The sequence below is a fragment of the Oncorhynchus mykiss genome, chromosome 23 (assembly GCF_057628025.1).
Source record: "Oncorhynchus mykiss isolate SJ-2025 chromosome 23, ASM5762802v1, whole genome shotgun sequence".
Taxonomy (NCBI): domain Eukaryota; kingdom Metazoa; phylum Chordata; class Actinopteri; order Salmoniformes; family Salmonidae; genus Oncorhynchus; species Oncorhynchus mykiss.
The window spans coordinates 28,728,696-28,850,591 of NC_143044.1; the positions used below are offsets into that span (position 1 = coordinate 28,728,696).

At 41.3% G+C, this 121,896-nt stretch overlaps 2 protein-coding genes across 3 annotated transcripts; both read right to left on the bottom strand.

The window, feature by feature from the left end:
• Positions 1–26,738: 26,738 nt before the first annotated feature.
• Positions 26,739–37,839, bottom strand: LOC110502699 (protein scribble homolog). The gene is made up of 7 exons (XM_036960667.2): positions 36,392–37,839; positions 35,958–36,194; positions 35,656–35,745; positions 35,211–35,288; positions 32,857–33,162; positions 32,536–32,634; positions 26,739–28,570 (listed from the first exon to the last, which is right to left on the bottom strand). Exons 2-7 carry the CDS (start codon positions 36,159–36,161, stop codon positions 28,418–28,420), a joined length of 930 nt encoding a protein of 309 aa, XP_036816562.1. The 5' UTR covers positions 36,162–36,194; positions 36,392–37,839; the 3' UTR covers positions 26,739–28,417.
• A 3,753-nt stretch (positions 37,840–41,592) lies between these two features.
• LOC110502701 (uncharacterized) lies at positions 41,593–119,587 on the bottom strand. 2 transcript variants are annotated; one of them, XM_021580941.3, is made up of 15 exons: positions 118,785–119,587; positions 82,884–83,001; positions 78,769–78,847; positions 76,274–76,363; positions 71,874–71,930; positions 71,281–71,344; positions 70,681–70,755; positions 68,681–68,825; positions 67,807–67,925; positions 67,186–67,269; positions 59,668–59,783; positions 56,118–56,290; positions 44,851–44,990; positions 42,949–43,068; positions 41,593–42,800 (listed from the first exon to the last, which is right to left on the bottom strand). In XM_021580941.3, the coding sequence occupies exons 1-15, from the start codon at positions 118,941–118,943 to the stop codon at positions 42,777–42,779; spliced, it is 1,563 nt and encodes a 520-aa protein (XP_021436616.2). In that variant the 5' UTR covers positions 118,944–119,587; the 3' UTR covers positions 41,593–42,776. The 2 variants fall into 2 exon arrangements, with proteins under 2 accessions (XP_021436616.2, XP_021436615.2); XM_021580940.3 differs by having other exon boundaries at positions 42,775–43,068.
• Positions 119,588–121,896: the final 2,309 nt, after the last annotated feature.

Genomic DNA, 121,896 nt, shown 5'->3' on the forward strand with positions numbered 1-121,896 from the left:
CGCCCCTTTGATGCTGTGATGTTGTCCTGTCCCATTAGCAGAAAAACACCCACAAAGCATAATGTTTCCACCTCCATGTTTGACGGTGGGGATGGTGTTCTTGGGGTCATAGTCAGCATTCCTCCTCCTCCAATCACAGCGAGTTGAGATGATGCCAAAGAGCTCCATTTTGGTCTCATCTGACCACAACACTTTCACCTAGTTGTCCTCTGAATCATTCAGATGTTCATTGGCAAACTTCAGATGGGCATGTATATGTGCTTTCTTGAGCAGGGGGACCTTGCGGGCGCTGCAGGATTTCAGTCCTTCACGGCGTAGTGTGTTACCAATAGTTTTTTTGGTGACTATGGTCCCAGCTGCCTTGAGATCATTGACAAGAACCTTGCGTGTAGTTCTGGGCTGATTCCTCACCGTTCTCATGATCATTGGAACTCCACGAGGTGAGATCTTGCATGGAGCCCCAGGCCAAGGGAGGTTGACAGTTCTTTTGTGTTTCTTCCATTTGCGAATAATTGCACCAACTGTTGTCACCTTCTCACCAAGCTGCTTGGCGATGGTCTTGTAGCCCATTCCAGCCTTGTGTAGGTCTACAATCTTGTCCCTGACATCCTCATTAAGAAGGAAATACATTCCACAAATTAACTTTTAACAACTCACACCTGTTAATTGAAATGCATTCAGAGTGACTACCTCCATGAAGCTGGTTGAGAGAATACCAAGAGTGTGCAGAGCTGTCATCAAGGCAAAGGGTGGCTACTTTGAGGAATTTCAATTTGTTTAAATAATGATTTCATAGTTTTGATGTCTTCACTATTATTAAATGAGTAGGTGTGTCCAAACTTTTGACTGGTACTTTAAACTTTGGGTAAAACACTGATGTTTCGGCGTCACTGTGCACACTTACACAGTGATGCCGAAACATTTTCCTGTTCTGAGAAATTAAGGCTTCTATGAGAGATATTGCCAACAAACTATCTCAAACAAAGATCTCGTACAGCGCTGTGTACTACTCCCTTCACAGAACAGCGCAAACTGTCTCTAACCAGAATAGAAAGAGGAGTGGGAGGCCCCGATGTGTATATATACATATACTGTGCAACTCTTTTCATTTTTACAACATGTACTATACTCATGCACTATCAAATGCCTTACTGATTGAGTAAGAGCTTAACTGATATAATTATAGGAGTCACCTCTCAGGAAAATAGAGGTTGTTGGCCAAGCACACCATTGATGGGTTTGGCGTCAAAATAAGAATGCATGAGCAGAAAATAACCCCATACCTACTGTAAAATCTGGTAGTGGATCTTTGGTTTTATGGGACAATTTTGCTTCCACTGGTCTTGGGGCCCTTTATCAGGATATTTTAGCCAAAAACCTGTTTGTCTCTGCCAGGAGGTTAAAACTTGGCAGCAAGTGGATCTTCCAGCAAGACAATAACCCCAAGCACATCAAAATCCACAAAGAAATGGTTTATTGGCTAGAAAATTAAAATTCTCTGCACATGAAAGCCATTGAAAACATGTGGTTTGAATTGAAGAGGGCAGTTCATAAGCTCAGACAAAGGATATCAAGGATCTGGAAGGATTGTGCATTGAGGAATGGTCTAAGATCCCTCCCAGGGTGTTCTCCAACTCAAAATATTTTAGAAAAAGGCTCAGTGCCATTATACTCGCAAAGTGAAAGGTATTGAAAACAGGGGGGGCCAATCATTTTGACCCCTACCTTTTTGAGAACAGAAATTATTACTTGTTAAACAAAATATATTAGTCTGAGCGATTGTATTAGCATAAAATAATACAATTACTAAAAAATGTACCATGCAATATAGCTCAGTATTTTAATTATTTATTTTATACAGTCATTTTTGCTAATATTCATCAAGGGTGTCAATCCTTTTGGACCCCACTCTACACCTCTAAGGACATCCTAAGGACTCTTAATACATTTGTTACCACGGTAAAGAAAAGAGACCTCGAGGGTTTGAAGTCTTCACATTTGTATCTATTTGTAATGGGCCCCTACCACGTTGAGCCATTTCCTCTGCATTTACCTGCCTAAGAAAGGGATATTGTTCACAATCACACCTCATGTAAAACAAGCCTGGTGCAATTCTGTCCCTTTCATAGTGCAGTTAATTCCTACACTACAGAGCCAACAGACTTGCTTCATGATTGCCTGAACTAACTTATTTCACCAACTGAGTGCTTGATTAAGTAATTGAAGAGCACTGAAAATTCCACATTTGAAGGATTCACTCAAAAAACTGATTCTCATTGACAGGGACTAATTGATAACTGAGGTTGCTAATTAAACATGATCATTGCTTAATCAGGTGCATTGAAATTCAACAAAAGCTATAGGCAAAGTTTGAGACCACTATGGAAATGGGTGCAAACATGGCATAGGTCAAACACATTTTCTATTTCTTTCTGATCTGATGAACTTGTGACATTTGCTTGACATTTGAAGTAGCTGTATTGACTTAAACACAACTTCCTCCTCTTCAGTTGGTGCATTGTTAATAAGGTTTGACACTGCAGTGGAGGCTGCTGAGGGGAAGACAGCTCATAATAATGTCTGGAACAGAGCAAATGGAATGGCATCAAGCCATGTGTTTGATGTATTTGATACCATTCTACTGACTCCGCTCCAGCCGTTACCACGGGCTTGTCTTCATCAATTAAGAATTAATTAACACCTCCTGTGTTTGACAGGGACATTATTTTAAATGTTAAACATTCTTGTATTTATGCATAGAAATTGATGAGAGAGCACACAAAAGTGACTGACGGAAGTGGTTGGCAGGTACCACCTTGGGTTTTCTTTTAAGTAGTCCTGTTCTCACAGCCTCCGTGACCGTGCTTTTAACTGGCAATGTCTTCAGCACCGGCACAAACGTATAAGATAGAAGCTTGCATGAGACTTATTCTGAGACCTGAAAATGAGAAAGGAACCAAGTGTTTTTGTTTATTACAGAACACGTTTTTCTTCTCATCTTATGTCCATGATCTTCATATTCAATAACAATTCAAATCAAATGATATGATATGAGTTGAAAGTTAGATTGCTGTAGCACTGTCGCACACTAGTAATACACCAATCGTGATTAGTTATACCTATTAAGTATTTATTTTTAACATTTAAAAGGATCTTGCAATGGAGTAAAGAAGACCTGAGATGTGGTTTACCTTCTGCCTGCTTCAGTTATTCTGGTCAGAGCTGCACGAAATAAGCCCAAAGCTGCTCAAGAGAATAATGCTGTGTGTTTTTCCAAATTACTTTTGGGATGTAGTTCTCAAAATGGAATGCATCAGAACAGAAGCTTCATTCAGACTGTACGAATATGTAGGCGGGAGAAAAGAGCCCTGCCCTGTTCACATTTTAAGAGCTCACAGTTAATATTTGTTGGCTGAATGAGCAAGGAACAGAGAATAAATGCAGACAAGTGAATTTTTCCCCTCAATTTAGAAATAAAAACATGTTCTGTACTATCTATGTCAAAACAAAATAAATGTATATTCATTCTATCGGTCTCCCTTTTATCCATCCAATTAATCTGTTCCCTTACCCTAGAACTTCACAAAAGCTAAATGATGAGGAAGTGTGTGTAGCCTACAGTATTAATTACAACTGAACAAAGACTATGAGTGTTTAATATTGAAGCATTGCACTTGTACTGGATCATGCTTAAAAAGTCCTGAGGAAATTAACATGAAGTAAATGATTACAGTCCCTTACTCACAGTTAAGAGAGCTGGATCATGCTGGTATAAATAAATGGCACCGCAATCCATGGTCTTTCATTTCATTAGGTAGCACAATGATGCCATGCCACCAACTTGCTTATATTGGGAGTGCTGGCTTTATTAGTCCTTTTTCTGAATTGACACAGCTTTGTATTTTACTATGCTACATATAAGAGCTGACAAAATACTGTAAGCTTTTGCAAATTCGCAGTTGACTACAAAAATATGTGGACACCCCTTCAAAATCAGTGGATTTGTCTATTTCAGCAACACCCATTGTTGACAGGTGTATAAAATCGAACACACCGCCACGCAATCTCCATAGACAAACATTGGTAGTAGAATGGCTCATACTGAAGAGCTCAGTGACTTTCAACATGGCACCGTCATAGGATGTCATCTTTCCAACAAGTCAGTTCGTCAAAGCTAGGGCTGCCCTGGTCAACTGTAAGTGCTGTTATTGTAGTGGAAAAGTGGAAATGTCTAGGAGCAACAACGGCTCAGCCGCGAAGAAATGGTAGGCCGCACAAGCTCACAGAATGGGACCGCAGAGTGCTGAGGTGCGTAGTGAGTGTTGCAACACTCACTACCGTGTTCCAAACTGCCTCTGGAAGTAGCACAAGAACTGTTTGTCGGTAGCTTCATGAAGTGGGTTCCCATGGCTGAGAAGCCGCACACAAGCCTAAGATCACCATGTGCAGGGCAAAGCATCGGTTGGAGTTGTGAAAAGCTCTCCGCCATTGGACTCTGGAGCAGTGGAAACACGGTCTCTGGCGGGATGAATATAGCTTCAACATCTGGCAGTCCGACGGACGAATCTGGGTTTGGCGGATGCCAGGAGAACGCTACCTGCCCCAATGCATATTGCCAAATGTAAAGTTTGGTGGTGGAGGAATAATGGACTGCGGCTGTTTTTCATGGTTCGGGCTAGGCCCCTTAGTTCCAGTGAAGGGACATCTTAATGCTCCAGCATCACAATGACATTCTAGCTGATTCTGTGTTTCCAACTTTGTGGCAAGAGTTTGGGGAAGGCGCTTTCCTGTTTCAGCATGAAAATACCCCTGTGCACGAAGCGAGGTACGTACAGAAATAGTTTGTCGAGATAGGTGTGGAAGAACTTGACTGGCCTGCACAGAGCCCTGACCTCAACCCCATCGAACACCTTTGGGATGAATTGGAACGCTGACTGCGAGCCAGGCCTAATTGCCCAACATCAGGGCTCGACCTCACTCATGCTCGTGACTGAATGGAAGCAAGTCCCTGCAGTAATCTTACAACACCTAGTGGAAAGCCTTTTCAGAAGAGTGGATAGAGGCTGTTATAGAAGCAAAGGGGGGGGCAAACTCTATATTAATGCCTATGATTTTGGAATGAGATGTTCAACGAGCAGGTGTCCACTCCTCCCTTTAATGTTGTCAGACAGAAATAGCCTTGTTTATTTCATGCTCTCTTATCTTCTCAACTGCCAAGTGAGGCTGGGTTTATCATGAGACCATAGCTAACTTACAAGGAAAGACTTCAACTTGGCACAAACACTGATACACAACTGATACTTCAGTACATTCAATTGAACACCAAAGACTGTGGCTACATATGATTTTCTCCCCCTTTCTCTACTGCTGCAAGACATTGAATTATGAGTGTTAAATTACAGAAAAAAAAAACATTTTTAAAACGCAATCGGTATTCAATCAATGGCTGATAGTGTCTTTCCAGAGAGTGCTTTCAGAAATGTTTGATTGGCATAGGTGCTGTGCCAATCAAACATACTTTTGAAAGTTCTATCTTAAAATGCATTGTCTGCAATTGATTTAATACCAGCCACAGTTAATATCTTGTCAGAGGGCTCAGGGTCCGCATAGACAGGGCGGTGCAGACCCCTGGCTCTCGTTCCCAATCCCCAACATCGCCAGGAGGAGCCCAACGACACAGTCGGGTGACCAAGACTCCATTTCCCCCAGAAGCAGACGACTGCATGCGGATTGAGTCTGTTGTTCTGGTGGGCTGGACCTGTGTTGGGGACTTTTGTCACATCCCTGTTGCTGTGGAGGGGGTGCCCTGCTCTGCCCTGGTGGACACTGGGTCCACAGTAACCCGGGTGAGGGTGGACATTGTACCAGGTTGGACTGAGTTCGAGCCCACAACTGTGTAGCTCCAAACGATCACAGGTGAGCTGGCACCTATGAAAGGGAAGGGAATAATGACTCTTACAGTAGGGGGCAGGACTATGCGTCATCCTGTGTGGATGGTGGATGGTGCGCAGGACCCCTGTATCCTGGAGTTTGACTTTCTTAGGAGCACAGGCTGCCAGCAAGACCTAGACGGCGGCACACTAATCTTTCAGGTTAGGCCTGCATTCACCATGGCCCCCTCTGTCACATTCACACAGCCCAATGACCACCATACTCAGACTATAAGGCAGCAGACCAATGGCTGCTCCCCTACCCCACATCTGTGTGAGACTTTCCCCCAGCACCTCTTTGTGTTACATTCCCCCGGCTAATTCCATGACATGTCTCTCTGTGAGCCTGTGCCATCCCAGGCTCACAGAGTGTTGGCCCAGGTTGAGCCTTTGGCGTACGTCAGCAAAACATTCAACAAACACAAGCGTGTCACTCGGCGAGAGCTCCTCACGATAGTGGAGTCCATCAAACACTTCAAATACTTATTTTACCTTTATTTAAGAACAAATTCTTATTGACAATGACGGCCTACCAGAGCAAAAACCCTAACCCGGACGATTCTGGGCCAATTGTGCACCGCCCTATGGGACTCCCAATCACGGCCGGTTGTGATACAGCTTGGAATCGAACCAGGGTCTCTAGCACTGAGATGCAGTGCCTTAGACTGTACTACCTGTGTGGTCTGCCCTTCACGTTAAGGACTGACCACTCCCCTCTTCAATGGCTCATTTCTTTTAAAGAGTCAGATGGGCAGGTCGCACACTAGTGTGGAGTAGCTTCAGCCATACGACTTCACAGTGGTACACAGGCTGGGGGCCGCTGGGTAGAGGAACAGCAAAGGCCACTGTTGGAAGAGGTGGGGGGCGTGCTACAACGAGCATGGAAGGAGTCAGCTACAGGAGAGGAGAGGTGGTGGTCCCCAAAGTACTGCGGGAGGCTGTGCTCCAAGGCATGCATGGAGGAGTAGGGACTGGACATTTTGAGGTCCCAAAAACCCTCCATCAGCGCGTTTACTGGGGTCAGCACAAATTAAATCACATTTTATTGGTCACGTACACATGGTTAGCAGATGTTATTGCGAGGGTAGCAAAATCCTTGTCTTTCTAGTTTCGACAGTGCAGCAATATCTAACATGTAATCTAACAATTCCACAACAACTACCTAATACACACAAATCTAAGTAAAAGAATGGAATAAGAATATATACATAATAAAATATGGATGAGCAATGACAGAGCGGCATAGGCAAGATGCAATAGATAGTATAAAACACAATATATACAGTGGGGAGAACAAGTATTTGATACACTGCTGATTTTGCAGGTTTTCCTACTTACAAAGCATGTAGAGGTCTGTAATTTTTATCATCGGTACACTTCAACTGTGAGAGACGGAATCTAAAACAAAAATCCAGAAAATCACATCGTATGATTTTTAAGTAATTAATTAGCATTTTATTGCATGACATAAGTATTTGATACATCAGAAAAGCAGAACTTAATATTTGGTACAGAAACCTTTGTTTGCAATTACAGAGATCATACATTTCCTGTAGTTCTTGACCAGGTTTGCACACACTGCAGCAGGGATTTTGGCCCACTCCTCCATACAGACCTTCTCCAGATCCTTCAGGTTTCGGGGCTGTCGCTGGGCAATACGGATTTTCAGCTCCCTCCAAAGATTTTCTATTGGGTTCAGGTCTGGAGACTGGCTAGGCCAATCCAGGACCTTGAGATGCTTCTTACGGAGCCACTCCTTAGTTGCCCTGGCTGTGTGTTTCGGGTCGTTGTCATGCTGGAAGACCCAGCCACGGCCCATCTTCAATGCTCTTACTGAGGGAAGGAGGTTGTTGGCCAAGATATCGCGATACATGGCCCCATCCATCCTCCCCTCAATACGGTGCAGTCGTCCTGTCCCCTTTGCAGAAAAGCATCTCCAAAGAATGATGTTTCCACCTCCATGCTTCACAGTTGGGATAGTGTTCTTGGGGTTGTACTCATCCTTCTTCTTGTGGAGTTTAGACCAAAAAGCTCTAGTTTTGTCTCATCAGACCACATGACCTTATCCCATGGATCATCCAGATGGTCATTGGCAAACTTCAGACGGGCCTGGACATTCGCTGACTTGAGCAGGGGGACCTTGCGTGCGCTGCAGGATTTTAATCCATGACGTGTAGTGTGTTACAAATGGTTTTCTTTGAGACTGTGGTCCCAGCTCTCTTCAGGTCATTGACCAGGTCCTGCCGTGTAGTTCTGGGCTGATCCCTCACCTTCCTCATGATCATTGATGCCCCACGAGGTGAGATCTTGCATGGAGCCCCAGACCGAGGGTGATTGACCGTCATATTGAACTTCTTCCATTTTCTAATAATTGCGCCAACAGTTGTTGCCTTCTCACCAAGCTGCTTGCTTATTGTCCTGTAGCTCATCCCAGCCTTGTGCAGGTCTACATTTTATCCCTGATGTCCTTCCACAGCTCTCTGGTCTTGGCCATTGTGGAGAGGTTGGAGTCTGTTTGATTGAGTGTGTGGACAGGTGTCTTTTATACAGGTAACGAGTTCTAACAGGTGCAGTTAACGCAGGCAATGTGTGGAGAACAGGAGGGCTTCTTAAAGAAAAACTAACAGGTCTGTGAGAGCCGGAATTCGTACTGGTTAGTAAGTGATCAAATACTTATGTCATGCAATAAAATGTAAATTAATTACTTAAAAATCATACAATGTAATTATCTGGATTTTTGTTTTAGATTCCGTCTCTCACAGTTGAAGTGTACCTATGATAAAAAATTACAGACCTCTACATGCTTTGTAAATAGGAAAACCTGCAAAATCGTCAGGGTATCAAATACTTGTTCTCCCCACTGTACATACGAGATGAGTAATGCAAGATATGTAAACATTATTAGTGGCACTATTAAAGTGACTAGTGATCCATTTATTGAAATGGCCAATGATTTCAAGTCTGTATGTAGGCAGCAGCCTCTCTGTGTTAGTGATGGCTATTTAACAGTCTGATGGGCTTGAGCTGTTTTTCAGTCTCTCGGTCCCAGCTTTGATGCACCAGTACCGACCTCGTGTTCTGGATGGTAGCGGGGCGACCGGGCAATGGCTCTGGTGGTTGTTGTACTTGAACATTTTGGCCTTCCTGTGACATCGGGTGCTGTAGGTGTCCTGGAGGGCAAGTAGTTTGCCCCCGGTGCGCAGACCGCACCACCCTCTGGAGAGCCTTGCGGTTGTGGGCGGTGCATTTGCCGTTCCAGGTGGTGATGCAGCCCGACAGGATGCTCTCAGTTGTGCATCTGAAACGTTAGTGAGGGTTTTTCATGCCCTCTTCACGACTGTCTTGGTGTGTTTGGACCATTCTAGACCTTTGAGAGACTAGTCAAGGACCATATCATCTCCACCCTACCTGACCCCCTAGACCCACTACAATTTGCTTACCGCCCCAATAGGTTAACAGACAACGCAATCGCAATCACACTGCAATCGCAATCAAATGCTGTTCATCGACTACAGCTCAGCATTCAACACCATAGTACCCTCCAAACTCGTCATTAAGCTCGAGACCCTGAGTCTTGACTCCGCCCTGTGCAACTGGGTCCTGGACTTCCTGACAGGCCGCTCCCAGGTGGTAAGGGTAGGAAACAACATCTCCACCCCACTGATCCTCAACACTGGGGCCCCACAACTTGATGATTGAGTTGGAGGGGTGCGTGGCCACGCAGTCATAGGTGAACAGGGAGTACAGGAGTGGGCTGAGAACGGTGCGTTCTCAGCCCACTCCTGTACTCCCTGTTCACCTATGACTGCGTGGCCACGCACCCCTCCAACTCAATCATCAAGTTTGCAGACGACACAACAGTGGTAGGCTTGATTACCAACAACAACGAGACGGCCTACAGCGAGGAGGTGAGGGCCCTTGGAGTGTGGTGTCAGGAAAATAGCCTCACACTCAATGTCAATAAAACAAAGGAGATGATCGTGGACTTCAGGAAACAGCAGAGGGAGCACCCCCCTATCCACATCGATGGGACAGTAGTGGAGGGGGTAGTAAGTTTTAAGTTCCTCGGCGTACACATCACGGACAAACTGAAATGGTCCACCCACACAGACAGCGTTGTGAAGAAGGCGCAGTAGCACCTCTTCAACCTCAGGAGGCTGAAGAAATTCGTCTTGTCACCAAAAACACTCAAACGTTTACAGATGTACAATCAAGAGCATCCTGTCGGGCTGTATCCCCGCATGGTACGGCAACTGCTCAGCCCACAACCATAACGCTCCCCAGAGGGTAGTGAGGTCTGCACAACACAGACCACTAGGTGTCCTCCAGGACACCTACACCACCTGATGTCACAGGAAGGCCAAAAAGATCATCAAGGACAACAACCACCCGAGCCACTGCCTGTTCACCCAGTTATCATCCAGAAGGCAAGGTCAGTACAGGTGCATCAAAGCAGGTACTGAGAGACTGGAAAAACAGCTTCTATCTTAAGGCCATCAGACTGTTAACCAGCCATCACACTGACTCATCTCTAGTCACTTTAATAATTAAAAATTGGGTGTAATAAATGTATCACTAGCCACTTTAAACAATGCCACTTTTTATATAATGTTTACATACCCTACATTACTCATCTCATATGTATATACTGTACTCTATACCATCTACTGCATTTTTCCTATGCTGTTCAGCCATCGCTCATCCATATATTTGTATGTACATATTCTTATTCATTCCTTTACACTTGTGTGTATAAGGTAGTTGTTGTGAAATTGTTAGATTCCTTGTTAGATATTACTGCATGGTTGGAACCAGAAGCACAAGCATTTTTCTACACTTGCATTAACATCTGCTAACCATGTGTATGTGACAAATAAAATTTGAGTTGAGTTGAGGGTACTATGGTGTCGATCGCTGAAGAGGGTCCTTAAACTCCCTATTTGTAACATTTCTACCGACTTTACCCAAGAACATAGTAATATTTCCTATTGACTGATCAAGATTTGTCAGATCCCCTAACAATACAGTTTGCAGGTCCATCAGAACCCTCATTTTATGACAACCATTCCTGGACCTGACTCCAAAAGCAAGCCACAAGCCACAGTACCAAAAAAATACATTCTATTGATTCTGTTTCGTCGTGGCAGAGTCGGCACAAGGTTGACTGTTCAATGCCCCATATATTGAGAATTGTATTTCTAGCAAGTATTTTATATTAGAATTTTGATATAATTGATGGTCAGTCCTTTCATCCATAGCGTGGTCTATGAATTTGAGTGACCGCTTTGTTATTAGGCCTGTTTGAACTGCAGATTGCCGCTTTAAATGCATTAAGTGCACATTATTTTTACATAATGCTGACTAGTTAAAAACAGCTGCATTGGACCTTTTATCTCAATATCAAATCATTTCTGGGTAACATTTAAGTACCGTACTGTGATTGTTTTCAATTCAAATGGTTTAAAGAAACAGCTTCTTAGCAAAGAGCCATTTCTAAAGCAAGAATTTTGCTATATATATATTTATATATATTATATATATATAAAACACAGGAAAATCAAGTTGTAAAGATTTACATGAAACAACATGAATCTAATTGTATTTAAATCATATAATTCAACAAATCAGTTATAAGTTTATAAAATAGAATAGCTAGAAAGACTGGTAAATTATCCAATAAAAAATGTCCCCTCGAGATGTACTGAAAACTGAAAAATGTTGTATATACTACTAGATTTATATTTGATTATATTTTTAATCCCCCGTCCCCGCAGGAAGCCATTTGTCTTTTGGTAGGCCGTCATTATAAATAAGAATTTGTTCTGGCTAGGGGTTCACCTCGACAACATCCGCTGAAAAGGCAGAGCGCGAAATAAAAAAATATTCACAAGTGCAATACACCAAATTAAAGCTGAACTTCTTGTTAATCTACCCATCATGTCTGATTTCAAAAAGGCTTTACAGCGAAAGCACACCACATGATTATGTTAGGTCAGACCCTAGTCACAAAACACATACAGCCATTTTCCAGCCAAAGAGAGGAGTCGCAAAAAGCAGAAATAGAGATAAAATTAATCACTAACCTTTGATGATCTTCATCAGACGACACTCATAGGACTTTATGCTACACAATACATGTATGTTTTGTTCGATAAAGTTCATATTTATATCCAAAAATCTCAGTTTACATTGGCGCTTTATGGTCAGTAATGTTGTGCCTCGAAAACATCCGGCGAATTTGCAGAGAGCCATATCAATCTACAGAAATACTCATAATAAACTTTGATAAGAAATACATGTATTATGCAACGAATTATAGATATACTTTTCTTTAATGCAACCACTGTGTCAGATTTTTTTTAAACTTTACGGAAAAAGCACACCATGCAATAATCTGAGTACAGCGCTCAGACAACAAAACAAGCCAAACAGATATCCACCATGTTGTGGAGAAGAACAGAAGTCAGAAATAGCATTATAAATATTCACTTACCTTTGATGATCTTCATCACAATGCACTCCCAGGAATCCCAGTTCCACAATAAATGTTTGATTTGTTCGATGAAGTCCATCATTTAAGTCCAAATACCTCCTTTTTGTTTGCGCGTTTAGTAAACAATCCAAACTCACGAGGCACAGGCAAGTCCAGGCGAAAGTTCAGACGAAAAGTCATATTACAGTTCGTAGAAACATGTCAAACGAAGTATAGAATCAATCTTTAGGATGTTTTTATCATAAATCTTTAATAATGTTTCCACCGGAGAATTCCTTTGTCTGTAGAATTGCAATGGAATGCAGGTCGTTCTCTCGTGAGCGTGCGTGATCAGCTCATGCCACTCTGGCAGAGCCCTGACTCAATCAGCTCTCATTCCCCCCTCCTTCACAGTAGAAGCCCCAAACAAGGTTCTAAAGACTGTTGACAACTAGTGGAAGCCTTAGGAAGTGCAATATGACTACATATACACTTTATATTCGATAGGCAATGAGCTGAAAAACTACAAACCTCAGATTTCCCACTTCCTGGTTGGATTTTTCTCAGGTTTTCACCTGCCATATGAGTTATGTTATACTCACAAACATCATTCAAACAGGTTTAGAAATTTCAGTGTTTTCTATCCAATACTACTAATAATATGCATATCTTAGCATCTGGACCTGAGTAGCAGGCAGTTTACTCTGGGCACGCTTCTCATCCGAACGTGAAAATGGCTAAATTAAAAAAAATATGAAAACCACATGAATCATTTGGCCTACCACATAAAACATAGTACTATAGACCGAACGTCAAAACAGTAGTCGTAGGCCGGAATTCAATTATAGTGTATTGTGAATAAAATCAAACAAAATATTAACAGTCCATACAGTATCTGCTTTTACTGGATTAAAACACATACTTAAATTGTGATTTTGCAACAATATCCAATGAAATTGTCCTGAAGATGTCAGTTAGTGCATCTGGCCATGGGGATGTGTGTTTACACTGTAGTATAAACCACAGCACAAATGTCCTAGCAATTTCATTCCATTCAATTGAAGCAAAATCATTTATATATTTTATTCCCACACCCAATGAAATGCTCACTCTTAAGATAAAATCTTCCCCAAACAAAGCTGTGTCACAAATGGGAGAGCAAATACAATTATTAAGATTCTGAGTCTCTTCTTGCCTTCTCATTTGAGCTGTCCACTAAAGTGTCACACTTCTCTGCGTCTAGACATTGCTTATTTCCAGGTAAAGGTAAAATGCTCTCAGGGCTATAGAGGTCCATTCGGCTGCACACTGTAATTCAGAGTAGGCAACTTTTCCAAGTTCTGAAGTACATATGGAGTCCTAACATGTATTACCCTGTGATAAGTGCAGAGAAGTGCTGGCTTCCATTTACAGACACACAAAAGACACAAATAGCTTTCAGACAGCATCCAGCGCGCAGAGCACCGATAACAATAATGATACCTACATCACCAGTAACTGTGCTATGTTCCCCGGGGAACGCATGGCCACAATTGTATTTGCTCTTCTTCTCTCAATGTAAACAGAGTTTGTCCGAGGGGTCCCTGGAGCAACAGTCTCAGAAGGTGCAATCATGACCAAGGACGAGTAAGTCTGTTTCCATTAAAATAGTAAGACATTAACAGAAAGAACCGCAACCTTTCCGTTGCCCCCTAATTACTGTGCTTTGTGTACACACCGAAATCTTATGTGGTCCACTCTGTATTGTATGTTGTATGGTGCATTAGTTGCCATTCACAGTGTTATAGAGAGAACATGCAGAGGACCAAGTTAAATGGAATGGGAAGCTATTACTTCAGATTTGTTTGATGATGCTTCAGGTGAGCACCTGAGAAAGTGATCCCATCAAAGGTGAGGTAAGAAAAAACCAATCAAAGAAATGACATACAGTACCAGTCAAAAGTTTGGACACGCAAAGGGTTTTTCTTTATTTTTTCTATTTTCTACATAGTGGAATAATAGTGAAGACTTCAAAACTATGAAATAACACATGGAATCATGTAGTAACCCAAAACGTGTTAAACAAATAGACTATATATTTTTTTGATTCTTCAAAGTAGCCATCCTTTGCTTTGATGACAGCTTTGCACAATCTTGGCATTCTCTCAACCAGCTTCACCTGGAATGCTTGTCCAACAGTCTTGAAGGAGTTCCCAAATATGCTGAGCATTTGTTGGCTGCTTTTTCTTCACTCCAACTCATCCCAAACAATCTCAATTGGGTTAAGGTTGGGTGATTGCGGAGGCCAGGTCATCTGATGATGCAGCACTCCATCACTTTCCTTCTTGGTCAAATAGCCCTTACACAGCCTGGATGTGTATTGGGTCATTGTCCTGTTGAAAAACAAACGATAGTCCCACTAGGTAGCCATGCTGGTTAAGTGTGCTTTGAATTCTATATAAATCACAGACAGTGTTACCAGCAAAGCACCCCCACATCACCACCTCCATGCTTCACAGTGGGAACCACACATGCGATCACATTTTCACAGATATAATATGAGAAAAAAACTCAAAATAAAGTAAATAGACATGACAGACAAAAACAGAACCAACACCCGTCACCATATGCAATGCCAGGATGAGTGACTATGCATCTATGACTTTGAATGTGTGACACACCTACGCTGCGTCTCACAAAGACATGGAGGTTGGAACCAAAAATCTCAAATTTGGACTCATCAGATTTTCCACCAGTCTAATGTTCATTGCTCATGTTTCTTGACCCAAGCAAGTCTCTTCTTATTATTGGTGTCCTTTATTGACCATGAAGGCCGGATTCACGCAGTCTGAACAGTTGATGTTGAGATGAGACATTTATTTGAGCTGCAATTTCTGAGGCTGGTAACTCTAATGAACTTACCATCTGCAGCTGAGGTAACACTGGGTCTTCCTTTGCTGTGGCCGTCCTCATGAGAGTTTCATCATAGCGCTTGATGGTTTTTGCGACTGCCCTTGAAGAAACTTTAAAAGTTCTGTATTGACTGACCTTTATGGCTTAAAGTCATGATCGGCTGTCTTTTCTCTTTGCTTATTTTAGCTGTTCTTGCCATAATATGGACTTTGTATTTTACTGAATAGGGTTATCTTCCGTATACCACCCCTACCTTGTCACAACACAATTGATTGGCTCAAACGCATTAATAAAGAAAATAAATTCCACAAATTATATTTTAACAAGGCACACCTGTTAATTTAAATGCCTTCCAGGTGACTACCTCATGAAGCTGGTTGAGAGAATGCCAAGAGTGTGCAAAGCTGTCACCAAGGCAAAGGTGGTTACTTTGAAGAATTTTAAATCTCAAATATATTTTGATATGTTTAAAACTTTTTTGGTTACTACATGATTCCATGTGTTATTTCATAGTTTTGATGTCTTCACTATTATTCTACAATGCATACCGTGAAAATAAAGAAATACCCTTGAATAAGTAGGTGTGTCCAAACTTTTGACTAGTGCTGTGCATACGTGTAAAATTTCAGGAAATTAACTTTAAAACTGCTCTCTCCACCGCCAAGAGGCGGCCACTAAAATGGCAACTAGTGGCAGATGGATCCTGCGTCTCCATGGATACCACCGGGGAGCAGACAGTGCATACATAAAACATGCTAAAGTCTGCACAAAACTCAGCTGGTTGGCCCCTTTTATGCTGACTCTGCTACTGCACACACATTTTCACAGATATAATATGAGAAAAAAACTCAAAATAAAGTAAATAGACATGACAGACAAAAATAGAACCGACACCCGTCACCATATGCTATGCCAGGATGAGTGACCATGCATCTATGACTTTGAATGTGTGACTACATCAATACTACTTACAAGGATCCACTTTACTAAGGTAGAGCTCTTATAACACCTAATATTGAGAATTACATGCAGAGTTCTGGTATAAGTACTAATGAAATAATTGAATTAAACTTAAGTTAAAGCTGGATTAATGTCGAGCATCTGGAAACTCACGTATTCTGTAGAAATGGTGCTTAATGGGGTGTTGAAATGTGGTTTGGATTTGGCTGTTTTGCAATAAGTTCTATATTTGCTGTATTTATCATGGTTTCAGAATCCCTTTTTTCCACAAGTACATTTACACATACCTGGAATTTGTGAATAGGTGCTGCCAACAATAGACAATGTACAAACAGAATGCAGACAGTCAAAAGTCAAAATATAGAATATAAAATACAAAATACAGTAAACATAAAAATAGACTGTAAAACAATTTAGTATTACAGGTCATTGATGTCAAGGTGCAATGTTCGTCTCTTACTCCCGATTAGCCCGATGGTCGGTTGGAGAGAGCCACAGCATGGGGGAAGAAACTGTTCAGGTGGCGGGTGGTTTTGGTCATGAATGACCTCAACCGTTTGCCAGAAGGGAGTCTTTGAAAGATGGGGTGGGCGGTGTCAGTGATTATCTTTCCTGCACCTCTCCTTGTCTTGGAGTTGTGCAGGTTCTCGATGGAGGGCAGGGGATAGCCTATGACCCTCTCAGCAGATTGGACAATGAGCTGAAGTTTTCCATTGGAGCGGGAAGATGCAGACGGTGATGGAAGAGGTGAAGATGGACTCAAGGGTGGCCGTGTAGAACCGAACCAGTATTGTTTGAGAGGGGTTGCGTTTCTTCAGCTGGTGCAGATAGTACATCCTCTAGTGAGACTTCTTGGTCACCACTGAGATGTTGTCCTCCCAGGTTGTGGAAGATGATGGTCCCCATTAATTTTAATGATTCAGCCGTGCTAATGGCTGAGATATCAACCTCGAGGGGAACATTTTCTGAAGTCAACCACCATCTCCATGGGTTTTGACTGGATTGAGTTCCAGGTTGTTGTGACTGCACCAGGCCATTAGTCGGTCAACCTGTCCTCGGAACTTAAGACTCAGGGGCACAACTTTCACGGGGGACATGACCCGCCCGACATTCTGAAATTGCATTTTTGTCCCCCTAGTATTATCATTACACTGTGATACAAAAAGAGGTATCAGTATGCTTTAGGACCATGCGGAAGCCTCAGAGCGGTTGGGTAGGCTGTTTGGAAGTTTCAGCCGGCTGGATTTAGGACACCACAGAGCGTGCGAACAGAGGCAGATGTCTCTCTGTGTTGTGCTTTTTTTCAGAGTTGTAAAAGCAAGCAGAGGAGAAACTGGCTACTCTTTATTTGAATGATGTATCTGGCAAGGTAACTGCTGTTTGACTTAACAGAAAAAAGTATTTATTTTATTCCCAGTGCTGAGCTAGTAGTGTAACTCACATGTAACGTCAGCTAGAGCTGAACTGGCTGTGGTAGCTATCTGTCAGGTATCACTATCTAACAGCTCTTGGATGTATGGAAATGTTTTGTAGCCTTTGCTTTGTCAACAGAAGTAAATTAACTTGGCTCATTTCCACCAGCTGATGCACTATTAGAGCTAACCAAAAGTTGACTAACGTTAGCTATTATTTTTTCCTCAATCACACTAGACATGAATGAAATTATGAAACCAGCGGCCAAATGATTGAAGACTGACAGCGCAATGCGAGTTTTCAATAGTCGGTATAGCAATGTTGTAGTGGAAAAGAGTGAACAAATTATCGATGAAGAAGGCCAGTGATGAAGATATGTCTAGCGCCTAGGCCCAACGTGATGACACTATCATGATTTATGGCATTGTTTGCCATAGACCATCTGTGGGCTGTCACAAGGGTCAAACACACCTTATCTGTGGCAATCTAGATGAAGATACATTTCCACAGAAGTCCTAGGGTCACTGAAGCCAGGAAAGGTGAAGACTAATGAAACTTGAATTGACTAAATTAATGTCACTGTGAATTAAATTGTCATGTTTGGATTGTTTAAAGACTTCATAAAGAGCCAAGAATTTTGATGTTTCATTGTACTGTAAGTGCTATGGATTTATTGTTACAGAGAAACTGTTATTCTGTTCGTCGGACAGTGAATAGTTTAAAGAGGAGCGATACACGGCTGCGCATGTATAATTTAGATAAGAGTTGTGATGATTAGATCCAACAATATTTGTGTTTTCATGGCTCAGATAAAAAAAAATTGAGCCATGCAAAGTGATGTTAATTAGACTATGGGAGATACTGGGATTTGGCGCTCTTGGAAGAATAGAAGCTGGGTTTAAACGATCATAGAGTCATTGGTAAACCGATCTCCTGATATACGATATGCTTGTATGCCGGAGTGGGGATTTTTCTATGCTGGTAAAAGAGTTAGGAAATGTTGAATTATTTTCATCAGGAAGATTTCTGGTGTGTACCATTTGTTAATTATATTCTTATTTGTGAAACTAATGAATCTGATTATTTTTAAATGGATACGAACCGTAGTCCTCACATTTCTGTGTGATATTATCATTTAGTGAAATGTTTAATGGTAAATGTTATTCACAATATCCATAGCATACTGTATACAGTGCCTTGCAAAAGTATTCATTCCCCTTCGCGTTTTTCCTAATTTGTTGCATTGCAAACTGTAATTTAAATGGATTTTTATTTGAATTTCATGTAAAAGGCAAAAAATTTAATAAAAAAACTGAAAAGTTGTTCATGCATATGTATTCACCCCCTTTGCTATGAAGCCCCTAAATAAGATATGGTGCAACCAATTACCTTCAGAAGTCACATAATTAGTTAAATTGCACACAGGTGGACTTTATTTAACTGTCACATGATCTCAGTAAATATACACCTGTTCTGAAAGGCCCCAGAATCTGCAACACCACTAAGCGAGGGGCACCATGAAGACCAAGGAGCTCTCCAAACAGGTCAGGGACAAAGTTGTGGAGAAGTACAGATCTGGGTTGGGTTATAAAAAAATATCAGAAACTTTGAACATTCCACAGAGCACCATTAAATCCAGTATAAAAAAATGGAAAGAATATGGCACCATAACAAACCTGCCAAGAGAGGGCTGCCCACCAAAACTCACAGACCAGGCAAGGAGGGCATTAATCAGAGAGGCAACAAAGAGATCAAAGAAAACCCTGAAGGAGCTGCAAAGTTCCACAACGGAGATTGGAGTACCTGTCCATGGACCACTTTAAGCCGCACACTCCACAAAGCTGGGCTTTACGGAAGAGTAGCCAGAAAAAAGTCATTGCTGAAAGAAAATAATAAGCAAAAATGTTTGGTGTTCGCCAAAAGGAATGTGGGAGACTCCCCAAACATATGGAAGAAAGTACTCCTGCCAGATGAGACTAAAATTTAAATTTTTGGCCATCAAGGAAAACGCTATGTCTGGCACAAACTCAACACCTCTCATCAACCCGAGAACACCATCCCCACAGTGAAACATGGTGGTGGCAGCATCATACTGTGTGGATGTTTTTCATTGGCAGGGACTGGGAAACTGGTCAGAATTGAAGAAATGATGGATGGCGCTCAATACAGGTAAATTCTTGAGGGAAACCTGTTTCAGTCTTCCAGTGATTTGAGACCGGGACGGAGGTTCACCTTCCAGCAGGACAATGACCCTAAGCATACTGCTAAAGCAACACTCGAGTGGTTTAAGGGGAAACATTTAAATGTCTTAGAATGGCCTAGTCAAAGCCCGGGCCTCAATTCAAATGAGAATATGTGGTATGACTTATATATTGCTGTACACCAGCGGAACCCATCCAACTTGAAGGAGCTGGAGCAGTTTTGCCTTGAAGAATGGGCAAAAATCCCAGTGGCTAGATGTGCCAAGAGACTTGCAGCTGTAATTGCTGCAAAAGTTGTCTCTACATCGAGCCCAGGCTCAGTCGCAGCCAGCCGCGACCGGGAGGTCCATGGGGCGACGCACAATTGGCCTAGCATCATCCGGGTTAGGCAGGGTTTGGCCGGTAGGGATATCCTTGTCTCATCGCGTACTAGCAACTCCTATGGTGGGCCGGGCGCAGTGCACGCTAACCAGGTCACCAGGCGCACGGTGTTTCCTCCGACACATTGGTGCGGCTGGCTTCCGGGTTGGATGCGCGCTGTGTTAAGAAGCGTGTTTCGGAGGATGCATGGCTTTTGACCTTCGTCTCTCCCGAGCCCGTACGGGAGTTGTAGCGATGAGACAAGATAGTAACTACTAACAATTGGATACCACGAAATTGGGAAGAAAAGGGGGTCCAATTTTTTTTAAGAAAAAAAAGTTGGCTCTACAAAGTATTGACTTTGGGTGGCGGGGGGGGGGGGGGTGAATAGTTATGCAAGTTCTGTTTTTTTGTCTTATTTCTTGAACAATAAAAAATATTTTGCATCTTCAAAGTGGTAGGCATGTTGTGTAAATCAAGTTATACAAAACCCCCCAAAATCTATTTTAATTCCAGGTTGTAAGGCAACAATATAGGAAAAATGCTATGGGGGGTGAATACTTTCGCAAGCCATTGTATACTCTGCCTCTAACTGTGCATCTCTGAGCTAAGGTTAACTCAATAATTGCTAGGACATTGATTGTAAGATATTAACTATTTGTTCCTGAGCCTCTTAATAATTGCATAATGGTAAACCTGGACACATGCATCCTATAGTATTCCGAGTGGTGACACAAGGCTCGCAACCTTGGCTACACCCACTGGATACAATTACTGGCCTTTAGCCTTCGAATTATAATGGAGTCAGGTAGTACATCATAAGTCCGGGCTCTGGCTGAGCCACTCAAGGACATGGGTGCTCTGGAGAAGGTTTTCATCAAGGATCTCTCTGTACTTTGCGCCCTTCATCTTTCCCTTGATCCTGACCAGTCTCCCAGTCCCTGCCACTGGAAAACATCCCCACAACAGGATGTTAACACCACCATGCTTCACCATAGGGATGGTGCCAGGTTTCCTTCAGAAGTGACGCTTGGCATTCAGGCCAACGAGTTTTATCAGACCAGTGAATCTTGTTTCTCATTGTCTGAGAGTCTTTAGGTGCCTTTTGGCAAACTCCAAGCAGGCTTTCATGTGGCTTTTACTGAGGAGTGGCTTCTGTCTGGCCACTCTATCATAAAGGCCTGATTTGTGGAATGCTGCAAAGATTGTTGTCCTTCTGGAAGGTTCTCCCACCTTCACAGCAGAACTCTAGAGCTCTGTCAGAGTGACCATCGGGTTCTTGGTCACCTCCCTGACCAAGGCCCTTCTCCCTCGATTGCTCAGTTTGGCCAGATGGCCAGCTCAAGGAAGAGTTTGGCACCCTTCCCCAGATCTGTGACTCAATACAATCCTGTCTCCGAGTTCTACATTTCCTTTGACCTCATGGCTTGATTTTTGCTCTGACATGCACTGTCAACTGTGGGACCTTATATAGACAGGCGTGTAACTCTGGCAAATGATGTCCAATCAATTGAACTTAAAACAGGTGGACTCCACGTGCTTTCGCTTGGTCATTATGGGGTATTGTGTATAGATTGATGAGGAATTTATTTGATTTTATCCATTTTACAAAAAGGCTGTAACCTAACAAAATGTGGAAGTCACGGGGTCTGAAAACTTCCCGAAAGAACTGTACTGTGCAACTTTCATAAAGTCTGTATGCCTTATATTGAATACTGTACGACAAAAAGGAGTCTGTATTGAAAACATGCCCAAGTCAGGGAAGATAACTATTAAATATCCCTAGCTACTGGGCTGCTTAGTCCTGGCCCTGGGGGTCTGCCGTACTGTTTGTTGTCACTCTGGCCTTGGCCAAACACACCTGAAACCAATAATGAATGTTTCACTAAGATCCTAAAGCTGAGTGGGGTGTGTTGGGTTGGGGCGTTGCAGGGTGGTGGACCCCTGGGGGCAGGCCGGGGCAATCCAGCTATGTTGTGTGTAAGTAAAAAGAGCTCTACAGTACTATTAGGCCTATGATATTAACTTCAGTGCCCTTTGTAATTTGGACATTGAAGCACTTTTTCTTCTTTTGGCTCTATATTCCAAAAGTTTGGGTTTTAAAGTAAAGGAAAGCTGACTATCAGCTTTCATTTTAAGGTATTTTCATCCATATCGGGTGAACCGTTTAGAAATGACATTATTTATTATTTTTGGCATAGAGATAAATAGTAATATTGTCTTTTTGTAGGCACCAACTCCGCCATGGTTTGTACGAAAAAGCCTATGGGGAAATTCATTTTTTTTAAGGGTTTTGTTTAAATACCAAAAATAAGGTCTGTGGTAAACACAGGGGTAGAGCTTATAACATTTGCTCAATGAGATAATCTTAATTTGCTAATGTCATTTTTGTGAATTTTGAAACATTTCTCATTTTAAAATAGCACAAAGGCTTCCTAATCCATAAAAGTAATGTTAACTGACTGATATCTCATATAACAAAACTTATAAGATCTCCTAAGCCTGTGTTAACCTCAGACCTTATTTTCTGCGTTTATCCCAAAACTCTGTTCTTTCACCATTAATTTCCCCATAGGGATGGCTGAACGAACCAGAGGTAAATAATGTCTGGGTATTAGGACTAAAAGCTGGTGAACTCTATTGGGACAGAGGGGAGGGGAGCCTATAGAGGAGTAGGGGAGGGAAGACAGTGGGGGGTTGGTGGTAGATGATGATGGGGGGGTGAATCTGCAGTAGAACTGGTTTAGTTTATTCGGCAGTAGAGAGAGCAGACAGAGCAGAGACAGAGCAGACCTGTTCGTCTACACATGAGTCAAATCCACCTGAAATCTGACAGTAAATCGAGACAGCAGACTGTTGCGGAGTGTCTCCGAATAATGACTCATCAGGTGGCTCAAAACAAGTTAGGCTTTAAAATGTGCCCTCCCCCACCCGGCCAGTCCGTGTCACTCCTGACCAGCCAACGAAAGCAGACCTTGGGAGTGGAGTTTAAGCCCTTGAGCGTGTCACATTCCTCATTCCTGTTACAGCTGTCCCTGTCCACCTCTGCCCAATCATTTCCCTCCCCCTGTCTAGGACTGGAACTGCAATATAATGAGAGGAAGAAGTGTGTACTCTATATCCTCTGTAGCTCAGTTGGTAGAGCATGGTGCTTGAAGCACCAGGGTAGGGAGTTAAATTCCCGGACCACCCATATGTAAAATGACTAAGACGCTTTGGAAAAAAGCGTCTGCTAAATGTCAGATTTGTACATTACATCTACTAACAATAGAGCTGGCAAGCCTGCCCCTTCTGTCATAGTAATTGTGTTTACATGTGCAATGCCAGATGTCAGCAGACAGTGTTTAATGCCCCACACATAGTGTATAATTTCAAAAGCACTAAGTTCTCTCTCAGCTACAATTTTAGTTGGATTTTTATCTTTCACCAAATATACTTTACGTGGTGTTTGGGGGAGGGGGGTCTAAGGCATAACAGGTAACTCCGGAATGCTGGCCTTCTAGGCAGAGTTGCAAAGAAAAAGCCATATCTCAGACTGGCCAATAAAAACAGAAGATTAAGATAGGCAAAAGAACACATACACTGGACAGAGAAATTCTTCCTAGAAGGCCAGCATCCCAGAGTCGCCTCGTCACTGTTGATGTTGAGACTGGTGTTTTGCAGGTACTATTTAATGAAGCTGCCAGTTGAGGACTTGAGACGTCTGTTTCTTAAACTAGACACTAATGTACTTGTCCTCTTACACATCGTTGTACAAGATCTTCAGTTACTTGGCAATTTCTCGCATGGAATAGCCTTCATTTCTCAGAAAAATAATATACTGACGAGTTTCAGAAGAAAGTTCTTTGTTTCTGGCCATTTCGAGCCTGTAATCAAACTCAAAAATGCCGATGCTCCAGATACTCAACTAGTCTAAAGGCCAGTTTTATTGCTTCTTTAAATCAGCACAACAGTTTTCAGCTGTGCTGACATAATTGCAAAAGGGTTTTCTAATGATCAATTAGGCCTTTAAAATGATAAACTTGGATTAGCTAACACAATGTGCCATTGGACCACCAGAGTGATGGTTGCTGATAAATGGGTCTCTGTACACCTTTGTAGATATTCAATTAAAAAATAAAAATAAAATCAGCCGCTTCCAGCTACATTAGTCATTTACAACATTAAAATTTCTACACTATTTCTGATCAATTTGATGTTATTTTAGTGGACAAAAAAAGCGCTTTCTTTCAAAAACAAGGACATTTCTAAGTGACCCCAAACTTTTGATAGGTAGAATATACAGTATGATTGGTGTATTTGACTGCACTGAGTTAATTTCTACTCCTACCTGAAATAATTTCTGTGTCTGGGACAAACCCTGCCTGTATTCAGTCAAAAAACATAATTGTTTGTATGTTACAAGAACAAAGTATGTAATATATTGGGAGTACTCAACAAAAACCAGTGTAAACCAAAATAAACAACTGATGAATTGTAAACAAGCTCTTTCGCTTTGGGGTATTTTTTTCTTCTTCCAGGAATCCAGTTTTTGATTGGTTTTGTCTTTTGAGTCACATGTCGACATTTATTTTTTTTAAATTGCACACAAGAAAATACAAGACAATGGGGGCGCATGCAGGTTGCTGACGCCTGCCAGATCTTACAATGCCTGGGTAGGTATTTTACGCATCAGCTAACCCCATCATGTTAAAGCAATCTGGTACCCGACTGCACAGTCAATGACGTGGCACATAACGTCTGAGCAGGAGAACGTGACCAATGTGAGTTTAAAAGCCAAGTGAAAAGTGCATGTGCAGGAGAGGTAAACAAAAGAAAACTACCTGAGGGGCTTGTAAGGGCAAGTTTCAAATATTTATAGAGCAAAACAAAAAATGATATCATGATTATTAAAACAGAGAAGCAAATAGTTGGGGATTTACACAAAGAAAAACATGATGGATCAGGGTTAAAAATAAATTAGATTGATTCCGGTCAAATCAACATTGACAGATCGGCAGACGATTATTGGGATGAGTCATTGTATGGAATATCCAGTAGATCTTTTTTCATTTTGTATTTGAAGGAGTTGAAATTGTTACAGTTATTGAGGTGGTCTGAGAGACTGTTCCATAAAAACTGACTTCTGTAAGTGATGGAAAATTTGCCCTAATCTGATACAGAAAAGGGGTGTTCAGATCAGTGGCAGTTCAAGGCGAAAATTATTAGCCTGAATTTGAAAAGAAAGAGGGAAAAGGTTCAGTTTGAATTGGAATATAATTATAATGATTTTGTTTTTCCATTTAGGGACAACTTATTTGCTTTGAACCAGTTATCTACATTATTTAGTTCCAAAATAATTTTAGCGAGACGTTTTTGACTTTCTTGATTCGAAAGAAAGTGATATGTTAGTGTCAGCAAATATCAACCCAACCCAGTAGTAATTGATGTTCTCTTGTGTATTTGGCTGTGGGGATGTTCTCTGCACCTTGGCAACACTATGAATGCACAGCAACCTGCTTCTGCCAGAAGGAACACTAAGGAATAACCCTGACCAACAGGCTATCCCTCACTCCACTGCATTTTTATGTATTGTGGTGTGTATTTCCTGAGAAATATGGGTAACATTTTCTTCCACTTCAAATTGCTGAGTGCAGACCTTCATTGTTTCCAAGAAATGTGAACAAAAACAGAGCTCTGTCTCAGCCCTTACTTCCCTTGTGATGTCATCAGTCAGCGTCTGTCCAGACATATCATCGTGCTGCTCGACATATGAGTCATTGTGCTCCTCGATATGCCTTTCTTTCGTCTCTGTGAGAATGAAAAATTAATGACAATGTATAAACCAATAATGCTTCAACAATAACATGATCTATCATCACATTTGTAAACTTCCTGGCAATAATTACTTTGCACTGCTATATCCATCAGTCTCAGAACCTTCTCCACCCTACCCAAGACAGTTTCACTAAACCAGATTCAGTATATTTTCACTTCAGATGTAATTCCATAACGTTTAAATCCAATACAAACGCACACATAATCTGTAGTAATATGATACTCTGCCATCTGTTTATATACAGTAGAAATGACAGCTTTCTTTGAAAACATTTCAATCTTCAATTTAAGTCAGGGAGCACCACCCTTACAAGTTTATTTCATGTACAGCATTGAAGAGTCAAAACCCTTACACAATTTTTAAAACATGTAAAGTGTGTGTGGAAGACAAGGTAAAAAGGCGGGCACGCCGGAGGTCGTGACCTTGCTACTCCAGCTATTCGAGCAGAGTATTGAGCATCCTGCAGACTAGCTGGGAAAAGCAAGCTGTTGTGGCCAATGGGATACAAGAGGTGCACCGGCACAGCAGAAACTAATCATAGGTCAATTAAAAGGTCCCTTTCAAACAAGGAACATAAATGTGTAGCTGTGTCATTTGTACATGTACACCCTTTTGGAGTTGCACTTACCTCTAACTTGGAAAAATACAGGTTTCACAGAGCTTTAAAAAAAGTTTGCTAAACAAATCTTTCAGATAACTTTTTATTGAGAAATTAAGTATTTGGCAATATAAGAATGGTGAGAATGAACATCAAAATAAAATATTATCTTACAAGGAAAGTGAGGTCTAAAGTGTTCCACATTCTAGTACAATTCTTTCTTTGATTTTACACAGATTGGAATCAGTAAACAAGGTATCTTTATTCAGAGGCAATGCATAACTAAAAACTCTGGCTAAGATTCTTGCAGAAAATGTGGGCACAACATAAATCTTTCATTATCTCCACAATAAGCCTCTCCTCTGCTGGTATACCAATGCTACCTTTCAGCGACAGCAGAGACGTGATGGAATAATGCTAAAGGAAGACTGAGGTTTATTGCTTTGCTGCCTAGAATGATTTCTGTCGTAACTGACATATCATAACCGGAACATTGGTGCTTTTCAGCGTGGACTGAAGAGTAAGCAAGAATATTCTCTCAGGCGAGAGTCTTCATACACAATTTTCTAGAAATAACATTAGAAGTAGCCATCGTGTACACACGGTGGTGAGAATACCAAAGGCATTGGCGAGGCATCAAACCTGAGAAGTGTGAAATCAATTGATTTGCTATCTCTTTAGCAACATCACACTCTCTTAATTCAAAGTACATTTGAAGACATCACCACAACTACTACATGAAAGACTCCTTTCCGGGTGACTCAGACCAGTATAGAAGTATTAAGAGGTTATGACATCTAGACTGACTGGCCTTTCATACATTAGAAATATTTCCACCAGGTGAAATGACAGCATTGGGTTGCAGGTGTTAGGAGAAGGGGGTCAGGGTTCAGACTGTCTCCAGAGCCTCGGCAGGGACACACCCACTGTCTAGTCACTCCAGGCATGTGACATTTTATCTAAGCTCCTATTGGGGAGAGTAAAAGGACATCTCTCTCTCGTGGCTAGGGGGGCATAACATTTGCCAAAACATCTGCTTCAGTGGCTCATTGGTAGAGGTAGCTAGAAGAATAACACTTTGCCCAACTGAACACAAACTTCTAAATTGAAAGTGCACAACAGATTTTAAGTGTCGTCCAGATATTTTTTCTCTAAATAACTATCCTTTGTTTTATGAATCTCCCTTTCAGAGACAGAGAAGCTGGAGTGTAACAATACTCTTTTTGTCTTGATTCATTGTGGTTCGTCTCCCACATGGCTGATGCAATGCAAAACAAGTATATTTTTGTGCCAAAACAAAGAGTTTTGGCACAAGTTAATGAGTTAATTCCTGCCATGGTCTTAACATTTACTGTAGCAGCCATCAACATTAATTCAACAAAACAGTGGTGTAAATCATCCCAAAATAGCAGTGCAAGGACAACAGCCATTTTCACTAGTTTCTTAATCATGTAAACAAATCTTTAGCTGGAATATCATTTTTTAAACAAGTCAATCTATACAAAAGACATCATTTCAACCCAAAAAATGTAATGTGTTGACGTTAAATCAATGTGGAAAACTGATTGGAAAAAGTCATCAACTTAAGGGAATTTTGTATTTTTTTCACCCAACTTTTAACCTAAACCTGTATTTTTCCATGGTGACATTTTTTGTTGATTTTACAACTCAACCAAATGTAAATCAAAACTACACGTTGAACTGACATCTGTGCCCAGTGGATTGTGTATAACAAGTCAGTTGTTTTCAACATTGCAAACTTTAGGCATGTGGTCAGGGGGGATAGAACGCACTGTTAAAGCACTCAGAGTGGATGTGGCTGTCAGGATCTTCAAAGTCCTCTAATGGCTCACTGCCAGGGTCCTGTGTCATCGGCTCTACATCCTCGTCTGAGGTGGAGGGGTGGGTGAGGATAATCCGAGGTATCTAGCAGGAAATTGCCCAGAAATTGAACATTAATGGGTGGGAAATAAAATGAGTTAGTTTGAAGGCATACTGACATTTCACAATTGTTGTGATGAGTCCACAGCTGACTATCTGTTGTCTAAATTTACACCCCAATCCCAAATTAATGGAAAAGACACACTGAATAAAATGTGGAAATTTGACAGTGTGTATCTTTTCGATTCATCTGGGGTTGAGGTATACTATAATATGATCTAAACAACAGATGGTGTGAGACATGACCTAAACTTGATATTACACCACTTATGAGCTTAGAACACATCTGACAAACATTTGAAGTGAAGAATCCCGTTAAGGGCGTTTGATAGTGCTAATACTGTAAATGATTAGTTATTCAACAAGAGTGTACATCTAAGGGACTGAGATGACTGACGAGTTGCAAAGATTGCATCAGCATAGACACGGTGGGAAGATGTGTTGAGGTGGGAGATGCTGGAGGGGACGGGCATGCAGCTCAGCAGACATTTAAAAACGTTTTTTTTAGAAGGGTCTGGATTTTTTTTGTGCGCTTTATAAACGCATTTCATCCAATTCTACGTCATTTACGTGATCGACGACATTAGCAGAATAATTTTTAAATACCACACAAATGGCCAAATGCGGGATACTACTGTGAGACTCACTATTCAGGTAGGATACAATTTCTTGTATTTATTATTATTGTATATCATTGTTATTATTGAAGGCCTACTTAATAACCTAAATCTAAAAAGTAAAACGTTTTGTTTTGTTTTATTCTGTTGGGACATTTTCTTTGGCCAAATGAAGTTTCAACTGTAATGTTGTGTTTGCCGCAATATAATATCCTGCTCGTATTTTCACTATGAACAACGGCCTGACTTACTTTTGATATTACCCAAATAAAGTTTAGAAACTTTTGTGAAGGTTTGGTATGGTATGGCTATTAGCCTATTATACTGCAGGCTTATGATATGAAGGCAGTGCACACTTGCCCTCCAACTGACTCCGACAGTTGAACTTGAGGTGAAGAAGAAAGTTTGAGGACTACCAGAGTTATTCCTATAATCTAACAATATAATATTTTGATTAACAAATTAGCCTCCTTCTTCATGCCTACAGTGCCTTGCGAAAGTATTCGGCCCCCTTGAACTTTGCGACCTTTTGCCACATTTCAGGCTTCAAACATAAAGATATAAAACTGTATTTTTTTGTGAAGAATCAACAACAAGTGGGACACAATCATGAAGAGGAACGACATTTATTGGATATTTCAAACTTTTTTAACAAATCAAAAACTGAAAAATTAGGCGAGCAAAATTATTCAGCCCCTTTACTTTCAGTGCAGCAAACTCTCTCCAGAAGTTCAGTGAGGATCTCTGAATGATCCAATGTTGACCTAAATGACTAATGATGATAAATACAATCCACCTGTGTGTAATCAAGTCTCCGTATAAATGCACCTGCACTGTGATAGTCTCAGAGGTCCGTTAAAAGCGCAGAGAGCATCATGAAGAACAAGGAACACACCAGGCAGGTCCGAGATACTGTTGTGAAGAAGTTTAAAGCCGGATTTGGATACAAAAAGATTTCCCAAGCTTTAAACATCCCAAGGAGCACTGTGCAAGCGATAATATTGAAATGGAAGGAGTATCAGACCACTGCAAATCTACCAAGACCTGGCCGTCCCTCTAAACTTTCAGCTCATACAAGGAGAAGACTGATCAGAGATGCAGCCAAGAGGCCCATGATCACTCTGGATGAACTGCAGAGATCTACAGCTTAGGTGGGAGACTCTGTCCATAGGACAACAATCAGTCGTATATTGCACAAATCTGGCCTTTATGGAAGAGTGGCAAGAAGAAAGCCATTTCTTAAAGATATCCATAAAAAGTGTCGTTTAAAGTTTGCCACAAGCCACCTGGGAGACACACCAAACATGTGGAAGAAGGTGCTCTGGTCAGATGAAACCAAAATTGAACTTTTTGGCAACAATGCAAAACGTTATGTTTGGCGTAAAAGCAACACAGCTGAACACACCATCCCCACTGTCAAACATGGTGGTGGCAGCATCATGGTTTGGGCCTGCTTTTCTTCAGCAGGGACAGGGAAGATGGTTAAAATTGATGGAAAGATGGATGGAGCCAAATACAGGACCATTCTGGAAGAAAACCTGATGGAGTCTGCAAAAGACCTGAGACTGGGATGGAGATTTGTCTTCCAACAAGACAATGATCCAAAACATAAAGCAAAATCTACAATGGAATGGTTCAAAAATAAACATATCCAGGTGTTAGAATGGCCAAGTCAAAGTCCAGACCTGAATCCAATCGAGAATCTGTGGAAAGAACTGAAAACTGCTGTTCACAAATGCTCTCCATCCAACCTCATTGAGCTCGAGCTGTTTTGCAAGGAGGAATGGGAAAAAAATTCAGTCTCTCGATGTGCAAAACTGATAGAGACATACCCCAAGCGACTTACAGCTGTAATCACAGCAAAAGGTGGCGCTACAAAGTATTAACTTAAGGGGGCTGAATAATTTTGCACGCCCAATTTTTTTTGTTAAAAAAGTTTGAAATATCCAATAAATGTCGTTTCACTTCATGATTGTGTCCCACTTGTTGTTGATTCTTCACAAAAAAATACAGTTTTATATCTTTATGTTTGAAGCCTGAAATGTGGCAAAAGGTCGCAAAGTTCAAGGGGGCCGAATACTTTCGCAAGGCACTGTATATCTGACATGGATTAAGAAATGCATGCAGGTGTCGTTGCATATCTCTATCTTTCTGGGCTTCTCTTCCTGTTTTAGGAATGTAAAAACAAACAAAAATGTCAGGGAAAGGGCATACCTAGTCAGTTGCACAACGGAATGAGTCTTCCGCATTTGACCCAACCCCTCCGAATCAGAGAGGGGGTGCTTTAATCAACTTCCACGTCATCAGCGCTCAGGGAGCAGTTATTATTGGGGGTTAACTGACTTGCTCAAGGTCAGAATGGCCGCAATTGAAACAAGGAATAGTCTTTCTGTAATTTGTTAAAGGCTGTTTTTAAGGACGTGGCTTATTTGGCCAATATGACTTGTTTATTGATGGCGGCGTAGGTGTACTTCCTAATGGGTTACGCACCCGATCCATATGCATGACTGGTCGGGCACCAAATTCTCCTATCGGACATCCTGATATATACTGTATATAGTATGCTACAAATAAACTTTCACTTGTTCCAATATCTCAAGATAAGCTACTTTGAAAAACAGTGCTGCCCACTTTCCAAACAGTAGGTCTATGTTTTTCTCGCTATTGTATTTTGAAATGTGTGAAGGGCAAACTGACAGCCATACAAATATAATCCATAGATGGCAGTTCCCATTCAAGTCAGGACTGGCAGCTATTGCTAGTGTACCCATCAGTTTAACCGTCAGTGCCAGGGTTAGAGGTTCCAAAATCATTGTATGGATTGTGTCTATGGCCACAATGCAACAAGCTGTTCTACATTTAGCGCTCGTACTGCCCAAATTGTGGCCTGTAAGTGTTTGTGATAAAACTTAATCCACAGCAATTTTTTTAGAAGCTTTTGATCCCCTGTAGCTGAATTACGCTCTCTGGTGTAGTATTTTTGTTTTCTTAATGACGGTTCAGACAGGAGTTTTGTGGAAAATATTTTTTTGACACATTTTGGCAAGATTATTTACATTTATTAGGGGGTGCCACTGCACCCCCAGCACCCCTACTTCCCACAGCTATGTGCATCAGAAAGTCTTGCGAGGCTCTTAAAAAATATATATCATAATCTGTCCTGCCCATTAACTGGACTGGTTGTTAAAGACTTGACCAGGTGAAAACCAGCCTAATGATGAGCTTCCACTAGCTGGCTTTCACCTTGTCAGTTTTTCAGACTAGTGCAGATAAAGGAGAGGGGGTGAAGAAATGACATATTTTTTTGACCCATGAGAAGATCCTTTTGCTTACCGTCATTGTATTTTTCACCACTTGAAGTGCATTGCTTTTAAACGAGACCTCCGGTTCTCGTTTTAAGAAGGACCAATTAAGATCGCTCTGCAGATCAGACTGAAAAGAAACAAAGACACGAACAATAATGAAAACCATAACCTAGCTGGAGAGAATGTTCAGAGAACACAAGACAGTATAATAATGGAGTCGTTTTAAAAGGACATCTTGAGGACTTTCTGATACCTGTGAAATATCCAACCTAAAATGATTATGTTCTGCCTCACCTTTATTTTGTCAACACAATTATAGTTAGAGCCATTAGTGGTCAACTCCACTCACCCCTCCATTGCCGTTACAGATTCCAGCCGCAATCCTCTTGGTCAGGTCACAATCCACAGAGGGCTCCGAACCTGGCTGCTTGGCCTTGGGTCGCTGGCGTCCATCCTCCAGGTCAACAAGCTGCCAGCTCATGAGAATGTCCGTCTCCGCGGTGACGGCAACAGTGCTTTCCTGCTGGGCCCGGCAGGCATGGAGGCGCGGGATAGTCCTCTCCCTCATGACTTTCATCTTGATGCAGCTCCCGGCATTCCTCAGGACAGTGACAGCCTCATGGTGGCTGACCTGCTGCATGTCCAGGCCATTGACCTGGATGGACAAGTGACAAATGATCCGGTTGGATGCCAACAAAAGTAGAAGCAGGGGTCAAGGGTGGGTAATAGAAGCTATCGCATCAGAATGTGCATTCACTTAAAATAAACAGGTATATTTATGGGCCCACAATTCATATCCACATTTGGTCTAAGAGTTTGACATTTCATTTGTAGTGCCAATGAAAGATACATTCTTTGACCAATAGCAATATCACTCATATATTGTTATCTACCCGCTAGATATAGATATTTTTGTATACTTGCTTTAAGAGCAAAATATTGTTTGTTCTACAAACCAGCATAACTTTGTTGTAACAGTAGCCTATACAGTGAGGGAAAAAAGTATTTGAGCCCCCTGCTGATTTTGTACGTTTGCCCACTGACAAAGAAATGATTACTCTATAATTTTAATGGTAGGTTTATTTGAACAGTGAGAGACAGAATAACAGCAAAACGTGACTTAGTACTTGGTGGCAAAATCCTTGTTGGCAATCACAGAGGTCAGACGTTTCTTGTAGTAGGCCACCAGGTTTGCACACATCTCAGGAGGGATTTTGTCCCACTCCTCTTTGCAGATCTTCTCCAAGTCAATAAGGTTTCGAGGCTGACGTTTGTCAACTCGAACCTTCAGCTCCCTCCACAGATGTTCTATGGGATTAAGGTCTGGAGACTGGCTAGGCCACTCCAGGACCTTAATGTGATTCTTCTTGAGCCAATCCTTTGTTACATTGGCCGTGTGTTTTGGGTCATTGTCATGCTGGAATACCCATCCACTACCCATTTTCAATGCCCTGGCTGAGGGAAGGAGGTTCTCATCCAAGATTTGACGGTACATGGCCCCGTCCATCGTCCCTTTGATGCGGTGAATTTGTCCTGTCCCCTTAGCAGAAAAACACCCCCAAAGCATAATTTTTCCACCTCCATTTGTGACTGGTTGAGATGGTATTCTTGGGGTCATAGGCAGCATTCCTCCTCCAAACAAGGTGAGTTGAGTTGATGCCAAAGAGCTCAATTTTAGTCTCATCTGACCACAACACATTCAGATGTTCATTGGCAAACTTCAGATGGGCATGTACATGTGCTTTCTTGAGCAGGGGGACCTTGCGGGCACTGCAGGATTTCAGTCCTTCAATGCGTAGTGTGTTACCAATTGTTTTCTTGGTGACTATGGTCCCAGCTGCCTTGAGATCATTGACAAGATCCTCCCATGTAGTTCTGGGCTGATTCCGTTCTCATGATCATTGCAACTCCACGAGGTGAGATCTCGCATGGAGCCCCAGGCCGAGGGAGATTGACAGTTATTTTGTGTTTCTTCCATTTGCGAATAATCGCATCAACTGTTGTCACCTTCTCACCAAGCTGCTTGGCAATGGTCTTGTAGCCCATTCCAGCCTTGTGTATGTCTACAATCTTGTCCCTGACATCCTTGGAGAGCTCTTTGGTCTTGGCCATGGTGGAGAGTTTGGAATCTGATTGATTGATTGCTTCTGTGGACAGGTGTCTTTTATACAGGTAACAAGCTGAGATTAGGAGCACTCCCTTTAAGAGAGTGCTCCTAATCTCAGCTCGTTACCTGTATAAAAGACACCTGGAAGCCAGAAATCTTTCTGATTGAGAGGGTGTCAAATACTTATTTCTCTCATTAAAATGCAAATCAATTTATAACATTTTTGACATGCGTTTTTCTGGATTTTTGTTATATTCTGTCTCTCACTGTTCAAATAAACCTACCATTAAAATTATAGACTGATCATTTCTTTGTCAGTGGGCAAACGTACAAAATCAGCAGGGGATCAAATACTTTTTTCCCTCACTGTACATGCAGAAAAAGAGGCTGTCTAACACTGCAGCCAACAGTTTGTGTCCATCTCATGGCGCCCTCCGCTGGCCAGGAGGTGAATTGCAATGGCCTCTTTTACTAAGCCTGGTATGGAGGGGATGGGGCTGGTGATTTATCATATGGTGGTCAAAAGACCTACATGTAAATAATCAGAACGGCTAAAACTACAGGGACTATAAACATGGGAGGATGTTATGTCCAACCTCCAGTACTCTGTCTCCAATGTGGACCCCCGCCTTTTCTGATGGCCCTCCTTTCGACACTCTGGAAATAAAGATGCCCTGAAAAAGGAAAATATACACTAGTAGAAGTACAACAACTGGCATTTAAATAGTGAACATGATCAAGGAATTTTTTTTAATCAACTGTGGTTTCACTGCGCCTCCAATAATCTGAATCTGGATTTGTCTGCATCTCTCATGCTTCTTAAATAAGTGAGCTGAGACCTACCACTGAAATGTAATATCAACTACTTAAGTAAATATTCTGCTATATTACTGCTGGATAACATTCCTGCCATTAATAAATGCCACTCCACAGATATTATTATTAGCTATGGTTATAATGCAGGAGGTGTTGCTTCGATTGGGAGTTGCAGCAGTGCAGCATCAAGTCTGACAGCTCTGCTGCTCCTGCGATAAGGCTGACCTCATCACGCTCCTTGTAAGGCAGAGAGCCCTTCCCTCCTGCAATGCTGATTCCCAGACTGCCCCTCTGGCCGCAAACTTTGATCTGTAGCTAAGTGGGGAAAAACACAATTAGAGTACAAAGGAGCCTGTATCTCAACAGAGCAACCTACAGGAAAAACTTGGCCTGCATACAAAATGAAAAATGATGGTACACCTCTACCACAAAGCTTCTATACCATGGGACTTGCATTTTAGCACTAGTAGGAACTGAAGTTTGAAAAACAAATGGAATACATTATATCATAGGGCGTGCAGATTTACTCTTAAGGGCACTTTGGAGATGACCGAGTCTGGTGACGAGGTCCTGTCGGCAGCCCCAGCTTGAACCTGTTTCCCGGAGCTAGCAAACTTTTCAGTGCTATGTGGGGGGGACTGGGGACTGGGCCCTGCTTGCTGAGCTCTGCATCGCTGCAGTTTCCTGTCCTCCTGGATGTCTCCTCTGTCATGCCTGAACCTCCTGGGCATCCCCTCTCCCTCAGAGAAATGGACAGAACCATCCTGGGAGAAGGGAAGGAGAGAAGGAAGAGGGAGAGAAAGGAAAAAGTTGCAATCTGTAGCTTTCAGCAGCTTAAGTACAACCTTTTGATCTACCCAATAAGTGGGACGTCAACAAAGTGAGACCTCAAAATCTAAAGAAAATCGAATCAAATCAAAGACAACAATGAGACATAAGGTCAACGGAAGAGTATGCTCACGTCTTCAAGCTGTTCCTCCTCGATCTGCTCAGCATCCTTCTCTGGACTGGAGCAGTGTCCCCTCACGCTGTCATTGACGGGGAACAGGTTGAGGCCCCCATGCAGGAGCTCCTTGGAGGCTCCCACCCAGCGCAGGCCAGAGATGGGCCAGTTGTGGCTACTGCTGCGACTGGAGGATGTGTTAGCCTGAGCATTTCTACACCCCTGGAGAGTCAGAAAATATCATGCATAGCTAAACATGTTATGATTAGTCTACAATGATTGCAGATTAGTCTGATTGTGGATCAGAACTCATTTTGCTTATTGAGATTACACTTCAAAGATAAACATATCTACTTTAAAATGGTCATTTAGTTTTAAACTGAAATAGTGCACAGTTTTAGACTAGTATACTCACAGTAACACAATAAACATTCGTATATACCAGTCAGCTTACAACCTGCCTTTACTTTTCTTTTAAGTTCATGAGCAGGAATGTACACTATATACACAAAAGCATGTGGACACCACTTCAAATTAGTGGATTCGGCTGTTTCAGCCAACAACCGTTGCTGACAGGTGTATAAAATCGAGCACAAAGCCATGCAATCTCCATAGACAAACATTGGCATTAGAATGGCCTTACTGAAGAGCTCAGTGACTTTCAACGTGGCACTGTATTAGTATGCCAGTTCATCAAATTTCTGATCTGATAGAGCTGCCCCAGTCAACTGTTAGCACTGTTATTGTGAAGTGGAAACATCTAGGAGCAACAACAGCTAAGCCACGAAGTGGTAGTCCACAGAATGGGACCACCGAATGCAGAAGCATGTAGCGCATAAGAATTGTGTCCTCAGTTGCAACACACACTGAGTTCCAAACTGCCTCTGGAAGCAACGTCAGCACAATAACTGTTTGTCAGGTGTTTCATGAAATTAGTTTCCATGGCCAAGCAGCCGCACACAAACCCAAGATTGCCATGCGCAATGCCAAGTGTCGGCTGGAGTGGTGTAAATCTCACCGCCATTGGACTCTGGCGCAGTGGAAATGCATTCTCTGGAGTGATGAATCATGCTTGAATCCGGGTTTGGCGGATGCCAGGAGAACGCTACCTGCCCCAATGCATAGTGCCAACTGTAAAGTTTGGTGGAGGAGGAATAATGGTTCGGGCTAGGCGCCTTTGTTACAGTGAAGGGAAATCTTAACGCTACAGCACACAATGACATTCTAGACAATTCTGTGCTTCCAATTTTGTGGCAACAGTTTGAGGAAGGCCCTTTCCTGTTTCAGCATGACAATGCCCCTGAACACAAAGTGAGGTCCATATAGAAATGGTTTGTTGAGATCGGTGTGGAAGAACTTGACTTGCCTGCATAGAGCCCTGACCTCAACCCCATGAATTGGAACGCCGAATGCGAGCCAGGCCTAATCGTCCAATATCCGTACCCAACCTCACTAATGCTCATGGCTGAATGGAAGCAAGTCCCCGCAGCGATGTTCCAACAACTAGTGGAAAGCCTTCCCAGAAGAGAGGCTGTTAAAGCAGCAAAGGGGGGACCAACTCCATATTAATGCCCATGATTTTGGAGAGAGATGTTCAACGAGCATGTTTGCACAAACTTTTGGTCATGTAGTGTATGTGGACTGTGTCCAAGTGCTGTGAAATAGTCAAGACCCCAAACGTTATTTAATGTATATATATCTCCACACTATTGAGGTTGGATTAATACTGAAATTGTGAAAATGATAATGCCCTTTTAGTGTAAGAGATGTTTGAAAAGTCCAGCTGAAAATTCTGCCTGTTTTGGTGGGAGGGAGTTTTCGCCTTTCATGGTAACACATGCAGTAAAGTAGCTAATAGACCAATAAGAAAGAGTTCTAAAACTCTGCCAATAACAGCTAATTATCAGTTTTACCTTGCCCACTCCTAGCAAAATCCTTGTTCGAGAGGTTTTTCTTTGCTCAGAAGCTATTTGTTTATTTTTTACGATTTTCATTTAAAAACAAAATCAGGTACTTAATTGTTACCCCGAAAATATTTGATAAAGTCAAAATAGCTGAATAGAACATTTAAGGCATTGCTGTTCAAAATGAGATAAATCCAGAAGTTATTGCACAATAAGAATACAAAGCCAGGAGGAAACCAGACGCACATTATACATAAATTACAATTTAACACAGAAAATGTGTTAGATTATGTATTGTTAAGCAACAATACACTATTTGATTATGAACTAAATTTAAATTGACCTTTCGATCATTCGCACTAATAATGCTCAGATTAAATATTTGTATATTTGAAGGATTAAAATGGAATCATGATACAGTGAGTTGTGCATGCACTAGACAGGCTGCCAAAACGAGCACCATGGCATGAGGAGGAAAGCTATGTAATGTAGCAGTACTGTTTTCAGAGATAGTTAGTTATTGTGAAATTATATTCTTACCGGACGGTATATCTGTCTACATTTCAGATTAAAGGAAACTTTGTTCTCCAGTCTCAATTAGTTTACATTCTTGTTAATTAATTTACACACTTAAGAACTGCTTGCTCATGCAATTAAGTGCCGGTCACGACCAGCTCTATGCATATTTATCAGTAGATGATTGTATTTAATTTGTTAGGTTTCAGAGACAAAGCACCACGTACATCATTGCAGCTGTTAAGAACAAAGGATATTGTAGCAATCTAGAGGCTTTAATCAATTATAGAAGTCTACTGACATGGCAGGAAACAGTGAGCTCTGCCTTTCCAGGAATGATGAAATCAGAGAGACCGTCCCTTTGGGAGATGTACACACTTCCTTTACAAAATGGCAGATAAGGAAAAGTAAGCTATACAGTTCTATTGGTTATTTATTAAGGACCAGAACACTTCAGAAGCAGGGTGATATCGTGCCTTCAGAAAGTATTCACAAACCCTTGACTTACATTTTGTTGTGCTACAGCCTGAATTTAAAATTGATTAAAAATGGGATTTATGGTCACTGGACTACACACAATACCCCATTATGTCAAAGTGGAATGAAGTTGTTTGAAATGTTTACAAAGTAATTAAAAATGAAAAGCTGAAATATCTTGAGTCATTAAGTATTCAACCCATTTGTTATGGCAAGCCTAAATAAGTTCAAGAGTACACATTTGTTTAACAAGTCACATAATAAACTGCATGGACTTTGGAATTACTATCTCATCTCTGTATCCCACACATACAATTATCTTTAAGGTCCCTCAGTCCCACAGTGAATTTCAAACAAAGATTAAACCACAAAGACAGGAAGGTTTTACAATGTCTCAGAAAGAAGGGCACCTACAGTATTGGTAGATGGGTAAAAATATCCCTTTGAGCATGGTGTTTCAATACACCCAGTCACTACAAAGATACAGGCGCCCTTCCGAACTCACTTGCCGGAGAGGAAGAAAACCACCCAGGGATTTTAAAACAGAGTTTAATGACTGTGATACGAGAAAACTGAGGATAGATCAACAACATTCTTGTTACTCCACAATACTAACCTAATTGATAGAGTGAAAAGGAAGCCTGTACAGAAAACTATTCCAAAACATGCATCCTGTTCTCAATTACAGTGTTATGTTTGGGGCAAATCCAATACAACACTTTTTTATTTATAAAAAAAAAGGAACCTTTATTTAACTAGACAAGTCAGTTAAGAACAAATGCTTATTTACAATGACGGCCTACAGTGGGTTAACTGCCTTGTTCAGGGGCAGAATTACAGATTTTTACCTTGTCAGCTCGGGATTTGATCCAGCAACCTTTCGGTTACTGGCCAACACTAACCACTAGGCTATCTGTATACTCCATATTTTTCAAGCATAGTGGCGGCTGCATCATGTTATGAGTATGCTTTTAATCATTACAGACTGGGGAGTTTTTCAGGATACAAAAAGAAACTGAATGGAGCTAAGCACAGGCAAAATCCTGGAGTAAAACCTTGTTCAGTCTGCTTTCCACAAGAAACTGGGAGATTAATTCACCTATCAGCACAGGCAAAATCCAAGAGTAAAACCTGGTTCAGTCTGCTTTCCACCAGATAGTGGGAGATTAATTCCCCTTTCAGCAGGACAATAACCTAAAACAAGGCCAAATCTATACTGGAGTTGCTTACCAAGAAGACAGTGAATGTTCCTGTATAGCCGAGTTACAGTTTGGACTTAAATCTACTTGAAACCCTAGGCAAATCTTGAAAATGGTTGTCTAGCAACGATAAACATCCAATTTGCCAGAGCTTGAAGCGGTTTGAAAAGAATAATGGGCTAATATTGTACAATCCAGGTGTGCAAAGCTCTGAGACTTGCCCAGAAAGACTCACAGCGGTAATTCTAACTTGTATTGACTCAGGCGGGTCGCTGTATTTCATTTTCAATAAATTAGCAAAAATGTCTAAAAACATGTTTCACTTTGTCATTATGGGGTATTGTGTGTAGATAGGTGGGAAAAATATATGTAATCCATTTTGAATTCAGGTTGTAAGAACAGAATGTGGAATAAGTCAAGAGGTATGAATACTTTCTGAAGGTACTGTAGACTTGAAAATCATACAAGCTGTTCGGGGGATGTATAATTTGCCTTTACAAGCCTAAATAAAACCAGGGAACGGTTAGGGATAACGATACTCATTGCATTGTATTAATACAATATAAACATCTACTTGAGATAAACACATGGAATTTAAACTTTGTGAATGCAACATTGAATGCAGTCCATACTTACGCTCTCATTTCAAGACAAGCAGACTTCACATACAGGACATGACAGTTAGGTGAGGTGTTGCATACTATATACACAAGTCATGCAATGCAAGTTGGATGGACAAAACAGGAGATGAATGGTTGAGGAAAAAGTACTAACGTGTGAATAACCACCCTGATGAGCTTTTTATCAATGGGCTTTGTTAAAACTATGAGTGATTTCCTTTAAAAAAATGGAAATTAAACAGTTAAAATCTAATCCAATTTTAATGGCAAATACATACAGTATTTAAGAATAATCAATGATAACGGGCATGTGCGGCTTGAATACAAAAAATATGGCATTTATGATTTGACATGTTAACAGATATGAGACGTTAGATGACATGTTAACAATTGTGAGATGGTGAAGTAAAAACAGAAGGTCTACATTTTTCATAAAGGACTAAAGGCTGAAACACTAAAGACTAATGGACTAAAAACGAAGTTAAGGGGAATAACGAATCATGTTTGGTTTTAAACCCATTTTATTTTATCAGTGGTTAAAAGTCGTCCAAATCTGTAGGCTCAGTGTCCATGCCAATTTCAAATTGTGTTTTTGTGCAGCTTGATCATTAAAATAAAATAATTTTTAAAAGAAAGATGAAATCCACATTAAAACAAATTTATATGGTCCTCTCCTTGAAATACATTTAAAACAAAAAAGGTTAAATCCATGTTGTAGTGTACCATTTGAAGAACATTCCGTTTTATTAAGACGCAATAAACTAAGAAGTGCATTAGTGTATGCTTAAACTGCATTTTCAAAAGATTCCACCCTGGTTCTTATTACCTTGTTTGTAATGAAATTGGCCATTGAAAGTCTAAGCTCATGTGTTAAAGGGAGAAAGTGGCAAATGTTAAAATGCAGCTGTTTCTGGTATTAAGAAAACATTTCAAAGCAGTGAATCGCAATGAAAGAAAGTAAGACAGCCTTGTCACTTCCACTCAATCTGATGTGGGAGAGTGGTTATGGTACATGTTCCAAACTTAATTACAAAATTACCAAACATGTCTATATAAAAATGAGTTTAGGATTTTATTAAGAAGTTAGACAATGGAGTAGAAAAGATTCGAGGCTGTCTACTCACCCAAAGGGAATTATATTGTTTTGATAAGACATTAGCAACTGCATTTTTTAAAAATTTTTACTTAAAAAGGAAAACACTAAAAAGGAAATAAAATACGTACCAAATACCAAGGTAACATTTTTTAAATTCTGCGATAGTTTAAGAAACTTGCTATACATTGTTTTAATTTACACCATCTGAGCTGCCAAAAAGTATAAAAGTATCGATATTCACAAATGACTATACAATAATCCTTAAATCAGTAGGTCCAAAAACTAAGTATCCCCAAAATGTAAAAAGAAATATTGCCAAAGTATTTAAAAAATAAAACAAATATATATAAAGATGTCAACAATATTTAATATACTTAAGACTTACAGTAGTGCAACTACCTATTGTCTGTAAAAAAAAAAAAAGAAGGAACAAATACATCTTTAAAAAGCACTAACTTTAAAAAATACCTTTAAAAAGGAACACACCTGTGCATATTATTGCGGTTTGAAAAGAAGGCACATGGGCCCTGGTAGTCTGAGCCAGATACCGTGCAGGGTATTGGAGATGAAGTAAGATACTGGACAAGAGGATCACAGCAGAGTCCCAGGGATGAGCTGCAGGAGGGGTAGGTAGATCGCAGAGGGGTTTGTGGGGAAAAGTAGGTTCAAGGGGTTGTGCAGGAGAACATGGTGAGAGACACAAGAGGTAAGAATGTTTCTGAGGTAAGAGTCACACAGACGTGGTGACTGTAGCATTATTGACCTCGTTTTTGTTGGAATCCAGGCCTTTGGCAGCGTTCAGGTCGTTGCGGAGGTTCTCCGCTGCTTTCTTCATGGTCTTCAGCTCGCCTGGGTGAGGAGTGGCCCGTCGCATCAGCGTTCCCTGTGGGGAGGAAATAAAGAGGGACAGGGAGGAGAAACAGTGAGATGGAGCTGTAAGACTGAATGGACCCAGATTAATCAACAGGTCTGTCATTCTGTCATGTATTATATTACCTTCATAGCAACGTATATAATATGTTATACACTCAGTCACCAGTTTATGCATGGTTTGTTCCTACAGACAGTGAGTCACATGGCCATGAGTTGCTATATACTGTAAAGCAGGCAGACAGGCATTCAGTTACTGTTCGATTGAACATTAGAATGGGCAAAACGGGTGACATAAGCAACTTTAACCGTGGTATGATCATCGGTTCAAGTATCTCAGAAACGGCCGGCCTCCTAGGCTTTTCATGCACGGTAGTGTCTAGGCTATCCTGAAAATAGTGCAAAAAACATAAAGTAAGTGGCAGTCCCGTGGATGAAAACAGCTTGTTGATGAGAGGTCGAAAGAGAATGGCAAGAATCGTGCAAGCGAACCGGTGGGCCACAAACAGGCAAATAACGGCGCAGAACAACAGTGGTGTGAAATTCGCATTCCAGTCCTTGTCACGAATGTGCTATTGCAGCAAATGACCACACCAGGTTCCACTCCTATCAGCTAAAAACAAGAGGCGGCTCCAGCGGGCACGCAATCACCAACACTGAACAATTGAGGAGTGGAAAAAAAATATTGCCTGGTCCGACAAATCCCGGTTCATGTTGTGTCATGCTGATGGCAGAGTCAGGATTTGGTGTAAGCAGCATGAGTCCAGGGCCTAGTACACCTTGGGTCCCTTGATACCATTTGAGCAACATTTCCATGTCCCCAAATAATTCAGGCTGTTCTGGAAGCACGTGGTTATGATCCGGTACTATATGGGTCTACCTAATAAACTGGCAACTGAGTGTACATATGCACTTGGACATACATTAAGGTCCAAAATTATTGGCACCTTTGATAAAATATTTTTCTTTAATACTGTATATATATTGTATGCTAAAGAAAATGGGGGTACTATTTTATACTAATACAGTTGCACAGAGAAAGAGATTTTGTTAATCAAATAATTTTTTCTCAAAAAGCTAGGGTTCAAAATTATTGGCACCTCTGTTTTCAATACCTTACCTTCCGAAGATAACAACTATCCATACGTAAAAATAAAAATAAAAATGCGCACATGACTAAGTCGCTTTAGATAAATGCGTCTGCTAAATGGTATATTCTATTATTAATGGAATTGAGCCCTTTTCTAAAAATATTTTATGAGACTTGAATTGAAGAGGGCAAGTCCATAAGCACAGACGAAGGATATCAAGGACCAGGAAAAACTGTATGGAGGAATGGTCTAAGATCCCTTTAAAAGGCTCAGTGCAGTGAGTTATTGAAAGGTATTATTGAAAACCAGGGTGCCAATAATTGACTTATCTTTAAGGAAAAATAATATTCAATTGTTAAAAAAAAATCTTTATCTGAGCAATTGTCTTTTTTTTCCCTTTTACATACAATATAGCTCAGTATTTGTATTATACAGTCTTTTTTTGCTTATCTTTATCAAGGCTAACAATCATTTTGGACCCGACTAATTTAAAAGATCATAAAGATCAAACCTAGTTTTCAACCAGTTAATGGACTCAACAACGCTTTATATTAGTTGAATACATATATCTTTAAATCTCTATTCCTTGTTTAGTGAGTATTGACAGTTGATGTTTCAAACGACCCCTGTGAATGGTGAAAGGTCTTTTCGACCTCATCGCCTCCTGTCATTCCCCTTCACACACTTCTAGCGCTTCACCTCACCTTTTCATCATCCTCGTCATCGTTATCATCCAGGAAGTGGATGGCACTGATCCTGTTCATGGCCCTGTCATCCCAGGTGTCATCCACCACGTCATTCACCAGGCTTTCCAGAGCACCGCAGCGAGCAAGGTTGTCTGAGCCTAAAACAGGATACATTTGATGTGTGTGTGAGGATAGTAATCATTCACATCTTTATTAACTTCACTAGGGTAAGGGGCAGCATTCGGAATTTTGGAGGAAAAGCATGCCCAAATTAAACTGCCTGCTACTCAGGCCCAGAAGCTAGGATATGCATATAATTGGTAGATTTGGATAGAAAACTATAAAGTTTCCAGAACTGTTAAAATTATGTCTGTGAGTATAACAGAACTCATATGGCAGTCGAAAACCTGAGGAAAATCCATCCAGGAAGTACTATTATTTTGAAAGGCTGTTTTTTCATTGAAAGCCTATCCATCATACAAAGACTTAGGACCCAGTTCACAATCTCTATGGCTTCTTCTACGTGTGGCCAGTCTTTAGGCATTGTTTCAGGCTTTTAGTCTGAAAAGTGAGGGAGATACAGCACTTTCAATGAGTGGACAGTGGATATTTCCAGAGTCCAGCGCGTGATCGGGAACGAGCCTTTCTTGTTTCTCCTTTTCTATTGACAAAGCTTTTGTCGGGTTGAAATACTATTGATTATTTATGACAAAATCAACCTGAGGATTGATTGGTACTTTGACTTTTCATCTGGATGTTGAGAGCGCACTTTGTGCCTTTGGATTACTGAACTAAACGCACCAACAAAACTGAGGTTTTTGGACATATAGAGGGACATTATCGAACAAAACAAACATTTATTGTGTAACATGGAGTCCTGGGAGTGCCACCAGATGAAGATCATCAAAGGTAAGTGATTAATTTTAACGCTATATCTGACGTTTGTGACACCTCTCCTTGGTTGAAAAATGTCTGTATAGTTTTTGTGGCTAGGCGCTGACCTAACGCAATCGCATGGTTTGCTTTTGCGGTAAAGCCTTTTTGAAATCTGACACAGCGGCTGGATTAACAAGACGTTTATCTTTAATCCTTCATAAATGTTTATGATGAGTATTTCTGTAATTTGATGTGGCTCTCTGAATTTTCACCGCATGTTTGTTTGAGACAATGATTACTGAATATAACGCGCCAATTTCAACTGAGGTTTTTGGACATAAAGATGAACTTTATCGAACAAAACAAACATTTATTGTGTAACATGAAATCCTGCGAGTGCCATCTGATGAAGATCATCAAAGGTTAGTGATTCATTTAAACCGCTATTTCTGACTTTTGTGAGCCCTCTCCTTGGCTGGAAAATGGCTGTATGATTTTCTGTGACTAGGCGCTGACCTAACTTAATCGCATAGTGTGCTTTCGCCGTAAAGCCTTTTTGATATCGGACACTGTGGTTGGATTAACAAGAAGTTTATCTTTAAAATGGTGTATAATACTTTTATGTTTGAGGAATTTTAATTATGGGATTTCTGTTGTTTTGAATTTGGCGCCCTGCAATTTCACTGGCTGATGTCGAGGTGGGACGCTACCGTCCCACTGAAACCAGAGAGGTTAACCTCTTGAAGCTAGGGGGCACTATTTTTATTTTGGGAAAAATAATGTTCCCAAAGTAAACTGCCTATTTCTCAGGACCAGATGCTAGAATATGCATATAATTGACAGCTTAGGATAGAAAACACTCTAAATTCCAAAACTGTAAAAATATTGTCTGTGAGTATAACAGGACTGATATTGCAGGCGAAATCCTGAGAAAAATCCAATCAGGAAGTGACTCTTATTTTGAAACCCCTGTCTTTCTATGCATCCCTATTGCCCATTGAAAGGGACATCAACCAGATTCCTTTTTCTGTGGCTTCCCTAAAGGTGTCTACAGGCTTTAGACATAGTTTCAGGCCTTTATTTTGAAGAATGAGCGTAAAGTCCACATTGCGTAAGTGGTCAGTTGTTGGCTCTCAGTGTGATTTTTGCGCTAAACAGAGAGGTAGCCATTTTTCCTCCCGGTCCTAGTGAAAAGCCAACTGTCCCGGTTGATATATTATCGAATAGATATTTGAAAAACACCTTGAGGCTTGATTATAAAAAATGTTTGCCATGTTTCTGTCGATATTATGGATATAATTTGGAATTTCTGTCTGCGTTGTCGTGACCGCTATTTCCGGTGGATTCCTAGGCATAACGCATCAAACTGAGGTATTTGGATATAAAATATATCTTTATGGAACAAAAGGAACATTTGCTGTCTAACTGGGAGTCTCGTAAGTGAAAACATCCGAAGCTCAAAGGTAAACGATTAATTTGATTGCTTTTCTGATTTTCGTGACCAAGTTACCTGCCGCTCTGTGTACATAATGTTTTGCTAGTATATCGATAAACATACACAAACGCTTGTATTGTTTTCGCTGTGAAGCACAATTTCAAAATCTGAGACGACAGGGTGATTAACAAAAGGCTAAGCTGTGTTTCGCAATATTTCACTTGTGATTTCATGAATATGAATATTTTCTAGTGAGATTATTTGACCGTTGCGCTGTTATTTAGCATAGTTGACAATTATTCCGGATCGGGGGGGGGGGGGGGGGGGGGGGGGGGGGGGTGGTTCCAAGAGGTTAATTGAAATGCATTCCTGGTGACTACCTTATGAAGCTAGTTGAGAGAATGCCAAGAGTGTGTGAAGCTGTCATCAAGGCAAAGGGTGGCTATTTGAAGAATCTCAAATATTACATTTTTTTATTTGTTTATCAGTTTTTTGGTTACTACATGATTCCATATGTGTTATTTCATAGTTTTGATGTATTCACTGATATTCTACAATGTAGACAATAGTCAAAATAAATGAAATACCCTTGAATGAGTAGGTGTTCTAAAACTTTTGGTGTGTGTGTGTGCGCGCACACTCGGAAAGTGTTAAGAGATCTTGACTTTTTACACATTTTGTTATGTTACATACTTATTCTAAAATGGATTAAATAAAATAAAAAATCCTCATCAATCTACACACAATACCCCATAATGACTTTTTTGCTAATTTATAAAAAATAATAAACCGATACTTTATTTACATAAGTATTCAGACCCTTTGTTGTGAGACTCGAAATTGAGCACAGGTGCATCCTGTTTCCATCCATCATCCTTAAGATGTTTCTTCCTGTGGAGTCCACCTGTGGTAAATTTCAGTTGATTGGACATGATTTGGAAAACACAGACCTGTCTATATAAGGTCCCACAGTTGACAGTGCATGTCAGAGCAAAACCCAAGCCATGAGGTAAAAGGAATTGTCCGTAAAGCTCCGAGACAGGATTGTGTTGAGGCACAGATCTGGGAAAGTGTACCAAAAAATGTCTGCAGCATTGAAGGTCCCCAAGAATACAGTGGACACCGTCATTCTTACACTGAACCCAAACCGGCTGCGTGTGTGCGCCATCGGGCATAAATGTATTTTGGCCGACCACAACAAACACTATCACTTGTGGAGCAGCAGATGAGGATCTACAACTTGTGGAGGTCAAGTCAGTGAGCTCGAATTTGAGGGGGGGGGGGATTGTCTAGCTCTAAGCTTGTGACTAAGCTGGGATTTGAAACTGTGATCTGGATGTTTCCAAGCGCTCATCTGGGGGGTGGGGTGGTTGGGGGTGCAGATTGAGTGATGCAATCATACCAAACACATTGATTTTAATCAGTTGGTTAATTCAGGCCACTTTTGTGTTTGTTTTTACACGGGTCTTACATTTCAAGCATGCATGTGAACATAATTTTGAAAAGCCAATTATTAAAAGTGAATTTGTGGAATTGCTTTCCTTCTTAATGAGTTTGAGCCAATCAGTTGTGTTGTGACAAGGTAGGAGGGTATACAGAAGATAGCCCTATTTGGTAAAAGACCAAGTCCATTCTATGGCAAGAACTGCTTAAATAAGCAAAGAGAAACGACAGTCCATCATTACTTTAAGACATGAAGGTCAGTCAATACGGAACATTTCAAGAACTTTGAAAGTTTCTTCAAGTGCAGTCACAAAAACCATCAAGCACCATCATGAATCTGGCTCTCATGAGGACCGCCAAAGGAATGGAACACCCAGAGTTACCTCTGCTGCAGAGGACAAGTTCATTCGAGTTACCAGCTTCAGAAATTGAAGTAGATGTGTGCCCCACGGTTTTGATCATGTTCGGACCAAATCTAATGCTTGTAGGACTCTGGAGAATATGCAAAGGAGTGACATAGAATGGGAATAGGATATAACCTGTGGGATTAAACTAATTTCACTATGGGGTAGAATTTGAAGTAAAGGCGCTTATAGCTGATCTATAAATGATTACATACAGTAGGTGTATAGAGAGGCCAGTGACCCCTGAGAAAGCTTTTAGGTAATGAAATTGCCAATGACCAAGATCACGTAATACAAATTGAAACCCATATAGAAAGAATCATTGACATTACAGGTCTCTTTTTACTGTAGGCAGCTGCGGTGGTCATAGTGGTTTTGACATACAAAGCTCAGTGACGGCTTAAAATATGATATCCTGGCATTTTTAAAGGTAGGACGGTGTTTGAGGTTTCTGAATAATAAAAGTTCTAAATATGCTTTATAAGTAGTGCATGGCCCTAGGATGGCAACAAACCAAGTGGTTTGAATGGGCTTTTCTCCATTCTGATTGCTTTTTACTGTTCAACAAAACTTCAACAAAAATAATAGGAGGACAAAACTGACAGTGAACTAGTCCTATTTGTAGAACATTGCATAGGAATTAAAATCCCTTTTTGTAGCCTCAAATTCCAGAACTCAACCAATGGCTTTCCATTTGCATAGTTATTTGTTCAATTCCTGAATTTTCCTGAATTTCTTAAATTTCCTGCACTCATTTGTTATTAATTTACACATGGCGTTGCGTTTCTTTTGTTCTAGCATGCCTCCATTTCACCCCCCACCCAAAATTCCTTTATCAGAATAATAATTCTCCTCTGACCGTATATTTTCGGTTTAATTGCAGTTCTTACTTTCGTGGGATGATTTCCAGGGGTCTCTATTTGGCAAGCTTGCCCTCCTAAAGTTGTTCACTTGTTGTGCTAGCAAGTTTGCTAGCAGTTCTTAGATGTTAGCATTTTGTTACTGGTGATGAAAATGGATGTTTGTTAGATTTGAAAGAAATGACGCCAATGTAGATTGATGACAGTCTTCCTAAAAATGTCTTTATGCAAAAGTTCATAAACATTTTACACACACACTTATTTTCACAATGTGAAATACAATTATCAAAAACGAATATACCAACTTCAAGAGAAACAGCCTGGTGGTGGCGGCAGTGCACTGATTAATTACATGTACAGTACTAGTCAAAAGTCTGGACACACCTACTCCTTCAAGGGTTCCTCTTTATTTTTACTATTTTCTACATTGTAGAATAATAGTGAAGACATCAAAACTATGAAATGGGCATTGTCATGCTGAAACAGGAAAAGGCCTTCCTCAAACTTTTGCCACAGAGTTGGAAGCACAGAATTGCCTAGAATGCCATTGTATGCTGTAGAGTTAAGATTTCCCGTCACTGGAACAAAGCCCAAACCATGAAAAAAACCCAAGGCCATTACAACTTTAAAGTTGGCACTATGAGAGTTCTAGAGTTCTCCTGGCATCCGCCAAACTCAGATTCGTCCGTCGGACTGCCAGATGGTGAAGCATGATTCATCACTCCAGAAAACGCATTTCCACTGCACCAGCATTACACCACTCCAGCCGACGCTTGGCATTGCGCATGGCGATCTTAGGCTTACGTGTAGCTGCTTCATAAAGCTCCAGACAAAGAGTTATTGTGCTGACGTTGCTTCCAGAGGCAGTTTGGAACTTTGTAGTGAGTGTTGCAAACGAGGACAGATGATTTTTATGTGCTACGAGCTTCAGCACTCGGCGGCCCCGTTCTGTGAGCTTGTGTGGCCTACCACTTCGCGGCTGAGCTTTTGTTGCTCCTAGATGTTTCCACTTGAAAATAACATGACTTACAGTTGTCCGGGGCAGCTCCAGCAGGGCAGAAATGTGAAAAACTGACTTGTTGGAAAGGTGGCATCCTATGACGGTGCCATGTTGAAAGTCACTGAGCTCTTCAGTAAGGCCATTCGACTGCCAATGTTTTTATACACCTGTCAGCAACGGGTGTGGTTTGAAGGGGTACTATTGGATATATAGGGTATGTCTTTATTTTTGCTGAACTACATGCTGGGGCTGAGTTAATATTATTTTTTTGACCTTTATTTAGCTAGGCAAGATATAACTTGCAGGATATCATGGTAGCCAATGTGTGTTAACCAGTATACCTGGATTTACTGTTACTGCTGCTAGCAATATTAGCATTGTTAGCCTTCTGGCTAGCTATAGCTACCATCGGCCAACAACAGAGTTTTTGCCAGTTTGGTTATAGACGTTCAATGTCTACTATGTAAAGAAACTGAACTGCTAATAAATCAAATCAAATCAAATTTTATTTGTCACATACACATGGTTAGCAGATGTTAATGCGAGTGTAGCGAAATGCTTGTGCTTCTAGTTCCGACAATGCAGTAATAACAAGTAATCTAACTAACAATTCCAAAACTACTGTCTTGTACACAGTGTAAGGGGATAAAGAATATGTACATAAGGATATATGAATGAGTGATGGTACAGAGCAGCATAGGCAAGATACAGTAGATGGTATCGGGTACAGTATGTACAAATGAGATGAGTATGTAAACAAAGTGGCATAGTATAGTATAAAGTGGCTAGTGATACATGTATTACATAAGGATACCGTCGATGATAGAGTACAGTATATACGTATGCATATGAGATGAATAATGTAGGGTAAGTAACATTTATATAAGGTAGCATTGTTTAAAGTGGCTAGTGATATATTTACATCATTTCCCATTATTAAAGTGGCTGGAGTTGAGTCAGTGTCAGTGTGTTGGCAGCAGCCACTCAGTGTTAGTGGTGGCTGTTTAACAGTCTGATGGCCTTGAGATAGAAGCTGTTTTTCAGTCTCTCGGTCCCAGCTTTGATGCACCTGTACTGACCTCGCCTTCTGGATGATAGCGGGGTGAACAGGCAGTGGCTTGGGTGGTTGATGTCCTTGATGATCTTTATGGCCTTCCTGTGACATCGGGTGGTGTAGGTGTCCTGGAGGGCAGGTAGTTTGCCCCCGGTGATGCGTTGTGCAGACCTCACTACCCTCTGGAGAGCCTTACGGTTGAGGGCGGTGCAGTTGCCATACCAGGCGGTGATACAGCCCGCCAGGATGCTCTCGATTGTGCATCTGTAGAAGTTTGTGAGTGCTTTTGGTGACAAGCCGAATTTCTTCAGCCTCCTGAGGTTGAAGAGGCGCTGCTGCGCCTTCTTCACGATGCTGTCTGTGTGAGTGGACCAATTCAGTTTGTCTGTGATGTGTATGCCGAGGAACTTGAAACTTGCTACCCTCTCCACTACTGTTCCATCGATGTGGATAGGGGGGTGTTCCCTCTGCTGTTTCCTGAAGTCCACAATCATCTCCTTAGTTTTGTTGACGTTGAGTGTGAGGTTATTTTCCTGACACCACACTCCGAGGGCCCTCACCTCCTCCCTGTAGGCCGTCTCATCGTTGTTGGTAATCAAGCCTACCACTGTTGTGTCGTCCGCAAACTTGATGATTGAGTTGGAGGCGTGCGTGGCCACGCAGTCGTGGGTGAACAGGGAGTACAGGAGAGGGCTCAGAACGCACCCTTGTGGGGCCCCAGTGTTGAGGATCAGCGGGGAGGAGATGTTGTTGCCTACCCTCACCACCTGGGGGCGGCCCGTCAGGAAGTCCAGTACCCAGTTGCACAGGGCGGGGTCGAGACCCAGGGTCTCGAGCTTGATGACGAGCTTGGAGGGTACTATGGTGTTGAATGCCGAGCTGTAGTCGATGAACAGCATTCTCACATAGGTATTCCTCTTGTCCAGATGGGTTAGGGCAGTGTGCAGTGTGGTTGAGATTGCATCGTCTGTGGACCTATTTGGGCGGTAAGCAAATTGGAGTGGGTCTAGGGTGTCAGGTAGGGTGGAGGTGATATGGTCCTTGACTAGTCTCTCAAAGCACTTCATGATGACGGATGTGAGTGCTACGGGGCGGTAGTCATTTAGCTCAGTTACCTTAGCTTTCTTGGGAACAGGAACAATGGTGGCCCTCTTGAAGCATGTGGGAATAGCAGACTGGTATAGGGATTGATTGAATATGTCCGTAAACACACCGGCCAGCTGGTCTGCGCATGCTCTGAGGGCGCGGCTGGGGATGCCATCTGGGCCTGCAGCCCTGCGAGGGTTAACACGTTTAAATGTCTTACTCACCTCGGCTGCAGTGAAGGAGAGACCGCATGTTTTCGTTGCAGGCCGTGTCAGTGGCACTGTATTGTCCTCAAAGCGGGCAAAAAAGTTATTTAGTCTGCCTGGGAGCAAGACATCCTGGTCCGTGACTGGGCTGGATTTCTTCCTGTAGTCCGTGATTGACTGTAGACCCTGCCACATGCCTCTTGTGTCTGAGCCGTTGAATTGAGATTCTACTTTGTCTCTGTACTGGCGCTTAGCTTGTTTGATAGCCTTGCGGAGGGAATAGCTGCACTGTTTGTATTCGGTCATGTTACCAGACACCTTGCCCTGATTAAAAGCAGTGTTTCACACGAATGCTGCCATCAATCCACGGTTTCTGGTTAGGGAATGTTTTAATCGTTGCTATGGGAACGACATCTTCAACGCACGTTCTAATGAACTCGCACACCGAATCAGCGTATTCGTCAATGTTGTTATCTGACGCAATACGAAACATCTCCCAGTCCACGTGATGGAAGCAGTCTTGGAGTGTGGAGTCAGCTTGGTCGGACCAGCGTTGGACAGACCTCAGCGTGGGAGCCTCTTGTTTTAGTTTCTGTCTGTAGGCAGGGATCAACAAAATGGAGTCGTGGTCAGCTTTTCCGAAAGGGGGGCGGGGCAGGGCCTTATATGCGTCGCGGAAGTTAGAGTAACAATGGTCCAAGGTCTTTCCTCCCCTGGTTGCGCAATCGATATGCTGATAAAATTTGGGGAGTCTTGTTTTCAGATTAGCCTTGTTAAAATCCCCAGCTACAATGAATGCAGCCTCCGGATTAATTGTTTCCAGTTTGCAGAGAGTTAAATAAAGTTCGCTCAGAGCCATCGATGTGTCTGCTTGGGGGGGGATATATACGGCTGTGATTATAATCGAAGAGAATTCTCTTGGTAGATAATGCGGTCTACATTTGATTGTGAGGAATTCTAAATCAGGTGAACAGAAGTATTTGAGTTCCTGTATGTTTCTTTCATCACACCATGTCACGTTGGCCATGAGGCATACGCCCCCGCCCCTCTTCTTACCAGAAAGATGTTTGTTTCTGTCTGCGCGATGTGTGGAGAAACCCGTTGGCTGCACCGCTTCGGATAGCGTCTCTCCAGTGAGCCATGTTTCAGTGAAGCAAAGGACGTTACAGTCTCTGATGTCCCTCTGGAATGCTACCCTTGCTCGGATTTCATCAATTTCATCAAGTGATGCGTTTCAAGGCTGCTAGTGGTTAGCTAGTAGGGGTAAGCAAGCAGAAGTGTAAAAGGGGCTATGCTAAAAGCCCACGCACTGTATAAGTGCAACTTTTTTTAGCTGACAAATTTTAAAAAATTCAATCCCAGGATATGTTCAAATGATAAATTGGCTTTATTCAGAGTGCCAATTTATTTTTGCAAAAACAACAAGGACTCGATATGTGGGTCTTTACCGTCTTATGGACAGTGGCTTCACTCCTGCTCGTCTAGAGCTTCTCTTTACATTAGACTAAACTCTCCTTCCAGACTGACATTAAGCATCTTCAATCAAAAATTAAATCTAGAATTGGCTTCCTATTTCGCAAACAAAGCTTCCTTCACCCATGCTGCCAAACATACCCTCGTAAAACTGACCATCCTACCGATCCTCGACGATGTCATCTATAAAATAGCCTCCAACACTCTATTCAGCAAACTGGATGTAGTCTATCACAGTGCCATCCGTTTTGTCACCAAAGCCCCATATACTACCCACCACTGCAACCTGTACGCTCTCGTTGGCTGGCCCTCGCTTCATACTCGTCGCCAAACCCACTGGCTACAGGTTATCTACAAGTCTCTGCTAGGTAAAGCCCCACCCTATCTCAGCTCGCTGGTCACCATAGCAGCACCCACTTGTAGCACACGCTCCAGCAGGTATATCTCACTGGTCACCCCCAAAGCCAATTCCTCCTTTGGTCGCCTTTCCTTCCAGTACTCTGCTGCCACTGACTGGAACAAACTGCAAAAATCACTGAAGCTGGAGATTCCCATCTCCCTCACTAGCTTTAAGAACCAGCTGTCAGAGCAGCTCACAGATCACTGCACCTGTTCATAGCCCATCTGTATACAGCCCATCTATCTACCTCATTCCCATACTGTATTTATTTATTTAGCTCCTTTTGCACCACAGTATCTCTACTTGCACATCTACCATTCCAGTGTTTAATTGCCATATTGTAATTACTTCGCCACCATGGCCTATTTATTGCCTTAACTCCCTTATTTGACCTTATTTGCACTCACTGTATATAGACTTTTTTTTCCTACTGTATTATTGATGGTATGTTTGTTTATTCCATGTGTAACTGTGTTGTTGTATGTGTCAAACTGTTTTGCTTTATCTTGGCCAGGTCGCAGTTGCAAATTAGAACTTGTTCTCAACTAGCCTACCTGGTTAAATAAAGGTTAAATAAATAAATAAAAATTATATAAAATATACAGTTCTCCCGAAATACGAATGTAAAGTGATATGTCATATTGGAAGGATAAAACAAATCTTCCCTTTAATGCAGAGTGCCAAGCAGAGACGCATCAGGTCACATTTTTACAGTCTTTAGGCTCCCGAGTGGTGCAGCGGTCTGAATCTCAGTGCTAGGGTCGTCACTACAAAACCTGGTTCGATCCCAGGCTGTATCCCAACCCGCCGTGATTGGGAGTCCCATAGGACGGAGTACAACTGTCCCAGCGTCGTCCGGGTTAGGGGAGGGTTTGGCCGGGGTAGGCCGTCATTGCAAAATAAGAATTTGTTCTTAACTGACTTATAAATAAATAAAAAGGTTAAATAAAAGTGACTCGGCCGGGTATCGAACTCCCAATCTTCCAATATCAGGGCGGATACTCTATCCACAAGACCACAGAGTTGGTAGTACATGACAAGACCTTACCTTTACTGTCAGGTTCTAAAGGCTGCTGGGGCAGGAGAACACAGGTGAGTACTTTTTCCCCCGACTCTGGATCCATGTCATTCTGGAAGGTGAGTAGAGGCTGGGACTGGTTCTCTGACAGCCACAGGGCCTTGAGTCGCAGCATGGTCAGAGATATGGGTAGGTGGAGTAGTCTGGAGAGAGATGATAATGTGTTATTGAAAGACTGCAGAGAATATTAAGTGACCCTTATTGATTTGTGGACAGCTCAGAGTCTACATTGGTGTCAAATATTATGACTTACTTTGCTACATCTAAAAGCATTACTGGGACTGGAGTATAATAAGATAAATAATATACACTACAGGTCAAAAGTTTTAGAACTCGTTCAGGGGTTTTTCTTTATTTTGACCATTTTCTACATTGTAGCATTGTAGTGGCTATTCTCCAAATAGCAACCCTAGAACTTGTGTGTGCAAAGCTGTCAACTTGGCATTCTCTCAACCAGCTTCATGAGATAGTCACCTGGAATGCATTTCAATTAACAGGTGTGCCTTGTTAAAAGGCACTGATAGGCCGTAATTGTAAATAAGAATTTGTTCTTAACTGACTTGCCTAGTTAAATAAAAGTTCATTTGAGTCAATCAGTTGAGTTGTGACAAGGTAGGGGGGTATACAGAAGATAGCCCTATTTGGTAAAAGACAAAGTCCATTCTATGGCAAGAACTGCTTAAATAAGCAAAGAGAAACGACAGTCCATCATTACTTTAAGACATGAAGGTCAGTCAATACGGAACATTTGAAGAACTTTGAAAGTTTCTTCAAGTGCAGTCACAAAAACCATCAAGTGCTATCATGAAACTGGCTCTCATGAGGACCGCCACAGGAATGGAAGACCCAGCTGCAGAGGAAAAGATCAATAAAGTTACCAACTAGAGGTCGACCGATTAATCCAATGGCCGATTAATTAGGGCTGATTTCAAGTTTTCATAACAATCGGAAATCTGTATTTTTTGACACCGATTTGGCCAATTTTTTTTTAAATACACCTTTATTTAATCTTTGTTTAACTAGGCAAGTCAGTTAAGAACACATTCTTATTTTCAATGACGGCCTAGGAACGGTGGGTTAACTGCCTCGTTCAGGGGCAGAACAACAGATTTTCACCTTGTCAGCTCAGGGGATTCAATCTTGCAACCTTTCAGTTAACTAGTCCAACGCTCTAACCACCTGCCTCATTGCACTCCACGAGGAGACTGCCTGTTACGCGAATGCAGTAAGCCAAGGTAAGTTGCTAACTAGCATTAAACTTATCTTCTAAAAAACAATCAATCATAATCACTAGTTAACTACACATGGTTAATGATATTACTAGTTTATCTAGCGTGTCCTGCGTTGCATTTAATCGATGTGGTGCGTATCGTTGCTCCAATGTGTACCTAACCATGAACATCAATGCCTTTCTTAAAATCAATACACCGAAGCATATATTTTTAAACCTGCATATTTAGCTAAAAGAAATTCAGGTTAGCAGGCAATATTACCCAGGTGAAATAGTGTTGCTTCTCTTGTGTTCATTGCACGCCGAGTCAGTGTATATGCAACAGTGTGGGCCGCCTAATTTGCCAGAATTTTACGTAATTATGACATACCATTGAAGGTTGTGCAATGTAACAGGAATATTTAGACTAACGGATCCCACCCATTGGATAAAATACGGAACGGTTCCGTATTTCACTGAAAGAATAAACGTCTTGTTTTCGAGATGATAGTTTCCGGATTCGACCATATTAATGACCGAAGGCTCGTATTTCTGTGTGTTATTATGTTATAACTAAGTCTATGATTTCATAGAGCAGTCTGACTGAGCGGTGGTAGGCAGCAGCAGGCTCATAAGCATTCATTCAAACAGCACTTTCGTGCGTTTTGCCAGCAGCTCTTCATTGTGCGTCAAGCATTGCGCTGTTTAGGACTTCAAGCCTATCAACTCCCGAGATGAGGCTGGTGTAACCGATGTGAAATGGCTAACTTAGTTAGTGGGGTGCGCGCTAATAGCATTTCAAACATCACTCGCTCTGAGACTTGGAGTGGTTGTTCCCCTCGCTCCTACCTGGTTCGAGACTCATGTTAAAAGGAACCACCAGGTTTCATATGTTCTCATGTTCTGAGCAAGGAACTGAAACGTTAGCTTTCTTACATGGCACATATTGCACTTTTACTTTCTTCTCCAACACTTTGTTTTTGCATTATTTAAAGAAAATTGAACATGTTCATTATTTATTTGAGGCTAAATTCATTTTATTGCTGTATTATATTAAGTTAAAATAAGTGTTCATTCAGTATTGTTGTAATTGACATTATTACAAATAAAAAAATAAAAGAATCGTCCGATTAATAGGTATCGGCTTTTTTTAGTCCTCCAATAATGGGTATCGCCGTTGAAAAATCATAATCGGTCGACCTCTATTACCAACCACAGAAATTGCAGCCCAAATAAATGCTTCAAATCAAATTTTATTTGTCACAGTTACAAATAAGGTGGGGAAAAACACACACACACAATAGCACGATTGGTTAGGAGTCTGTAAAATGGCAGCCATCTCTTCCGGCACCATTCTAACACAGAGTTCAAGTAACAGACATCTCAACATCAACTGTTCAGAGAAGACTGTGTGAATCAGGCCTTCATAGTCGAAATGCTGCTAAGAAAGCACTACTAAAGGACACCAATAAGAAGACGAGACTTGCTTGGGCCAAGAAACATGAGCAATGGACAGTAGACCGGTGGAAATCTGTCCTTTGGTCTAGAGTACAAATTGGATATTTTTGGTTCCAACCGACGTGTCTTTGTGAGCCATGGTGTGGGTGAACGAATGATCTCCGCATGTGTATTTGCCACCATGAAGCATGAAGGAGGTGGTGTTATGGTGTGGGGGTGCTTCGCTGGTGACACTGCTTGTAATTTATTTAGAATTCAAGGCACACTTAACCAGCATGGCTACGACAGCATTCTGCAGCGATACGCCGTCCCATCTGGTTTGGGCAATGACCCAACACCTCCAGGCTGTGTAAGGGCTATTTTACCAAGAAGGAGAGTGATGATGCTGCATGAGATAACCTGGCCTCCATAATCACCCGACCTCAACCCAATTGAGATGGTTTGGGATGAGTTGGACTGCAGAGTCAAGGAAAAGCAGCCAACAAGTGTCCAGCATATGTGGGAACTCCAAGACTGTTGGAAAGCCTTCCAGGTGATGCTGGTTGAGAGAATACCAATAGTATGTATGCAAAGCTGTCATCAAGGCACAGGGTGGCTATTTGAAGAATCTAAAATAAAATAAATATTTGATTTGTTTAACACTTTTTTGGTTACTACATGATTCCATGTGTTATATCATAAGTTTGAGGTCTTCCCTATTATTCTACGGTGTAGAAAATAGTAAAAAAATATAAAGAAAAACCCTTGAATGAGTAGGTGTTCTAAGACTTTGACCAGTTGTGTATATGATGTAATGTGAATATGATCATAGGCTAATAAATATACATTGAATTTCATTTATATGTAGCCTACCTATTTCCAGACACATCAAACACATGCAGTTCTGTGGCCTGAGAGATCTCAGAGGGAATTCTTGTCAGCCTGTTCCCTCGAACACAGAAGACATTCAGGCTACTGCAGCCTCCAATCTGGATTAGGGAAGAAAGGCATACAAATAAGACATTTTAAAACTCTAAAAGACACCGTTTTAATTTATCATCACACACCCACAAAATTCCATACACGAACAGAGAAGGTGTTCTTTGAGGCACACAAACATCTTGAGCAGTAGGCTTTGGTAAGAACAGTTCATGTTAAAAATATAATAAAAATTAAGTATTTACCTTTATACCTTAGCATTTTCTAAATCACAGAAAATTAATTTTTGTTTGTAAAAATGTATTAAAAAAATGCTAAAATCTATTTAGCATAATGGGCATAGATAGGTAAACCATTAAGAGCATTTGGGAGCTTTGCCACAGAATTGGGCATCTTGATGGAATTGGGCTATGGAGTTTGGCAAAGTAGGAGCTAAAATTAGCCGCAATTAGTAGTGTGTTGAAGTAGGGACCGGATGGGCCAGCTAAAGTGCTGTAGTCAGACTGTAATCTACTATCAGCCAGCGGCCAGACAGACCTGAACAGGGACCAAATACAGTAATGGAGTCTCATCATGTTAAAAGGATCTGGCTAAGCTGATGCTCTCACTGGAGTACTAAAGATTGATTTAAAGAGGTGCCTCGAAGAGAAGTCCAAATATCAGCAGGAGTTACAGTTAGTAGGCAACACATAGGTTCTACTCAAAGTCTAGCCATTACTTCAGAAGTAGAATTAACAAAGTACTACATGCATGGGCCCACGCTTAAACAACGTCAATACCGGGTACGTTGTTTGTCTATGAAATTCATTAGAATTGTGCATTGGAAATATGAACAAATTGCAGACCTTTGTGTGGATTTAAAATCACAACAAGATCAGGTTTTGAAACTTTTAGACAATTATCAGTCATGAATATTAATTAAAAAGAACATAGAGCTACATCCCGACACCTGTGGTAAACAAGTAGTTGTCTAGTACTATTGTTACTGTTAAGAAATGTTAACGGTTAGAGATAATAAAACAATGACATTATCTGTGCAAAGTTCTGTGGACTCACACTGAGACACAGGGGCATTGTATAACTACTAAAGGGCTCTTTCAGATTAAACTTTAACCAGAGGGAGCTTGCCTTCGCTTTAATAGACAAGAGGCTAGAATCAACAACAGTATCTCTCTCACACGCACACACACGAAGCAGGCATTCTGGGACAATAAACCAGTGCTGAATACACCAGAGAACTGCAGTCAGTGTGTGTGCACTTGTTTTGTCTGTGCTTGAATCCCCTGAAAACAAAAGATAGCATGCCAACAGCCGGAGAGCTGAAGCCGGAGAGTTGAAATCATGCTAAAGTACAGACAGACAGACAGTAAAGTCACACACACAATGAAGAGTCACACAGCCATGTCTAGGGTGAAGACAGTCACAGTGGGAGATGGATTTTGTGCCTGTGAGAGTGCTCCAGGTCAGGTCGATATGACAAATCGACCTTTGCCTGCATAGTACCACTGTGGCATACGCTTCCACTGAATGGGATTCAGCTCACAGAGACCAGATTTGCTGGTTAGCAGGTGTAAGGATTAGCCTTTTTACAATACCCATTAAAATCAGAGGGGGTCAGGTTTAGTCCAGCAAAGCTCTGCATGCAAATCATACAGTGATCACTGGGGGATGCACTAACCAGATTCCACTGACTCATGACTGAGGCTTCAATGATTTTACATCCATTTGTCTGAGCAGCAGGGTAAATCATGAAGACAAAATGAGATGCAATCAAGGTTTATGTGAGCTTTTTCTGAGCATGTTCAGGCCTAGCATGCACAAGCATTTTGCTTACAGTATTGGGGTAAAATGGTTAACATAGCATTACATAAAAATAAGCAACTTCACTCACACATTGACTCTAGAGCACCCACAGAAGAAGTGGCTCACCGCAGCAAGGGAAGAAATTGCTTTGGATCCAGTCCGCACTCATTCAGATAATACAAGAACGGGGTTGTAAATCACAATGTCCAGTGGAACTACTTCACTGCTGCATCACAAAACGTGATTGATACGGTAAGATCACAACGGGAGATGCAATAAAACTTTGAGCCATAAAACAAAAAAAAAGAAGGAAAAGTGCTTGTATCCCAGAAAGAAACTCAGAAGGAAACAGCCTCATGTCCTGACAACATAAAAAATATGGCTAAGATAATAAAAGCTTGGCACAAATACACTTGACCAGTGGTTCCCAAACGTTTTATAGTCCCGTACCCCTTCAAACATTCAACCTCCAGCTGCGTACCCCCTCTAGCACCAGGGTCAGTGCACTCTCAAATGTTGTTTTTTTGCCATCATTGTAAGCCTGCCCCACACACACCCACACTATACGATATATTTATTAAACATAAGAATGAGTGTAAGTTTGTCACTTCCCACGAGCCAGGTTGTGACAAAGAGCTCTTATAGGACCAGGGCACAAATAATAATCAATAATTTTGCTCTTTATTTAACAATCTTACATATAAAACCTTAATTGTTCATCGAAAAATGTGAATAACTCATCCTAGGTTAATGAGAACGGTGTGCTTGAAAGGATGCTCATAACTCTGCAATGTTGGGTTGTATTGGAGAGTCTCAGTCTTAAATCATTTTCCACACACAGTCTGTGCCTGTATTTAGTGTTCATGCTAGTGAGGGTCAAGAATCCAGTCTCACATAGGTACGTGGTTGCAAAGGGCATCAGTGTCTGAATAGCGCGATTTGCCAAGGAAAGATACTCTGAGCGCAGCCCAATCCAGAAATCTGGCAGGCTTCTGATTAAATTCAATTTTCACAGAACCACTTGTTGCAATTTTGATGAGGCTCTCTTGTTCAGATATCGGTAAGAGGACTAGAGGCAGGGCATGAAAGGGATAATGAATCCAGTTGTTTGTGTCATCCGTTTCGGGAAAGTACCTGTGTAATTACACTCCCAACTCACTCAGGTGCTTCGCTATATCACATTTGACATTGTCCATAAGATTGAGTTCATTTGCACACAAAATCATAGAGTGATGGAAAGACCCGTGTGTTGTCCTTGTTAATGCAGACAGAGAAGAGCTCCAACTTCTTAATCATAGCCTCAATTTTGTCCGGCACATTGAATATAATTGTGGAGAGTCCCTGTAATCCTAGATTCAGATCATTCAGGTGAGAAAAAACATCACCCAGATAGGCCAGTCATGTGAGAATCTCATCATCATGCAAGCGGTCAGACAAGTGAAAATTGTGGTGAGTGAAGAACTTTAAACTCGTCTCTCAATAAAATAAATGTATGTTGTGAAAGCGTTACATGGTCGCTGCCCATATCATTGCATAGTGCAGACAATACACGAGAGTTCAGGGGCCTTGCTTTAACAAAGTTATCCACTGTAGTGTTCAAAATGTATTTCAAGCTGTCAGGCATTCCCTTGGCAGCAAGAGCCTCTCAGTGGATGCTGCAGTGTACTCAAGTGGCGTCGGGAGCAACTGCTTGCACGCACGTTTCCACTCCACTTGGCATTTTTTTTGTTTCTAAATGAGTGAAGGTTTCATCGAGTTGTGAGATAGTACTTTTCACATAACACACTGTGGCTGTGGAAAGGCACTACTCCCAATATAAGTGAACCCCAAATCAATGTAGTTCTCATCCTATTTGCGCCTATTTGATGGTACAACGTCCCTGTCTGTTGTTCGGTGCTTTCCCTGGTAAGGGGGCAGTAGCTCTTCGGCTGCATCAGATTCACAATTGTCAGTGTCCATGCTAGCTGGGCTAACAACAAATGTAGAATTACTGATGCTAGCATTGGATGTGCTTGTGGAAGCAGAACAACGCGTGTCGTCAACAGGTGCAGGTGTAGTACTGCTGGTATGGACAAGGCCTTACTTGTTTTTAACCATTTATCAGTTTTCAAGCCAACGGAATGAGCAGCAGCTACGTTTGGCTACATACGGACCATTAGTGGAATTCCCGCGAGAGAGTAATGGTTGATGTGATTGGATGTTAATTATTTGACTAGGCTACCTGTATTTGACATTGTTGTTATTTCGCTGAACACTAGATGGTTTAATTTTGGGCAGTGAAACGAGGCTACTCAGGCGAGAGAGAAAAATTCACCCAAATGTACAGCCCCGTGGGAAAATATATATATGGACTGTTTGAAAATGTGAAGATAATTTTATTTTTTAAATGTAAAATATTAAAAAGGTAATTTTGTATGTGAACCACATTTGTATTGGCGTACCTCCGATGGCATTGCACACTGTAACGTTCTTTGCTTCACAGAAACATGGCTCACTGGAGAGACGCTATCGGAGTCGGTGCAGCCAGCTGGTTTCTCCACGCATCGCGCTGACAGAAACAAACATCTTTCTGGTAAGAAGAGGGGCGGGGGCGTATGCTTCATGGTTAACGAGACGTGGTGTGGTCACAACAACATACAGGAACTCAAGTCCTTCTGTTCACCTGATTTAGAATTCCTCACAATCAAATGTCGACCGCATTATCTACCAAGGGAATTCTCTTCGATTATAATCACAGCCGTATATATCCCCCCCCCCCAAGCAGACACATCGACGGCTCTGAACTAACTTTATTTGACTCTTTGCAAACTGGAATCCATATATCCTGAGGCTGCATTCATTGTAGCTGGGGATTTTAACAAGGCTAATCTGAAAACAAGACTCCCTAAATTGTATCAGCATATTGATTGCGCAACCAGGGCTGGAAAAACCTTGGATCATTGCTGTTCTAACTTCCGCGACGCATATAAGGCCCTGCCCCGCTCTCCTTTTGGAAAAGCTGACCACGACTCCATTTTGTTGATCCCTGCCTACAGACAGAAACTAAAACAAGAAGCTCCCGCGCTGAGGTCTGTTCAACGTTGGTCCGACCAATCTGATTCCACACTCCAAGACTGCTTCCATCACGTGGACTGGGATATGTTTCGTACTGCATCAAACAACAACATTGACGAATATGCTGATTCGGTGAGCGAGTTCATTAGAATGTGCGTTGAAGATGTCGTTCCCATAGCAACGATTAAAACATTCCCAAACCAGAAACCGTGGATTAATGGCAGCATTCGCGTGAAACTGAAAGCGCGAACCACTGCTTTTAATCAGGGCAAGGTGACTGGAAACATGACCGAATACAAACAGTGTAGCTATTCCCTCCGCAAGGCAATCAAACAAGCTAAGCGTCAGTATAGAGACAAAGTAGAATCTCAATTCAACGGCTCAGACACAAGAGGTATGTGGCAGGGTCTACAGTCAATCACAGATTACAAAAAGAAAACCAGCCCCGTCACAGACCAGGATGTCTTGCTCCCAGGCAGACTAAATAACTTTTTTGCCCGCTTTGAGGACAATACAGTGCCACTGACACGGCCCGCAACCAAAACATGCGGACTCTCCTTCACTGCAGCCGACGTGAGGAAAACATTTAAACGTGTTAATCCTCGCAAAGCTGCAGGCCCAGACGGAATCCCCAGCCGCGCCCTCAGAGCATGCGCAGACCAGCTGGCTGGTGTGTTTACGGACATATTCAATCAATCCCTATCCCAGTCTGTTGTTCCCACATGCTTCAAGAGGGCCACCATAGTTCCTCTTCCCAAGAAAGCTAAGGTAACTGAGCTAAACGACTACCGCCCCGTAGCACTCACTTCCGTCATCATGAAGTGCTTTGAGAGACTAGTCAAGGACCATATCACCTCCACCCTACCTGACACCCTAGACCCACTCCAATTTGCTTACCGCCCATATAGGTCCACAGATGATGCAATCTCAACCACACTGCACACTGCCCTAACCCATCTGGACAAGAGAAATACCTATGTGAGAATGCTGTTCATCGACTACAGCTCGGCATTTAACACCATATAGTGCCCTCCAAGCTCGTCATCAAGCTCGAGACCCTGGGTCTCGACCCCACCCTGTGCAACTGGGTACTGGACTTCCTGATGGGCCGCCCCCAGGTGGTGAGGGTAGGCAACAACATCTCCACCCCGCTGATCCTCAACACTGGGGCCCCACAAGGGTGCGTTCTGAGCCCTCTCCTGTACTCCCTGTTCACCCACGACTGCGTGGCCACGCACGCCTCCAACTCAATCATCAAGTTTGCGGACGACGCAACAGTGGTAGGCTTGATTACCAACAACGACGAGACGGCCTACAGGGAGGAGGTGAGGGCCCTTGGAGTGTGGTGTCAGGAAAATAACCTCACACTCAACGTCAACAAAACTAAGGAGATGATTGTGGACTTCAGGAAACAGCAGAGGGAACACCCCCCTATCCACATCGATGGAACAGTAGTGGAGAGGGTAGTAAGTTTTAAGTTCCTCGGCGTACACATCACAGACAAACTGAATTGGTCCACCCACACAGACAGCATCGTGAAGAAGGCGCAGCAGCGCCTCTTCAACCTCAGGAGGCTGAAGAAATTCAGCTTGTCACCAAAAGCACTCACAAACTTCTACAGATGCACAATCGAGAGCATCCTGTCAGGCTCTATCACCGCCTGGTACGGCAACTGCTCCGCCCACAACCGTAAGGCTCTCCAGAGGGTAGTGAGGTCTGCACAACGCATCACCGGGGGCAAACTACCGGCCCTCCAGGACACCTACACCACCCGATGTCACAGGAAGGCCATAAAGATCATCAAGGACAACAACCACGCCACTGCCTGTTCACCCCGCTATCATCCAGAAGGCGAGGTCAGTACAGGTGCATCAAAGCTGGGACCGAGAGACTGAAAAACAGCTTCTATCTCAAGGCCATCAGACTGGTAAACAGCCACCACTAACATTGAGTGGCTGCTGCCAACACACTGACTCAACTCCAGCCACTTTAATAATGATGGGAAATTATGTAAAATATATCACTAGCCACTTTAAACAATGCTACCTAATATAATGTTTACATACCCTACATTATTCATCTCATATGTCTACGTATATACTGTACTCTATATCATCTACTGCATCTTTATGTAATACATGTATCACTAGCCACTTTAAATATGCCACTTTGTTTACATACTCATCTCATATGTATATATTGTACTCAATACCATCTACTGTATCTTGCCTATGCCGCTCTGTACCATCACTCATTCATATATCTTTATGTACATATTCTTTATCCCCTTACACTTGTGTCTATAAGGTAGTAGTTTTGGAATTGTTAGCTAGATTACTTGTTGGTTATTACTGCATTGTCGGAACTAGAAGCACAAGCATTTCGCTACACTCGCATTAACATCTGCTAACCATGTGTATGTGACAAATAAAATTTGATTTGATATGATTTGATTTGACATACCCGTACCCCAGGTTGGGAATACCTGCACTAGACTATGGACTGTGGTTTCCTGTGAAGCATGAAGGACCTACCATTCATCAACAAGTTTCAAATTTGCTTCAAATGATTACATGTTGAAAGACTATAGCATACCTCTTTTGGCAATGACGCTAGTCGGTTCCTATCACAGTTGAAGTTGGAAAGTCTCTTTAGTTTACCAATACTTCTTGGCAAACTCTAAAGAGAGAAACAACAATTAAGAAATAATACATTAAACATCTACAGTTCGCACATACAGTAATAGGTGTAGCAGTGGCAGTAGACCGGCTAGTGGCCTGAGCATGGGGATTACCTGCACAGTCCCACTGTGAGGATGACATAAACATATCTGATTGGCTAGTGGTAAAGAGGATAAGTTCCAGGCGCACACTTAGATGTTTTTTAGCCTATTAGGAAGTGAAGACTAAGGGCATAATGGAGGTCAAAGGTTACACAATAATAAGAGAATACATCCCTTCAGAAGTAAAAATACAATTTGTTATGCTACACTGTAAGTCACAAGGTCTTTCAAAGGACCAAAGAGGGCAGCCATTAGAGTTGAGTTATATCAAATTAAAGTGTTTGTCGTGGGCTGAAAAAGTCAGCCATGTGTCTTGTGATCTCAATTACATAAAATAAAAGTAATTGGGTCTTACTTATTATTATTATTATTATTATTATGAGGGCAGGTTTGATATGTATATATGAGCAAGTATAGCGCAACCACAAATTCACCTGTAGCCGATTCTCAGTGAGCACCAGTTCAGTGAGACTCTCACAGTTGCCAATGCTCTCTGGTAGCTGGGCAAGCCGATTCTGGTCTGCTTTCAATATCGACAGTCGCTTTAGTTTTCCTGCAGAGCAAAAAAAAATATTTACCTACTTTGATATAGACATATGAGAATAGTGAGGATAGCATGGCAATCAATATAATTTGTAAAACAAGTTAGTTGATTTGCAACCAACACTAGAGCCTATGGCTAATGAAACAACAGATCAATAAAACATCAAATAATTTTATATGGATTTAATGACTGTCACATTTAATTTTCCATTCATCCAAAGTTATATTGTGCCCTAAGGGGTACATCACCTGTGTTAAAATCAGTTCAGTTACCAAATGTGGAACTATCTTATTATGTGATTCACAATCTCTTTTGGTAAAAGTACAAAACATTGTTTCATCTGTTCAGATTAACTTCCGGTTTATGCTCAGTTTACATTGATGTTGATCCCATCTTTGACCTAATCAGTTTCATCATGGTCCAATGCATGACATGGTGAAACAAGTGACCAATAACAAACATGTACACAAACACGCATGCATACAAACGCATGAGTGCACACAAATGCACACACACATCACTCACACGTTTATTTTACTATCCTTGTGGGGACCAAAACAATTGATTCCCATTCAAAATGATATTTTCCCCAACCTTGACCTAATCCGAACTTCAACCCCAACCCCTTAACCCCAAGCCTTTTTCCTTGTGGGGACCAGAGAAATGTCCCCACTTGTCCGAATTTCTGACTTCTGATCCCCACAAGGATAGTAAAATCACAAACACACACACTATTGTCGTGTACAGTGCAGCAGCGTGCTGACCTATGCCCTCTGGCAGAGCATTGATGAGGTTCTGGGACACCAGCAGGTCAGTAAGGGAGACCAGGCCACCCATCTCCTCTGGAAGGTGCTCCAGCTTGTTCTCTGATACATCTAGACACAGGAGGCTTTTCATGCTGCCCATCTCCTATGGGTTGAACACACTTCAATTGTAAATACATTTCACAGTCTGTTAGTGACTAACGATAATGGTACATCTCGTGATTGCATTATATCAACAGAAGTCACAATATTAATTTAGCCTAAAAAAAATAGGTGTTAGCCTTTCACTTTTTTGGGGAATCAAACCATATCATACAAGTTCAACTGTGATTTTATATTTATTTTACCTTTATTTAACTAGACAAGTCAGTTAACTTCTTATGGCTGCAGGGGCAGTATTGAGTAGCTTGGATGAAAGGTGCCCAGAGTAAACGGCCTGCTCCTCAGTCCCAGATGCTAATATATGCATATTATTAGTACATTTGAATCGAAAACACTCTGAAGTTTCTAAAACTGTGAGTATAACAGAACTCATATGGCAGGAAAAAAAACTGAGAAAAAATCCAAACAGGAAGTGGGAAATCTGAGGTTTGTAGATTTTGAACTCAGCCCTATCGAATACACAGTGGGATATGGTTCAAGTTGCACTTCCTAGGGCTTCCACTAGATGTCAACCATCTTTAGAAACTTGAATGAGGCTTCTACTGTGATGTGGGGCCGGATGAGAGCTCTTTGAGTCAGTGGTCTGGCAGAGAGCCAGGTCCTGGTCATGCGCATTTCACATGAGAGTGAACTGCGTTCCATGGCTTTTCTACAGACAATGGAATTCTCTGGTTGGAACGTTATTGAAGATTTATGATAAAAACATCCTAAAGATTGATTCTATACTTAGTTTGAAATGGTCCTACGACCTGTAATATAACTTTTTGAACTTTTCGTCCGACGTTCGGCTGGACCTGCACGAGCATTTGGATTTGTGTACAAAACGCCCTAACAAAAGTAGCTACTTGGACATAAATAATGGACATTATCGAACAACAAACAAAATGTATTGTGGATCTAGGATTCCTGGGAGTGCATTCTGATGAAGATCATCAAAGGTAAGGGAATATTTATAATGTTATTTCTGATTTCTGACTCCAACATGGCGGATAATTGTATTTTTTTTTCTGAGCGCCGTTCTCAGATTATTGCATGGTTTGCTTTTTCCGTAAAGCTTTTTTGAAACTCTGACACAGCGGTTGCATTAAGGAGAGGTATATCTATAATTCCATGTCTAACACTTGTATTTTCATCAACTTTATGATGAGTATTTCTGTCAAATTGATGTGGCTATGCAAAATCACTGGAAGTTTTTGGAACTACTGAACGTAACGCGCCAATGTAAACTCAGATTTTTTTTAATAAATATGAACTTTATCAAACAAAACATACATATATTGTGTAACATGAAGTCCTATGAGTGTCATCTGATGAAGATCAATGGTTAGTGATTAATTTTCTCCCTATTTGTGCTTTTTGTGACTCCTATCTTTGGCTTGGTGGTGACCTTTGTGGAGCTTTCGCTATAAAGCCTATTTGAAATCGGACACTGTGGTGGGGTTAACAACAAGATTATCTTTAAAACGGTATAAGATACATATACATGTATCTTATACCGTGGAATTGAGGAATTTTAATTATGAGATTTCTGTTGTTTTAATTTGGAGCCCTGCACTTTCACTGGCTGTTGTCATATCGATCCCGTTAATGGGATTGCAGCCCTAAGAACGGCCTACCCCAGCCACACCCGGATGACGCTGGGCCAATTGTGCTGCACCCCTATGGGACTCCCAATCACAGCCAGATGTGATAAAGCCTGGATTCGAACCAGGGACTGTAGTGACGCCGCTTGCACTGAGATGCAGTGCCTTAGACCGCTGCGCCACTCGGGAGACCAATAATATCAAGGCACTTAAAAAATGACAATTATTAGTCTAAATATCTCAGAAAAATCTTACTGCAGGTATTTCAGCCAACTGGTTTCCATCCAGCCACAAGTCCTTTAAGCTGACAAGACATCCTATTGTTTCTGGCTGTGTGGGAGGAAGGATTGGAAGCAAAAGAAAGAGACAGACAGAGAGAGAGAAAGACACAGAGAAAAGGGAGCGAGAGAGACAGAGACCGAGAAAAAAAGTGTGAGAGAAAGAGCGAAATAGAGACAATTATACACGACTGAGGCAAATGTAAACAAGACTGTGGAATAATTTCAACCCTGTGTAAACTGTCATTCCCTAGCCTTGTCTGGTTTCAGTCACTCTCTCAGGGAGTGTGCCTCCGTCTCAGAGTTACCTTTTTATAAACATCAAACCTGACATTATGTTGTAACAGACTATAACTTAAAAACTCAACGTCCCTGTCACACTACCCCTTCAGGATGATAAGAGGGAGGAATTTCTATCAGTACACCCAATTATGTTTCACATAACAAGAAAAGTGTTGAGTGAGATTTGAGGGCTTCCCATTCTACACATGCGTAGCTATGCAAATTGTTTTCTTCTGTGTGAATGCTATTCCAAGAAATCAACATTTTACTGAGATTCGCAAAGTCAGAAACTCACCAAATTGTAAAGTTCATTGTTCCCTAGGTCAAGTTCTTCAAGTCTGTGAAGTAGCGATAGTGACCTGTGGAATGCACAAGAGGGGTTATAAAGTTTTTTTTAAAGATGACATATAGACTTTGATTTTTTTTTAATAATCATCATACAGTGACGGATTTATATTGTATCTGCTTCTCATTTTCAGTCTGTTTCACTGCTGTTTAATTTGAACCATGTGCGAGTGAAAAATGTATTGGCCACATAGGGAGACTGTTGTTGTGCCAACACAATAGTCGCGCATTGGCTGAATATAGACCAACAACTCTTTAGAGGGTACACTGCATTCTATATCACCTCTAAAGTCTACACACACACGTCATGTGAAACACATAAGGCTTCATCTGTGGTCTACCAAATGTGTTACATGCTTGTAATGTAGCCACACAGACGTTACTTCTTACACTTTGTGGAACACTGATGTCTGGGGGGTTGGGAGCAGAGTGAAATAAGAATTTCCATCTCGCATGGACTAATAAAGCAGGCCTATTTGTCTTCTGCCTCCAATTAATTTTTTGCCCTGAAACATACAGTATCTATCCAGGGTAAGTACTTACTCTGGTAAATATGTCAGCAGATTCTCTCTGAGCTCCAGTGATACCAAGTTGGAGAGGCTGTGGAGAGAGGCAAAAGAGGGAGGGCCATTTGGTGTTTGTTATTGTCCCCAAATGATCACGAACAACAGAAAATACAGTAATCCTTTTCATGAGGATTACTGATTGAAGCCATCTAGGACAAAGTCGATGAATTCCAAGAATTGAGGCTTTTAGGAGCACAAAATGGCTTGGAGGTAATGTCTTTGTTCCCAAAAGAAAGGAAAATAGTTGTAATTAGTAATCGCAGCAGAGGAGCTATGAAGCTCTGCTGAGAATAAATTATTATGCACAATCTAGACATTTCTTGCCAAGGTATATATTTTTTATTTTATTTAACCTTTATTTAACCTGTATTTAACTAGGCAAATATTTGCTTCCAGTCTCAGAAGATATGGTTTGGACATCAGTGGTGAAATATAGGCCTAACTGCATTAGTTAAACGAGGAGCAGAGAAATCTAAAAATATTGTGGACTGGAAAATTAAAGCCTAAAATCAATCATGGGTTATTGCAAATCAAATGGCAAAAAGTAAACATGTACACAGTACCAGTCAAAAGTTTGGACACACCTACTCATTCAAGGTTTTTTATTAATGTTTTTACTATTTTCTAAATTATATAATAATAGTGAAGATATCAAAACTATGAAATAACACATATGGAATCATGTAGTAACCAAAAAAGTGTTGAACAAATCAAAATATATTTTACATATTTCAGATTCTTCAAAGTAGCCAGCATTTGCCTTAATGACAGTTTTGCACACTCTTGGTATTCTCTCAACCAGCATCACCTGGAAGGCTTTCCAACAGTCTTGGAGTTCCCACATATGCTGGACACTTGTTGGCTGCTTTTCCTTGACTCTGCAGTCCAACTCATCCCAAACCATCTCAATTGGGTTGAGGTCGAGTGATTGTGGAAGCCATGTCATCTGATGCAGCACTCCATCACTCGCCTTCTTGGTCAAATAACCCTTACACAGCCTGGAGGTGTTGGGTCATTGTCCTGGTGAAAAACAAATGATAGGCCCACTAAGCTCAAACCAGATGGGATGGCATATCACTGCAGAATGCTGTGGTAGCCATGCTGGTTAACTATGCCTTGAATTCTAAATAAATCACTGACAGTGTCACAAGCAAAGCCCCCCACACCTCCTCCTCCTTGCTTCACGGTGGCAACCACAAACGCGGAGATCATCCATTCACCTACTCTCCGTCTCACAAAGACACGGAAGTTGGAACCAAAAATCTCACATTTGGCCTCATCAGACCAAAGGACAGATTTCCACCGGTCTAATGTCCATTGTTTGTGTTTCTTGGCCCAAGCAAGTCTCTTTTTCTTATTGATGTCCTTTAGTCGTGGTTCATTTGCAGCAATTAATATGGAGGTGGTCCCTGCACAGGGACAGCTCAGCGGAAATTTCAGAGCGCCACCTATAGTACTCGAGTATAGTACTCGATAAATCTCAAACTTTCATAAAAATACACATGCAATGTATTGAATTATAGCTACACTCGTTGTGAATCTAGCCACCAAGTCAGATTTGTAAAATACTTTTCGGCGAAAGCATGAGAAGCTATTATCTGATAGCATGCACCCCCCCAAAATACCAGCACGACACGTAAACAACAGATTTTGCGGTAGCCGGTGCTACCCAAAACGCAGAAATAAAATATAAAACATTCATTACCTTGGACGAGCTTCTTTGTTGGCACTCCTATATGTCCCATAAACATCACAATTGGGTCTTTTTCCCGATTAAATCCGTCATTGTATACCCAAAATGTCATTTGCTGAAGGCCAGTCTGATGCTGCAAAAAGCCCATTTACAAGACGCAACGTCAGTTTTTAAAATTACAAAAGTCGCCTATAAACTTTTACAAATCACTTCAAACGACTTTTCTAAACCAACTTTAGGTATTAATAAACGTTAATGATGTATCAAATTGATCACGGGCGATCTGTATTCGATAGCAGCAAGTCTGGAAATCATCGTCCATTTTTTCAGTTTCACAACATACTGTGGTGCGCGTCAAGAAAGGAGGGGCACCACTGCAGTATGAGGTGCAGTTAACTCAAATTAACTTATCCTCTGCAGCAGATTTAACTCTGGTTCTTCCTTTCATGTGGCAGTCCTCATGAGTGCTTGATGGTTTTTGCGAATGCACTTGAAGAAACTTTCAAAGATCTTGAAATTTTCTGGATTGACTGACCTTCATGTCCTAAAGTAATGATGGACTGTCATTTCTCTTTGCTTATTTGAGCTGTTCTTGGCATAATATGGACTTGGTATTTTACCAAATAGGTCTATCTTCTGTATACCTTGCCTACCTTGTCACAACACAACTGATTGGCTCCAACGCATTAAAGGAAAGAAATTCCACAAATTCACTTTTAACAAGGCACACCTGTTAATTTAAATGCATTCTAGGTGACTACCTCATGAAGCTTGTTGAGAGAATGCCAAGCGTGTACAAAGCTGTCATCAAGGCAAAGAGTGGCTACTTTGAAGAATCTCAAATATATCAAATATATTTTGATTTGTCTGACATGTTTTTGGTTACTACATGATTCAAAATGTGTTATTTCATAGTTTTGAGGTCTTCACTATTATTCTATAATGTAGAATATAGTAAAAATAGAAATAAACCCTTGAATGAGTAGGTGTCTCCAACCTTTTGACTGGTACTGTATGTAAATGTAATTTCATTTTTTTCTTCTTTTTTTTGCTAAAATTTCAAGAAAGCTGTTTTTGCTTTGTAATTATGGGGTATTGTCTGTAGATTGATGAGGGGAAAGAACAGTTGAATCAATTTTAGAATAAGGCTGTAACGTGGAAAAAGTCAAGGGGTAGCTCCACCCTCCCCTCTCTGAAGTTACAGGCAAGTATATGGGTCAAATGTCCCATCCCCTTCGAAATTTTGAAAGATGCAAAACTGTGATTTGTTCAAATGATCAGTGATGAAAAACTGCACATCGGAACAAAGTTCATCCTTAGTCGCATCCCACAGTCTGTTGACAGACACTACGATACCATTTATGTTACGTGCGTCTGTCCACGAGAGATTAACAGAGGTGTAGAAAATAGTTTTTTTCCCCTACAAATCCATTAAGCCTACACCATTTGGGTGACAGCATTTCAGCCCTCCACAGCTAGACGAGCGAGTGAGTGAATGGATGAACAATCAATATCTGGCCTAATACTGTGCATTTATGCACGAGTAGGTCTGTCTTCTCACATCTTCACCAACTATCACAGAGCTCTTACTAGGTCACCAAGGTAAGTCATAGATCAACACAGCTTTAATATGACTTTATCGAGCACAATAAGTAACATTACTCAGTCTATAATCTAGACCTACTTATCAGAGAGAAACACAGCTGAATCATTCTGCAAAACACCATATTTACATTAACCATATAAGGTTATGCTACATACAGTAATCCCTAATCCCTAATTTACAGAAACATGTCAAGTAAAAACAGAGGCCTATTTAGTTTTACACTAGTTCAATTTTTTCAAGTGTTCCTTAAAAATCTGTTGCTGCGTTGTGCATAACACAAAAGGGGCCTGTCAACGAGTACAGAACGATATACGGCCGGTGAGTGTTGGAGGCGCCGTATAATATTAGTGCCTCATCTGATGATGATAAATCCTAGTAGGAGCCTAAAGAGAGATTATGACTGTAGCTGCTGTCTGTAGACTGTAGTCAACATACAGTCTACTGCATGATAACTGCATGATATATTATTCAGTTATTTGAAGGGAGAGAGGGCTGGCATTCTTTTGCAAGTGAAACGTAAACAAACTTGGCAGGCTGGAGGAAATTACACAGGAAATTTCAGGGTCGCTGGGGATAGAGGGGGACAGGAAAGAAGCAGAACTTACTGATACAACTACCCTTGCAAGTTATTATGCCATAAATCAAATAACACCATGAAATTATACCCTGGATCATCATGAAACTACCAAAAGATATTACACAGTAACATAGCAGTATTTATTAAAATAGATCGTCATGGAAACACACACAGCTCCAAACCACGTCCATTGAAGGAGGGTGTGAGTGTCAGCAACTTCCAAAAATATCAGTTACAGACAATTTGTAGTCACAGTATGTCATTACATTGTTCAGAACTTAAAAACAGGAAGCAGTTTCATAACCACCTGTGATTAAGAAATATGACCGACAGTAGCACACAATTTCTTACTCATTCTTTTATGTTCAACCATTTTTATGTTCAGACCATGTGAACATCAAAAGCGCATAAGTGAGAACTAAATTCCAACCCATTAAACACGTTTCTGTATGACAGGACTATGAAACAAATTATATTTTAATGCCAGAAAGAAGCACTTACTTTCCAATGTTTTCGGGAAGAGCCTGCAACGAAATGTCATTGATGGAAAGGCATGTTAAATTCTGAAGCTCTGGAAAACTCTCAGGCAATCTGCAAAAACAAGAGGAATTCAAATCTAAATCAGATCAGCTGAAATAAATGGTGGCAGATTCCTGAAAAATCAATGGATCCAACTGTATATATAGGCAATACGAAAACTATAAAATATACTATAAAGCTAATACAGACTTACTACTTTCCTCTCTGACAGGAAAGTTTAATCTAACCATTTCTTTCCATTTGATGACAGTGTATTTGTAAAGTATTCACACCCCTTCACTTTTTGTTACGTTACAGCCTTCTTCTAAAATGGATTTAAAAAAAAATGTAAATCCTCAATCTACACACAATACCCCATAACGACAAAGCGAAAACAGGTTTTTGGAAATTATAAATATCTAATTTACATACGTTTTCAGACACTTTGCTATGAAATTTGAAATTGAGCTCAGGTCCATCCTGTTTCCATTGACCATCCTTGAGATGTTTCTCCTTGTACTTATGGTAAATTAAATTAGTTGGACATGATTTGGAAAGGCACACATCTGTCTATATAAAGGTCCCACAGTTGAGAGAGCATGTCAGAGCAAAAACCATGCCATGAGGTCGAAGGAATTGTCCGTAGAGCTCCGAGACAGGATTATGTCGAAGCAAAGATCTGGGGAAGGGTCACCAAGAACACAGTGGCCTCCATTCTTAAATGGAAGAAGTTTGGAACCACCATGACTCTTCCTAGAGCTGGCCGCCTAGCCAAACTGAGCAATCAGGGGAGAAGGGACTTGGTCAGGGAGGTGACCAAGAACCTGATGGTGACTCTGACAGAGCTCGTCCATGGAGATGGGAGAACCTTCCAGAAGAACAACCATCTCTGCAGCACTCCACCAATCAGGCCTTTATGGTAGAGTGGCCAGAAGGAAGCCACTCCTCAATAAAAGGCACATGACAGGTCGCTGGTAGTTTGTCAAAAGGCACCTAAAGGACTCTGACGATGAGAAACAAGATTCTCTGGTCTGACGAAACCAAGATTGAACTCTTTGGCCTGAATGCCAAGTGTCACATCTGGAGGAAACCTGGCAGCATCCCTACGGTGAAGCATGGTGGTGGCAGCATCATGCTGTGGGGATGTTTTTCAGCGGCAAGGATTGGGAGACTATTCAGGATGGAGGGAAAGATGAACAGAGCAAAGTACAGAGATCCTTGATGAAAGTGCTCTGGAGCACTCAGGACCTCAGACTGGGGCCAAGGTTCACCTTCCAACAGGACAATGACACTAAGCACACAGCCAAGACCATGCAGGAGTGGCAAACGGGACAAGTGTCCTTGAGTGGCCCGGTCAGATCCCGGACTTAAACCCAATTGAACATCTCTGGAGAAACCTGAAAATAGCTGTCCCCATCCAACCTGACAGAGCTTGAGAGGATCTGCAAAGAATTGGAGAAACTCCCCGAATACAGGTGTGCCAAGCTTGTAGCGTCATACCCAAGAAGAGTCAAGGCTGTAATCACTGCCAAAGGTGCTTCAACAAAGTACTGAGTAAAGGCTCTGAATAACTATGTAAATCTGAATGAATTGTTATATATAACAATTAGATTATAGATATATTTCAAATGCACTGTATAGTTTTAAGCCTTCATGACACAATTCCCTTCTATCTAACATGGTCACCCAGAGACAATCCCAGACACACAATGATTCTGTCAGTGTGGGAGTGTGAAAGGTTTGTAGGTTTGTATTCCCTTCCCCGACTGAGTAGCTGTAAAGCTGTCTAACAAGAACATCTAAGCCAGGGGTACTCAACTCTTACCCTACGAGGTCCAGAGCCTACTGGTTTTTATGTTCTACTTGGTAATTCATTGCACACACTTGGTGTCCCAGGTCTAAATGAGTCCCTGATTACAGGGGAACTATGTAAAAAATGCAGTGGAACTGGCTTTGAGGTCCAGAGTTGAGTTTGAGAGATCTAGGCTATGTTTACTAGGTAGGCAAATTGCACATCCCAGGGCATGGCCAGTCCCAAACTGAACCATATGGCATTGTGACAGCCTCCACTAGGATGCAAACTATACAGACCTTACCATGAGACAGCTGACCGGCAAACTGGAGCAAAAAATGCCCCATACAATATTCATTAGTATAAATGACCTGTTAAATACAGCAGATCTAATACTGTAGTTCTTCAATGTCATCAACGAAATTGTCACTAAAACGGGTCCATCGGATAGCAGTTCGAGCAAAAAATAAATCCTGTCTGAAAATACCTTCATTAAAGTTATTTCCCTCTCAATATAGATCGTTTTCTGCTTGTGTTTGAACGACTCCTTCTCTAGTTGTCATGCAAAGTTCCTAGATATGACTTACTACAGTGCTGCTACACTACTGTGTTGCTACGGTATGTTTGTTTTGTTCACTCCCATTTGCTAAACATTTATGGCGACATGAATTCAAAGATCAGTTACCTTGTTAATGGGTTTCCACTAAAGTCTGCTACTTGGAGAGCTTTACAGTTAGAAATGCTCTCTGGAATTTCCATGATGTCTATATGAGGGATGAAAATAAATACATGTTAGGTACATCTTGATCAACACACACAGTCCATTTATATTTTCCAACGTGGCTATGCATTTGGGTGAGGTTTTTTTCTCGCCCGAGTAGCCTCATTTCACTGCCAAAAATAAAATGAAACCATTTAGAGTTCAGCGAAATAACATTACAATGTCAAATACAGGTAGCATAGTCAAATAATTATCATCCAATCACAACCGTTACTCTCTTGCAGGAATTCCACTGACGGTCCGTATGTAGCCAAACGTAGCTGCTGCTCATGTTGTTATCTGTACTGGCGCAAAAGCCATGACAGGGAGAAATAGTGGAGTGGTAACAAGCGTGCAAGCAGTTGCTCCCAACGCCACTTGGGTACACTGCAGCATCCACCGAGAAGCTCTTGCTGCCAAGGGAATGCCTGACAGACAACCATGTAATGCTTTTACAACATACAAAAGTGCACTGGTTAACAAGGGGCAAAGTATTGACACTTTTTTGAATAGAGACGAGTTTAAAGTTCTTTGTACTGACCATAATTTTCACTTGTCTGACCATTTGCATGATGACGAGTTTCTCACACGACTGGCATCTGGGTGATGTTTTTTCTCGCCTGAATGATCTGAATCTAGGATTACAGGGACTCTCCGCAAGTATATTCAATGTGCGGGACAAAATTGAGGCTATGATTGAGAAGTTGGAGCTGTTCTCTGTCTGCATTAACAAGGACAACACACAGGTCTTTCCATCACTATGATTTTTTTTGTGTGCAAATGAACTCAAGCTTACGGACAATGTCAAATTGTAAAAACCTGATCGAGTTGGGTGCAAAATTACGCAGGTACAGTGAGGGAAAAAAGTATTTGATCCCCTGCTGATTTAGTACGTTTGCCCACTGACAAAGAAATTATCGGTCTCTAATTTTAATGGTAGCTTTATTTGAACAGCGAGAGACAGAATAACAACAAAAATATCCAGAAAAACGCATGTCAAAAATGTTATAAATTGATTTGCATTTTAATGGAGGGAAATAAATATTTGACCCCCTCTCAATCAGAAAGATTTCTGGCTCCCAGGTGTCTTTCATACAGGTAACGAGCTGAGATTAGGTGCACACTCTTAAAGGGAGTGCTCCTAATCTCAGTTTGTTACCTGTATAAAAGACACCTGTCCACAGAAGCAATCAATCAATCAGATTCCAAACTCTCCACCATGGCCAAGACCAAAGAAGTCTCCAAGGATGTCAGGGACAAGATTGTAGATCTACACATGGCTGGAATGGGCTACAAGACCATTGCCAAGCAGCTTGGTGAGAAGGTGACAACAGTTGGTGCGATTATTCGCAAATGGAAGAAACACAAAAGAACTGTCAATCTCCCCTGTCCTGGGGTCCATGCAAGATCTCACCTCGTGGAGTTGCAATGATCATGAGAACGGTGAGGAATCAGCCCAGAACTACACAGGAGGATCTTGTCAATGATCTCAAGGCAGCTGGGACCATAGTCACCAAGAAAACAATTGGTAACACACTACGCCGTGAAGGACTGAAATCCTGCAGCACCGCAAGGTCCCCCTGCTCAAGAAAGCACATGTACATGCCCATCTGAAGTTTGCCAATGAACATCTGAATGATTCAGAGGACAACTGGGTGAAAGTGTTGTGGTCAGATGAGACCAAAATGGAGCTCTTTGGCATCAACTCAATTTGCCGTGTTTGGAGGAGGAGGAATGCTGCCTTTGACCCCAAGAAACCATCCCCACCGTCAAACATGGAGGTGGAAACATTATGCTTTGGGGGTGTTTTTCTGCTAAGGGGACAGGACAACTTCACCGCATCAAAAGGGACGATGGACGGGGCCATGTACCGTCAAATCTTGGGTGAAAACCTCTTTCCTTCAGCCAGGGTATTGAAAATGGGTAGTGGATGGGTATTCCAGCATGACAATGACCCAAAACACACGGCCAAGGCAACAAAGGAGTGGCTCAAGAAAAAGCACATTAAGGTCCTGGAGTGGCCTAGCCAGTCTCCAGACCTTAATCCCATAGAAAATCTGCGAGGGAGCTGAAGGTTCGAGTTGCCAAACGTCACCTTCGAAACCTTAATGACTTGGAGAAGATCTGCAAAGAGGAGTGGGACAAAATCCCTCCTGAGATGTGTGCAAACCTGGTGGCCAACTACAAGAAACGTCTGACCTCTGATTGCCAACAGGGGTTTTGCCACCAAGTACTAAGTCATGTTTTGCAGAGGGGTCAAATACTTATTTCCCTCATTAAAATGCTAATCAATTTATAACATTTTTGACATGCGTTTTTCTGTATTTTTTTGTTGATAGTCTGTCTCTCACTGTTCAAATAAATCTACCATTAAAATTACAGACTGATCATTTCTGTCAGTGGGCAAACGTACAAAATCAGCAGGGGATCAAATACTTTTTCCCTCACTGTACTTTCCTGAAACAGATGACACAAACAACTGGATTCGTTATCCCTTTCATGCCCTGCCTCCAGTCCACTTACCAATATCTGAACAAGAGAGCCTCATCAAAATTGCAACAAGTGGTTCTGTGAAAATTGAATTTAAATCAGAAGCTACTGCCAGATTTCTGGATTAGGCTGCGCTCAGAGTATCTTTCCTTGGCAAATCGCGCTATTCAGACACTGATGCCCTTTGCAACCAGGTTTGATGTGTACACCTATGTGAGAGTGAATTTGTAACCCTCACTAGCATGAACACTAAATACAGGCACAGACTGTGTGTGGAAAATGATTTAAGACAGACTCTCTCCAATACAACCCAACATTGCAGATTTATGTACATCCTTTCAAGCACATCCTTCTCATTAACCTGTGGTGAGTTATTCGCAATAATTTTCAATGAACAAATAAGGTTTTATATGCAAGATGGTTAAATAAAGAGCTAAATTATTGATTAGAATGATATTATTATTTGTGCCCTGGTCCTACAAGAGCTCTTTGTCACTTCCCACGAGCCAGGTTGTGAAAAAACACACTCATTCTTATGTTTAATAAATGTATCGTATAGTGTGTGTGGGCAGGCTTACAATGATGGCAAAAAAACATTTGAGAGTCGGCCGACGCTGGTGCTAGAGGGGGTACGCAGCTGGAGGTTGAATGTTCGAAGGGGTACGGGACTATAAAAAGTTTGGGAAACACTGGTATCGAGTATCAAACATTGGACGTAAAATGAAGACAAGGTTGTGAAGACAAGCTTTCTTGACCAAACTATAAAATCATTAACTATGACATCCCTCAATCAAGATTACAAAATAGTTCAGAAAGTCCATCCAACTAGACATTACACTAAAAGCTACTGATCCAGGCAATGTAAACAGATAGACATAAAACATACATAAAGGAGAACTGTCTATTTAAAATAATTTGAATCGCCACTAAATTATCATGGTTGTTGCGCCAAACATGGAGAGTTGCATGTGATTTGGTCCTGCTGGGAAGCATTCTGGATTTGGTCCTGCTAGGAAGCTCTGTGATGGCAGCTTTCTTTGAGGAATGTTAACCCTTTTAGTCCAGACATTATGAGAGAAACCACACCATTATGGCTCTGAGAATATGTTTGATGTGTACAGTGAAAGCGAGAGGATGGATAGTGCTGAGCATGACTGGTGGTTTGAGCTACTTCTATTGCTTGTCTAGCACTTACTCGCTACATTTTCTAACATATAGGCCTATCATAGTAATAACATCTTATAACCAAGGTCTAGGTTTCTTCCTAGGTTCCCGCATTTCTAGGGAGTTTTTCCTAGCCACCGTGCTTCTACATCTGCATTGCTTGCTGTTTGTGGTTCTAGGCTGGGTTTCTGTATAACACTTTGTGACATCTGCTGACGTAAAAAGGGCTTAACAATCAATCAATCAAATGTATTTTTAATCAAAATATCAGCAGTTTTAAAATGTTTGTTCATTCATAGCACCCGTGGTTGAATCAATGTGAGTTAATTTGGTGGGGTTGAAGATCCTTCCAACAGTGTTTAAGACCAGTGGTTCTCTCATCTCACCATTACGAGAGACATCAAGTTCTACCAGCTGCATGAAGTTTGCAATTTCTGGAGGAAGTCTTTGGATCTCGTTGTCACTCAGGCCCAGCTTTCGTAGCTTTAGCAGCTGAAAAAATGTCTGGAAAAGACAAAATACACATATTAGACTGGCTGTATAGTTGACATGGACATAGTAAAGCATTCAGTGTGAACAAATGAGATAAAATATGGTTTTCAATGGCCTACTATTTGTCCCATCCTGAAAATGTGATGGAACAGTATCAGTGATAAAACAAAAAACGCTTTCCAGAAACCTATGAACCCAATTAAAAGGGGCAAGCTGCAGTTGCTACTGTACAGTGGGGCAAAAAAGTATTTAGTCAGCCACCAATTGTGCAAGTTCCCCCACTTAAAAAGATGAGGCCTGTAATTTTAATCATAGGTACACTTCAACTATGACAGACAAAATGAGAAAAAACATCCAGAAAAACTCATTGTAGGATTTTTTATGAATTTATTTGCAAATTATGGTGGAAAATAAGTATTTCAATAACAAAAGTTTCTCAATACTTTGTCATATACCCTTTGTTGGCAATGACAGAGGTCAAACATTTTCTGTAAGTCTTCACAAGGTTTTCACACACTGTTGCTGGTATTTTGGCCCATTCCTCCATGCAGATCTCATCTAGAGCAGTGATGTTTTGGGGCTGTTGCTGGGCAACACGGACTCTCAACTCCCTCCAAAGATTTTCTATGGGGTTGAGATCTGGAGACTGGCTAGGCCACTCCAGGACCTTGAAATGCTTCTTACGAAGCCACTCCTTTGTTGCCCGGGCGGTGTGTTTGGGATCATTGTCATGCTGAAAGACTCAGCCACGTTTCATCTTCAATGCCCTTGCTGATGGAAGGAGGTTTTCACTCACAATACATGGCCCCATTCATTCTTTCCTTTACACGGATCAGTCGTCCTGGTCCCTTTGCAGAAAAACAGCCCCAAAGCATGATGTTTCCACCCCCATGCTTCACAGTAGGTATGGTGTTCTTTGGATGCAACTCAGCATTTTTTGTGCTCCAAACACAACAAGTTGTGTTTTTACCAAAAAGTTATATTTTGGTTTCATCTGACATTCTCCCAATCTTCTTCTGGATCATCTAAATGCTCTCTAGCAAACATCAGACGGGCCTGGACATGTACTGGCTTAAGCAGGGGGACACGTCTGGCACTACAGGATTTGAGTCCCTGGCGGCATAGTGTGTTACTGATGGTAGGCTTTGTCACTTTGGTCCCAGCTCTCTGCAGGTCATTCACTAGGTCCGCCTGTGTGGTTCTGGGATTTTTGCTCACCGTTCTTGTGATCATTTTGACCCCACGGGGTGAGATCTTGCGTGGAGCCCCAGATCGAGGGAGATTATCAGTGGTCTTGTAGGTCTTCCATTTCCTAATAATTGCTCCCGCAGTTGATTTCTTCAAACCAAGCTGCTTACCTATTGCATATTCAGTCTTCCCAGCCTGGTGCAGGTCTACAATTTTGCTTCTGGCGTCCTTTGACAGCTCTTTGGTCTTGGCCATAGTGGAGTTTGGAGTGTGACTGTTTGAGGTTGTGGACAGGTGTCTTTTATACTGATAACAAGTTCAAACAGGTACCATTAATACAGGTAACGAGTGGAGGACAGAGGAGCCTCTTGAAGAATAAGTTACAGGTCTGTGAGAGCCAGAAATCTTGCTTGTTTGTAGGTGACCAAATACGTATTTTCCACCATAATTTGCAAATAAATTCATTAAAAATCCTACAATGAGATTTTCTGGATGTTTTTTCTCATTTTGTCTGTCATAGTTGAAGTGTACCTATGATGAAAATTACAGGCCTCTCTAATCTTTTTAAGTGGGAGAACTTGCACAATTGGTGGCTGACTAAATACTTTTTTGCCCCACTGTACATCAATTTTGGGGCTTATAAAATGAATGTACCACTTGATTCTTGAAAAATATAACTTGTCTTTTTATTGGTTTATTCGTATTGCCATTAGCTTTTGCCGAAGTAGCAGCTATTATTCCTAGGGTGCACACAAAACCTAAAACACTGCAAGTAGACAAGAACAGTCAAACTATAAGCTTGTTTAGTCAAATGTTTGTAAACAAAGAACATAAAAAAAAAAACACTATATAACCTCAAAATATGGTTAAAACTATCATTTGATATCATGGATGGTCAGTCCTTGCGTCAATACCTCTGTCTTTTAATTTGAGAGTGGTCACATGTCTCCAGCCCCATGCCTCAACTTTTTACCAAAACGGGGGCAGGGAAATGCTTTGTTATTGTTTCAACTGCTGATTGCCACTTTAAACTGTTGAGTGACTAACCAGGTTTCCATCCAACCATTTCATGTGGATGAATTACCTGACACATGAAAAAAAATTATAATAATCACAACCGGGTTGATGGAAACAGGAAATGTCAGTACAATTTTTTAAATGTTGATAGACAATTTGTTTGTTGTTATCCCACTACGACTTGGGAAAGCATGCAGTTTATAAGGCTACAGAAATGCAATAAGTTAAGATGAAATTCACAGGGTGGTGAAAGCACACGGTGATGAGCTTGAGGCTCCTTTCCAATAAATATCGAGGGTTCTGTTCTGGTGACATGATGATGGATGCTTGGCTGCCGTTTAACCAACAAAAAGAATCTCGCTTTTATCCATAGCCTACATGATGAGGTTGTTATCTGTAAACAATTTTTTTCAGCGCACCTGCCAAGACCAGACTGGTCACATTTGCTATAAAAACAGAGTAGAGTTCTCTCGGTATATGGGAATATTACTGCAAAAGTTATTTCTATGTGCACTACGTCCTCATACATAGACTTATCAACAACAAGTCAGTTTGATGGAAAAATGTCTGGTGGGAAAATGCACATAGTTTTTACATTAGTTGCATTAAAATCTGTCGCCAACTGGATGGACACCTAGCTACTGTTAAACATATGTAATAACAGGCTAACTGAAAGACCATACTTGACCACAATCAACTCACTAAATACGTTTTAACCAGCAAAAAAGTTAAGCAATTAGGTTTAAGAGTGGTAGTCAGTGGTCTGGCAAATATTGTTCAGTTCCTACCCAGTTCTCTGATGTAATCAACTAGCCTGTTCTTTTATCTGGATGATGACCTACTTGGATGCTGCCTTATCCTGACACTTCCCGACACCATCTCTGTTTCATAAATATTAACATTAACCCCAAAAGACTTGTTTCAAAAACATACAACCAGTGTTCTTGAAAATGAAGTGTTTACACAGCCACCCTAAAAACTCAAAATCAGATTTTTTATTTCTATATCTAGGCTTAATTTCAGTTTATACCACTTGTGTAAAGGTGGTATAAATTGGATGGGTATGAGATATGCAAATAATTGGCAAAAGTTCTGCATTAGGCTTCGTTTTCAGAGGCAAGCCCAATTGTGAGATTTTGCACGTTTGGGCAAAATAGCTATGTGATTGGTCAAAAGACCAATTAGTGGAAAAAGATCAGAATTGGGCTGCCTGTCTAAATGCACATCGACCCTAGGAGTAGAGACCTATAGTGAGACTAACAGAAGTCGTGAGGGAATAGCCCTCCACCTTAATTGAATATGAATAATAAGCTACAGCATAACAGGTATAAAAAATCTCTATTGAAGTAGGCCTATTTTAAGGACAAGTAGCTTACTTTGATTGCAAACAATGCAATCAGTGATGGTGAACTGGACTCCAATTTGCATTTTCAAGAGCACACTCAATCTAGGCTTCCATATTTTACATTAATTGAAAATGAAAATGTAGCCTAGACCTTCTACCGGTAAGTAAACTTCCAGAAATGTTCAAGGTTTTATAATTTCAGGACAGAAATCGAGTTAGCCTAAATAGCCTAACACACAGGCTAAATAGCCTAGTGATTCTTAGGTGCTATGAACTCAAAAGGTAATAAGGAGTCCTTCAAATCCATCAATGTTTTGCTCATCCTTTACCATTGATATAACTTCCATAACTATTGCAGGTTGTCTTTATGACAAAGACCTGCCCATCTTCGCGTGAAGGAAAGTAGATCAATACTGGGACTTTCTAGGCCTACAGCTTCAACACCAACTGCATTTTATGTTTGAATGGTAGCCAGGCTGTGATTTGGCCTACTTATAATAATAATAATATAATAGAGGAGACAATGATATGCTAAAATGTAAACTAGAGAATGAAATAGGCAAGCTTCTTGTTGACTGTGTGCGGTTAACTGATAAAAAAATATTACATTGTGGTTGAGTTCTTTGGAAATGTAAATTTTCCTGTTCACAATAACACATTCTGCTATGTCAACAACAAACCTAGCCTAATGATAACTGAACTGTAAACTGGTATTCTTGGGATGGAGGCACAGACACACACACCCGGACAATACAACCTTGGCCATCTGATGTGTGGATAAAACCTACACTGGTTTCATAGAATGTTTGTCCTGGCCTGAAACTCATGGTTTCAATGATCCTTTGGCCAGACAGAGGAGCACACAAGCCTCTAGTGTGTTCATTATAGACTAGGCCTATTCCAATGTCCCGACAAGACAAGTCAATCAGCTGCTCCAGAATACAATGTCAGCTAGCCTAACCTGCTCTTCCTGTTACCGTTATTCACCCCCAGAGCACACCCAACACAAGGAACCCATCAAGAAGTCTGCGCATGACAGATTTCTTCATCCCGCTGCCGCCCAAAACCGCAGCTTTTCATACCGTACCCGCCCGCTCCTGCTGGCTTTCTGTCCGACCGCTTCCCCCCAGTCCCGCAATGTTATTTTAGGCGAATGTGACAGCTCACTTGCCAGCCACGGTGCCAGCTATTTTGCACCCAATAGGCAACATCAAAATGCACACAAATAACTGAAGAAATATTAAATTACCTGTGATTCTTATGTGGCCCATTATATTAAGTTATCGGTATAGTCTATACCAGCCAATAGGCTAGACAGTTTGGAGCAGAGTTGGACAGACTGCGGACACTTGCACATTCCTTCCTTTAACTAGGCAAGTCAGTTCAGAACAAATTCTTATTTTCAAGTTCTTATTTGCCTAGGAACAGTGAGTTAACTGCCTTGTTCAGGAGCAGAATGACAGATTTTAACCTTGTCAGTTCGGGGATTCGATCTTGCAACCGTTCGATCTGGCAATCGTTCACTTAACATGGTAGCCTGTGCACGCTGCGCCTTTTCACAATTTTTTGATTGCACCTCAACTAGGATGGGGCGGTATCCAGATTTTCATATCCTCATTCCGTCCTTCAATCACACCGGCGTTACTGGCTTAGTACACAAGGGGGCGCCAAAACCCCCCACAAAAAAAAGCCAATTGGGTATTTATTACCAGAACGCTAAATAAATTAGCACACGTAATAGCGAATTTCCATGGAGTCTGCTAGCAAAAAAATGCTACCGTACACGCAAACGAAAATAAACTAATTGCAAAGACAGGGAATCCAGCTCAAAGTTATACATACAGTGCATTGAGAAAGTATTCAGACCCCTTGACTCCTTATAAAATGGTTTAAAGTGTTTTCCCTCCCGTCATCAAGCTAAACACAACACCCAATGACATAGCAAAAACAAGGTTTTTGAAATGTTTGCAAATGTATAAAAACAAAAAAACTTTACTATTTAATTAACGGAAGTATTCAGACCCTTTACTCAGTACTTTGTTCAAGCACCTTCGGCAGTGATTACAGCCTTGAATCTTCTTGGGATTGACGGTACAAGCTTGGCACACCTGTATTTGGGGAGTTTCTACCATTCTTCTCCGCAGATCCTCTCAACCTCTGTCAGGTTGGACGGGGAGCGTCGCTGCACAACTATTTTCAGGTCTCTCCAGATATTATGTGATTGGGTTCAAGTCCGGGCTGTGGCTAGGCCACTCAAGGACATTCAGCGGCTTGTCCCGAAGCCACTCCTGCATCGTCTTTGCAGTATGCTTAGGGTCATTGTCATGTTGGAAGGTGAACCTTCGCCCCAGTCTGAGGTCCTGAGTGCTCTGGAGCAGGTTTTCATCAAGGATCTCTGTACTTTGCTATGATAATCTTAGCCTTGATCCTGACAAGTCTTCCAGTCCACGCCGCTGAAAAATATCCCAACAGCATGATGCTGCCAGATCAAATCACATTTTATTGGTCACATACATTTATTTATTGGTCACAAGTGTTTTGCAGATGTTATTGCGGGTGTAGCGAAACGCTTGCGCTTCTAGTTCGACAGTGCAGCAATATCTAACAAATAAAATCTAACAAATTAGACAACAAATACCAAGTCAAAGGAATTAAGAATATATATATATATATATATATATATATTCTTAATTCATGTCAGAGCGACATATATTAAGAGTAGATAGTATAGAATAAAGTATATACATATGAGATGAGTAATGTAAGATATGTAAACATTATTAAAGTGACTACTGTTCCATTTATTAAAGTGGGCAATGATTTCAAGTCTGTATGTAAGCAGCAGCCTCTCTGTGCAAGTGATGTCTATTTAACAGTCTGATGGCCTTGAGATACAGTGGGGAGATCAAGTATTTGATAACCTGCAAAATCGGCAGTGTTTCCTACTTACAAAGCATGTAGAGGTCTGTAATTTCTATCATAGGTACACTTTAAAACAAAAATCCAGAAAATCCCGTATGATTTTTAAGTAATTTGCATTTTATTGCATTACATAAGTATTTGATACATCGGAAAAGCAGAACTTAATATTTGGTACAGAAACCTGTGTTTGCAATTACAGAGATCATACGTTTCCTGTAGTTCTTGACCAGGTTTGCACACACTGCAGCAGGGATTTTGGCCCACTCCTCCATACAGACCTTCTCCAGATCCTTCAGGTTTCGGGGCTGTTGCTGCTGGGCAATACGGATGTTCAGCTCCCTCCAAAGATTTTCTATTGGGTTCAGGTCTGGAGATTGGCTTGGCCAATCCAGGACCTTGAGATGCTTCTTACGGAGCCACTCCTTAGTTGCCCTGGCTGTGTGTTTCGGGTCGTTGTCATGCTGGAAGACCCAGCCACGAGGTTGTTGGCCAAGATCTCGCGATACATGGCCCCATCCATCCTCCCCTCAATACGGCACAGTCATCCTGTCACTTTGCAGAATAGCATCCTGAAAAAAAGATGTTTCCACCTCCATGCTTCACGGTTGGGATGGTGTTCTGGGGGTTGTACTCATTCTTCGTCTTCCTCCAAACACGGCGAGTGGAGTTCAGACCAAAAAGCTCTAATTTTTTCTCACCAGACCACATGACCTTCTCCCATTCCTCCTCTGGATCATCCAGATGGTCATTGGCAAACTTCAGACGGGCCTGGACATGCGCTGGCTTGAGCAGGGAGACCTTGCGTGCGCTGCAAGATTTTAATCCATGACGGCGTAGTGTTTTACTAATGGTTTTCTTTGAGACTGTGGTCCCAGCTCTCAAGTCATCCAGGTCATTGACCAGGTCCTGCCGTGTAGTTCTGGGCTGATCCCTCACCTTCCTCATGATCATTGATGCCCCACGAGGTGAGATCTTGCATGGAGCCCCAGACCGAGGGTGATTGACCGTCATCTTGAACTTCTTCCATTTTCTAATAATTGCTCCAACAGTTGTTGCCTTCTCACCAAGCTGCTTGCCTATTGTCCTGTAGCCCATCCCATTCTTGTGCAGGTCTACATTTTATCCCTGATGTCCTTACACAGCTCTCTGGTCTTGGCCATTGTGGAGAGGTTGGAGTCTGTTTGATTGAGTGTGTGGACAGGTGTCTTTTATACAGTTAACGAGTTCAAACAGGTGCAGTTAATACAGTGGAGAACAGTAGGGCTTCTTAAAAGAAAAACTAACAGGTCTGTGAGAGTCGGAATTCTTACTGGTTGGTAGGTGATCAAATACTTATTTCATGCAATAAAATGCAAATTAATTACTTAAAAATCATACAATGTGATTTTCTGGATTTTTGTTCCATCTCTCACAGTTGAAGTATACCCATGATAAAAATTACAGACCTCTACATGCTTTTTAAGTAGGAAAACCTGCAAAATCAGCAGTGTCTCAAATACTTGTTCTCCCCACTGTAGCAGTCTCTCAGTCCCAGCTTTGATACACCTGTACTGACCTAACCTGCTGGATGATAGCGGGGTGAACAGGCAGTGGCTCGGGTGGTTGTTGTCCTTGATGTTCTTTTTGGCCTTCCTGTGACATGAGGTGGTGTAGCTGTTCTGGAGGGCAGGTAGTTTGACCCCGGTAATGCATTGTGCAGACCGCATCGCCGTCTGGAGAGCCCGGCGGTGCTTTTGCCGTACCAGGCAGTGATACAGCCCGACAGAATGCTCTCAACTGTGCAACTGTAAAAGTTTACGAGAGTTTTAGGTGACAAGCCAAATTTCTTCAGCCTCTTCACCACAATGTGTGGGTGGACCATTTCAGCTTGTCCATGATGTGTACACCGAGGAACTTTAAACGTTCCACCTTCTCCACTGCTGTCCCATCGATGTGGATAGGGTGGTGCTCTCACTGCTGTTTCCTGAAGTCCCCGATCATCTCCTTTGTTTTGTTGATGTTGCGTGAGGTTGTTTTCCTGACACCATACTCCCAGTGCCCTCACCACCACCCTGTAGGCGGTCTCGTCATTGTTGGTAATCAAGCCTACTACAGTTGAGTTGTCTGCAAACTTGATTGAGTTGGAGGCGTGCATAGCCACGCAGTCATGGGTGAACAGGGAGTACAGGAGGGGGCAAAGCACGCACCCTTATGGGGCCCCAGTGTTGAGGATCAGCGAAGTGGAGATGTTGTTTCCTACCTTCGCCACCTAGGGCAGCCCATCAGGAAGTCCAGGACCAAATTGTACAGGGCGTGGTGCAGACACAGGACCTCGAGCTTAATGATGAGCTTCGAGGGTACATTGGTGTTGAATGCTGAGCTGTAGTCAATGAACAACATTCTTACATAGGTATTCCTCTTGTCCAGATTGGATAGGGCAGTGTGTTGCATCATCTGTGGACCTATTGGGGCAGTAAGCAACTTGAAAAGGGTCTAGGGTGCGGTGATATGACCCTTGACTAGTCTCTCAAAGCACTTCATGATGACAGAAGTGAGTGCTACGGGGCGGTAGTCATTTAGTTCAGTTATCTTTGCCTTCTTGGGTACAGGAACAATGTGGCCATCTTGAAGCATGTGGGGACAGCAGATATGGGACAGGGAGAGATTGAACATGTCCGTAAACAAACCTGCCAGCTGGTCTGCACATGCTCTGAGGATGCTGCTAGGGATGCCATCTAGGACGGCAGCCTTGAGAGGGTTAACACGTTTAAATGTCTTACTCACATCGGCCACGGAGAAGGAGAGCCCACAGTCCTTGGAAGCTGGCCACGTTGGTGGCACTGTGTTATCCTCAAAGCAGGCAAAGAACATGTTTAGCTTGTCCAAAAGCAAGACAATGTCCGCAACGTGGCTGGTTTTCCTTTTGTAGTTGGTGATTGTCTTTAGACCCTGCCACATACGTCTCGTGTCTGAGCCGTTGAATTGCAACTCCACATTGTCTCTATACTGACCTTTGCCTGTTTGATTGCCTTGAGGGGGGAATGACTACTCTGTTTGTATCCTATCATATTCCTAGTCACCTCGCCATGGTTAAATGTGGTGGGTTGCGCTTTCAAGTTTACGGGAATGCTGCCATTTACAGTTGAAGTCAGAAGTTTACGTACACTTAGGTTGGAGTCATTAAAACTCATTTTTCAACCACTCCACAAATGTCTTGCCAAAACTATAGTTTTTTAAGAAGTCGGTTAGGACATCTACTTTGTGCATGACAAGTATTTTTCCAACAATTGTTTACAGACAAATTATTTCACTATAATTAACGTTATCACAATTCCAGTGGGTCAGAAGTTTACATTCACTAAGTTGACTGTGCCTTTAAACATCTTGGAAAATTCCATAAAATATTGTCATGGCTAAAGAAGCTTCTGATAGGCTAATTGATATCATTTGAGACCAATTGGAGGTGTACCTGTGGATGTATTTCAAGGCCTACCTTCAAACTCAGTGCCTCTTTGCTTGACATCACAAGAAAATTAAAATAAATCAGCCATGACCTCAGAAAGAAAGTTGTAGACCTCCACAAGTCTGGTTCATCCTTGGGAACAATTTCCAAATGCCTGAAGGTACCACGTTCCTCTGTACAAACAATAGTACGCAAGTATAAACACCATGGGGCCACACAGCAGTCATACCGCTCAGGAAGGAGATACGTTCTGTCTCCTAGAGATGAACATACTTTGGTGCAAAAAGTGCATATCAATCACAGAAAAACAGTAAAGGACCTTGTGAAGATACTGGAGGAAATAGGTACAAAAGTATCTATAGCCACAGTAAAACAAGTTCTATATCGACATAACCTGAAAGACCGCTCAGCAAGGAAGAAGCCGCTGCTCCAAAATCCACATAAAAAAGCCAGACTACGGTTTCCAACTGCACATGAGGACAAATATCATACTTTTTGGAGAAATGTCCTATGGTCTGATGAAACAAAAATAGAACTGTTCGGCCATAACCACCATCTTTATGTTTGGAGGAAAAAGGGGGAAGCTTGCAAGCCGAAGAACACCATCCCAACTTTGAAGCACGGGGGTGGCAGCATCAGGTTGTGGGGGTGCTTTGCTGCAGGAGGGAATGGTGCACTTCACAAAATAGATGGCATCATGAGGCAGGAGAATTATGTGGATACATTGAAGCAACATCTGAAGACATCAGTCATGAAGTTAAAGCTTGGTCGCAAATGGGTCTTCCAAATGAACAATGACCCCAAGCATACTTCTGAAGTTGTGGCAAAATGGCTCTAGGACAACAAAGTCAAGGTATTGGAATGGCCACCACAAAGCCCTGACCTCAATCCTATGGAAAACTTGTTGGCAGAACTGATGAAGTGTGTGTGAGCAAGGAGGCCTTTCAACCTGAATCAGTTACACCAGCTCTGTCAGGAGGAATGGGCCAAAATTCACCCAACTTATTGTGGGAAGCTTGTGGAAGGCTACCCAAAACATTTGACCCAAGTCAAACAATATAAAGGCAATGCTACCAAATACTAATTGAGTGTATGTAAACTTCTGACCCACTGGGAATGTGATGAAAGAAATAAAAGCTGAAATAAATCATAACCACTACTATTAATCTGACATTTCACTTTCTTCAAATAAAGTGGTGATCCTAACTGACCTAAAAACAGGCAATTTTTACTAGGATTAAATGTTAGGAATTGTGAAAAACTGAGTTAAATGTCTTTGGCTAAGGTGTATGTAAACTTCCGACTTCAACTGTATGCACGGTTTCTGGTTAGGGTAGGTTGCAATAGTCACAGTGGGAACAACATCTCCAATATACTTCTTGATGAATTCACTAACTGTCTCGGTATATACACACATCAATATTATTCTATGAAGCTACCCGGAACATATCCCAGCCCGCGTGATCAAAACAATCTTGAATTGTGGATTCTGATTGGTCAGACCAGCATTGAATGGTCCTTTGCACGGTTACATCCTGTTTGAGTTTCTGAATATAGGAAGGGAGGAGCAAAATGGAGTCATGGTCAGATTTGCAAAAAGGAGGGCGGGGGAGGGCCTTGTATGCATCCCGGAAGTCAGAATAACAATGGTCAACAGTGTTTTTCCAGGCGAGCACTACAGTCAATAAGTTGATAGAATTTAGGTCGCCTTTTCCTCAAATGTGCTTTGTAAAAGTCCCCATCTACAATAAATGCAGCCACAGGATATGGTTTCCAGTTTGAATGAAGTCCATTGAAGTTCCATGAGGGCAGTAGTGGAATCAGCTTGAGAAGGGCCACGACCATGCTTCCCCGTAGGGATGGTGCCAGGTGTCCTCCAGACGTGATGCTTGGCATTCATACCAAAGAGTTCAAACTCTTTCATCAGACCAGATCATTTTGTGTCTCATGGTCTGAGAGTCCTTTAGGTGCCTTTCGGCAAACTCCAAGCTGATTGTCATATCCCTGTTACTGAGGAGTGGCTTCTGTCTGGCCACTACCGTGAAGGACTGATTGGTGGAGTGCTGCAGAGATGGGAGAACCTTCCAGAAGGACAACCATCTCCACAGAGGAACTCTGGGGCTCTGTCAGAGTGACCATCGGGTTCCTTCTCCTCTGATTGCTCAGTTTGGCTGGGTGGCCAGCTCTAGGAAGAGTCTTGGTGGTTCCAAACTTATTCCAATTAAGAATGATAGAGGCCACAGTGTGCTTGGGGACCTTCAATGCTGCAGACATTTTTTGGTACAGTTCCCCAGATCTGTGACTCAACACAACCTTGCCTCGGAGCTCTACGGACAATTCCTTAAACCTTATGGCTTGGTTTTTGCTCTGACATGCACCGTCAACTGTGGGACTGTATATAGACAGGTGTGTGCCCTTTCCAAATCATGTCCAATCAATTGAATTTACCACAGGTGGTCTCCAATCAAGTCGTAGAAACATCTCAAGGATGATCAATGGAAACAGGATGCACCTGAGCTCAATTGAGTCTCATAACAAAAGGGTCTGAATACTTACGTAAATAAGGTATACAAACTCAGCCAAAAAAGAAACGTCCTCTCGCTGTCAACTGCGTTTATTTTCAGCAAACTTAACATGTGTAAATATTTGTATGAACATAAGATTCAACTACAGACAAACTGAACAAGTTCCACAGACATGTGACTAACAGAAATCGAATAATGTGTCAAAATCAAAAGTAGCAGTATCTGGTGTGTCCATAAGCTGCATTAAGTACTGCAGTGCATCTCCTCCTCATGGACTGCACCACAGTTGCCAGTTTTTGCTGTGAGATGTTACCCCACTCTTCCACAAAGGCAACTGCAAGTTCCCAGACATTTGTGGGGGGGAATGGCCTTAGCCCTCAACCTCCGATCCAACAGGTCCCAGACGTGCTGAATGGGATTGAGATCTGGGCACTTCACTGGCCATGGCAGAACACGAACATTCCTGTCTTGCAGGAAATCATGCACAGAACGAACAGTATGGCTGATGGCATTGTCATGTGGGAGGGTGATGTCAGGATGAGCCTGCAGGAAGGGTACCACATGAGGGAGGAGGACGTCTACCCTGTAACGCACAGTAATGAGATTGCCTGCAATGACAAACTCAGTCCGACGATGCTGTGACACACCGCCCCAGACCATGACGGACCCTCCACCTCCAAATCTATCCCGCTCCAGAGTACAGGCCTCGGTGTAATGCTCATTCCTTCGACGATGAACGCGAATCCGACCATCACCCCTAGTGAGACAAAACTGCGACTCATCAGTGATGAGCACTTTTTGCCAGTTCTGTCTGGTTCAGCGACGGTGGGTTTGTGCCCATAGGCTACGTTGTTGCCGGTGATGTAAGGCAGGTACTCACCAGACAACAGGTCTACAAGCCCTCAGTCCAGCCTCTCTCAGCTTATTGCAGACAGTCTGAGCACTGATGGAGGGATTGTGCATTCATGTAACTCGGGCAGTTCAAATCAAATTTTATTTGTCACATACACATGGTTAGCAGATGTTAATGCGAGTGTAGCGAAATGCTTGTGCTTCTAGTTCCGACAATGCAGTAATAACCAACGAGTAATCTAACAATTCCACAACTACTACCTTATACACACAAGTGTAAAGGGATAAAGAATATGTACATAAAGATATATGAATGAGTGAGTGATGGTACAGAACAGCATAGGCAAGATGCAGTAGATGGTATAGAGTACAGTATATACATATATGAGATGAATAATGTAGGGTATATAACCATAAAGTGGCAGTTTAAAGTGGCTAGTGATACATGCATTACATAAAGATGGCAAGATGTAGTAGATGATAGAGTACAGTATATACATATGAGATGAGTAATGTAGGGTATGTGAACATTATATTAAGTGGCATTGTTTAAAGTGGCTAGTGATACATTTTTACATAAATTTCCATCAATTTCCATTATTAAAGTGGCTGGAGTTGAGTTGTTGTTGTTGCCATCCTGTACCTGTCCCGCAGCTGTGATGTTCGGATGTACCGATCCTGTGCAGGTGTTGTTACACGTGGTCTGCCACTGCGATCAGCTGTCCGTCCAGTCTCTCTGTAGCACCGTCTTAGGCGTCTCACAGTACGGACATTGCAATTAAATGCCCTGGCCACATCTGCAGTCCTCATGCCTCCTTGCAGCATACCTAAGGCACGTTCACGCAGATGAGCAGAGACCCTGGGCATCTTTCATTTGGTGTTTTTCAGAGTCAGTAGAAAGGCCTCGAGTGTCCTAAGTTTTCATAACTGTGACCTGAATTGCCTACCGTCTTAAGCTGTTAATGTCTTAACGACCGTTCCACAGGTGCATGTTCATAAATGTTTTATGGTTCATTGAACAAGCATGGGAAGCAGTGTTAAATCCTTTACAATGAAGATCTGTATTTGGATTTTTCGAATTATCTTTGAAAAGACAGGGTCCTGAAAAAGCAACTTTTCTTTTTGTGCTGAGTTTATTTTTTAATACATTTGAAAAAAAATCTAAAACCCTGGTTTTGCTTTATCATTAATGGGTTAGTGTCTGTAGATTGCTGAGGAAAATGTGTTTTAGAATAAGGCTGTAACGTAACAATGTGGAAAAAGTCAAGGTGTCTTATTTTCCTAAGGCACTGTAGGTAGTCACTACCAAATGTCATTTTGGGTGAGTTTGGACATTTACAAGCGAATGTGAACGAGAAACATTGTGCAAATTAACTAAGTTTGATGCATGCTTGTCTGAAGGAAGAGCAGTACTATATACACATGGTCTGTGTGAAGTCTGGGCAACGGGCCTGCCAGCTCTCAGAAGTTAGGGGAGGAGCAGACGGGCCTAGAACTGAGAGGAGAGGGGCAAAAATGCAAGGGAATCAAGCTGCAGTGGCAGCAGCACATATTACTCATCCAACAGGCATTACCTTCTCAAACATGTCAAAGCTAACACAATATGATGCCCCGTGAGCTTATTAATTCAGCCACTTACTTAGATATGTTTAACTTGCTTGTTAAGGGTCGCCCTAAAGCAGAATTATTCGATTTTCATGCTTAAGAAATATTGTGTTGCGTTTTTTTAAACGCAGATCTAAAATGCTTCTTATTTTAATTTAAATCTCAGCATCAAACTCATTTTGTGCTTCAGTTGCACTTCTCCACTCAGATGAGAATTCACAAATGGGAATTCGATCAAAAGACAGCACTCTGACTGGTGTAGCTACTTTTCTCAGTGTAGCCAGCCTGGTAATATGCTAGATTGACTTTAAGCAAAACATTTAAAAAAGTAACTGGTTACATTATTTTTATGATAAACATTAGAAATATGATGGACATGCATTGCAACAATAAAAAAATACCTTGCTTTTTTTAAGCTTATTTACTGTTGAAAATGAAGCTATTTTCTGCCGACTGTGTTGCACTAATGTATTTCCTGTGAAGGAAAACTATAGTTGCACCTCCTTGATCACTGTAAAAAGACACTTGACTTTCAATATAAAACACAACCGGTCAATACACAGCTGGACTCACCTGCTCCCGCCTTCTCCCGTTGTACTATTTACAAACAAACATGTAACTGGCTCAACTGTTCTGGGGAACTACGGTAAGCTTCATAATGTAAAATAATATTACAGGTGAAAATGAAGAACGCGATCTGATTTATCTAACGTATTGCACAAGTATCTACAAATATAAAAATGCATTGGAAATTTAAAATAAACAAAATAGTTTAAACGCTATTGAACCATCCCGTGGCTATTTCCAAATACCCTGGTATACGGTATACCGCCCAAGCTGAACCTCGACACCAGGGATGTGACAAATTGTTTTTCTTTGTGTTTAAACTGCCACATTTACAATGCAGATGGTTTACATTGCGCATCCAGCAGATGGAGACAATTTTATCATTTATGCTGCTGCTGCTCTTGAGTTTCACGAGAGTGGCGCATGTAGCTTGTTATCGTTCAATCACGAGTCAAACCAGCACTAGGCTTCAGTCATAGAGCCTCTGTGTAGTTATTAGGAGATATCTAGGCTAATTAAAGGAAGATGAAATTAAAATGACAGAACTAAAAGTTAAATGAGAAGGACAAGCTACAACACCAAAAGCCAACAGGTAGGCTGCTACTTAATAATTTGAATGGAGTGGTTGTTATTTTCTGTAGGATTCGGGAAGGGGAGAAAGCACACAGTTAAAAGTTATGTAGTCTCAATTAGTCTACCTAACGCTAGCTTAACCAGCTTCTCTCAATTTGATGCAGTCAAGACAGGTACTACATAATCAGATTAATAACTAGCAAAATTTAGTGTACCAGTGCAAGTTAAGTTCGCTGCCATCTCTCCCCCTCCCTGCTCACCTCTTCATTCACATTTAAGCTGCTGCGTTGCTTCAAGACAGTTAATAAAGTAGCTAAAATTTCATTTTTTCCTCCTCTTACTATTATTACAGCATTGTTGTGTTATTTGTTATATGATGTTTGGGACCTGTTAGTGGTAGTTTTGTGACAACTGCAGTGATTAAAATTGTACATCAAAAAATATTTTAAAAGGGGGTTTGCTAGGGATTTTTTGTTACGTTAAGGATCCCAATTACGTTTAAACGTTTACTGTAGGCACACTTGATCTTGCACATCCAACTACGAGAAGAGAGGAACGCTACTTCACTTGAAGCAGCAAAATCTGAGTGTGTGAACAAAGCAACAAACATTTTAATACAGTAGGTAGGCTAACACAGACAAAGCAGAAACAATCATTTCCAAATAATCTGCGTGACAAAACATTTTAAAAATCTTCTAGAGGTCGACCGATTATGATTTTTCAACGCCGAAACCGATACCGATTATTGGAGGACCAAAAAACCGATACCGATTAATTGGCCGATTTTTTTATTATTTTTTATTTGTAATAATGACAATTACAACAATACTGAATGAACACTTATTTTAACTTAATATAATACATGAATAAAATCTATTTAGCCTCAAATAAATAACAAAACCTGTTCAATTTGGTTTAAATAATGCAAAAACATAGTGTTGGAGAAGAAAATAAAAGTGCAATATGTGCCATGTAAGAATGCTAACGTTTCAGTTCCTTGCTCAGAACATGAGAACATATCAAAGCTGGTGGTTCCTTTTAACATGAGTCTTCAATATTACCAGGTAAGACGTTTTAGGTTGTAGTTATTATAGGAATTATAGGACTATTTCCCTCTATACCATTTGTATTTCATATACCTTTGACTATTGGATGTTCTTAAAGGCACTTTAGTATTGCAAGTTTAACAGTATAGCTTCCGTCCCTCTCCTCGCTCCTCCCTGGACTCGAACCAGGAACACAATGACAACAGCCACCCTCGAAGCAGCGTTAACCATGCAGAGCAAGGGAAACAACCACCCCAAGGCTCAGAGCGAGTGACGTTTGAAACGATATTAGCGCGCGCTAACCTGCCAGCCATTTCACTTCGGTTACACCAGCCTCATCTCGGGAGTTGATAGGCTTGAAGTCATAAACAGCGCAATGCTTGACGCACAACGAAGATCTGCTGGCAAAGCGCACGAAAGTGCTGATTGAATGAATGTTTACGCGCCTGCTTCTGCCTACCACCGCTCAGTCAGATACTTAGATACTTGTATGCTCAGTCAGATTATAGGGACACGCTAGATAATATCTAGTAATATCATCAACCAACTAGTGATTATGATTGATTGTTTTTTTATAAGATAAGTTTAATGCTAGCTAGCAACTTACCTTGGCTTACTGCATTCGCGGACAGGCAGTCAGTCTCCTTGTGGAGTGCAACCGTTGTTATTGCGTTGGACTAGTTAACTGTAAGGTTGCAAGATTGGATCCCCTGAGCTGACAAGGTGAAAATCTGTCGTTCTGCCCCTGAACGAGGCAGTTAACCCACCGTTCCTAGGCCGTCATTGAAAATAAGAATGTGTTCTTAACTGACTTGCATAGTCAAATAAAGATTAAATAAAAGTGTAAAAATAAAAAAGACAAAATTGGTGTCCAAAAATACAGATTTCCGATTGTTATGAAAACTTGAAATCGGCCCTAATTAATCGACCTCTAATATCTTCCCAAAGTTGTCAGTGTGACCCCCAGCTCCTGAGCGCAGAGCGAAAAAAAAAAAAAAAAAAGTCAACCGTGCCGCAATGATCTCGGTCTGGACCCGCAGCCCTCTAAACCACCCTCCACACCATGCAGACAGAAATAGGTTACACTTAAACCGTTCTCCACTACTAAGTCAATATTTGGAATCTAAATTGGGTTAAGTCAGACTAAGGGATAGCCTAATGACTCCAACAAACTAAACTTCTAATTTGTCTCTGTACCAGTTTCTTTACAAAAAGAAGGGCAACTGTTTAAAAAGAGAAAATGGTGGACCTCCCGGGTGGCGCAGTGGTTAAGGGCGGTGTTTCCCCCGACACATTGATGCAGCTGGCTTCCGGGTTGGATGCGCGCTGTGTTAAGAAGCAGTGCGGCTTGGTTGGGTTGTGTATCGGAGGACGCATGACTTTCAACCTTCGTCTCCCCCGAGCCCGTACGGGAGTTGTAGCGATGAGACAAGATAGTAGCTACTAACAATTGGATACTACTAAATTATTTTTTTGGGGGGGGGGGGGGTGGCAACAAAATGGAACAAATCTAATAGGCACATGCACAGCATGGTTAGCGTGATATGCTAGTTTGGTCTGTGAGCTAGGCTATTTGATCATCACTAATAGTCCATTTCATGATTTAGGCTATAACATGGTAGACACTAAACTTCACTTTCTACCTTGAACATAATATTACCCAAAAGGTATTAGCTTGAAAACTTAAGACAACCAAAACTAGCCTACATTTAGCTTAACCTAGGCATTTTCCTGTGGCCTAACAAAGGTTTTCTAAACAACTGTACAAGCATAATTAAGACCAGTCGAAGTCACAGATCCTCAAGGAAGACTTGTTCAAACAGCAGCCAAATTAATTAACCTCACAAACTACTGGTACTGACTCAGTCTCTAAATGAGGGACCCCAAGAGGACACACTAACCAACATGGCTAGGGGTAAAGGGGAATGTCAAACATTCCAAGCCATTTGACATGGTTACCTTGTACAACATCTCTGCTGGCTCAGTTTTTAAAAGGGGGGGATTATTACATAGATGAAGGCGTTTAGGTCTGGTCTAGCACACTAGCCTAGATCTTTAAAACTTGCATATTGGAGAAAGGAGTCCGGTTTTGACTCGTACTGTCTTTTGTATATTAGGCTAAGTTAGCATCTTACTTAACATAAGACAATGGCAATAAACTTCAGGTGTGATGCTAGGACTAGAGTACAACAGAACAAAGAAACAATCATGTTGACCCATAACAATATTATCCCTTTCATACCGACATTTTTCCACAAAATGTATTACACAATCAACTTTTTTCTGCATTTTCTTTATATCTGAAAGGTATTGACAGTATCAAAGCAAAAGTTTGTATTTCCACCAAACAACCTAGTAATAATGTCGGTAAAGTTCTGCCTACAGCTTAGTATGAAACATAGCAGTAATGCCGAGGCGGCATTGGCATGCACTAAGCTCTTAAACTCTTGATGGTTGCTAGGTTAGCCCGTTAACCATCCTCCTACAGGTTCTAAACTTTGCGAGGCATGTCACTTCACCAATCTCTTCGCATAGCCTACCACTAGGGCCTACTACTGTTATTCAAGCCCAGAAGCTAGGATATGCAAAACCTTGGTAACATTGGATAGAAAACACTCTGCGGTTTCTACAACTTAAAATAATGTCTCTGAGTATAACATAACTGATATGGCAGGCAAAAACCTGAGGAAAATCCACCCAGAATTTTTTGGTCAACAAAAAATTGTTTTTTAACGTCGGCTTTAAACTAGACATCGGGCTGATACCGATGTTGGCATTTTTAGCTATTATCGTAATATTGAAACTCACTCGCTGTTAATGTATGTCAGTTAGGCTCTATACCCCTTGTAAAGCAGATTAATGTGCTTAATTAAGAAGCTATTTGGCCACTTTAGTTGAGATACAAACCTTATTAAAACATGAGCTAGACAACTATGGTTCAAACAAGTTGCAAAAAAAAGCCACTGTTTCTTATGCTGGGCATCATTCACAAGTGATAATATATAATTCACAAGTGATGGGTGACAATATTAGCCTATCAGGCTATTCTTGACTTAAATCTTGTCTGTACATATACTAAATAACATATGCACCTGTATCGAAACAGGGGCAGTGGGAAAAATAACATGTCATCTATGCACTTAAATAGCGAATGGTGGATGCTTTTCCCCCTGGTTTATTTTTATGCCAGCCAGGTTGCTTATATTTACAACAGGAGTATAACTTATGTGCTTAATATTAGGAAAGTTAATCAATAAAATAAATATCGTAGGCCTAGCCTATAGAAAGATGGGATCCACTTTTTAAGAGGCCATCAAAACTCTGTATTCTCCCACCAATTGCATAACCTATAGAAATGTTGCACAACATGAGCTCAAGGGCTCTCATGAAGTGTTTGATTAGATTTTGAATACCTTTGCATTGATGTCAGAGTGATTAGAGGGACAATAGAGTGCTAAGTACCAGGCAGTTAGCACGTTTGGTAGGCTTACTAATGACCAGCAGTAGCATCAGAGCTTGGAGAAGCCTAATTACTGTGACTAAATGGTCATGTGGAATTTGACTGCCTTCATGACTCGTGACTGCCGGTGTGTCGGTAATACGGTCACCACAACAGCCCTACCCACCACTGTTTTCTTAACCACAACTAGATGGATGCATGAAATCATTTATATGGAAATAAATATCCCTGAATGACTGAAATATTGGGATAAAGTAGGCAAATGCAATTCAAGGCATGTATCAAAATGTTGCTTACTGAAACTCCCAAAGTCATCCACTCCTTGTAATACATTTGAAGCAATAGCCTACCCGCGTGTGATCAACTAGATTATAAATTCAGCACCGTCTTGATTAGGACAGTACCATCATGCTGTGAGACAAGCGTGGGGACTCAGATTTTTGTTTTCCCCGAATCTCCATTTGGATATTGTTTAGGCTACAATTAGGCTTGGAAAATGTTACCTAAATTGAGGTGAGTGCTGCCCATGATCATCTTGTCTAGTATGCTCATTTATTAGAACATTTTGCCATGTTATGGAGATTAACTAATGGATTATTTTGCTCTACACTCACAGTCGCCTAGTAGCCTAGGCCTACTCCTGACCAAAAGCCTGTGACTTCAACCACTTGTTTGATAATCAATTAATGTGATTTTGTTTCACTGAATCTCTGTCTGTATAGACAATTTGGTTAATTGGTTTCTGGTTAAATAAATAAGTGAAGGTGGTATACAGTGCATTCGGAAAGTATTCAGACCCCTTGACTTTTTCCACATTGTTACGTTACGCATTTTAAAATGGATTACATTGGAAAAAATACAATCTACTCACAATACCCCATAATGAAAGTGAAAGTAAATTTTTTGCAAATGTATTAAAAACAGAAATACGTTATTTATAAGTATTCAGACCCTTTGCTATGAGAGCAGGTGCATCCTGTTTCCATTGATAATCCTTGATGTTTCTATAACTTAATTGGAGTCCACCTTTGGTAAATTCAACTGATCTGGGAAAGGGTAGTAAAAAATGTCTGCTTCATTGAAGGTCCCCAAGAACACTGCAGCCTCCATCATTCTTAAATGGAGTACGTTTGGAACCACCAAAACTCTTCCTAGAGCTGGCAGCCCAGCCAAACTGAGCAATCGGGGGAGAAGGAACAAGTGGTGACCTCGCTGACCAAGAGGTCAGAGAGGTGACCAAGAACCTGATGGTCACTCTTGACAGAGCTCTAGAGTTCCTCTGTGGAGAACCTTCCAGAAGGACAACCATCTCTGCAGCAATCCACCAATCAGGCATTTATGGTAGAGTGGCCAGACGGAAGCCACTCCTCAGTAAAAGGAACATGACAGCCCACTTGGAGTTTTCCAACAGTCACCCAAAATCTCTCAGACCATTAGAAACAATATTCTCTGGTCTGATGAAACAAAGACTGAACTCATTAGCCTGAATGCCAAGCGTCACTTCTGGAGGAAATCTGGCACCATCCCCACTATGAAGCATGGAGGTGGCAGCATCATGCTGTGGGGATGTTTTTCAGCGGCAGGGACTGGAAAACTAGTCAGGGTTGAGGCAAAGACGAACGGAGAAAAGCACAGAGAGATCCTTGATGAAAACCTGCTCCAGAGCACTCAGGACCTCAGACTGGGGCGAAGGTTCACCTTCCAACAGGACAACAAGGCTAAGCACACAGCCAAGACAACACAGGAGTGGCTTCGGGACAAGTTTCTGAATGTCCTTGAGTGGCCCAGCCAGAGCCCAGATTTGAACATCTCTGGTGAGACTTGAAGATAGCTGCGCAGCAACACTCCTCATCCAACCTAACAAAGCTTGAGAGGATCTGCAGATAAAAATGGGAGAAACTCCCAAATAAAAGGTGTCAAGCTTGTAGCGTCATACAAGACTCGAGGCTGTAATCACTTCCAAAGGTGCTTCAAAGTACTGAGTAAAGGGTCTGAATACTTATGTAAATGTCATATTGTAGTTGTTATATATATATATATATATATATATATACACACACACACACAGTGCCTTGCGAAAGTATTCGGCCCCCTTGAACTTTGCGACCTTTTGCCACATTTCAGGCTTCAAACATAAAGATATAAAACTGTATTTTTTTGTGAAGAATCAACAACAAGTGGGACACAATCATGAAGTGGAACGACATTTATTGGATATTTCAAACTTTTTTAACAAACCAAAAACTGAAAAATTGGGCGTGCAAAATCCTTCCTGAAAATATCTTAAAGATATGTCGGTTTTTGGTTTAAAAAAAAAAATGAGAAGACATTAGGCAACATTTCTTAAACTTACAGTAGGCAAATACTTTCTGAAAAACGTAATATAAAATGTTGATATTAATTGTCCGGGGCCGTTTCTTCAACATTATTGTGTTGGTGTATTTTTAATATCTTAAGATGTTTTCTAGTATACTTTTTTAAAGACCCCTTTCCCCATCTGAGTGACCAGAAATCAAAGCCATTGCTTTTTACACATTTCTGGGATGTAACACGGTTGAAAAATGTATCTATGCCTTAATTTCCCCAAAATATAGACTAGCTTTCATTTGAAACCAAATTTGAAATGCTCCTATAAACTTCACATTGCTGCTCATGGGTCCTATTACATGGAAATGACCAAACATAAATACTATAGGCCTGTCTTGTGTTAAGGCAAGTGTTACATCACCACATTGATAGCAAATGTGATGGGACCACACAATGAGCAGAGCACATTACAACAGTGATCTGGAGGGTTTATTCTGTTTGACTCGTCTTGCGCTCACTCAGCTAGCCTAGATCGTATTAGTTACATGCCAAGGAGCACCATCAACTATGGTCGTGGTCTTTCTTACAGCATGGCATGCAAAGCAAGGAAGCTCCCCTCTTCTACTCTCACAGAAAGATTTTAAATGAAAGCTTAGAGAATGATGAATGGGATGAAAAAGCACGTTTTCTCCGTGTTCCCTAAAGTTTTACCTTGGGTCATTTCCATGTAAAAATTGCCCATGAGCACCAACATGTGAAGTTCATAGTCGTATATCAAATTGGGTGTCAAATGAAAGCTACGGGTCTACATTTTTGGGAAATGAAGGCAGAAATACAGTACCAATAAAAAGTTTGGACACATGTTCTCATTCAAGGGTTCTTTATTTTACTATTTTCTACATTGTAGAATAATAATGAAGAAAACTATGAAATAACACAAATGGAATCATGTAGTAATCAAAGAAAGTGTTGACCAAATCAAAATATATATTTGAGATTCTTCAAATGAGTCACCCTTGCCTTGATGGCAGCTTTGCACACTCTTGGCATTCTCTCAACCAGCTTCACCTGGAAGGCTTTTCCAACAGTCTTGAAGGAGTTCCCACATATGCTGAGCACTTGTTCGCTGATTTTCCTTCACACTGCAGTCCAACTCATTCCAAACCACAATTGGGTTGAGGTCAGTTGATTGTGGAGGCCAGGTCTTCTGATGCAGCACTGCATCACACTCCTTCTTTGTCAAATATCCCTTACACAGCCTGGAGGTGTGTTTTGGGTCATTGCACTGTTTAAAAACAAAATGGGGATACCTTGTCAGTTGCACAACTGAACACATTCAACTAAAATGTGTCTTCCACATTTAACCCAACCCCTCTGAAGCAGAGAGGTGTGGGGGGCTGCCATAATCAACATCCACGTCTTCAGCGCCCGGGGAACAGTGGCCAATGCTCTAACCACTAGCGCAAACCAGATGGGATGGCGTATCGCTGCAGAATACTCTGGTAGCCATTCTGGTTAAGCGTGCCTTGAATTCTAAATAAATCAGTGTCACCAGCAAAGCACCCCCACACCTCCTCCTCCATGCTTCATGTTGGGAACCACACGTGGAGATCATCCATTCACCTACTCTGCGTCTCACAAAGACACAGCGGTTGGAACCAAAAGTCTCAAATTTGGACTCATCAGACCAAAGAACACATTTCCACCAGTCTAATGTCTATTGTTCGTGTTTCTTGGCCCAAGCAAGTCTTTTCTTATTATTGATATCCTTTAGTAGTGGTTTCTTTGCAGCAATTCAACTATGAAGGCCTGATTCAAGCAGTCTCCTCTGAACAGCTGATGAGATGTGTCTGTTACTTGAACTCTGTGAAGCATTTACTTGGGCTGCAATCTGAGGTGCAGTTATTCTAATGAACTTATCCTCTGCAGCAGAGGTAACTCTGGGTCTTCCTTCCCTGTGGCAGTCCTCATGAGAGCCAGTTTCATCATAGCGCTTGATGGTTTTGTGACTTGAATGACCTTCATTTCTTAAAGTAATGATGGACTGTCATTTCTCTTTGCTTATTTGAGCTGTTCTTGCCATAATATGATTTGGTGTTTTACTAAATAGGGCTATCTTCTGTATATCACCCCTACCTTGTCACAACACAACTGATTGGCTCCAATGCATTAAGGAAAAAAATTACACAAATTAACTTAACAAGGCACACCTGTTAATTGAAATGCATTCCAAGTGACTACCTCATGAAGCTGGTTGAGAGAATGCCAAGAGTGTGCAAAGCTGTCATCAAGGCAAAGGGTGGCTACTTTGAAGAATCTCAAATCTAAATTATATTTTGGTTTGTTAACACTTTTTTTGTTACCTCATGATTCCATATGTGTTATTTCATTTTTTATTTAACTAGGCAAGTCAGTTAAGAACAAATTCTTATTTACAATGATGGCCTACGAGAAGACAAAAGGCCCCCTGCGGGGACGGGGGCTGGGATTTAAAAAAAATATAGGACAAAACACACATCACAACAAGCGAGACACCATAACACTACATAACGAGAAAGACCTAAGACAATATAGCATGGCAGCAACACAACACAACACATGGTACAAACACTATTGGACACAGACAACAGCAAAGGGCAAGAAGGTAGAGACAACAATACATCATACGAAGTAGCCAAAACTGTCAGTAAGAGTATCCATGATTGAGTATTGGAATGAAGAGATAAAACTGTCCAGTTTGAGTGTTTGCTGCAGCTCGTTGCAGCAAACTGAAAAGAGGAGCGACCCAGGGATGTGTGCGCTTTGGGGACCTTTAACAGAATGTGACTGGCAGAACAGGTGTTGTATGTGGAAGATGAGGGCTGCAGTAGGTATCTCAGATAGGGGGAGGGAGGCCTAAGAGGGTTTTATAAATAAGCATCAACCAGTGGGTCTTGCGACGTGTATACAAAGATGACGAGTTTAAAGAGGAGTATAGAGTGCAGTGATGTGTCCTATAAGGAGCATTGGTGGCAAATCTGATGGCCGAATGGTAAAGAACATCTAGCCACTCGAGAGCAACTTTACCTGCCAATCTATAAATTACTGCTCCGTTATCTAGCATGGGTAGGATGGTCATCTGAATCAGGGTTAGTTTGGCAGCTGTGGTGAAAGAGGAGCAATTACGATCCAGACTATATCACATCCGGCCGTGATAGGGCGGCGCACAATTGGCCCAGCGTCGTCCAGGTTTGGCTGTCATTGTAAAAAATCATTTGTTCTTAACTGACCTCCCTACTTAAATAAAGGTTAAATGTAAAAATATATATAAAATAAAAAATAAGAGGAAACCAAGTCTGGATATAACCTTAGCCTGCAGCTTTGATACGTGCTGAGAGAAGGACAGTGTACTTTCTAGCTGTACTCCCAAGTACTTGTATGAGGTGACCTCAAGCTCTAAACCCTCAGAGGTAGTAATCACACCGGTGGGGAGAGGTGCTTTCACCTTACCAAACCACATTACCTTTGTTTTGGAGATGTTCAGATTAAGGTTAAGGGCAGAGAAAGCTTGTTGGACACTAAAAAAGCTTTGTTGTAGAGTTAACACAAAATCCAGGTTGATATCTTCACTATTGTTCTACAACGAAGAAAATAGTACAAATAAAGAAAAACCCTGGATTGAGTAGGTGTGTCTAAACTTTTGACTGGTACTTTGTTTCTCAACCATTGTCTATCTTAAAATTTTGGCATGAGTAATTGTTTTTATTTCTGATCAAAGATATTTCCATCTGGTGTCTTAAATAACACCTACCAGAAAAAGTCTTAAAGTATTAGAAATAGATCAAAACACAATCAAATTGAAGTAAAGACCCCTAATAGAACTAATATCAACACATATTTAGTCTGAGAAAGTATTTGCCTTCTGCAAATTAAAGAAACATTGCATTGTAATTCCATTACCAAAAACCTACATATATATATTTTAAGATATTTTATTTCTCTCCCTCATGAGGATAACAAAAGTTCAGAACTAACAAATAAAGCTAGATTTACCAATTGGTTAGTGTTTTTACTTATATACTTTTTTGTTTACAAATTAAGTGATTAAAACTCGTAATTCTGCCTTTCTTCCATCTCTTCTCTCTCCAGTTAATCCCAGCCCTTACTGAAACATACCCATGAGCACGCTCTTTCCATTGACTGTAACCAGTCTCCGCACCCACTGAGCACCGACTGACACCGGATGTCCATTGACAATGAAAAGTAGTTGATACTTGGTCAGTTTGCCCTGGCCTTGATTTCAACATCCACAGATGTCGTTTTTTGGGCTAGGACAGACCGGCCTTGATTTGGCCCAAACAGACTGGTGACTGACCAAATCTGAACCAATCATAGATGTCTATGTTTCACAAGTTTGGACAGCACAGTGGAGCACAGTAGAGTACCGTAAAGAAAACTATTTTATAGTTCAATACAGTATAATGGACTGTATTGTACTATATTGAACTCTACTCCAGGGTTTCCCAAACTCGGTCCAGTGTGTAGAAAACTACCCATATATAGCCTCCCGGGTGGCGCAGTGGTTAAGGGCGCTGGTTAAGCTGACTCCTGTGGCGGGCCGGGCGCAGTGCGCACTAACCAAGGTTGCCAGGTGCACGGTGTTTCCTCCGACACATTGGTGCGGCTGGCTTCCGGGTTGGATGCGCGCTGTGTTAAGAAGCAGTGCGGCTTGGTTGGGTTGTGTATCGGAGGACGCATGACTTTCAACCTTCGTCTCTCCTGAGCCCGTACGGGAGTTGTAGCGATGAGACAAGATTGTAGCTACTAAAACAATTGGATACCACGAAATTGGGTAGAAAAAAACTAATATTTTTTTTAAAGAAAACTACCCATATATGCGAAGGAGGATATTGTATATTTCTACTAGAGGTCGACCGATTATGATTTTTCAACACCGATACAGATTTTTGGAGGACCAAATGAAGCCGATACCGATTGATCTGCCAATTTTTTTGTGTTTTTTTTATAATAATGACAATTACAACAATACTGAATGAACACTTATTTTAACTTAATATAATACATCAATAAAATCAATTTAGCCTCAAATAAATAATGAAACATGTTCAATTTGGTTTAAATAATGCAAAAACAAAGTGTTGGAGAAGAAAGTAAAAGTGCAATATGTGCCATGTAAGAAAGCTAACGTTTCAGTTCCTTGCTCAGAACATGAGAACATATGAAAGCTGTGGGTTCCTTTTAACATGAATGATGTCTGTGAGTATAACAGAACTCATATGGCGATTCCTGGGAGTCCATTCTGATGAAGATCAAAGGTAAGTGAATATTTATAATGCTATTTATGACTAATGTTGACTACCCAATATGGCGGATATCTTTTTGGCTGCTTTGTTGTCTGAAAGCTGTACTCAGATTATTGCATGGTTTGCTTTGTCCGTAAAGTTATTATTATTATTTTTTTTTAAAATCTGAGACAGCGGTTGCATTAAGGAGAAATTTATCTCTAATTCCATGTATAATAGTTATATTTTCATTAACATTTATGAGTATTTTTGTAAATAGATGTGGCTCTCTGCACAATCAACGCATGTTTTAGAACTACTGAACATAAAACGCCAATGTAAAATTAGATTTTTTTTATATAAATATGCACTTTAGTGAACAAACATACATGTATTGTGTAACATGAAGTCCTATGAGTGTCATCTGATGAAGATCAAAGGTTAGTGATTAATTTTACCTCTGGTTTTTGTGACTCTTCTCTTAGGCTGGAAAAATGGCTGTGTTTTTCTGTGAGTTGGTGGTGACGTAACAATCGTTTGTGGTGCTTTCGCTGTAAAGCATTTTTTAAATCAGACACTGTGGCTGGATTAACGAGAATTGTATCTTTAAAATGGTGTAAAATACTTGTATGCTTGAGGAATTTTAATTATGAAATTTGTTGTTTTGAATTTGGAGCCCTGCACTTTCACTGGCTGTTGGCGAGGTTGGACTCTACCATCCCACATGTCCCAGAGAAGTTATTGCTAGCTAGCAACGTATCTTGGCTTCTACTGCATTCTACTGCATTCTACTGCTCCTCGTGGAGTGCAATGTAATCAGGTGGTTAGAGCGTTGGACTAGTTAACTGAAAGGTTGCAAAATTGAATCCCCCGAGCTGACAAGGTAAAAATCTGTCGTTCTGCCCCTGAACGAGGCAGTTAACCCACCGTTCCTAGGCCGTCAATTGAAAATAAGAATGTGTTCTTAACTAACTTGCCTAGTTAAATAAAGATTAAAAAGGTGTAAAAATATATATATATATTTTTTTTTTTTTTTTTTTTTTTTTAAATCGGCAAAATCTGTGTCAAAAAATACCGATTTCCGATTGTTAATTAATCGGCCATTCTGATTAATCGGGCAACCTCTTATTTCTACCTTTGTGAACCTATTCAGGATGCACTATGAAGAGAATGACAATCATGTCTACAATTATGCTTTTCTGTGTAGTACAGATCAGGGATTACATGATGTAATTCCACTACCATAAAACTCTGTTACCGGGTGTAAATCCACTTCACTTACTGTAGTTCAATAAACTGACACCCCATTTTTCTGAAGACATCTTTGTTTTTGGAAATTGTGGTCCATAAAAAAACAGAGATTTTACCGTAATTCTGTTACCAAACTTTGCATCTGCACAGTTCTTCCAGTAACTGCCTTGTCAATGCCATATTGGCCTAAGCTTAGCCCTTGATCATGACTCTCAGTTCCATTACATTAGACATTAGTCATTGGACTAAGGAGTCTTCTGTACAGGGGAGTTCTGTTAACTTCTTATGGCTGGGGGCAGTATTGAGTAGCTTGGATGAATAAGGTGCCCAGAGTAAACTACCTGCTACCCAGGCCCAGAAGCTAAGATATGCAATATTAGTAGATTTGGATAGAAAACACTGACGTTTCTAAAACTGTTTGAATGACGTCTGTGAGTATAACAGAACTCAAATGACAGGCAAAAACCTGAGAAAAAATCCAACCAGGAAGTGGGAAATCTAAGGTTTGTAGGTTTTCAAGTCTTCGACTATCCAGTATACAGTGTCTATGGGGTCATATTGCACTTCCTAAGGCTTCCACTAGATATCAACAGTCTTTAGAACCTTGTTTCAGGCTTCTACTGTGAAGGGGGAGAGAATGAGAGCTGTTTCAACCCTGAGAGGTAGCTGCGTTCCTTTTCCTTTCTAAAGACAAAGGAATTCTCCGGTTGAAACATTTTTGAAGATTTATGTTAAAAACATCCTAAAGATTGATTCTATACATCGTTTGACATGTTTCTACGAACTGTAATGGAACTATTTTGACTTTTCGTCTGGCCTGCGCCTCATGAATTTGTGAACAAAATGTGCGAACAAAAAGGAGGTATTTGGACATAAATTATGGACTTCATCGAAAAAAACAAACATTTATTGTGGAACTGAGATTCCTGGGAGTGCATTCTGATGAAGATCAAAGGTAAGTGAATATTTGTAATGCTATGTATGACTTCTGTTGACTCCACAACATGACTGGTATCTGTATGGCTTGTTTTTGTGTCTGAGCACTGTACTCAGATTATTGCATGGTGTGCTTTTTCCGTAAAGCATTTTTGAAATCTGACAGCGGTTGCATTAAGGAGAAGTATATCTTTAATTCCATGTATAACACTTGTATGTTCATCAACATTTATGTTGAGTATTTCTGTAAATTGATGTGGCTCTCTGCAAAATCACTGGATGCAGGGGCAGTATTGAGTAGCTTGAATGAAAAGGTGCCCATTGTAAACGGCCAGCTCCTCAGTCTCAGTTGCTAATATATGCATATTATTAGTAGTATGGGATAGAAAACACTCAAGTTTCCAAAACTGTCAAAATATTGTCTGTGAGTATAACAGAACTGATATTGCAGGCGAAACCCCGAGGAAAACCTAAACAGGAAGTGGCTTCTATTTTGAAAACTCCATGTTCCATAGCCTCCCTTTGCTGGATTTAAAGGGATATGAACGAGATTCCTTTTCCTATCGCTTCTTCAAGGTGTCAACAGTCTTCAGACATAGTTTCAGGCTTTTATTTTGAAAAATGAGCCAGAACGATAACATCGTGTCAAGTGGTCACATGAGTTTTGCTTGCGCAACAGAATTCGGGCAGCCATTTCCTTTCCCTCTCCTACTGTGAAAGACATTTGCGGTTGATATATTATCGATTATATATTTTAAAAACAACCTGAGGATTGATTATAAAAAACGTTTGACATATTTCTGTGGACATAATGGAAACTATTTGGAATTTGTGTCTGCGTTGTCGTGGCCACTCTTTCCTGTGGATTTATGAACATAACGTGACCAACAAACAGAGGTATTTTGGGTATAAAATCATCTTTATGGAACAAACTGAACATTTGTTGTGTAACTGGGAGTCTCGTGAGTGAAAACATCCGGTAAACGATTAATTTGATTGCTTTTCTGATATTTGTGACGGAGCTACCTGATGCTAAGTGTACTTAATGTTTTATCGTGCGATCGATAAACTTACACAAACGCTTGTATTGCTTTCACTGTAAAGCATAATTTCAAAATCTGACACGAGAGTTGGATTAACAAAAGGCTACGCTGTGTTTTGCAATATTGCACTTGTGATTTAATGAATATGAATATTTATTGTATGTAGTGCTATGCTATTCAGCGGTTGTTGATGACACTTATCCCGATAGGGGGATTGAAACAGGTTAACAATGCACCAATGTAAACTGAGATTTTTGGATATAAATATGAACTTTATCGAACAAAACATACATGTATTGTGTAACATGAAGTTCTATGAGTGTCATCTGATGAAGATCATCAAAGGTTAGTGATTAATTCTCTCTCTATTTCTGCTTTTTGTGACTCCTCTCTTTGGCTGGAAAAATGGCTGTGACTAGGTGCTGACCTAACATAATCGCATGGTATGCTTTCGTCGTAAAGCCTTTTTGAAACCGGACACTGTGGTGGGATTAACAACAAGTTTATCTTTAAAATGGTGTATAATACTTGTATGTTTGAGGAATTTTAATTATTAGATTTCTGTTGTTTGAATTTGGCGCCCTGCAATTTCACTGGCTGTTGTCACGTCGATCCCGTTAACGGGATCTCAGCCATAAGTAAGAGCCCCGATTCTGTCTGAACATTAACACTCATCGCTTGTGGTATGATTTTGGAAGCAAAAGGACCTTATCTTCCATATCAGTGAGAAATAATTTTCAAAAAGCAAAAGGTTAAATTGATATGCACCTTTACAGAGTTAGGGTTCCCGCACAGCCATATTTCCATGTTACAGTGCTTATTTATGGAAAACAGTTGAAAGACAGGGTGGACTCAGGGGTCAGGTTAATGCAGAATGAACTTGTTCATCATTTTTGTAAACGCAGATCTAAAATACTTAGATAAAATGCAAGATTAACATTCTACAAAACATTAGGAAATGTAGCTGGCTACATTCTATGATAAACATTAGAAATATGATAGCCATGCATCGTTTTTGCAAAAAGGACTGCTTATTCATTGGAAGCTCATTTACTTGTGTGGTTGCCAGCCCAATTGCATTGCACTTCTCGTCATCTGATGAAAATTAAGCTATTTTCTTCCGAATGTGTTGCACCAATGTATTTTCTGTGAAGGAAAACTATTTGCATTCCCCAGATCACCCCAGGTGGTGAGGGTAGGCAACAACATCTCCTCCCCGCTGATCCTCAACACTGGGGCCCCACAAGGGTGCGTTCTGAGCCCTCTCCTGTACTCCCTGTTCACCCACGACTGCGTGGCCACGCACGCCTCCAACTCAATCATCAAGTTTGCGGACGACACAACAGTGGTAGGCTTGATTACCAACAACGACGAGACGGCCTACAGGGAGGAGGTGAGGGCCCTCGGAGTGTGGTGTCAGGAAAATAACCTCACACTCAACGTCAACAAAACTAAGGAGATGATTGTGGACTTCAGGAAACAGCAGAGGGAACACCCCCTTATCCACATCGATGGAACAGTAGTGGAGAGGGTAGCAAGTTTTAAGTTCCTCAGCATACACATCACAGACAAACTGAATTGGTCCACTCACACAGACAGCATTGTGAAGAAGGCGCAGCAGCGCCTCTTCAACCTCAGGAGGCTGAAGAAATTTGGCTTGTCACCAAAAGCACTCACAAACTTCTACAGATGCACAATCGAGAGCATCCTGGCGGGCTGTATCACCGCCTGGTACGGCAACTGCTCCGCCCTCAACCGTAAGGCTCTCCAGAGGGTGGTGAGGTCTGCACAACGCATCACCGGGGGCAAACTACCTGCCCTCCAGGACACCTACACCACCCGATGTCACAGGAAGGCCATAAAGATCATCAAGGACATCAACCACCCGAGCCACTGCCTGTTCACCCCGCTATCATCCAGAAGGCGAGGTCAGTACAGGTGCATCAAAGCTGGGACCGAGAGACTGAAAAACAGCTTCTATCTCAAGGCCATCAGACTGTTGAACAGCCACCACTAACATTGAGTGGCTGCTGCCAACACACTGACACTGACTCAACTCCAGCCACTTTAATAATGGGAATTGATGGGAAATGTAAATATATCACTAGCCACTTTAAACAATGCTACCTTATATAATGTTACTTACCCTACATTATTCATCTCATAGGCATACGTATATACTGTACTCTATATCATCGACTGTATCCTTATGTAATACATGTATCACTAGCCACATTAACTATGCCACTTTGTTTACATACTCATCTCATATGTATATACTGTACTCGATACCATCTACTGTATCTTGCCTATGCTGCTCTGTACCATCACTCATTCATATATCCTTATGTACATATTCTTTATCCCCTTACACTGTGTACAAGACAGTAGTTTTGGAATTGTTAGTTAGATTACTTGCTGGTTATTACTGCATTGTCGGAACTAGAAGCACAAGCATTTCGCTACACTCGCATTAACATCTGCTAACCATGTGTATGTGACAAATAAAATTTGATTTGATTTGATTTTAAGCACTCAATTGACTATAAATACTCAAGTGAAATGGTTAAAACGCAGATAGTTTGCACTTGTGAAATTAAAATTATAAAATGTATCTTTCATCTCTCTCTGGGTTTTCAGAACGTTCCATCAATTCGCAAGTGGCCAAATCTCACTGGAGAAATCATCCGAGCGAGGGAAACAGTGTCCCTCTGTCTCAGTATGTGTAGCCCATGTATTTGATGCTGTCTGGACCAAAAGAGTATAACATGTTGCTGTCATAGCATTTGATTGATTGATGCCAGCAAGCATTTGGTCTCCCTTGATTAATTTTTTTTTTTTTTAATTAGCCAATCAGCATTGAGCTGGGTTGTCCAAGTGCAGCAAAACGCCCCCCAAGGGAGGCGAGTTGGGATTTGGCTTCAGACCAATCAAATCACTTGTCTGTTTCTAGTCTGCTTATGTTGATGTCCTGCAATAGATAGCTTGCTAAATTGGCCCTTTCCTAAGCCATGGATGGAGATGGGGATTTGGACTTGTAGTTTTGACTTAATTCTCTGTACAGGCCAATGATTAAGACAGTGTTTCTTATCTAACCATAAGTGAATATTTTGTGCCACTGGCCTGAGGATTGAAGTTCAATATGTAGCCTAGTAGGCTCACATTACCTAGACAGCTAGCTAACTTAGCTTGTTCATTGTTGCCCATGGGAGGAAGTCAGGCGATCAAGCATTTTAGCTAGGTAGCCTGTGACAACAAAAAATAAAAGTGTACTGTCTCTGTATGAAAGATCCATAGACCGTTGACAACATGAAAGAGAGGAAGATGGCATTGGCGTTCAACTAGTCAATAAGTAGGGTGAGTCATCACCCACACACACACACAGGCACATGATATTTTGCCAAATTGATTAGACTAATTGTTTTTGGTATCTTTAAAATGTGTTTTCGATGTATTAAACTAAGCACATATAGCCTTGTTGATTTGATGATGTTTAAATGTTCAAGTTTAAATATTGCTGGAATAGCTGAGGCTGTGCTCCTGTTCTCTTTGTGCTGACTCTGTTTTTCTAAATCAGAAGTCGTTTAGTAAACTGTCGAAAACATTAACGTGCTTGACCATGCCGCAGGTGATATAGTTTGTATGCAATATTTGCTTTGTGGACTTCACCGGACAGATCTTGCTCTCCGGTTTTGTGATGAAACAAAAGTAGATGTAGTTGAATTCATTCCGCCACTGTGACTGTCTTTTTGTTGCCACGGTCTTATTGTAGATCACGGCGGTGTGTGAACGAATGTGTTATAGAGTAAACAATGCCATTAACACAACATAGGTAGTAATATGGCTTTTTAACTGACTTGGCTTCCTCTGTGATGCTACTGCTACTGTTTATATGGAGTATTTGGCTGTTTTGTCTTCCATAGACAATTCACCTTTAAGCAGAATATGTAAAGGTCCTTGGACTATTAGGACTAAAGTTAAGCTCCTTTAGTCCATTATTGGGCTAAGCCTAGGCCTAACTGTTGTAGTCACTTCAAAACCACAGGGTCAGAGATACTCATCATTGTGACAGGCCTATTTCACCTTTAATCTTTCAAATACTGACAACTACCATATAGTATACACATAGCCAGATATGTAAAAAATCTGTCCAAGGAAAATGCCTACGATATACGCGTTCCCTCTCTGTCCTGACGAAAGGCGATATTGCGTAATGATGTCCCCCCTGAGATGCAATCATGTACCTAACGATCTGTTTAAACTGCAGGTTATGGTATTTTCCATCACATGAACAACACGTGGTCATTGGTTACATTTAAATGACAACTTATGTTTTTTCCTGACATGCCACCATGTAAACCTTATCAGTGAACTTCGCATTCTACAGGTTTAGCTTAGCAGCTAACTTAGCCAGTAGGAAAACATTCTGCTTACCTTGGGCAAGTCACTGAGTTGGTTAGCATCCAGCAAAAGCTCCTCCAAACTCCGACTGTAGCGGTAGATCTCATCCGGAACGTATAACAGAGAACAGTGCCGCTTATCGATCAATTCAACATGACGATTGCACCGCCACAGGGGTATACACTGAAACATCACGGGGTGATGGCAAAATCCGTTCTTAAAAAATAGCCCGAAAAGACGTAAAATACAAGAAACGGAAGGCGAAACTGAATACGGACAGCTACTACTCGAACTGAACTAGCTAGAATGCTTGCCAAACACCTTGCTATTCGAACGAATTTTCAAAGAAAACAAACATCGAAACCACCTCCACAGGCGTAAATAAATTGCACTGGACACCATGGAATACATACGCTGTCTATCTCACTTTGAATAGTTTTAGGCACCTGATTTTCGCTTGGTTCTTTATCCTTTAATCACGTCGCCACTGGGATGTTAGTAGTTTTTCTAATCGTGTCCAGAAAACGATCACATCTCTGTTTTATTTCGTGTAACCTACTGTTTTCCTTGTCCCAGAGTTAATTTCCTCTCAGTCTGACCCGGAACATTCACTCCCTCATTCCAATCTGACGTCACCAATCCTAACCGCTCCCCCCTTTGTATATCTCCCTCCCCCTCTAGAAAAGTAGAAGCCAGAGAGGATTATAGATAGGCTTCTGATTCATTCTTCAGTTGGCCTACTGTACCTCAGCTCAGTGTTTTTTTAGCCTGAAATAGCCTACAGTTATACATATCTTTTGACCTTTTTTTATACAGTTTATTCTGGAGTTTAGAGTAGGTAGGTAGAGTACAAATAACTAAATAACATTTAAAAAATGCATTTCAGCATGGACTATTTTTTTTTAAATAAAGCAGTTCTCTCAAATGTCAACCTGTATTTATGGTCTCCCTGTCTGAATTGAACATGTAAACCTGGGGTGCATTCAGTTTGTTTCAACGTTTGACGGTTTGTAGTGTACTGAATTACCAAAAGGGTGTGCATCATTTTTCAACCGCCTTTGAGGTAGGGCTACGTTTGCTCCCGTTTGGTGGGTGTGATGAAGTCTGGCCTAATCAATATGGGTGTGACCATCAGAAATCGCAAAACTCATGCAGCCCACATGCACAACCGCCCTCTGGGCCACAATCACAATGTTCTTCACTGGTCGTTAAGTATAGTAGTTTCGTTTGACTTGTTAAACACCGTTCTGTCATGCTGAATGCACCCAAATGTATGTCCATATATCAAAAGTAATGAATACAAATATAGAACCCATTTTCTAAATAGTGAGGGTGTAGCGTCTGAACTCAAGTCATTGCTTGCCTTTGTTAATCAGGATTAATAATTAGTCTCCACTTGGTGAAAATCTAGGTCAGTGGGTCTCAACCCTGGGGTACTTGTGCACCTGGTGTTATATGGTATACCCACAGGTGATACTTGGGAAGACTCAAGAGCATAGGCATAATGATCAGTTGCATATGATGGGATACCTTGGGTAGAGCAGAATGTGATTAGGGTATACAGTAACCAAACATTTTGAGAACCACTGCCAGTTGACAAAATGAGAGCCTTGATAATATGATGGGCACGACTGACTTGCCTCTAATTTTCTTCTCTTATCCACTAAGAGGCGCTAGTGCCTACTTAATGACAACACTAGCACCCTGAAAAGAACGCTCACATTTTGTCCACAAGTGGATGTAAGGCCAAAAACAATCATGCATGGTTTATGAAATTTAAAGGGGAATTTCACCCTGGCTTTGCCATGGCATATAGTCATTACTATATTAACAACATTATGTTTTTATCATAAACATCACAATTATCCAAAGCACAAGCTAGGACTAGCACATTTTCATTTCACTGGTAGAATCGGGAAGTTTCGACTCCCTGTGTATTGGTCTGCTCATAGTGAACCACAAAGTCCGGCATTTATAGCTAATGCTGATACCGCCCGCTAGGTAGAAGTGGCATGCAAACAAACTTGAATAATGGAGTTGTTTACCTCGAACGACCAACACACAGTAAATCTCAGAACTTCTCCAGGCAAGATTTTTTGGAAAACGTTTGTTTTTCACTGTTTGTCATCATGCTCGTATAGTGTTCTGTGCCTGGCTGTGCTAATTACAAACAAGCACGAAAATGAGTTATCTTCTACCTACCAGAGATTCACCCCGATTCTGCCAGTGGCTTGGGCTATCAAGACTCTTACAAAAAAAGATTGCCGTTTTGAAACTGCAGTAAAAGTGCAGTAACTTCAGTCCACTGTGGTATTTTGGACTCAACAATTGCAGAATAACTGTAGTGTACTGCAGTTGAACTGCAGTTATTTTGCACTCTAACTGCAGTTACACAGCAAAATTACTGCAGTAAAAAAATGCTGTGTTATTTAGGACACAGTATTTGCAGCATACTGCATTTATATTGCACTCTAACTGCAGTTATACTGCAGTCCACTGCAGTTGAACTGCACTCTGACTGCAATTTTTTTTTCCTAAAGGGAATGATGGCTGCGGAGACCAAAGATTATCAGAAGGATTTTCAGGCTGAACTGATGTGGAATCCATTTCGATGGCAGCTCAGAAGTGATGGAACATCAGCAAATTTTTTACTTCACAAGAACACAGAAGATTCTCAATTAGAGGTAACCTAACGTTTGCTAGTTTGCTAGCTTAGCTGGGTAAGTTAGCTAGCTAGATAACACTACAGTCCTGTATTGAACTCTGAAAGCCATAAGCTAAATCATATAGCAAACAAAGCTAGCTAATGTTACCAAATAAAGAGTATATCAATTTGGTAGCCATATATTCCACCTTTTTCTCGAAAACACTAATGTAACTGAAAATAAAATGTTCAATATTGCCAACTCACTCTGTGTGTTGGTAGCAATGATGAATGTGTATAAATCGTCTATGGTAGGTTAGTTGGTCTCCGCCAACCCCACCGCCAACCCCACCGCCTGGAGCCAGCAACTTGTGTAGGTGGAATAAGCCCACAACACCCTTCCCTGCTCGGCCACTGGTCTCTCGCCCTTCGAGTGTTCCTTGGGATATCAGCCACAGCTCATCCCAGAGCAAGAGAAAGAAGTCAGCATACGCTCTGCCC

Bases quoted from the DNA above. Each gene is read 5' to 3' on its own strand.
- LOC110502699 (XM_036960667.2), bottom strand. From the start codon at position 36,161: ATGCCCAGGAGGTTCAGGCATGACAGAGGAGACATCCAGGAGGACAGG. The intron at 35,289-35,655 runs GTCAGCCTTATC...TTCCTTTTTCAG, and splicing joins CTTACAAGGAGCGTGATGAG to GGCATCTTTATTTCCAGAGT. The intron at 28,571-32,535 runs GTAAGCAAAAGG...ATTTCCTGCTAG, and splicing joins TGGTGAAAAATACAATGACG to ATACCTCGGATTATCCTCAC.
- LOC110502701 (XM_021580940.3), bottom strand. From the start codon at position 118,943: ATGTTTCAGTGTATACCCCTGTGGCGGTGCAATCGTCATGTTGAATTG. The intron at 70,756-71,280 runs GTGAGTTTCTGA...CCTCCCACACAG, and splicing joins ACAATGAACTTTACAATTTG to CCAGAAACAATAGGATGTCT. The intron at 68,826-70,680 runs GTAAGATTTTTC...TTCAACCCATAG, and splicing joins AGTTGGCTGAAATACCTGCA to GAGATGGGCAGCATGAAAAG.